The sequence below is a fragment of the Microtus pennsylvanicus genome, chromosome 13 (assembly GCF_037038515.1).
Source record: "Microtus pennsylvanicus isolate mMicPen1 chromosome 13, mMicPen1.hap1, whole genome shotgun sequence".
NCBI classification, from domain to species: Eukaryota; Metazoa; Chordata; class Mammalia; order Rodentia; family Cricetidae; genus Microtus; species Microtus pennsylvanicus.
The window spans coordinates 66,537,069-66,656,030 of NC_134591.1; the positions used below are offsets into that span (position 1 = coordinate 66,537,069).

At 52.9% G+C, this 118,962-nt stretch overlaps 1 protein-coding gene across 1 annotated transcript; it reads left to right on the plus strand.

Annotated features, from left to right (window-relative positions):
* Positions 1-25,651: 25,651 nt before the first annotated feature.
* Positions 25,652-84,508, plus strand: Runx3 (RUNX family transcription factor 3). Its single transcript, XM_075945648.1, has 6 exons — positions 25,652-26,128; positions 60,382-60,641; positions 62,811-62,967; positions 70,444-70,548; positions 77,866-78,015; positions 82,062-84,508. Exons 1-6 carry the CDS (start codon positions 26,071-26,073, stop codon positions 82,592-82,594), a joined length of 1,263 nt encoding a protein of 420 aa, XP_075801763.1. The 5' UTR covers positions 25,652-26,070; the 3' UTR covers positions 82,595-84,508.
* The last annotated feature ends 34,454 nt before the right edge of the window (positions 84,509-118,962 follow it).

The window sequence follows — 118,962 nt, forward strand, 5'->3', positions numbered from 1 at the left end:
GAGGTTTGTGCTCGACTCCCTTACTTTTAGAACACTCTAGAATCCCAGCCTAGGGAATAGAGCCTCCCACCGTGGGCACACACCTCAGTTAACCTAACCACCTGGGCTCATCTCCCAGGAGGATCTAGATCTCATCAAGATGACAATCGAGATTCACTGTCACCCAGTCATCAAGATAAACTTCCTTTGCAGTCAAGGTTTCCTTTCCCAAGTCTTGCCCATGCCCAAAGGGTCAGGAGGCCACATTATGACCTGTCATGACCATTCTGAAATGTCAGCTGGGCTTCGTCATCTTCCCAAACCTGCAAGGGCACACCTCATCCGCAGAAGTCAGCCAGTGTGCAGGAGAAGACCTTGGCCCTGATGCCCGGGGGTGGGAAAAGACACCTCACCCCCTCTCAGTGCCAGTCCCCACTTAGGCTGCTTGAGTTGCCTCAGAGCCCAGCCCCCTGGGAAGCTTGAAGTCAGAGACTCCCTGGGTATTTCTAGCACCATTCTGAGGCTCTGGGCATCACTCTCTGCTCCGTTCCTTGTACGTATACAGCCTCAGGCCCAGGCTTCAGCATGGACGCTGCAACCACAAAGGCCTGGTTGGTATGTGTGGTTGTTATTAACCTTAACTTCTAACTCTGCCACTGAGGAAGCCAACCTGGGCAAGCATCAAGGAGGACCTCTGGGTCCTCATAAAAGCAAGACAATCAGAGCCCGGATCCCCATTAACTCTGTTGATCCCGAAGGTTCTAGTGATCTTGTAGCTAGGGGGCTCAGACAGTATCGGACTCTGTCATCTCAGAGCGTGGAGAGGCGGAGGTTTGGGTATTTCCATAGAGGTTGCTCCTTCATTCTCTTGCTAGGACAACGTGATGGGTGGCCCACCCATGGCTCCTGCCTGGCTCATGGTTAATATACCTTTGAGGACGAAGTCACAGTCAGATGGGGTGTAGCTCAGCAGCAGAGCTCTTGCCTACCATGTGGCAGGTGCTGGTTTTGATCTCTGGTACTGAAGTAGTAAGTCAAACTTGTGATTATGAGAAATAAGATGTCCTAAAGTCAATTAATTGAGACAAGATATTTTTCTATGCACAGCCTTGGCTGTCCTGGAACTCTCTATGTAAACCAGGCTGGCCTAAAACTCATAGAGATCCACCTGCCTCTGTCTCCCAAGTGCTGTACTTAAAGGTGTGAGCCACAACTCTGGCTTTTTTTTTTTTTTTTTTGGTTTTTCGAAACAGGGTTTCTCTGCAGCTTTGGAGCCTGTCCTGGAACTAGCTCTTGTAGACCAGGCTGGTCTCAAACTCACAGAGATCCATCTACCTCTGCCTCCCGAGTGCTGGGATTAAAGGCATGTGCCACCACCGCCCAGCTAAATCTGGGCTTCTTAAGTAAACCTTAAGAAATTAAATTTGTTAGGTTGCCTCTAAGCCTGAAGACCTGAGTTTGATTCTGGGATTCGTGTGGTGGAAGCAAAGAACCAACTTCCAGGGGGCTGTTCTTACTCCCATATACCATCCCCCACACTCCCGCAAAATAATAAGAAAGAAAGAAATAATTTTAAAAGAAAAAAATTGAACTTATTTCAGTAAAAAGAACGAATGCATTTGAAAAACATATTAAAAAATACATTCAAGATGAATTTAGGGTTAGAGACTCATAGAAGCTATTACTGGAATGACCAAAAATTTGGAAAGAAAACATTTTTGGGAGGCAAGTCCACCACAGAGCAGCCCTGATGCCCAAGACCATGGGGTGGGGCTCCATTTCTTCCTGAGTCATCAAGCCAGAGGCAGGGAGTTTAAGACAGGTCACTGGCCAGCCCCCACATGCCAGCCACGCTTGGGGGCCTGTGTCCAACTGTGGGCAGAGCAGTGGACACAGAACGCAGCTGTGTGAGGCCCCAGCTGCTGCAGGGCCTGAAGCTGCTGACCAGTGTGTAGTCTGCGGCCTCCCAACTGGCCCAGAGGACATCCTGGCCTGAGCCAGTGGCCCGTGAATGCCAGTTCCCTGCTGAGGAAGAACCTGGGGGGCCCTGGAGCGCCTGGTTTTCTTTTCTGTGGCTAGGAAGCCTATGTGGAGGGAGCTTGTGGCAAGGGTGGAGAGGCCCAGGTGGGGTGGTTGAAAGACACATCAGCCCAACACCAGGTCAGGGCAAACTCATCCAGCAAACAGGAACATGTATCGGGTGTTCTCAATACCGAGGGTGGCATCAGTGAGGAAGACCAAACCTGTTGTCTGATGGCAGGATGGGCAGGGCTCTCCAAGGGGCACAGACTATCTGCTTGGGGGCACAGGGCATATGTTATAGAGGTGACATGGCTTCTTCTAGGAACCTAGGGCAAGCCCACAGAGTCCATCCTGCTACAGCAGCTACAAGTGCTCATGCGCAAACTGTGATGGAAGACTCTGTTAGAGGAAAGCCTAGGGCAAGGGAGCTGGGGCTGGGAGTGGGGTGGCAAAGAAAAGAGAGAGAACTCACTGGTCCTACAGCTGCTGGAAGTGTATTTAACAAGCCGCACGGCGGGGCACCCACGGAGTACAGACTGTGAGGGGACCTTCCTGGTGCTACTCCCTGAGATTCCCAGACTCTCCACTACCCAGAAGGCCCAGGAAAGAGGTACTTTGACAGTGCCTCCCTGTACTGACATCGAGACAGAGACTCAGAGGGCCTGAAAGCAGTTTCGGTGTCAGACGGCAGGGAAGTGGCATGCACCAGCTCCTGCCAACCCCAGTCACCGCCACCCTCAAGAGCCACTATTCACTTCAAGCCATCAAAGGTCATGCTTCCTACGAATGCAGCTTCCTGGGGTACGTTCCCACCCACCTGCTATTCTAGTTGATGTGTTCACTTGGGGTCCCACCGCCCTCCCAGCAATCTTAGATTTGGGTTGCTCAAAGTTTTGAGGTCTGAGTCAAAACCAGTGCCATGTGAGGCGTGACAGCAAAGACGCAGCCTCCAGGGTGTGTAGAGGGCTGAGGAGCCGCCTGGGAGGGTTAGATATTTACCCAAGTGGGTGACTGCTCTCGCCACCTATGTGCCAGGCCAAAGCTGGCATTGAGGCCCAGATGCACACCTGCTTCAGACCTGTACCTCATGGTGTCTGAGGCCAGCAGAGACAGTAATGGGCTCCAGCTAGTTCCAGGAGACTGAGTAGAACCATTAGGAAGATGGCTTGGCCTCAGGCAATCCAAGGAGGGAGACGTCAGGCTGACTGCATAAGCCCAGACAGCATCCTGGGGGCAGTGGGGCTGGGAACTTAAAGAGGAGGGCCAGGTGTAGAGGAGAAAATGCAGAGCCCACCAAGAAGGTACCCACCGGAGGGAAGCCACTGAGAAGTGAGAACCACGCTTGCATTGTGGGCCAGACCTCGCGCATATCGACTCTTGTCTAAACTCATGACAGGCTGGGGAAGGTCCATTTATCCCGTTCTGCAGAGGGAGCTGCTGTGGCTAACCGTCCTGGTTGGCATGGATGCCTCATGTCCCAAGAAGCTCCTTGGTCCCAAGCAAACTGGGAAGACTGGTCACTAAGGACAGCATGTCAGCCTGTCGACATCTGGGACCTGAGAAGCCCTAGTGTGGGGGTTCTCTTCCTCCTGCACCGTAGGTGTTCCTCTGTTCTAGGTGGCACCCAGGGAACATTATTGCACTCTTGGGATGGTGCCAAGTGTCCCTCCAGATGGCAAAACTGCCCGGAGAGCCAGTGCCTTTGAGGGAATTGAGGCTGGGTGACTAAGATGCCAGCTCAAGGCCTCACACGTATACACGGCAAGCTTAGGACTGTTCATCACCAGGACTTCCACTGAGCCACGTAGCTGCTCACAGTCTAACCATCAGAACATCTGGACAGAGAGGGCCCTTGAGTTCACCTCCAGCCTGCTGCCTCCCAGGCAGGACCCTCCCAACCGCACCTCTTCCCCATCCCTAAATTGCTGGCTTTAGTCTGACAGGCGGTATCTACCTTCCCAGAGCCAGGGAGGGTCAGCTCTACTGGCATGGTAGGGAGGTGACATGTGGCCAGGCCCAGAGAGGCAAGGGAGCCGAGGGGAAGGGGAGCTGGGCCTCAAGGGCCAGCCCTGCTGTCTGGGCTTGTGTTGCTGACCACAGCCGTACCTCTTCCGGGCGCAGTGGGCTCAGAGCTACCCACTGTAGGAGCCTTCAAAGGAGTACTGAACAAGACCGAGACCAGGAGTGGCTGGGGCACACTGCCCCTAAGATGCCTGTCTTTGTGGCTCTGGCTACCTCTCCCTCGGGTCCTTGTCCATAGTGAGAGATCAAGAATGGTTTGGGCATGAAAGGAGGACCAATGTGTGGCCGGTCTCCACTCCAGCTGAAAGAGACCAAGGTCCAGCCTGTGGTCTAACCACCCCCGGCTATGTACCTGACTCTTATGCTCCCCTCTTCCCCCCCCCCCCCAGTCTCTCGTCACGCCTCCAGGCCTGGCATTGTAACTGTGCCAGGAGAGTCACAGGTCCCAGAAAGCTCTCCTACCCATGGTCAGTCCTTCTTCCCAGGGACAGAGCACCTGGACCCTGGGTAGGAGTTGCTGGGGGGCCTACTGGCTCCTACAGAGGAGCCTCTGAGCCCCCAGCTCCCCCACTCTCCCGCCCCCCATACTGTGGTTAGCTGCAGAGGAAGCAGAAGCCGGGCTGCACACAAGGCCCAGAGTCGTGTTCACTGGGGCTCTATGGAAAGTTACAGCCGCCGCCACCAAGGGCTTTGAAGACCAAACTGTTTGTGTGTTCCCCACAGCTATTTGTGGCCAAGGCGCCCACCACCCCCCACGGCCCTGGCTTAGAGGTGGGGAGAGAGCAGAAGTTAGCACTGTGGCCGTCCTCAAGACGGCCAGATCAGACCAGCTCAAAACCCATCCCCAAGTCTTACAACCAGCTTGCCTAAGCCATGAAAGCTAAAAACTCAAGCGACCAACCTGTCCCACTGGTGGCGACAACTAACTAACTAACTAACTAACTACTAACTAACCCTGCTCAAAAGAGCCCAAAGCCATCAGCCAGCCGACTGACCTAGTCTGGATAATGAGCTCAAACGGTCTAACCAAGCCTAACTCAGTCAACCAGCCCACTCATACAGCCTAGGCCACCAATGCAGCCCCAGCCAAGTCCGCCACCCAACTCAGTCAGCAGCGGGGTGGACAGACCGTTCCTCAAAGCCATAGACCACCAGCCCCATCTCCAAAGAATCATTTCAACCTAGCAGTTAAGTAATTCTATTCAATAAACCCCACCACTCAACTTACCCAGCTTAGGCCAACCAGATCCTCAATCTGGAAAATCCACATTTTTACCACATAAGCCATTGTACCCCACCCACACAAACACCCCACCCCAGCACACCACCACCTGACCCCAACATGACCACCCTACTTCACAACACGACCAACCTGTCCCACCCCATCATACCACACAACCGCTCAACTCCACCACCACAAACACCCCACCCTACCCCATAACCATGATACCCCATCCACACGAGCACCCACCACATAACAACCCAAACCCAACATCACCTTACCCACTCCACAATCACTTCACCCGACTCCAAGACCACCCACCCACCTTAGTCCCACCCACTAGTGAGCCCAGTGACATCCTCTGGTCCAGATGACCAAGCCTAACCTAGCCAGAGGCTGAGCCCTTCTAACCCAACCTCAACCCACGGGTGTAGGGTCACCCTTCCCAATCCAGCCTGTTTCTGACAAGCTAGCCAGGCCCTCCCTCCAATGTCACCGCCACCTTCTTTTTTTTTTTTTTTTTTTTTTTTTTTTGGTTTTTCGAGACAGGGTTTCTCTGTAGCTTTGGTGCCTGTCCTGGAACTAGATCTTGTAGACCAGGCTGGCCTCGAACTCCCAGAGATCTGCCTGCCTCTGCCTCCCGAGTGCTGGGGTTAAAGGCGTGTGCCACCACCGCCGGGCAACCGCCACCTTCTTTAATATTGACTCCACCCCTCAGAAAAGCCATGAGGAAGTCCCAGGCCCTGGGAGGTGACGCTAGCCTCCACAGACTCTCTGTCAGGGGGCCACCTTGAGTCTGACTCAGACCAACAGGGTGGGAAAGATAAAGGTAGGGCTGAGGGAACTGTGAACGGGGACCCATGTCGTGAAGGATGACAAGAGGAAGGGTGGGAGGCACCCAGCACCAAGGCCTAGGGGCTGAGAGCTGCGAGCCCAGAGGGAGAGGAGGGGTGCCAGCCAGACGGTCACTACTGAGACAACATGGCTGGGAACTGGACTTAAGGCATGATTTGTTCTGGTTTATCAGAGGTCTCACTTGTTGACCGGTTGGTTCCATGGCTTTCAGGCCTGTGGTGAAGCTGTGACGTTATGGTGGAGACCATGGTGAAGGAAAGCTGCTCCCCTGTTCCCACACTAGCGGCGGGAAGCAGAGAGAAGAAAGGGCAGCCGACAGGTGTGCCCTGTAAAACCTGCCAGTGGTCCACTTCCTCCTGTCCATTCCCATAACGCACCCAGGCAGAGCCTCTCAGAGACTAGACCCACTCCAGCTCCCATGATGGAACCAAACCTTCCACACAAATGCCTCTTGAGGAGGCTTCATATCCACACGACAGCAGAATGGATGAGCAAGGACCCTGGCTGCTGCTTAGGACTGGATCTGAGTCCAGGGACAATGAGTCCCTGAGCAGGGGAGGAGCTAGGTCAGGTAGCCGTGGCTGCACCCGATAGACTGCAAGGGTATAAGCTCCACCTGGCTCAGTGGGTCCCTTTCAGAGGTGGATACTGAGGGCTGGGTGTCAGATACGTCCAAGACTCAGGGCCAAGCCTGGCTTCCAGTCCACCGTTTCCATCCTAGGGCACACTGCAGCCTGCTCCCGCGACCGGGCCCCACTGCCGAAGCCAAAGCTCCAGAACTTCTGCATCTGACTCCATGGCCAGCTATAGCCTTCTGGGGAGACAGGGCCCTGTGGCTGGGGGATGAAGGGGTCGGGAGAACTTGCGGAAGTGAGGAGGAATATGTGGTAGAATTGATATTCAGAGATAGCAGGGCCCAGATGGTGAATGTAGAAGGGGCCAAGGACGTTCAGATCAGCATCAGCTGGCCACTCCTGAAGTCCAGGTCCGGAATCTGGAAGGTTCTGATGGCCCACACCTTTTCCCAGCAAGCTCTACAGCCCACCTTGACAGCTGATCCTTGACTGAGAGCATGCTGTCTGCTCTTTCAGGAGCTGAACTTCCGAGAATCAAAGGGCTTTGCTTCCTGGTTCTGTTTGTCCCACCCCAGTGTGCAAGACTCTGTCCCATCCATTTCAGATTGGGAGAAAAACAGCTCTGCTTCCCACACCTGACAGGCTGGATGAACACAAGTCACCCCTGCCCTCGCCAGGTCAGGCAGGCTCTAGAGTTGTCACTGTACCAACCCCAGACCTTCCGATTCTTCCTGCTCTGCCATCTGCCTCCCTGGTGAGGGGATGGAGCCCAGGAGACACACGCATACTGGCTCTGAAAATGAGGTGGCCTTGTGGAGGGGAAGGGGACCACCAGGAGGACTCCCGGAGGACTCCCTGGATGTAAAAGGCTGGAGGCAACAGAAAGCATCTATTCAGAACTAGAGAAACAGGCCGGAAGAGGAGAAGCCAAGACCTACCCAGGGGCACATAAGAGTGAGGCCAGAGCCGGCATGAGACAGGGTCCCCTTCCCTCTGCTTAAAACTAAAATCAACCAGGAAGTGGACAAGGCCAGCCAGGATTCCCCACCTTGGGGACACCCTCTCTGAGGGGTTCAGGAAAGCATCCCTTCTCAGCAGGGCGGTAATATTAGTTACACAGAGGTGCCGACAACACTTCGCAACAGAATTCGCTGTGCAAACCTTTTACCTCAGTTTTCCAACCTGTAAGATGATTCTAGAAGCGAATCTCTCAAGGGGAATGAGCACAGTTCCCAGACACTGGGCATATGACAGGTGTCTGTTGTTAGATGGGAGACTTCCCCAAGGCAATAGTGCATGCATGCGTGTGCGTGTGTGTGTGCGTGTGCGCATGCGTGCATGTGTGTATGTGTGTGTGTGTGCGTGTGTGCATGTGTGTGTATGTGTGCGTGTGTGTGTATGTGTCTGTGTGTGTGTGTGTGTGTGTGTGTGTGTGAGAGAGAGAGAGAGAGAGAGAGAGAGGATGGGAAGCTCTGTAGTGGGTGGGAGCCAAGCTGTGACGATCCTGTACTTGCCCGCGGGAGGCCACATTGGGCATACACTGGTCCTGAACATGGCAGCCAGTAGGGGCCAAAGTCCTACTTTCACTGGCCCAGCTTGGGTCACATATCTGGCTGCAAGAGCCAATCCCGTCCGTGTGGCCAGGGCTCAGGAAGCCCTGAGTGGCAAGCCTGGGTTAGGCGCTGTCCAAATGGAAGCGTGGCCGGGTCTACCAGAGCTGGGGACAGAGTGGATCTGTGAGTGTGGCAGCCATCCCTTCTGAGCCCCTCGAGAGGTACGCCTCCACCTTCTCTAAGGACTATGGGTGGTGTTGACAGTTGCCGTGCCGTGTGGGGCTGTCATGGATGCAGAGGTGAGTGATGCTAGGGGCCTGGATGACGAAGCCTCCAGAAGGTGTTGTGACTCCTACCGGAGGCATGCCTGAAGTTAGTAATAAAACCATGCGTTCTGGTAAACAACTGTCGGGTGCCATCAAATTAATGGTGGCAGCGTTAGTGACTGTTGATAGTGCCACGGGACAGGCGGGGTTCTGAGCACTCTACTGGTATTATTCCTAGGCCCATGCCTCTGCCCTACAGATTGGGACACTGAGGCACAATTAGCTTAGGTAAGTTGCTGAAGGCCCCCTCAGCTTATATTAGAAAATTTCCCTCCAGGGAGGCTCAGTGAGTCATTGGCCATCATCTGCCCTAATAGACGTCAACTAGTGTTCATACCAGACTGGCCACCGATGTCGCCTCACCCCCTCCCACCTGCCGGACATCCTGTGGGGTGTTCCACAGGCGAGACAAATTAGACCCGAGGTCTACTCTGTCATCCCCACTTCCGAGATAAGGAACCTGAGGCTCCCCAAGACAGAGTCAGGGATTCTCAGGTCACACACGTGGAAAGAGGCCACACAGGCCAGGACTGGGTAGGGTCAGGGTGGCCTGTGGCGAAGGTCTCAATAAATGGGGCGCAACTGCGGTGTGTGGGGGAACATTCTGTGCCCAGGCAGAAAACCTGTCCCCAGGGAGGGCAGGAGCTGCTGAGGCTCCATTCCAGGTGACTGTGGCCTTAGTTCCTTCAGGACCACAGCCTGGCCCTTGTTTTGCTCAGAAAGCCCACACATCATCTCACACAGGAAGCTTCACCCTGGCCGGCTCACGTCCTGTTCTCTAGAAGAGCAAGGAGGGAAAAAAAAACCCAAACCGTGTAGAGTCAGTGTGAGTTGTTTTTCACCCAGCTGCCTTTGAAAAGCTCCCTAATACGGAGGGAATAGTCTAGAGAGAGGCCTGCCAGGGAGAAGCCAAAGGGGACACGAAGCACAATCCTGGGGACACAGAGAAGGCCAAGGGGGTTGGCCCCACAGAGGTGTGGATCCATAGCCCAGAGCCTGGCAACATCTGTCTGCCCCTCGCTTCCCCAGGCTGTGCTGGGAGGCAGACAAGCTTCCCCTGGAGCTCTGGCTCCCTGTGTTGTTGCTATCCACTGTGGTTGAGTATTCTGAATGCTGCAGATCTATTTGTTGTAGTTTGTAGATAGTTTTGGTGGGGGTATTCACACCACAGAAATCGGCAGACATCTGTGCTCTCTCTCTCTCTCTCCCTGCTGTTTCTCTTAATAAGAGCTGTGTGATCTTGCTCTTTCTACTTCACCTCTCTGAGCCCGTTTTATCGACTATGTGATTAGACAAATACTTATTGAGCTTTTATAAAATTAAAGTCAGAATGTGTCTAAGGCATCCCACGAATGTTCCCTCCTTCCCTGGAGAACCCCGAAGTCTGTCTACCTATGTCCCGTGTTGCCCCACTAGAGAAGAGCAGATCGGAGCCTTGTTCTCGGGCCCTACTGCTGTTTCAGGGGAGAACACAGGTGTGTTTCAGAGGCCTTTAACCCTTTCACTCATGGTTCCTAAGACTCTGCGGAACTCAAGCCAGAGAAAGGATGGGGACTGGGGAGGGAAGGTAGGGGGAGCCGAGTGTATTTCCTGGAATCAGAGAGGCAGAGGGTGAGGCAGGTGTGAAAACATAAATCTCATCTGGCATCAACATGAGACTTGGGAGAGGCTTCCGGAGTGGGTAGCACATGAACTGGGTAAAACTGGGGGAACTGCATTGTCCTCTAGAGTGAGGACACACAACTGCGGAGAGACATGGCTAGGAGTGGGCCCCAGGCAGTGGGGTGCAGAGTGTGCGTCCTGATTTGCAGCATCTGCCACTTTCCACGGTATAAATGCCCTCTCCCTCCTCCTCCGTCTTTTGTGATGTGGTCCTTCAACATTTATTCACTCTCCGGGATCTCCCACCCCCGGTGTGGACCGAAGGATGAGAACCCAGAAAGGCAGCAGGTACCTCACCCTCTAGGAGCTCACAGGCAGGAGGATATATCCACAGAAACCTGGTCCATGCAGCGTGGTCCTCTGGCCGCAGCGTGGTGGTGGTGGGGGCTTCCAGGAAGAACTGGTTTAGAAGCAAAGGCCCTGGGCTTGAGTGGGCAACGCTGTGAGAGCGGCAGCAGAGAGGCATGGGGGATGGAGGTTGGCTGGAAAGCAAAATCTCACGTACTTGGGATGGAACGGTCCCTGTGCTATTGCTACCCACTATGGTAGAGCAGATGTCGGCTGATTTCTGTGGTGCGAATATCCCCACCAAAACTACCTACAAACTACAACAAATAGTACGGATCATGGCACCTCGACCTGGAGCTAGAAAAGCTGGCTGAGAAGATGGCGAAAGCAGCCGAGAGCAGAACCGAAAGACAGGCAGGTGGATTTCTGACGACGTCACCGGAACCCCTAGCTCCGTCCGTACCTGAGGCAGACCCTACTTCTAGACTTCGTGTCTCTTCAAACTGATACATTTGCTACTATCTGTTTGACTTCTCTTAAGGCTTTTTGAGAGACGGGCCACCAGTCACTTACCACGCACCTTGACGGGACAGCACCCCAATACTTCACCAATATCCTTTGTTTTTCACTCAGACCTGAACTCGGGGAAGTCAGCTGTCCTTTCTGAGACTCAGTTTCCCCACGGCCGTGCCAGAGCTGCCGCTGACGGCCCTCGCGTCTCTAACCTGGATGCTGTCGGAGTCCCTTGAGGATCTCCATTTCCACACTTGCCACCTATTTGTCCTTGACAGCATCCAGGGCTGGTCACGAGTCAGACCGTGACACTCGGCTGCTCAAAGTTTCACAGTGACTCTCAGTGCCCAGGAAGAGGAGACGAAATTCATCATGGGCTTCGGGTCCCACACTGTCTGGCCTGTTTCTCGCCTCTGCCCTGCCACCTCACATGCTGACACTAGGTATGCCCGCCTTTCTGATTCCGGAGTGTGGCAAGGGTGCTCCGACCCCAGGGCCTTTGCATGTGTTCTTCCTATGACCAAAAAAAATGCATTCGGCTCATGGGTACTCATTTTCTTCAGCTCACATGTCCCCTGGTCACAGAGGTCTGTCCTCACACTCCAAATGACTCTGTCTCCTTCAATAGCACAACTTTTTAAAAATATTCTTTTTTTTGTTTGTAGTCTGTTAGTCCTCTGATCTACATATGGGTGCACCACTCTGTGAGGCGGAAAGGGGGGAAGGGGAGGAAGGAGGGTGAGACCAGGGTCTTAGCTGGTCTCTTTGGCTGCATTCCCAGCACCTAGGACAGTGCGCAGGGCATCTGTAGCTCAGGGGCAGCTAAGCCGGAGGGAACAAGCCAGGCCTCAAATCCCAGCTCAGCTCAGCTTACTGAGGTGCTTGGGCACACCACATAAAGTTTCTGGATCTCAGTTTCTTCCTCAGTTAGTGGAGATGATGGAGAGGGACCTGAGGTGTTGTGGTGTCCAGTGTCTGTCTGCCATGACACATGGCAGTCATTTGGAGTAGGGTTCCAGTCTCATTCCCCTAAGTAAGTGACACCTGAGCTTTGCACAGCCTGACTCTGTGACCTTGGTGGCACTTATATTACTCTTCTGAGCCCATAAAGGGCTATTGTAACTGGAAGTTTCTCTCCCACCCGCCAGTTCCTGAATAACCACTCAGAGGCTTAATATTGCTTATAAATGTTTGGCCAATGACTCAGGCTTATTGCCAGCTCACTCTTACATGTATATTAACTCATTTCTATTAATCTATGTATTGACATGTAACCCATGTCTTACTGGTGATGTTCTGGCATCTTGCTCCTTGGGTGGCTGCTGGTGTCTCTCAGACTCCACCCTTCTCCTGTATCTCTGCTTGGATTTCCCACCTGGCTCTATCCTGCCTTGCCATAGGCCAAAACAGCTTTATTTATCAACCAATGAGAGCAACACATATTCACGGCATACAGAAAGACATCCCACAGCAGGCTATGGAGGCGCTCTTGGAGGGTGGTGCAGCACGCACGTGCCAGCCTTCCGCAACAAGCAGATGGGCCTGGGACAGACCACTGTTCCTGTTGTGGAGGCAGCGTCCTGATGGCCGCCTGAACACCCTCCACTCCCCCACTTCTAGTCCATGTACTTCGGGTGGTAATGACAAGCTTCCCTGTTCCAAGCCCACGAACCAGCCCCGGCCAACCCGAGAGGCAGATCTTGAATACAGTTGGTGGTTTAAGAGGAGCCCAGACCCCAAGTTAAGACAAAACAAAGTCAGCCCTGGGTGTGTGGGAACGGGATAAACACCCTTCCTCTGGTGTCAGTGAACTTCTGATAAGTCAAGCTTCAGTTGCTGAAGGTGATGCAGGTAAGGCCTGGTCAGGGACTCTGTGGAGACATGGAGAGGCGAGGACTAGTCAGGAATCTGCTCCTGCCTCCAGTTGCAGCCATGAAACTTCTGGATGCTCCGGATGGTCTCTTCTATGAGCCAGGGTGAGGGGCCTTGGGTGACACGGAGCAGAAGAGTCCCGGCTGTTGCTGTCTGTCCTTCACTCCACTCGACAAGGCTGTCACCTATTGGGTCATAAACAGAGGCTTCTGGGAGAGCAAGGGGCCAGGAGTCACAGAGCCACATCTAGGAGACAGCTAAAGACAGCGCAGCCTGAAGCCAGGGCCACCGGCCTTGGAATCAGGGAGGCCTCCTGTGCTGCCCTGGGTATGACTGACTTCCAGTCCCAAGGCCCCATCCCCTCGCTTGTGAAGTGGATGCCATGATATCACCACCTCAGAGAGGAAGCTGTGGGGTCCCCATGAGTCATGTGCCACCCCAGCACTAACCCAGAAGCCTGAGGACCACAGTATGGCCAGAGAGGAGAGGAAAGGGGTGGGGAGAGGGGGCAGACTCAGGATTGGGGGTTGGGGTTTGCTGAAGCAGGCCACAGCTCCCCGGGAGGAGACTTTCTACCAATGAGTAAGCTGAACGCTGCACAGACTGCCTGAACCGGCTTGAGCTCTCAGTGCAGGAGGTGTGTGCCTCTCAGGGGGAGTTCGATGGAGAGCTACAGACTCCAATCAGAGGCGGGAACCAATAGACCTCCGCTGGGTGTGGCTGACAGGCAGCTAGTTCGGAGACTTTGGGTTCTGCCACCTGCTCCCATCCCCCACTCCCATGAGTCCCCTGGTTCCACCCCCACTGAAATGCTCTCTCTCTTGAGACCCACCCTTCTCCTTTTTAGCGGACTCAGGACTCGAACTCTTGGAGCCACAGTGACATAAGTACCCGAGTAGCATGGAGGGCACTTGCCCTTGGCTGGTCACAGAACAGCAGGTTTCCAGTCACCCCACACACTAGGCAAGGTCAGTGAGGTTCGCTCCCCAAGCTTTCAAGGGAACTGTTTGAGCCCTGTCCGTCCCAAGGCAGACTAAACCAAAGCCATGAGTCAGACTCCTGATGGCCTAATCTCCACACCATGAAGACCCTGCTCAGGAAGTGGAGACACAGCTCAGTAGACCCACAGAGGCACCTCTGCAGAACTGGCCACCTCTCTTGTGGAGGCTGAACCCATATCTGCAACAGGCTTCATGATGGAGAGCCCGGGGGAGCTAAGATTACTGGGCATGTACGGGGGCTGTCAGCAAGCAGAAGTCACAACCCTCCTCCCACCACACACTTCTTTGGCCTTAAACTAATTTTTTGAGCACCATCCACACAATGAGGGCTAGCCTATCTACTCAGCCTGTGTTGCTCCGCTGTTCCTCTCATCTGAGAACGCCTTCCCAGCAGCCTCCAGTCATGCATCCGACTGACGGACCGTGTGCTTGGGCAACCAGGCTTAGCTCGATTGACACTTCGAGTCACCCTTCAGAGTTGGGTGTTGTTACTTAGCATAGCCAGTTGGGTTCTACTAATTAGGTCAGCTGCCTTGAGGCAGGGATGGGCAGATCACCTTCCTGGCTTCCCAGGCTCAGGGATTCTATCTGGAGCTGAAGCAGCTGGGAAAGCCTGCTGGATGTAAGAATCAAACCTGGGCTCAATTTTTTGTTGTTGCTGCTATAAGAGAAGACATAGGGGCTGGCAAGAGAGTTCAGTGGGTAGAAGCGCTTGCCACCAGACCACTGGACTCTCTGGACCCTTAGGGTGGAAGAAGAGAACGGTCTCTTGTTAGTTGTTCTTTGGCCTTGACGTGTGTGCTGTGGCAATGCACACCAAATAAATGAGATTATATATATATATATATATATGGTCCAATTGATTCTGACACTCCCTGGCTGTGTGACTGAGGGAAGTCAAGTCCCTTAACCTCTCTGTGCTTGAGACACTAAACATAGAGAATGGAAATGGAGCACCGTCATTAGCATATCATTATGGAATCTTAACAAGCTAAACACAAAGAGGGAAGAGCCTTAAAAACCAGAAAGGCCTTGAGCGCAGGCTGAGGGCTGTGGAGGTGATGCTCTAGGTCCCGGGGAGCCATTTGAGACTTAGATGGGGAGAAAACCCGACATTTTACAAACTCCCAGGGCTTCTGATTCCAGGACCAGCATTGCTGGGACTTGTGATTCCCTCTAGTTCAGGCTCCATGAATGAGCGGGCTCTGCCCACGCCTTCCCTGGCCTTCCCAGAGGAGGCCAGGCTGAGCAGTGAGAACTCTTGAGAGAGGCAGCCAGCAACCAGCCTGTCTGACACCTTAACCACATACGAGAGAGGAAGCTTATCTAGTTACCTTCGGGTGCAGGCTGCAGAGCAGGCGAGGAAGGTGTCTTGATTTCTTTCTTGCTTCTGGCTGCTCTGCCTAGGAATGGCCTCTGTAGCCTTGGTGGGGCTAGGGGAAATGCCACCCAACTGTATTTCCAGGCCACCAAGTTCTCAGAGTCATATGGGGGAGGCTTTTAGCACCATTGCAGCCGCTAAAGGAACGTGCAATGCTGGATGGATCTGTCTGTCCCCTCTGCTCCCACATGTGACACCCCCCAGCACAGCTGCCTCCCTGGCCTTAGGCCTGCTGGGTCCACGTTCCCGCTATGGGTGGGGCTGGTGGCTCTGCGGTCTATCCGCTTGATAAGAAAGCCGCTGTTGTTGATCTGCAAACAAACTTGGGGGTATGGGGAGAGACAGGTGGGGTCCTGGGACAGCTGAAGCTTAGAGATTCTAGGGTGCTGGGGTTGGATGTTTGTGTTGTATGCACAAAGCCCAGGTTCAATCTCTAGCACCGTGTAAACTGTGTGGGGCGGGGCACACCTATAATCCTAACACTGGGGAGGTAGAGGCTTTAAGATCAGGAGTTCAAGGTCATCCTTGGCTATGTAGCAAGTTTGAGGCCAGCCTATGCTATATGAAACCCAATTAAAGTAAATGAAAAGTTCCCTGCTGGTTGTTAGTGCTGGGTATTTCAACCCCTCTCTGTCCTTCATATCAGCCTTGCCATAGAGCCACAGTTGACCTGCCGGCTGATGGCATTGCGGTGCCACTCCGGAAGTATTCCTATAATCATCTGCAGAATCGGGATGCCCCTGGGCTCAAAGTGACTGTGAGCAGTGGCCCTCCCTCACAGCCCCCTAGGGATGACCTGCTGGGGGGAAATAGGGAGACCTTCTGACAACCCTCTATTCTTGTGCCTGCCCCGGGGCCGCCACTCCCCACAAATGTAGGCATGTTTCCCACTTCTTCAGCCCCAAGATGGACCTCTTCATGGCCCGTGCTGGCACGTGTCTCTTTCCTTTTCCAGACCTTTGCCCATGCCCTCTGTCCCTCATCCACCTTTTACAAGGCTGCCCCCACTCCGCAATTGGATTCCTACCACTCCTGAATCTATAGCTATCACATCAGTAAAGGAACCTTCTGGACTCCAGCTGAGTCATATCTGTGAAGTCACTTGCTGGGCTCTGGTTTCGCCCATTATACTGTCAGTCCCTGTTTGGGGGATGCTGTGCTGTATGCTATTTCTGCAGCCCACCAGAGAGCCCGAGCCCTCACACAGCCCTGCAGCAGCAAAGAAATGAACAGTGAGCCTCTTTGTTGGGCTTGCAGTAAAACAAGATGCTCATTAGATCCCCTTCTTTGGTCATTCGATTGTGTATCTATTCAACAAACCCCCGCGCATGCCTACTTTGTACCAACCCTGTGCAGGGAGTTAAGGACACACTTTTGGTTCTTAGAAAACCCACAGATTGGTGAAGAAGGCAAGATATAGGAATTAGAGAAACTGGAAAATATGGAAGGGTTGAAGAGCCCAGATAAAAAAAATGTTTCTGAAGCCGGAAAGTGGTGGTGCATGCCTTTAATCTCAGCACTCGGGAGGCAGAGGCAGGTGGGTCTCTGTGAGTTCGAGGCCAGCCTGGTATATAGACAGAGTTCCAGCACAAGTTCCAAAGCTTCACAGAAAAACCCTTTCTCAAAAAACAATAAAAGTTCCAGAGAATCTAGACAACAATGAGGACCCTAAGAGAGACATACATTGATCTAATCTACATGGGAAGTAGAAAAAGACAAGATCTCCTGAGTAAATTGGGAGCATGGGGACCTTGGGAGAGGGTTGATGGGGAGGGGAGAGGCAGAGAGGGGAGCAGAGAAAAATGTAGAGCTCAATAAATATCAATTAAAAAAAACAACAAAAAAGGAAAAACAAAGGTTTCTGAGGGCCACTGACCTCTCCATAGATAGGGAGTGGGTGGCAGGTCACCCATAGAGATGACCACAGAGGGGCAAGGTCTAGAGCACTGTATGCCTCATACTGCCTGGGCCTGGAGCCAGTTGTGCCGGTAAGGGAAGTCTAGGCTTTTTCACAGAAACCAGGATTTTGTAGAAACTGAGGCAGGTTCTGAGTGACTCTGCCTACCTGACTGAGAGGCAAAGAACAAATTGCTCACATTGGGGGTAAGAGGCAGCGTGAGAATTGGGTATGGCCCCATAATAGAGTGCATGCTTAGTGTGCTCCAAACCCTGGGTGCCTGCCCCAGCACCGAAAAACAAGAAAGAGGCCACCAGCAAGTGATTTGGAAGGTGTCACCAGCAGGGAACAGGGAGTGGCAGGAGAGCTGGGACCTGACTTGGGGCATTCACAAGAGACAGTGAGGGGAGCTGAGGCTTCCTCTTGCCTAAGAGACCTCTGAAGGATCTGGCATTTCCACAAATCCTGGTTATTCCTCATTCAGCCTCTCAAGACAGACAGAAGAATCAGAACGTCTCCAGACTCACCACCACAGAGTGGTGAAGAAGAAGACAGAGAAGGCAGTGGAGAAATGCCTCAAGCACAAAGAAAGGAAAACCAACTTCAATCATTATTTCTATACCCAGCTAAACTATCTGGGAAGATAATGTAAATCTAGCTCCTTTGTATGGTTTCTAAGTAATATTCTAGAAAACACACACACACACACACACAGAGTGCCCTAAAGTCCACAAAATCCAGGATCACTATTCGTAAGCCAGGCTGTCTTGCAAATTGAACTGGAGAATCTCAGGCACTGTACCCAATTGCTTTTGCTTACTTGTTTGTTTGTTTGTTTGTTTTTAAACAGGGTCTAATACATACTAATACATATGTAGTATTATGTAGCCATGGCTGGCCTGGGACTTACTATGTAAACCAGGCTGGCCTTAAACTCAGGGATTTGCTTGCTTTTACCTCCCAAGTGTTGAGATTAAAGGAGTGAGCCACCACACCCAGAACTGGACCCAGTAGTGAGAGAAGCTCTTCTCCCCGAGGTGCACCCTTACATGGCTTCCCTGACAGTGTGGCAGTTGGAAGGGTGACGGAAGGACACCGATGAAGGCACGTGTGACGTGAATTCCTGCTCGCCCACATGGAGGCACCCTGGGTTGTCCTGAGGAGGTTGTCAGACTGTGTGCCTGGTCCCCAGAGAACAGAGCAAGAATGGCCTGAGAGCGAACATTTCAAGAGTGATGCTTACTGATAACACCGGGAAACGGTGGGGACACGCACCACTCCCTTGCCACCAGGGAGTTGCCCTGTGTTGGGTTCCATAAGGTCCCCACCTGGCTGAGTTTCAGGTGGCAGAGTCAGCTGCCTTCCCTGGTCTGTGTCCCTCCCCATTTCCTCACTCCCCACCCCTGATGCTTCCTGAGACAACTCCCAGACATATTATCTATTACTTCTGAGACTCAAGGTCTGCCTGTTTAGGGACCCAAACAAACGCAACGGCCCTGCTCCTGAGTGAGTGCACCAAGCAAGTCACATGTGGGTCATAGCTTTAGCCATGTGGCCTAGGAAAAATTCTGCTCTGCTCTGTGTTGGGCCCCCCTAAATATCAGCCATACCTGTAGCCTCACTGGCCAGGCTCTCTGGTCCCACAGAGCTGCCTTTTCCTCACAGAGGCTCCAAGCGTCCCAGTGAATGAGCATACACAAGGATAGGGAAGCCACAGGCCTGGCTGGGAGAGGATCCTCTCATGTAGTGCCGCTGGGATTCCTGGGATGCTAGCTCAGTGGCATGCGCGATGCCCTGCCATTCCCCGACCACATAATGATAGCCCCTCTCCTTTTGCCTGGGTCAGCAAATTTGCTGGCCAGCGCACCCCCCTGCAAACCAGGCTATTACAGCTGAAAGGAAAAGGGGGGGAGGGCAGAAGAAAGCTTCTCCTTAGGCCCAGGCTCTCAAATGGAAAGGCAGATGGGGCTGGGAGCTGGGAATGGAGCTTCCGGAAAGTTGGGTGTGTTGGGAGGGGGTGGCCAAAGTTCCAATACTGACATCACCACCTCTCGGCTGTGCGATAGAATCCACCAGTTTCTTTGCGTCTCTGAGCTTTGCATCCTTCCTAGTAAAACGGGAGAGAGGGTAGTAACACCCACCACGTGTACATTTGGTAGAATTAGCTGCGGTTCACAGCATCCTGAAGTACCCATAAGTCACAGGGGTTCTAGGACATGCCCATGGATCTGAACGCCCACTCCTTATCCAACTGTACAGAATTAATTTGCCAACTTCCCCGAGCCTCTTTCCTCCACTGTAAGTCAGATAACAGTCCTGAGGATTCTCTGGACTCAAGTGCCGGACATGTGACTTAGTTGCTTGTGTGTGGCAGGAATGCTATGAGATCTAGGGAGCTGATTTCTGTGGGCCCTTAGAAGCCCAGCAGGCTCGTGGAAAATATGATTCAAGCGCAAGGTCATGATTCATGTTTGTTCTTACTTTAGCTTCATGGTAAGAATATATCCCAGCTCCAAACCCAAGTTCAGGGAGAGGGCCTGGCCAGAAACTCCAGCTGGGAGCCTGTAGGGTAGGCCCCTCATGAAGGCGGGCCCTTCCCTCTTGCCACTCCTGATGTTAGGGGTACCTTCTTTGCCCCCTTCAAAACAAGTGTGACCTCCTTAAGAGCCATCCCTCAGCAGGTGAAGGCCTCCAGCATAGTGCAATGATGCTAAAAATACATTGTTCTACCCAAACACCCAGAGTAAGGTTATAAGCAAAGAGAACCGATGTTTGAGGTTTGTTCCTTCCTTCTGGAGTAGTTAATGAGAAAGGGGGCTCTGAGCTGGCCTCTCAGGCCTTGGATGAACACAGGAGAAGGTTCTCGCTCACCAGAGTCTCAGGGATGAAAGCCCTGAGCCCGAGCTGGCCCCTTTAGCACCCAGATGTTCCTGGAGCAACCTCTGGAGCCTAGAGGTGTTTAGGGATTGTGAGCACAGGGACTTAGGGAGCTGTGGGAAGAGAAACCTACCGAGGAGTCTGCCCTCCCACCTTCCCTTCCTTTACATCTGTGCACAGATGTACATTCCCATAGCTCTCTGACCATTCCTGAGCAAGGGCCAACTTGGCCCAGCACCCACGCTGTTCTCTTCTGAGAGTGCCTCACCTCCCCAGCCTTCAAGACCTATCAGAGCCCTTTACTAACCCCCCCACCCCACCCCCGTAAAGACACTGGCCTCACAGCCTTCCCTACAGTTGCCGCACGAGCAGACCGCTCTTCTGACACAGACCAGGGTCTTCTATCTTTTTGTGGGGGACTTCAGGGAGAGAAGACAAACTGAAGAGTCACTTGGGGACGTGGCAGGGGGTGAAGGCCATAGACTGGGGTTGAGCCCCATCCCTGGTATTCACAGAGCCCTCACCTCTGCAAGCTTCCGTTTACTCCCTGTTTGCGGGGTGGCAGCCAGTCACAGCCAACCTGAGCTAGATGGAACAGGTGACCGAATGTTCAAGCTAGGGACCTGGGTAGGGATGTGGGAAACAACCCACAATAGCAAGGGCTTCTGGCTGTTCAGAGAACACTGAGTCTACCCCTGCTGGATCGGGGCTTTTAACTGAGACCTGTGACTGGAAGGCCTTCAGGGTGAGAGAGGCTGTTGGGGTCCTTGAGAAATCCATCGAAGTTTGTCCTCACGGCATGCTCTGAGCTGTCACAGGCGACAACTGGCTCCCCTGGGAAGCGAGTGAAGGGTCTCTCAAGGCAGGAAGGCGGGGGAGGGGAGGGCTTGGCTTTGAGGGGGCAGCACAGACAGCTTCTCAGAATAACAGGAAAGAGAGCAAGGGTGGGGAACGAAAACCGAGAACGCAGGTGGTGCTCTCCAGGGTGGGATCCTGCAACCTTTACCTGCAAGGTAGATGACCTTTGACATCCCCCTTCACCTCTGGCCCTCCCTGGAAAGCAGCAGTAAGGACAAATGACAGTAAAGCCACTGGGTGTGGGAAGCTAAGTCTTCTCAGAGTCCCTTTCAGAGACACTACGAGAAAAGTATGTAATTGTACACCTCACACTGCATGGGGTCCTCGACTCCCTGTATCTCAGCCAAGCCTGTCTACCCTGGTCCCCAGGAGGGCTACACGCAGCAAGGGACCTCACCAGCCAGCTCGGGAGAAGGCACGGCTCTGGCCTGGACACTAACAGCTTGGTATCTCCCTGCAGGCCTCTTGGAGCAGAGCCCTCTGACCAGCCAAATATCAAGCACCCCTCAGCCCCTTCCTCCCTGGCACATGGCTTTCTGGTGGCAACAGAATCTGAACTCAGTTCCAGGGCTCATCTCAGATCTGTGGATGTCTGGCGCTAGCCTCTGTGCAAAGGACAGGAGGCTAAGACGTGGTGTTGGTTTCTCTTATTCCTCTTTTTCCGGCCTGAAAGCGAGGCCAGATGCAGCTGTGGGGTGAGGGGATGGGGAGGAGCCCAGAGCTCAGGGAAGGGCTGTCTTTGAGAACTACTGTCAAAACTCCCGAGTGACAGGATTCCCTAGTGCCAGCAGCCCATGGTCAAGGCTGTGGTCCCAGCTCTGCCCGTGGTGAAGGACCAACTTCATTTCCAGCCCCCGGTACCCTCACTCCCACCCAGCACTGCGTGTGAGGCAGGTGTATCTGTCACCATGGAGACAGAGCATCACCAGCTCAGGTGCAGGTCCCATTCCAGCTGGTCCTCTGGCTAAGATTTCTGCCCTGTGTTCTTTGCCCAAGAGATAGCTCCAGAGTGGCCGAGTCACGCCATGGTAGGTGTCGTTGTCCATGTGCCCCTCCCCCTCCTGTCTCTCCCATCAGCCCTAAGTCCACCACGGTACTGGTTCCAAGGGGATCACCTCCCATGAGCATCTTCCTGACCTCCATCGTGCCGTTCTGCCTGGCTCTTCCCTGATGACCAGGTGACAGCCCTCTCCCCGCTCCCCTCCCAGCCTCCTCTTTCCCTCAGCTGGACTCTAAGGGGATGCTGTGAACCCCCATGGCTTGGTGTCTAACACTAGACTCTGATTTTAGGAAAATTAGACGGAATATTTTAGAAGACTAAGCGAAGGCAAACTGCTAAGAAAACAATTGAAACTGGGCCTGGTGATCCGGGCGTGGACTTCCAGGTACTCAGGAGGACGGTTGAAGCAGGAGAGTTGTAAATTGAAGACCAGCCTGACCCAGCCACTGAAACTTTTGTCTCAAAAACAAATCTAGACAATACAAAACAGAACAAAAATAAGTAAATAAACCGATGAAGTTAAAGGCTTTAAGATACTGCCTTTTATTTGTAGAAAACGTTTTTATGTTCTCCTTATTTTTATGACTGAGTTTCTCCAGTCATTTTTAGCACACTGTTAAGAGAAGACCAGGCTGTGCCACGCATGCCCGGAGAATGACCGTCAGAAATGGCTTGGTCGGCACTGTTTGCCTCGAGAGAACGAGGGCCTGAATTCAATTCCTAGAACCCACGTTAAGAAAATTAAAACCTGGGTGTGGTGGCGCTCATTTGCGATCCCGGGGCAGGGGAGGTACAGACAGGAGAATCCCTGGGGTCCTCTAGCCAGCCAGTCTAGATTATTTGATGAGCTCCAGACCCAGAGAAACAGCTCCTGGGGTAACCTCTGTCCTCTGTGTGCCCATGAGCACCCACACATACACACGTACGTGTACACAGACGTATACATAGACCTGCGTACATACAAATACACACAGTGGAAGGGAGGGAGGGAGGGAAGGAGGAGGAACGGAGGGAGGGAGGGAGGGAGGGAGGGAAGGAAGGAAGGAAGGAAGGAAGGAAGGAAGGAAGGAAGGAAGGAAGGAAAGAAAAGGAGAAAGCTGGGAACTCAGTTCCAACAGCGAGTCAACTCCAGTCCTGGTTATTTTCTCTTTGACTCCTCTGTGATCTAGGGTAAGTACAAGTGACCTTGGAGTTCAGAAAAACCAGCTCAGGAAAGCTGGGTGGTTGATGGTGGCACACGCCTTTAACCCCAGCACTTGGAAGGCAGAGGCAGGCAGATTTCTGAGTTTGAGGCTAGCCTGGTCTACAGAGCTAGTTCCAGACAGGCTCAAAACTACAGAGTAAACCTTGTCTCAAAAAACAAAACAAAAGACCAACAGCCTCAGGAGAGTGAGGCCTGTACAATCTCAGGGCAATTTAGAATTAAAGTCAGGCTTCAGGCATGGCTGGTTCCAGCCTCTGTATTTCCCCCATGCCCGAGGCAGCCTACACATGGAAATGGTAAATCTCTCAGGGGAAAGGAGGGTAAGGACCCTGCCTGGCGTTCCCTGGTGACTGCTGCCTTGCATGAGACAACCAGTTCAGGATCTGGGGTTAGGACGTGCCCCTAGGCCCCTCCATAAGCCTCTTGGGCTTCCCTCCAGTTCCTGGGCCTAGACTCGGTTTCTATGAAAGGGAGAGCCCCTCAGGGTGAGCAAGTGACAGGAGCTTAGGGGGGCACTCGTAGGTGTGGAAAAACCCACGAGGTGCAGTGGGAAGTTAGAAAGTGGAGGGGGTGGTGTCGGCCGGGTGGAAACAGCCTCTGTCTGGGAACAGGGCAGTGGGTCCCACTGACTCACTCGGGGTACTTGGATGAGTCCGCCCACCTGGGGGGTGGGGGTGGGGCTCAGTTTCCATTTCTAGAAAAGGAGGTCTTCCTGCTCTATTTCACATTGCAGCTCCAAAGGCTCCCAAGGCCCCCCAGGTGGTGGCCAGCTCCGCCACTGGCCCCCAACCCCCACAGCCCAGGTCAGGCCAGCTGATAAATTCACCGAGCTGGGAGGGGCGTATTCTCCCTACACAGTTGTGCGGCTTCCCTGCCCAGCTTACTCATAATGGAGCCCTGTTACGTCATGGAGACTGCCAAGGAAACTAGTGTGTGCCAGGCCCTCACCCAGCAAGGTTCCTCTGACCAAGGTGTCATCCCCGTTTGACAGGAATACAAACTGAGGCCCAGGGAAGGGAAACAGAAGGCCCCAGTGTCTTGCAGTTTCGGGACCCAAAAGTGTCTCCAGAGCCCTCCAGCCAGCCCTTCATCACCACCCGCTGGTCCCCTCCAACCTCGGCAGTTCTCAGCTTGCCCGTGGGGCAGAGGACTGTACCTGAGGTTCAGATGGGACATGTTTAGGGGGTGTCACCCTGACCGAAGGTCCAGTCTAGCCAGGAGACAAGAAGGTCCAGCCTTCGATAATTGCCTCCTCTAATCGCCTCCTCCCTAATGTAAGAGCTTAGTCAAGGCTGGTATGGGGGCTTAGCCCCTGGCCTGGACTCTGGTGTGAGCTGGCATGGTGCCCTGTCTGAAGATAGCTCAAAGGACAGCTGACGTTCCTGTGTTGTCAACTGGGGCCTGGGTAGGAGAGCTGAAGGTGGAGGTTCTAATCCCGTTCTGAAAGGCTGTGAGGTCTTTGGCATGATGCTATCGTGGTCCTGGGCCTCCGTGATGGGGCCGTGAGCTGCAAGGGAAGAGCTCTTAAGATAAATAGAAAAAGCCACACTCCCTATGCCCCATACCTGACAGACTCCTTAGTAGAAGATAGAGGAGAGTCCCTGTCTTTCGAGCTTTTCCAAGTCTTGGCGTAGGAAAGGTTAAAAAGGGGTCGCAGGAGAGCCTGTCCGTGCTAAGGCCCTGCGGCTGGAAGCTCCGAATCTCTCTGGCTGCAACACCCTAAGGGCATGGCAAAGGCCCCAGACCAGTGAGCTCAGGCTGCGGGCTCCAGCAGAGAGCAGGGGCGGTCCCGGCACAGCCATGCCACAGCTTTCCCAAGCAAGGCCTTTCTTGGTGGGCAGGCCGCAGCAGCCGGCTCATATGTTTCCCATTTGTACATAAATCCCAGCTCCCATAAAACCCCCTGAAGTGCCACCAGCCACATATGTGGACGCCTCTGCCTGGCGGTGTGGTGACGGACATGGCAGGGTGTCAGCCGCAGCCCAGGGCAGTGACAGCCATCGTGAGGGGTCCTTCGCCCTCTCCTGGGGAGGAGCAGCCAGGCCTCCCGTTATGAAAGGGTCTCTCTCCCCGGCCACTGTGAACCACAGCCTGCTGCCACTCGGTGGCTCCCAGCTCTGTTTCCTGGGTTGTATGATGAGGCCAGACCCACAAACAGGAACCCTACCTTTTTTCTCTCTTTTTATTCTTTTCTTTCAGCCTCCAAAGAAGCGCTGGGGGGGTGGGGGGGGAGACGGAGACGGTAGCCACAAGATCTTCTAAGGGGCTGTGACATCATGGCCCAGGTGACGGTGCCCTAGCCAATGGGCCTAGGCCGCGAGCTGGCTTCTAGCATCCTGTGATGTGAGGCTGGGTTGACACTGGGAAGGCCTGGTCCCTCAACCACAGAACCACAAGGCCAGGCCCTCGCCGCCTCCAGGGCCCTGCGAGGAGCTGGTTGGCTCCTGGCGTCCCCACCCCCCGGCCATCCTGGCCCCCACCACAGCCTGGGCTCTGTGGAGGGTGAGCCTCGTTCATTCATTCATTCATTCCGGCTGCTGAGTCTTGCTTCACTGCTGCAGCCCCGGGCTCCTCCGCCCTGGCTGCCCAGAGCCCCTTCCCACTCTTTAATGATACTCTCTGCACATAGTGCTGTTGAAAATTTGTGGCTAGACATTCCTGTGGGACCGGGAAGCCAAATTCTTGGGTACAAACCGAAACTTTCTTTCCTTGGAGATTTTCTTCTCTCTCGCCCACAGATACTCTCGCGTTCTTTCCTTTTTCTTTTTTTTTTCTTTTTTCTTTTTCGTAGCAGCAGGGGGAGAAAAAAGAAACCAAACCAAAAAAACCAACGAAAAGGCAACACCTCCCCCCTTTTATTTTCAAAAGCAACTTGAAAAAAAAATATAACAAAACAGCAGCCAACCAAGTGGGTCCGAACCCAACCCCCTGAGGCCGAGTCCTTGACTCTGTCAGCGTGGGGTATGGCCTCCAACAGCATCTTCGACTCCTTCCCCAACTACACACCGACCTTCATACGAGGTGAGTACCAGTGGTGGGGCTCTGCTTGGCTATCCTGGTGGGATGTTGTAACGGCCTCAGACCGTGACCCCCTCCCAGTCCATCGCTCTAGCCACCTCAATGGCTCGCCTCTGAGACGCTAAGTGGAGAGAGGGATTGGTGGCCTCTGTGGTCTCCTGGCATGAGCATCGCTGTGTGACTTTGATTCTCTTCTGGTGGAGTGTGTAACGGGGGCAATGGCTCACTATAGACTTCAGAGACTAAATCTCAGAGGGTCCTGGGATGGAGAGAACAAGGTAAGACCATGGTCCTGTGCTTCCTGCCTCCCCAACAGGGCACAGGGCACTGGGGCCTGTTTGCCCAGACCAGGGCTCGGATGGACTGAGGTCAGGTGTGTCCAGGGGGGCCATGGGAGGCAAGCAGGGCCAGGGCTGTGCCTGGACCCACAGATCTTGAGGACCATCTTGGCATTCTCTGGCACTCTGAACAGTGGGGTCAAAGGGAGGAGAAAGGAGCCGGAGGCCTCTATGAGAATCTGTTCAACACTGGTGGAGACTATGGGAGACCCTGTCCCCGGAAGGCTTAAAGGCTTGGTCGTATAAGAAGGCGTTTCAGGGGTGGCTTCTGTCTCTATTCATAATCTGGAAGGACACAGAGTTCTGGGGTGTGTCCCTCAGCAAGGATAGGTGCCAGGATAGCTGATGGGGAGCCTCTGACTTAGGCTGAACCCCAGGAAGACATGCCCTGCTTCTGGCCTTTGAGGTACCCCAACTTTACATACTTGGGCCATTTTCCTGTCCTTTGCGGGAGCCCATGGGCTGTAGCACCTGAGATCAGGAGACTGCAGTCCCCAGACTTCAGCCCCAGGCTGTGCCAACCTCGATGAGTGACCTGATATGGGTCACTTAACCTCTCCGCTCCCGATGGTGTTCCCTGTCTCTAACTGTGGCGTTCTGTCATCTGAGCTGTGCGTGAGGCAATACTTCTGGGCTGCTTTGAGAACTAGCTTCTCTTCAGAAAAGGGGGCAGAACGTTCTAGAATTCTAGGGTTGAGGGACATTGCCTTTTTTGAGTCAAGGTGACCAAATGAGACACAGAGGTCTGCCTGCCTGGCTCCGGCTATGTGTGACCACAGCCAGTGCCCAGCATTCAGCTCTAGAGGGCCTGGACACCTGTGGGTCTGTATGATAAGACTTTGCCTTTCCTGGTGACCTGGGGAGGCCGAAGAAGGTTGTGTGCTCGGATGGTGACTGAGTCACTGGAGAAAGGACATTCCCTCAAACCTGGCCGTGACTGGTAAAATGGTGGCCCCAGGTCCTGTCCCTTGCGGCCACCGCTGTTGTACTGTGCACCCGTTGTAACCTCCAGTGTTAATTAAAGGCAGTTCCTAGGCAAGAAAATACGAATTTATACAAACAAGTTACTGGGTCTTTGTAGTCTGTATTTCTCCCTCCCTGAGCAAGATGGAGAAGTTGAGCTTAAAACAAAGAAGACAGGGCTAGTGCCGGCTGCCTTAGGTAGACTCCTGACACAAAGCCCTCGAAGTGGCAGTTGGAGGCAAGGGGACAGAGAGGGGATTGCAGCAGTTCTGGCCTAACACACGGGGAGAAAGGAAAGAGGCAACCGAGCTGAGTGACTGGTCCCTGGTCAGCAGGGGGGAAGGTGTCAGAGTCATGGGGCAGCCTGAAGACCCCAAGAAGGTATCTTGCCCTTGTCTCATCTCCTTTAAACCTGCCCATGTGGGCTCAGCTCTCTAATTCAGAGCCCCCACAGCTCCAGTCTCAGGGTCCCCTCGCAACACACCATCCTAGACCCTCAGAAAGCCCATGACTTCTCAAGTCCCACTGTTAAAGACAAAAAAAAAAATCAAAAGGATTTTTGGAGCGCTCTGGAGTGAGGGAAACAGGTTTCCAATATATAAAGGCCCGTTTGTAGACTGTGACCTCTGGCCTCTGGAGACACTTGAATGACAGTGGTCCTCCCCGTGGATCCAGAACCCAGTGTCACCCTGGGGTGACAAAGGCTGATGGCAGATAGGAAAGGGTCATCTGCTATAACCTTCCTGAAATCGAAAACAATCTGTGGTTTCCGTTGGTGACACCATCATGGTGAAAAAAGATGCTAAATTTTGCCTCATGATTGCTAATGGAGGGAAAACTCACTATTTCCAACGTGGTTCATGAAGCCCCTGGATTTATGCTGAGGTCAAGAACCCTAGCACCATTGTGTTCTCACATTCTGATCCTCAGGATCCACCTGTGGGGGTTTCACAGAAGGGAGCCCCTGTCTTTGTTCTCCGACAGCATCCATCCGCTTCCCCTGTCTTCCCCAAACGCTAACTCTCCTCACTGCCTCAGCAAGACCCTCCGTCACTCTCCTAGAGAACTTGAAAATGCCATGTTCCAGATTCCTGACTTAGACTGTGGAATCAGTGTGTGTCGAGTTTGGGTTTGGAAATCCATGCAAGCCGACTTGGGCAGTGCTGGCAGAAGGCCCAGTCCTTCACCGGCCTCTGATGTGCATGTGCTGTGTGACTGTACGCAAGCTGCTTGACATCTCTGAGTGCCATTGGTAAAAGGGGACGTGTGAATTAGACTCGATGCTCCTCAGGCTGTCCCCAACCCTCGCCTGTCCCTGCCCCAGCCCAGGGTGGGTCCTCTGTATTGTCGTGAAGCTCTGCCGACTTGGAGTCCCCATAGACCAGAAGAGAATAGCTTCGTCTGTGTTTTCACTGGCCTGTTTCCGTGCCTTGCCTCTGGGCATGAGTCCTCAACACACATCTGGGGCCTCTGGAAGCAACAGGGGACAGATGATTGGGCCTCTTTAGTCAGGGCTTGAGTAGAACCTTCTAGAAGCTGCCCAACCTGCCCTTTATGCTTTCTCAGTCCTGCCCTTGAACCTGGTCTTTCACTGGACCTGGGATATCCCTAGCTTTTCCTGGAAGGAAATGGGGCAGAGAAAGACCCTGCCCAGCAGCAAAGGCCAAGGAGAGGATGGAGGAACCAGAAAGGCATCTTAGGTCTGTTGGAGGCTGGCCAACATCACCCGAAGTCTACCTGAAGCCCTTCTTGGCACCGAGGCACCTCCCACCAGCAGGTCCCTCACTCCCTGAAGCACCCAACATTGTTCCTTCACTGGCAAAATATCACTCCCAAAGACACAGAGCGGGAGAGGTATTTTGGAGGGTGGGTTGTACTACCTGCTTGCAGATTTAGGGGTACCCTGTACAGAGATAGCTTTTACCTGTTACTTCAGCCATTCCACAAAAGCTCACCAGGCTCAGACTCTGGAGGTGGACGCTAATTCGTGCCTGAGTGCTGTCTGCTCCTAGCTAACGCAGGCTCTTCACCCCTGTATGCTCAGCTTCCACGTCTGCAGGAGATGGTAGCAGCTCCAGCCTTCTGGGGCTGGAGACAAAATCAGATGAACAGAGGGCCCAGCTCAGAGCAACAAGGCTGGCCTCCTGCCAGGAGCTGGATCAAGAGAGTGGGGTGAGGGTCTCTATCCTGGGGACATATGCTGGTAGAGTAAGACAGGCAGGGATGTGATGTGTGGTTAAGTTGGGGACTGTGGGAGTTGACAGTACCAAGTCTTACAGGCTAAGGAGGTGGCAAAGGGAAAGATAACAGAGTAAGATCCGGATACCTTAAGATTCCCAAGGGCAAGGATGGCAGGAAGATGCCCTGTGTGGTCCTGGGGATGGCCATACACACAGGACCCTTTACATGGGTTTGACTTCTGTTCTCTTAGCAGAGGCTGGGGGCAGCAGGCAGTGCAGACTCTACCCTCTAGACTTCTGGGAGAAAAGGGAACTGGGCTCTCAGGCATGGGCGTACCTGTTGATGGCTGGGGACTGACAACATGGCTCCGGGTATGTCTAGCCTAAATCACCTGACTCGGATGTCACTGAATAGGGAGGAGGCAGGAGAGACGTCTATGTCCTTTCCTAAGCTTCAGGATGTGGCTAGCAGCAGGGAGCCATCCCCACCCCAGTCACAGACCGCCCTGGCGGTTGATCACCCTTAGTATATGACCCATGGCCTCCTCCTCCACTGACCCTGGCGGGAGATGAGTGACCGTCTGTCTTTCCCCACCCATTATGGCGCCTCGTCTACCAGGCTTCTTTGATGGTGGCTGCTGAGGCCACCCTGCAAACACCATCTCTCCTGTCTCACCCCCCAGGCTGGAAAGGAGTTCCTAGGAGCCCCCCACTGCCCACAGGGTCTGGGTGGGTGTGAGCCAGCCCCACACAGTGGTAATGTGTGTCCAGGCCTCATCCGCACCCACTACAGCCAACCGGCGTCCCCTGGTGGCCCTGCAGGTCAGATAGTGGGCCCATTGATGGCGGCGCCTTAAGGTGGCCACATCAAAGCTGAGGCTTGCTTGGTTACCTGAAGGGGAGGGGCCTGAAAACATGACCTTCCAGAAGACTCTGTGAGAGAAGAAGAAAGTCATGACGGAAAAGAAAGTCCAGCGTCTGGCAGACCTGGGCTGGTGAGAGGTGGGGAGACAGCCCTGAACTTGGGGCTCAGTACAGCATCCAAAGCACTGTCTTAATCCCATCTCCCAGGGACCTGCCATGTGCCGGCTCTCTCTTTGAACTTTTAAAAAATTTAGAAGTTTCTTAAATTAATTAAGTTGATGAATGAACATATTATATGGGGAGCGATCTCCTCTCATCCCTCTACCCTCCCTTTGCTAGTCCCTCCCCCTCCATTTAGTCCTCTCTATCCCCTTGGCAGTTTCATCTCTACTGCCTTGTCGCGTATGAATACATGATTTTAGGTACCTATAGAAAATCTAGGACCGGCAAACGAGGGGAAACGCGCCCTTTGAAGCTGGCTTAATGTGTGCAATGTGATTGCCCATGGCTGCTCTGTTTTCCTGCACGTGACTTGGCTTCGTTATTTATGAATGAAAAACGTTCCTCCATAAATAGATAGATAGATGATAGATAGATAGATGATAGATAGATAGATAGATAGATAGATAGATAGATAGATAGATAGACAGATAAGTAGTAGATCCATCCCCCCCACACACACACACCTTCCTTACAAAGTCCAGTATTGTTGAGCTCGGAGCCCTTTGAGTGACCGCCCAGGAGTAATATAACTGGGCCACATGGAAATTCTACTTTCAGGGTTGTTTGTTTGTTTGTTGTTTGAGACAAGGGTCTATTTGTGCAGCTATGGCTGACCTGGAATTCGTTATGTAGACAGGGCTGGCCTCGAATTGAAGATATCTGCTGGCCTCTGCCTCCCAAGTCCTCGGAGTGAAGGTGCAAGCCACCATGCCCAGACATTTCTAGTTTCTTGAGAAAGCGCTAGCTGACTTGCGCTGCGGCAGGATCAGCTCCCACCCCCACAGCAGCACAGCAGGGCCACTTCTGCCTCGCCAGCGTCTGCTCTTGTTTTCCTGATGACTGCCAGTCTGACTGGGATGAGAGGGACCCCCAGTGTGGGTTTTGATTCTCTTGTGCTGGGAAAGCTGGTTTTTCAACGGTCCATTTTCCATTTGTATTTCCTCCTTGGAGAACTGTCTACTCATCTCTTGTCTGTTTATTGATTGGGTCGTTTGAGTTCTCGCTGTTGTTTTTTTTTTTTCCCAAGTTCTTTGTGTATTCCAGACACTAGTCTGTCAGGTACATAGCAAGCAAGGGATTTCTACCACTCTGTAAGCTGTTGCTTCTACTGATCTAATTCCATGAGGTCCTGTTTGTCAATTGTTGGCCTAAACTGCCTGAATGAGAATCCTACTTGGAAAGGCTTCCATGTATCTGTTTATGGAAGGGTTATTTTTTTCTGTTTCTTTTTCTTCCAATAGTGTCAGAGCCTCAGGCCTGACATTAAGGTCTTTGACCCAAGGCTGGAGATGGCTCAGAGGTTAACAGCACTGGGTGTTCTTCCCAAGGACACAGGTTCGATTCCCATCACTCACATGGTGGCTCAGAATCATCTAAAATTCCAATTCCAGGGCACTGCACACCTGTGGTACACCTACATACATGCAGACAAACACACACACACATAAAATAAAAATAAATAACTCCTGAAAAAAAAACCCTTTGATCCATCTGGAGCTCTCTTCCTGAAGGGTGGGAGGAAAGCATCTTCTTTGTCCTTCATCCTGTGGGTACCCAGCCTTCCTGTTTGTTGAAGATGCTGTCTTTACCGCAATGTACATTTTTGTCATCTTCATCAAAAATCAGGTGGCCATAGCTGTGTGGATTACATATGCTCCAGTCTTCTAACTGATTGACCTATGTGTCTGGTTTTGTACCATCTACAGACCTGTAGCTACCCTGGGTTGGTGAGTCAAACCCTGTGTGTGTGTGTGTGTGTGTGTGTGTGTGTGTGTGTGTGTTACAGGGGATCAAGCCCAGAGCCTTCAGCATTCTAGGCAAGTGTGCTACCATTGAGCTACATGCTCTGCCCAGCCTTCATCTCCATCACCCAGATAGCCAGGAGTCACTCCAAGACCATCTACAGCAGACCGGGAACTTTGCACTCTGAGCATCAGTTCCCAGAGCAGCTTCAGGACTTCCTAAGTCATTTCCAGAGAAGGAAGGGAGGAAAAAGGGGGAAAAGGGGAGAAGGAAGAGCTTAAGTGCCTGGATGCTGTATTTGGGCCCAATTGCAGGCCTTGAAACAGCAGCTCTGGATGGAGACGGGTCCTGGGTACTCCTCTTAGTGGAGGGAGGAATTGAGGGCAGAACCGACTTGGTCTCACCCGCAGAAGTCAGGACAAGGACCTGGAACATCAATAACAAGTTGTTCCAGAGAAAGGTGGAGTAGGCAAGAAGAGACTGCCCCTCCGATTCAGTTCCAAGGGAAACAGTTTTGCTTTCTTGACAGTCAGGGAGTCACTGCCCACCCTGCCCTCAGTTCAGGGCTCAGGCGCCATGTTAGGCTATGTAGCAGCTGGTACTCTGGCATGCTCATCTGTTGGCGCCTTTGAACCGCAGTTGTGTAAATGGGGCTGGGACTGGGGATGTGGCCCGATTGTGTTAATGAGGTCTTGGGTCCATCTCAGCACAGCAGAAAGCGGAGTGTACCTGTGATTCTTAGCGGTAGGGAGATGGAGGCAGGAGCGTGAGACACTGGAGGATGATGGGACGTCAAAGTCATTCTTTCTCTTTCTGCATCATTTCAAAGTCAGCCTGGGATACTTAAGACTCTGTCTCAATAAAAATATAACACACACACACACACACACACACACACACACACGAGGGGGCTAACAAGAGGAATTCCAAAGATGAAACACACAGGTTAGCGGTGTTTGCCACACAGGTTGGCCTCCTGTCCAGAAGCCTCCAGCTTGCTCACACGCACCAGGATGTGGCTCCCTCTTTCCCGGTGCAGAGAGAACTATGCCGGGTGCTCAGGTAGACTAGGGCAGCCTTTGCACATGGAGCCCTGAGGGAGAGGAACACAGCACAAAGTTCAGCCATCTATACCCAAGCTATAGCCAAGCTGTGCAGCCTGGGGAGAAGCAGCTAGCCTCTCTGGGCTTATTCTCTCCTCTGTAAAATAGGAGACATTAACAGTTTCCACCGCCGGCTGTTTGGATGGCCAAGGGATAGGATGAGGCCAATACAGGGCCTGACACAATCAAGCCCTCCGTCAACGTCAGAAAGAATTATGAATAGATATTCTTCCTCTTCCAGTAAATGGAAAAGGAAAAAAACTGTGATTCTGGGCTGATAGAAAAAGTAGGAGCCCTGCCTCTCCTCAAGACCCAGCTTCAAGGCCACCCCCTCTCAAGAGTCTCTTTTCCCAGGAATTGGGGTGCCTGCTGTTGCCACCCCTCACTCTTGAAGCATTCAAAGAGAGATTCAAGTAGTGGGTGTGGGCTCCCTAGTGTTCAGTATCCCTTGCTACAAAGTCAGGGGAGCAGAAACCCTGATGATGGATGGTTATCGATGGGGGGGGGATGAACGGCTCTGCTGTTGTGAGCAGGTTTCCGTGCCCCCCTCACTTCCCCTAGGCTGGCTGGTTTTTCTCTGAACGCCAAGCCAAAGCTCTCCCAGCCTATGGGCGCTGGCAGCTCAGAGGTTTAGGTTCCTCTTTGGGGTTTTCTTTTAAGTCTGGGAAAGGCATTTTTGGCACAAGGCTCAGACTTACGTGTGGGCGGAGAGGGTAGATTCGTATAAGTTACGATTTTCAAGATTGCCATGGTCAGCCCCACCCACCCAGACACCTTCCAGTGGAAAATCAGAGAGTCCATGGGAATCTTGACCCCTGCCGGGGTGCCACTGCCATGGGACTGTAAGTGGACTCCTTCTTCTTGTCTCCCAACTACACATCTGTGGGTCATCTGGCCCCGTCGCTTCTGTTGAGAAGAGGGGAGTGGCTAGTAACAGGGTCAGCAGGTGTTGGGAGCCCTTGGAGACCCTGAAGGGGAGGAAGGAGGTGAAGAGAAGGAGCAGAGGAGAGGAGCGTATCCTTAGTGTCATGCATTTGCCCCAAACCCACATCACAAGGGGAGGAGGGTGTGCAGGTAGCTGCCCCAAAACCTCTTCCAGGGCTCCCTCAGGTGCTGGCCTTGCCCACCCAGCCCTGGAGGCCTTGGGACCTGCTGAGTTGCTACCAGTGCCCCAGATCCTGGCTGTCTTAGCAAGAGGTGCAGGCCCTGGGCAGGTGGGAGCAGAGTTTCAGGTGGGTTCATAGGGCCCTTGGGCAAACCCTGATTACCCCCGGCTGGGTTCTCTACATGAAGCCAAACGAGGACACCTTCAGGCAATAATAAACGGAATAAAATACTGACTGTAGACCAGGCCACTGGGAGTGAGTGGAGCCAGAGGGGCTCAGAGGCTTTGTGGGAAATTCTCTTAGTGGTCGCACTTTTTAGGGCTCTCAACATGGAGCCTGGGGTACTTATAGGAAGAAAAAAAACTGTTTAGTCTTTTTAAAGAAAGAAAGCAGAAGAGGGGTTTTGCCCTCTCTCTCTCTCTCTCTCTCTCTCTCTCTCTCTCTCTCTCTCGGGAGCGGGGGTTGAAGGACACCCACCCTCTGTGCTTTTTTCCTCATATCTCCACGTCTGTCTTTACCACCCCGGCTCTGGTCTGTTGGGTAGTGGGGACAGGGTCTCCCTTGGTTTTAGGTGGAGCTTTGTATGCAGAAGACCCTCAGGCCCTGCTTGCCTCTGAGGCCCTGCTTGCCTCTGAGGCATGGGTCCTGTAGCTCCCTGGGAGAGGCAGCCCGGTTTCCCAGCATCTCTCTCTCCTCTCCTGTGGGTACTACTGACCCCTCTGGTGCACAGCAGTTGAACACCTATTCAGTGGTTCTCAAGCTTCCCAGGACTGCGACCCTGTAACACAACCCCAACCATAGATTATTCATTGCTACTTCATAACTAGTTTTGCTACTGTTATGAATCATATCAAATACACAGGATACCTGACGTACGACCTCTATAGGGGCCGTGACCCCCAGGTTGAGAACCACTGACCTACTGCATGCAAGCATGCAAGAGTAAACCCAACAGGCGACTGTGCTTGCCCTCCTGGACCTGGTATCCACCTCTCCCCACACACATGGACCCAGTTTATAGATGGGAAAAGTAAGGCCCAGAATGGAGGCAGCTAAGGAGTTCTGGGGCCCTGAGAGCTGCTATAGACCCCTTTAGCCCACCTACATTTCTGAATCCGCTTCCTGGGGCCTCTATAGATGTTTATGAGCACACTGAGTCCACACTGCCGTGGAGGGGGCATCATGAGTCCACACTGCCGTGGAGGGGCCATCATGAGTTCCTCTGCAGAAGTGAAGACACACCCAGACTCAGGGAGTCTGAAGAAAAGAGTGAAGGAGACAGGTGTGGCTTCTGTTGGCAGCTTGTCGTGCGCCAGGCACTGCGAAGGTTCTGTCACGGTCGGGTCTCACTCCCACTTATTCTCCACCATAATCCATGCAGTGGGCAGCGTTGTTGCGACTGTTGCCATTTCACAGTTGACGAACTGAGGCCCAGCAAGAGGTCTGTGCCTAGTGAATGCCACGGTTGTGAGCAATCAGAGTCACCTCCTATCTGGAGCATGTCTCCTCTTCCTTGAGGCTCAAATGCACCACCTCCTCAGAATTCTCCCTGAATGTCCCCAGCCCTGTTCCAAGAATTCCCGAATGTTTCTGAGGAAGGTGGAGTCTGAACTGGAACCACCATAGGCAGCTCTGGGGGCTAGAAAATGCTGGTGGCTCATGTGGAGTTGACCGAATGAAAAGGATCATGCAGAGGAATTCCTAAAGATGGGGGCTTGTGTGTCCTGTGGAGGGGACACAGGAGGGGAGCGTGGAAAGAGACAGCCAGACATGAGAGTTGGGCATGACTTCTAGGTAGGTGGAGTCCAGGCTGAGCGCAGGCTGGGCAGAGATGGCTGCCCACATCCCGTGACACACAGGCAGCTCTGTGAAATAGGCCAGCGCAGATGCACGCGCGTATGTGCCTGTGTGCATGAGTGTGGCGAGACCACAGGCCTCCCGAGCCACTCACAGCCCTATTTTTATCCCTCTCTAGACACACAAACATATAACCAACCAGGGCACACTGCTTCTCTGACACAAAGACTGTGCCTGCCAGGGATGTCTAAGTCTGTTCTATCCAGGACAAGGGCAAAGACCTATCCCAGGGACATCCCAGGGACCTGGGCAGGTAGTGGTATTTTCAGGGTGCAGGGCTACAGGACATAAGTTCAAAGTTGTATGTATTTGGGGATAGGGATAGGGAGAGAGCCCAGTAACAGAGTCCCTGCTACAGAAGCTCACGTGAGGATCTGAGTTCGGATCCCCAGAACCCACAAAGACAGGCGCACTTGTACGCAGCTGTAAGACCAGAGCCTCTACAGCACAAGGGGAGGTAGAGAGAAGAGGATACTCGGGCTCACAGCTACCTTGTCTGGTCTGCACAGCAGAACAAGGACCATGTCTCAAACTAAGCGGCTAAAGACCAACACCCTACACACTCTACACACACACAATGTGACACACACACACTCTGTGACAAACACACACACGCACACGTGATACATACTGTGACACACATGCACACACACACATCCTTGTAAAATGAATTTTAAATAAAAAGCAAACAACAAAGTTTCAGAACAGACACCATCAGAGCATGAAGCCAGGGCCGGAGCCCTTCTTTTCAAAGGACCATGGGCCAGAATACAAACCTGGCTACTTTCACTTCCCTGCTGCTGCCAGTCATCCGGCCGCACAGCCCCTGCTGTCCCCCACCGAGGAAGAATGAATGGGGCTGAGAGCACACTTGGTTGGTAAAATACCCTGTTGCGCAAGCATGAGAACCGAAGTCTGGATTCCCAGGCCCCACAGAAGAGCTGGGTGTGGCAATGCGCACCTGGCAGCCTAGGGGAGGAAGAGACATGGGCACTCCTGGGACAGTCTAACCCAACTGACAGCTCCCGATTCACTGGGAGACCCTGTCTCAGAAACTAAGGTGGTTTACTGCCCCACACCACCCTGGACTCGCCCGATCTTATCTGATCCCAGAAGTTAAGCAAGGTCAGGCCTGGTTAGTACTTGGATGAGAGAAACTAAGGTGGAGGGTAATTGAAAACACACAGTGTTGACTTTTGCCCTCCACATACATGCACACATGAGCGTATACACATAAACGTGCCCCTTACACACACACACACACACACACACACACGAACAAAGCTGTGGTGAGAATAAGCCCTGAAGGTTTCAGAGCCAGTGAGAGCACCCCGGAAATATCCGGCTGACCCCCGACCCCATAGCAGTTAAGGTTACAAAACACCTTCAGAATTCACGGAATTTAAAAGCAAGTTGGAGGCCCCACCCCTAGACAAAACCACCATTATTCGGTGTATTTCCTTCTATAACGCTCCATGGTGTGGTTTCCTGTCCTGTGTGAGGCCACACAGAAAGTATCCCAGAACCTCAGGACAATTATCAGCAGTCAACTGGCCTATGCTGTGAGGAGAATCCCGTCTCAAGGGACTTGTCATGATGGAGAAAGCGTTCTGTGTCCAGGCATCCCACCCAGTGACCACTGTCGCATGCAAACACTGAACGCTCAGTGGACAGCCTCGTACAATGGAGACACTGGATGTTTGGTCTTTAATTTATTCGTTTGTTGATGCAGGGCTGAGGATTGAACCCAGTGCCTCAGACATGCTGGGATGGCATACTACCACTGAGCCACAGCCTCGGCCCCATTTTTACTTTTTCACTTTGAAACAGGGTCTTATTAAGTTGCCCAGGCTGGCCTTGTGAAGTCAGTCTGTATGTATAGCCCAGGCTGCTGAGTAACTGGGATGCCTGGGCCACAAGGCCAGATTATTAACCTCACTGTAAAGATTTACATTTATCACTTATTTCAGTTGTGTGTAGGTGTGTGAGTCTGAGCGTGTGCACAGGTGTGTGACTGAGTCTGTGCCTGAAAGTGTGTACCCATGATTGCAGGTGCTCTTAGAGGCCAGAGGTCAGATCCCTGGAGCTAGGTACAGGCAGCTCTGAGGTGCCTGGTATAGGGCTGGGAACAGAGTTTGGGTTCTCTGGAAGAGCTGCAAGTGCTTTTAACCACTGAGCCATCTCTCCAGGCTCCTATTAATTTCAATTATTCTTCTAAAAGCATGCCCAGCTGTTTCCTGCACTCTCTCTCAGACCACGGGAGGTCTCAGGCATGGTGCTTTACAGTTTGGAAGACGACCCCTGATGGCCCTGCTTTTAATGCATGGGACATTGCAGGAAGGAAAAACACCTAAGATGCTCAGTAATGCCTCACGGGGGTGGGGCGCTTGCTGACGCAAGGCTGAGTCAGACAGTGGAGGAGGGATGGGAGGACTCTGGATGATGTTTGTGAGTGGGGAACCACTCTTCCCTCACCACGAGCTGCTGTGGCTCTAAGTGCTAACTCCTCTCCTGTTTCCTAGAGACCAGGAAAAGGTGGGGTGTCCCTGTGTGTGCTCAGCAGAGGTATCAGGTGATGTTCAGAGCAACAGAGGGCGCAAGGTCAGAAACTGGGGATTTCACACGAGGTTCTGCTGCAGGCTTTGAGGGCCTTTGCTGGGGAACATGGCCGTCAGAAGGTTCACCCCAGCCCACCTCGAGATAGGCTGTGGCAGGGAAAGCTGCCATGTCTCCGCCTGCCACCAGCACCACCAGGCCAGGGAGCGATATAACTGTAAGGAGACCTTACAGGAGCACATTAGAGAAGAAAGCACAAAGCTTCAGAAATCCACGCTGTGGTCCTGGAGTTGTTAGGGTCAAAGCCTGGGCCCTGGCAGCTCTAACAAGCCAGGCGTGGCCCATTAAAGAGAAGGGTAAAATGGGGGTGGGTGGCCCCAAAAGTCCATCTTCAGGTTTAGGTTTAAATAGAGAACAAGAGGCAGATGGCTCAGCGGTCCTGGTCAAGTGTCTGTCCGGCCCATCGCCCGCCCATCATGGTCTGGGTCCCGCCCATCACCCACCCATCACGGTCTGGGTCCTGCCCATCGCCCGCCCATCATGGTCTGGGTCCTGCCCATCACCCGCCCATCACGGTCTGGATCCTGCCCATCACCCGCCCATCACGGTCTGGATCCTGCCCATCGGGTCTGCCCATTATGGTCTGGGTCCCATCCATCATGGTCTGGGTCTGGGTCCCGCCCATCACCCGCCCATCACCCGCCCATCACCCGCCCATCATGGTCTGGCTTCCAGTCTCTCTCACAAGGAGATCTGACATGAGAAATCTGACTGACGTGAAACCTCTTCTCCCTGGCACCGGGCTTCGGCCTTTTACTCCTCTCAGCCCAAGACTCCTGGGGACATGCCAGTTTCTTGGAAACCATAGTTTCTGAAAGAGGCACAGGTGTTTCTTTAGAGCACCTCCATTCCTGCCAGTCACAAACTGACTCTCTAGAAAACATGAATGACGACGGCTCGCCTTTTAAATAGTCACAGGATTCACGCACTGGGTGTTTCCACGCCTTTGCTCAATGAGCCCGATAGATGCTAGTATGGAACCCATTTAGTAAATGAAAATGCTATGGCCCAAAGAGGTTGATCCACATGCTTGAGATCACCCCGCCTGGGTTCAAACCAAAGCAGCCTGCATGGGAGCAGGCACACCTCACTGCCATAGGGCAGCTACCCAGAAGTCTGGGCTTCCCTACATCGAGGACTGCTCTATGGCTCCACTACCCACCTTCCATCACGCATCCATGAGCCCAGGTCATGTGATCCCGAACAGCTCTAGAAAAGAGGAGGGATGTAGGGTAGGAGGCAGAACGGACTCTGTGCTTTCCTGCAGAGATCCTTAGTAACGACCCTGGTTCAGTTTTGTCACCAGAGGAATGGGTCTGGGGGCCCATAGGATGAGGCGGTGGAAGCTGACTATGGACCCTCCGAAGGTACTGGGCCATCGTCTTCACAAGGGCAGAAGTGAGAAACTGAGAGGGGACTCAGCCAGAGCTGAAGGCCTGCAGAATCCTTCAGACCTCAGTTCAACCCCAGGTCCACACCACGCCCCTGCCTGTGATCCGAGCAGGAAAGAGAGCAGAGTGTGCGGATATGGGAACTTGGGAGCCCGTGGTCGGTACTCTGAGCAGACCGTACAGACCAGTCATAGACATCCTCAGCTCTGAGTGTGGCCCCCATAGCCTTCCCAGACTGGCCAGGTCCAAAGCCACCCGGAGCCCCAGAGACTTGGCCTAGAGTAGCAGACCTGGGGTGGCAGGAGGTGCCACATCCTTCCTGCCTTGCCTGTGTGGACAGTGGGCTGGTGGTAAAGCCTTCTGCTCTTGATTTAGAGATGCTTCTAAGAGACCCTGATGAACAAGAGTATTGGGACTGCGGCTCAGTCAGCCACCAGAGCTAGGGCTGAGGACAGTGGCCCCTGGGCAAGGAACCCAGCTAAGATCATGGTTGGGGCCTGGTTGTGACATCTGGGGTTTCATGTCCTGGACCTGAGTGTCTTGTTCCTGGTACACACCACAAAAGGTGGGGCCCGTGAGCAGTTCTGCCAGTGACCTAGCTGGGCTCCAGCTTCAGACCTCAGCTGGAATCTCTTTCAAGGTCACCAAGCCCAGATTCCAGATTCCATCTTGGTTCTGCCACCTCCACCCAGAGGGTGGCACCCTAGCTTCTTTGACTCAGTTTTGATCCCTGCACCAGGGAAGACAGCGGTCACCCCCAGGTTGTCAGTATCAAGAAGCCTGAGTGCCGTTAGGGACCCGCAAAGGACACAGAGCCTGGTAACTAGAGGTGCCATTGTTGAGCATAGTCTTGTCCCTGGAACGCCCTCCTACCCTGCCCCCACCACACACACCACACACACACACACACACACCACACACATACATACACACACACACACCACACACTGTCCCTGGGACGCCCCCTACCCTGCCCCCATCACACACACACACCATACAGACCACACACACATATATACACACCACACACACACATATATACACACCACACACACACATCATACACACCACACACACATATATACACACCACACACACATATATACACACCACACACACATATATACACACCATACACACATATATACACACCACACACACACATATATACACACCACACACACCATACACACCACACACACATATATACACACCACACACACACACACATATATACACACCAACACACACATATATACACACCACACACACACCATACACACCACACACACACATATATACACACCACACACACACACCATACACATCACACACACACACATATACACACCACACACACACATATATACACACCACACACACACATATATACACACCACACACACACATATATACACACCACACACACACATATATACACACCACACACACACATATATACACACCACACACACACCATACACACCACACACACACATATATACACACCACACACACACCACACACACACATATATACACACCACACACACACATATACACACCACCCACACACCATACACACCACACACACACACACATATACACACCACCCACACACCATACACACCACACACACACATATATACACACCACACACACACCACACACACACATATATACACACCACACACACACATATATACACACCACACACACACCATACACACCACACACACACCATACACACCACACACACACACCATTCTCTCCAATGACAAGATCTCCAGCTTTGACATTTTTTTGCTCATTTTTCTCTGTTTTTCCCAGTTTCTCACCATACTCTTGCGATTTGCGTCCCAGGGTGGGTAGGATGGCTGTTCGATTAATGCTCCGTATTAGCCCCATTGTTTAAAGAGACAATAAATAAGAGAGGCCACGCAAGGCAATTCCCCCAGCAGGCATCCCCCAGCTCCAGCTGCCCCAGACCCTGACAGCATGGAACCCAGCCATTCCCATCCTCCACATAGCCCCCAAGGTGTGCCCCTCTCCTGTGTGGAAGTGGCCCTCCCCAAGCCCTCCCACCTGTGCCCTCCTTTGTACTAGACCAACACAACAGTCAAACTGGACCCCATAGCTTCCTCATGCCCTACGTGCTGAGCCCTGGGCCTTGGGCTTTGGGCCATCTGCCTTAGCAGTCAGGTGTACCCCCATAGGAACCCCCACCTGGGGGTGCCACAGTCGCTGTGGGGGGCAGGGCAGCATCGAACCTGCGTTTCTCACCAGGAAATATCTTGGAGGCCCCGGCTCATCTAAGCACTGATGTGACTGTCGGGGGCCACTCTGAAAGGCAAGGGGGCTACAAGGAAGCTGGTGACACCCTTCTGGGCTTTGAGCTCTTCAGCCCTCGCACAGGGGACCTTCCCATTGCCACAGTCCCCTGTGCCAGAGCTGGGAAGCCTCTCAGGATGGTGAATCCACAGAGCTGTCAGGGCGGTGGGGAAAGACATGCAAATAGGAAGGGTCCCCAGGGCCCTGGGCAACCCCAGAGTTCATTTCTGGCCCCTTCTTCCTGTGAGGCAGCCTAAAAAAGAACCCATCTATCACAGGCTTGGGGAGCGCTCCATCTGGGGGTGTCGGGCCTCCCAGCACAGCAGGAATGAGGTCTGGTGCAGGCAAGCCGACTCTAGGAAGATGACCCCTTGAAAGGTCTCCATGTTAGCAGCTGCTCTGCAATGGAGACAGGGCGGTGGAAGAATCTCCCAGGGCATACGAGAAGGAGATTCCGGGCAGGATCTGGCTACCTCATTGTCAGGCCAAAGTTTCACCTCGCAAGGATAGAACTGTGACCACAGACCACAAGGCCTGGGTCCCTCAGCTCCCTGTGGCAGCACAGGCAGCCTGGAGTGGAGAATCAGCTAATTCACTGTGGGTGAGGCTCAGCCACAGGCTTTCTCGGGCCTTCCGTCTGTCTTCTCTTCAGTAGGGCAGTAGACAACACACTCACCTCCAAGAATACAGAGCTCCGGGATCTGCTGCCTGGCCAGCTTGCGGGTTATTAAAAGTCTGAGGTGCGTACAGCCTGAGGCCACAGCACCCTAAGACTGAGGTGACCTATGACAGTCCCCTTAGAGTCTAGCGAGTCAGAGACTGATGACAGGCCCTGGGCATGGCTTGGATGGAGCTCCGGATAATGGGTGTTCTTACCCTCGGCTGGAAGCAGGAGGCCTTGGGTGTGGAAGGCTTTCCTTGGGAAGAGAAGGGACTGCTCAGAGCTTTCTGCCTGGTGGGGACTTTGAGGTTCTGGCAGGGGTCGCTGGAGAAACGGCTGGAGGGTTAGTGTGCAGGGCAGTCATCCCTGGCTCAGCTACCCCTGCCCCAAAATTTGTCCTAAGGGCGGTGGGGTCAGGGATGTGACAGGCTCCATCTAAGGGGTATCCCGCGCAATGACACCCTAGGCAACTGGACTGTTGGCCTGAGGGAACGCGATGGTGGTCCTGCCTGGGGTCCCCAGCTCAGCAGCTTCCGGTTGTTGCCGTCATGGTGGGGACTCAGGGACACCAGGGACACCCACAATAAGTCGGGTTATTTCAACAGCGTGTGCTGTGTGTTCTCAGCATTCTACGAAGATGGAAAGAAGGGGAGGGAAAGAAGGCTGCTTAGGAGGAAGAGTAGCGACCAACAGGCAGACGCCAGCAACGGTTCTGGGTGGCAGGCTAGGGGTGGTTTTAATTTTCTTCTTCATAATTCTATTATTTTCCAATTTTTCCTTAATGAATAGGTATTATTTTCATGCCCAGAAAAATATGTGTTTTCTTTTAGAGAAGAGAGAATGAAGGGTTCTCTTCCCCCCTCTTGTGGACTCTGGACTCTAAAATCAAGGCCCAGAGTGGGAAAGGCGGACTTCACTCATTTACCCGTCCTGCACAGCTCCAGGGACCCTCTGTTCCTTGGCCAGAGAACTGGAAGTGACCCACCAGAAAGTCCTTACAGTACTTATAGTACATCAGGACAGGGAGCCAGGGGAGATGGGGCTTCGGTGTATGAGTAGGAGTTTGGCAGTGAGAAAATAAAGACACCCTGGGCTAATAAACAAAGATCTGCCTTGAGAAGGGGGTGAGGAAGGAGACAGAACTGGACACCCTGCTCCTCCGAGCACTTGGCATTGCCTGGCTCCAGCACTCTGACTAAATCACCTCCTAGGCCTTGGTTTTGTCCTCTAGAAAATGGGTTAATGACATCACTGTGTTAATGGAGCATTAGAGAGAGCTCAGAACCTCCCCTGGCACCGAGGGAGGGGTGGTTTTTTTTTGTTTTCTGATACAGGGTCTTTCTATGTAGCCCTGACTGGTCTAGAATTTATCTTGTAGACTAGGTTGGCCTCAAACTTGCAACAATCCTCCTGCCTCAGTCTCCCCAGCGCTGGGCTACTTGCTTCCAACTCACTTTATCCAGACAGTGGTCTGGAAGTCAGAACGGTCACTGAAACTAGGTTGGTCACTAGAACGTCCATCCACTCGCTCAACCCATCTGGTGGGCATATGCTGAGCTCCAGGTGTGTAACTGGGACTTGTTTCAGCTAAGGGGATGGAACGGAGGGGCACCAGGATACCTAGACTTCAAGAAAACAAGAAAAACATTGCTGTACCCGGGCCAGGTTTATAGTTTTTCCATCTGTTTCTGTCTGGGAAACTCCAGTCAAAGTAAGAAAAGCTCTTGTCCCTCTGCAACAAATGTCCTCTGGGGAAAAGGCTAGGACACAAGGGCACCACAGCTGAGGCCCTGATGTCTGCAGGGGAGCCAGAACCCAGAGAGGTCCTTGCCGCTAGCCCCATGTGACCTCTGGGATCCCAAGTGAGAACAGGGCAGGGCGAAGCTGCACTCTGATGCCCTGGAGCCGTCATCACTGGGTCTTGGTCTGCTACTGGCTTTTGGTACCCATGTCCCTGGCTCCTGGTCTTAATCCATCTTGCCATCCAGTGCTGATGGGCCAGTTCTCTAGTCTGTTCCCTACATCTCTCATTCTCTCATCACCCCTCCGTACCCACCTAGCAGCCCAGAAATGTCTCCAAGCCTTTACCTTCCTGGAATCCAGCCAAGTCCCTGTGGCCCTATAAGATGGCTTATCTCTGGATCTTGAGATAAGGACAGGGATGTCAGGGGACTGTGATTCTGCCTACATCAGGGGCTCAGAGGAGGAAGTACCAGGCGGAGTTGAGTTGTCTAGTACAGACAGACTGAAGGACAGGCAGAGGCCCTGCAGCAGGGGGCAGAAGAGATTCTGTGGATGAACTGGGGCCATGGAGGAACAGATAGGAGACAAAGACAGAGCTACAGAAAAGTGCAAGCCACACCGGATCCCATCGATGCCAATCAGAAGGGAACAGACAATCAATGATGCTCCCACCCCTCCTTGTCCTCCGCTGCCTCAATCCTGTCCCCAGGAGCACCCCATTCCGCTCAGTCACAATCCACTCTGAGAGCACTTACTTCACAGGTTAAAGCAAGCTGCTGTATCCACCACAGTGGCAGACAGGGAACAGCCTATTAGAGAAGGCCACACTCTCCCCAGACTTAGCACCGGGAACCAGCGGTGTTTACTGACTTAGTAAAGCTAATCCCAGATAAGAGAGAATTCCCTGAAGCATGAGGAACCTGATTTAGAAGTTTAAAAAAACAAAGCCGGGCGGTGGTGGCGCACGCCTTTAATCCCAGCACTCGGGAGGCAGAGGCAGGCGGATCTCTGTGAGTTCGAGACCAGCCTGGTCTACAAGAGCTAGTTCCAGGACAGGCTCCAAAACCACAGAGAAACCCTGTCTCGAAAAACCAAAAAAAAACAACAACAAAAACAAACAAACAGTGGGGTGGGCAAAATGGTTCAGTGAGAAAAGGCGCTTGCTGCCAAGTTTGATGACCTGAGTTCGACCCCCCAAGACACACGTGGTAGAAGACGAGAACCAACTTCCACAGGTTGTCCTCTTACCTCCACACGAATGCCAAAGCATGCGCCCAAATAATAAATGCAATAAGTTTTGTTTTAAGTAGAAGAACTTTCCATGTGCCAGAGGGAACTGCCCATGAAGATTAGTAGCATACCATAGCCCTCCGTGGTCTCCTTCGTGGCCACTCAACATATTGTCTCTTCAGCACACCCTGTCCCCTCTCTGGACCTGTGTCTCTAGCAAAGCCTAATGGATGCGGGGATAGTCTGTCCAAAGCCCTCCTGCTTTGTGAACCAACTGATCCTGGGGAATACTGGGTTCTTTTGTACTTGTGGGAATGTCTCAGATAGCTAAGAATGGCGTTGAGCAGCTGATCCTACAGCTCCACCTCCCCTGTGCTGAGACTATAGGCCTGCGCCATCCCCAATTTATTGGGTGCTGTAGAGAGTTGAGCCCAGGGCTTCCTGGTGCTAAGCGATGTCTTCACCAGCCGAGCTCCAATCGCAGTCCCGATCCAGGACAAAGAACCTCTGACTTTGAAGGGCGGCAGTGTCCCCATGCGTAAGTGTGGGGAGGGGTCCCAAACCTATGCGCCACACAGAGGGAATAGAAGGACAGTAAGGGAACACAATGTCCCACAGCCTTCCGTACCTGGAATCCCTCGGTCCCTGTCTCCTGACCTTCTCCAGGGTGTGGCACTGGCTGGCTGTGGGTCTCCAGCCTCCAGACCCCCCTCCCCACTGCCAGCGTAACCCCCGACTCTCCGGCCTCCTCCACGTGCTGGGTGGCAAGGCTTTGCCACAACCACATGAAAAGCCATTTCCCCGGGGTGTCCCCACACCTGGGAAAGCCGGCAGAGCGCCCAGCGCGGCCCCGCCCCGCGGCTGGAACACCGGGCGAGATCAATGCGGCCGGCGGGGCGTCGCCACCTTGTTCCAATCAGGGCCGGGCGCCTTCCGCTGGGGACCGTGCCCAGCGCCAGCCCTGGTCCTCCCAGGCGCAGCCTGTGACCCGCAGGAGAGCTGCAGTCACAATATTAGGGCCACAAGTCGTACTGGCAGCGCCATCTGAATCCCTCCAGTCTCCAGCCTCAGTTTCCTCAACTTTCAGGACCCTGAATCTGCCTCCGTTTCTCAGGGCTAGTGAGCAAAAGCAGAAGAGATGAAAGACAGAGGACACCCAGACAGAGGATGGCAGGAGCCTGTGGGGAGGGAAGGTGGTGTCCTGGGTGAGCCTTGCTATCTGCTGTTGGCTCTTTAATCCTCCCCAACCCTCGGGGCTTAGCCCACTGTCACCTCCTTTGGGAGGCCCTTCCTGACTGCCCTAAGGCATCAGTGGCCATCCCTCAGCACCCATCTCTCTTCCCATCACTTTCAGCAATGTCTCCCGACTTCCCTACCAGCTTCCAGGTCCCCAACACCCGTGGCTATTGCGTGTGCCGGATGTAACACGAAATAGAATTTGGTACCTCCCACCTCATCTATCTCTGCCTTACTTAGAAGTACACAGCTCCTGAGCTCAGGACTGTAAAGGAAGCCTGGCCCTGGGAACCAGGTTGAGACAGGACAGAGCAGGTCTCTAAGCTAAAGGCTCTGTCTGATTGCCTTTCTGAGATTGGCTGGGAGAGAAACGCTGGGTCCGAGGACGTCTGTGAGCCTGTGAAAGCCGACTCCGGGCATGCCACACTCGTCAGTGAGGAACAAATGACAAAGAGAACCCCTGTCTGAGCCTGTCACCAAGATGGTGGCGCAGGGTTTTATGAGCCCACTCCAGCCCAGGGTCAGCTGCCCACATCCTCAACGTCTCCCTCCCCAAGGGCCACAGACAAAGTAAGAAGGAAGAGACAGCCAGCCGCTCAGTGCACAGGGCTGCTCAGCTGATAAACCATCTTCCCAAGCAGTCCTTGCCATTCCCGCTGCTGGCCCTCCATCCCTAGCGCCCACTGTAGAGCCAGGGCCACAGGTCCATCCTGCTTCCTGGAATCTGTGCTCTGCTCTGACCCTATAAGGTTTGATGAGAACTTAAACCAGCTGCCAGCTTTCTCTCAGTTTCCTCCCGTGAGAAAATGGTGATGATTGGAGGGGGCCCAGTGTCTATGGCAAAGTGCATGAACCTATCTGCAAAACATATCTGGTTTATATTGTTAGGAATGAGGGTCCCTGGGTGGACGTGGGGGTTCGGCTGCTGCACATAACAGCACAATGCCAACACCCAGAGCCCCGCCTTTTCAAGCTGAATCACCAGGCCGAACCCACTCTGACCTGTGAAGTGAACCATGTAGGGACCTAGGGGGTTGTTGGTATTGGAGGAGGCCACAGGGAGCGTGCTCATTGGGCACTGGGTACCTGCTGGGTACCAGGAGATGCCAATGAGTGAGCCCGCTGCCATGAGATGGCGCCAAGAATGACCAGGCAATTGGGTGGAGAGCTAGGTGGTAGAATGGCGAGATATTATATATATATATATATATATATATATATGATAACAAATGCAACTGGGGCTTGGGCCAGTAAAACAGCGCTTGCCTGGAATACGGGAGGCCCTGTGTTCCATCCCCAGTACCAGAATAAATTCAGAAACAAAAACTAAAAGAATTATCAGTCCCAGGTTGGAATCACCGTAGACAGTCATACAGCAACACAAATGTAAGCTTTGCTGGCTTGGTGTTTTGTTGCTGTTCTTGTTCTTGTTCTTGAGACAGGTTCTAACTAGGTAAACCCAGCTGGCCTGACCTCAGTCTGGACACCAGGCTGGCCTTGAACTCACGGAGATTTGCTTGCCTCTGCCTCCCAAATGCTGAGATTAAAGTTGTGTGCCTAGATGTAAGATTTTTAAATCTGTTTTTTTTCTCCCTCCCCCAGAGGTTTGAAAGACAACCTTTTAAGACTTTTTCTATATATTTATGTATTGACATAACCCAGACTGGCCTCAAACTCCCTGTGTAGCAGAGAAAGGCCTTAAATTCCTGATCTTCCTGCCCCACCTTTCAAGTGCTAGAATTACAGACATACATCACTATACTTTGGCTTTAAAATAATATTTTCTGAGACAAGATCTACCATGTAGCTCTGGCCATCCTGAAATTTGCTATGTAGATCAGTTGTCCTGGAACTCACTTTGTAGACCAGGCTGGCCTCGACAGTGGTTATTCTGCCTCTGTCTCTAGAGGGCTGGGATTAAAGGCAGACTCCACTCAACCCAGTTGGCTTAATTTTTTTGTATATATTTTGCTTACCTTTAAAATATTTTATTGTAAACTGAGCAGTGGTGACGCATGCCTAGGGCTATATAGAGAAACCCTGTCTCAAAAAAAAAAAAGGAAAAGAAAAGAAAAGAAAGAAACAGTGACAAAGCAGTCTCTGCGCCCATTTTGGATTTAGAAGGCTAAAGTGAGACTAGGCCCCTCCCCTCCCCCAGCCACACCTTCCATGGTGAAGGTGGGGATCACCCTCTGGCCCCTGCGTATCCTTTCTAAATTAATTTTTACTGTACTTATTGACTTACAGGAGTGGGAACTCTTGTGCCACAGCACACATTTGGGGATCAGAGGAGAACCTGCAGGAACTGGCTCTCTCTCTCTCTACCATGTGGGTCCCCAGAGATGGAACTCAGATCACGAAGGCTTAGCAGCCTCTTTGCCGGCTGAGCCATCTCACCAGCCTGGCTGTGTGTGTAGGCTTGTGAGAGCAGATCTTGGTAGATGTGTAGACCCACCCTAGGGCTCCTGAGTCGTGAGGCTGAGAGGGGTCCTAAGGGTGGCTTCGTCTCCCCATGCAGTGGGTCAGCAATTAGCCTCAGGGAACTCCTGTCTCAGCCTGAGGAGAGATGGGGTTGCAAGGCCTGAACTCAGCGAAACCAGGGTGTAGCCCAGGAGTTTCTCTGTTTAATAATCCTTTTCTATTAGCTGACCCTGTCCTGGTTTAGCTCCCTGCTGTGTTTGACAACTGAGCTGGCTGTCTAATGTTCTGCTCTCAGCTTGGATACCTCCCCGGGACTCTCGGCTTGGATACCTGAAGCTCCCTATGGAGCACATTTCCAGAACTTCCTTTGCTTGTGTGGAGCCCAGCACTCACTGTCGCTGGTTCCTCTTCAGCATCGTGTGGCCACTGCAACAGGGAGTTCTTCATAGATCCAAAAGTGAGCCAGGCACGGTGGCACACACATGTGACCCCATGACTTAGGAGGTAGAGGCAGGAGGATCGGGTATCCAAGGTTGTCCTCAGCTACACAGTGAGCTCGAGGCCAGATTGGAATATTTGAGACCTTTTCTCAGTACTACTGCTAATGATGATGATGATGATGGTGATGATGGTGGTGATGGTGATGATGATGGTAATGATGACGATGACGGTGATGATGGTGATGGTGATGATGATGATGATGGTGATGATGATGGTGATGATGGTGATGGTGGTGATGATGATGATGATGGTGATGATGGTGATGATGGTGGTGATGGTGATGATGGTGATGATGATGGTGATGATGGTGATGGTGATGGTGATGGTGATGGTCATTATGATGATGATGATGGTGATGATGGTGATGGTGATGATGATGATGATGGTGGTGATGGTGATGATGATGATGGTGGTGGAGATGATGATGATGGTGATGATGATGGTGATGATGGTGGTGATGGTGATGATGGTGATGATGATGGTGATGGTGATGGTAATGGTCATTATGATGATGATGATGGTGATGATGGTGATGGTGATGATGATGATGGTGGTGATGATGATGGTGATGGTGGTGGTGATGGTGATGGTGATGATGATGATGGTAATGGTAATGATAATGATGGTGATGATGATGATGATGGTGGTGATGATGATGGTGATGATGGTGATGGTGATGATGGTGATGATGATGGTGATGGTGATGATGATGATGGTAATGGTAATGATAATGATGGTGATGATGGTGGTGATGATGATGATGATGGTGGTGATGGTGATGATGGTGGTGATGGTCATTATGATGATGATGATGATGGTGGTGATGATGATGATAAATAGTGGTCAAGGCTGAGGAGACAACTCAGTCAGTAAAGAGTTTTCTGTGCAAGCATGAGGATTTGAGTTCAATCCCTCAGAACCCATGTTTAAAAAAGCAGGTGTGGTAGCATTTGTGCCCGAAATCTTAGTGTTGGGGGAATGAGACAGGAGGATGCCTAAGACTTCCTGGCCAACCAAATTTAGCACCATCAGTGATCTCCAGGCCAATGAGAGATCCTGCCTCACAAAACCAAGTGGAAAGAAACTGAGAAAGGCATTAATCTCTGACCTCCACAAGCGTGTACAGGCATACCTGTCTATACACATGTACTCCTGCACATGTACCCACATACGGAAAACAAGTGGAAGTAGATAGAACCCGTCAGTGTGAACAGGAGTTCTGACTCAAGGTGCGCCCCCCCCAAAGTCCCCAGTGGCCACAACAGTGTGTCATGTGACATGGCTTTGGTAATATTCCTCCACCAAGGTCCCTGGAGATGTCACAGGGTCTTGACCAAGGGGTCCAGTGATTCCTCTTCCGGGGGTCCCAGCTATAGCCACTGTGTGAGCCCCCATGTGCCAGAGCCTCACAATCCGCTTTGAGCACTGGAATGTTCCCCACTTCCAGGTGAGGGTGATGAAGCAGAGGGGAATGTGTTGATCTAACCAGGAACCTAGGGTCCAGCCCTGGCTAATACTCTGCCCTCCAGGTCTGGAGGTGTGGGGCAGGGTGGGGGTTCTGCTACTGGCCAAAGTCAGGTGGATGGTATCCTGTCCACCCTGGGACACGGGGGGAGGAGTGAAGCTCAGGTGCAGGGCAAGGATGGCTTCCCACGCCACCTGCAGAGCAGGTCCACCATCTGCCCTCCCCTCTAGCTACTCAGTGGCAGTACAGCCCTGAGAAGGACCCCTTCCTCTGGAAGCGCATGCTGCTGGATGTTAGTGGGGAAAGAGGTGTAGAATGACGCCTGAGCCTGGGTCATATTCCTCCGACTCCATAAAGAGAAACTCCAAGACCCTGCAGAGCTGGTGAGGCGAGCACTGTTCTGCTTCCAAGATGGCTCCTGTTCCGGTGTTCTCCATAGCAGCCTCAGCTGCTTCCCACACCTTTACAAGATGCCAGTCTGCCGGCCACCGATGCACACAGCTCTCTCGGTGTAAACCCTTCCCAGAGACCTTACCTCAATTCTAAGGCAGTGCGGAGGCAGTCTCTGCAGTGAGCTGGGGCTGGAGGCAGTCTTTGCAGCGAGCTGGGGCTGGAGGCAGTCTCTGCAGCGAGCTGGAGCCAGAGGCAGTCTCTGCAGCGAGCTGGAGCCACAGGCAGTCTCTGCAGTGAGCTGGGGCTGGAGGCAGTCTTTGCAGTGAGCTGCGACCGTGCCTACCACTGTGGGGGCTCACTAAACACCTGTCAGAAAGTGTGGCTGTGACTTCTGCACTTGGCACTTGAGGCTCCTGACAGGCCAATGTGGCGAGGGATATAGGATGAAAGCAAATGGAGCCGCTACCGTCAGTCAGTGCCCAGAGCCGGAGGCAGGGTCCTGCCAGCACCCTGTGCACCTGGGCAATCCAGTGACCTCTCCTGCAAACCTACTGTAGCTGAGTAAATTCTAGGTCTCTTAGGGAGGAGGCAGGAGCCAAGCCACTGTGTCCCCAAAAGAGAGCCCAAGGCCCAGGGAAGGAAGGGACTGCCGTGACTCACCAGGTGACATGACTGGGTGGCTTCTTTGGAGCCGCATAGACAGCCAGGTCTATGAGCCTCAGACTCAAGTCAGGCCTCAGGACCTGATGACTATTGGTTCTGTTCTACACTCTGTTCTCCACCCCAGGCTCAGGCCAATGACCCACGCAGGGGTTAATAAATGACACAAAGGGCAATAGAACCCACTCCTCAGCCCAGCTCTGTGGACACATGCCAGGTCCACACGAACCAGACTCCCCCCATTGTTTATGCTGTGTTTTCTACTGTTCGGTAATAAACAGGGAAGAAGCCTGACCGTGCATGGCCGTCTGGCCCTGCAAATGAGGAACACTCTAGAATAATGCAGAGCGGTCGGGAACACTTGCTTTGGGGCTGAGAACCTGAGTTCAGATCCTGAGCATTCATAGAAATGCTGGGTGAGATTGACAGTCAAAGGCAGGGGGTCCCCAAAGCAAACTGGCTAGCCAGACAAGTTGTATCATCCCATGAGCTCTGGCTTCAGTTGAGAGACACTGCCTCAGTGAATAAGGTGCCACGTAACCAAGGAAGATTCCTGGTGTCTATCTTGGGTCTGTGCACATGTGTGTTCTGACACACAAAGAAACACACACACACACACCTTGTTTTGGAATCTGTGAGAACTGAATTCAAATCTTGATTTCCTTGGCATGTGATGCCTCTGTTCATTCCACAAGTTGTTTTGAAACTCACCTAAGCTACTATAAGCAAAAGAAGCAATGTGAACCCAGTATACCCTTCCACCCTACATGCCAAGCCGTGGCATGGGGTGGGTACCTAGCCTACGGGAGATCAACGACCAGGAATGGCCACATGATTTGGGGGACCCCATGAAAAATAAAAACACAGATCCGTATTCAGCAGGTACTAAAAGTTTCAGAGTTCCTGTGGCAGAGCAAGTGCCCAAAATAGTGTGTGCCCTTCCTAGAGCAGGGCCCTGTGGCACCGCACAGGTCACACCCTAGGGAGCTGGCACCACCTCAGAGACAGCCAGGGAGAGCTCAGACCCAGCCCAGGTGGAGAAGCTGAAGCCCTTTCCTAGCAGCTAACGGCCTTACACTGGGGCCAACCCTGTTCCCTGTGCTTGCCTGTGGCCGAGAGGGTGACCGCCGGCCCCTGACACTGTCGGTGGTCATGGAGGAGGCATAAAAGCCTGACTGTTCTCCACCTCGGAACGCCTGTTTTTATCTCACGCCATGCATACAGTACATAGCTGCTTTCTTTCCGCAGAGGGCTGCACTTTTTTTTTCTTTTCCAAGGGCGACGCTGGAAAGCCATGTGGCTTTTATTGCTGGCAGGAATGTCGGCAGCGTTCCTCCCCACCACATAAATGGAGCCGTCATCTTCAGCCTTGTAAGGCCAAGGCTGCTCCCCTTCAAGCCATCAGCCTCTGAGATTAATTAAAGTTTCACAAGGACTGACAGGCATTAAGACCTTTTTAGAGAGGTGGAAAATCCCTAATAGGACCCTGTGGCCTGGGTATTGCTGGGTGGGCTTCAGGGACAAGGGGGCCTACAATTGACAGAAGATTGGGGACCCAGCCAGCAGGAGGTGCCCAGGCGTTACCCCAGTCTAAGCTGTGATCTTAACACAGCCCCTTCCCTCCCTAGGTCTTGGTTCTACCATTTGACAAAGTCAGGGTCTTGAACTTGATGTCTTAGCGTTGGGGACTGCAGACCCTCAGACCCTGGATTTTCTATGACCCCCTTGCCTGCCGGAGTAAACAACTTGTTTGCCTGTGCTTGCAGCTGAGTTCCTGATGGCAGGGGAGGGGTTTCTGGTGGGCTTGCAGCTGAAGTATCCCGAGAGCTAGGGCGAGGCCATTAGTCAAGGGGAGCCCTATATAAGCTGCAATGGAATGCAATAAAATGGGCATTCTTGTTTCAAGGATGACCTGTGTCTCTGTGTGTTTCAATCTCCAGCCCTTTGCCTGACTCACCAACTATCCCGTGGTACAGTCCTTATGCTACATCTTTAGGGGCTTCATTTTGACACTCGTATTCTGAAGCCAACCCAGGACACCTCTGCCAGGATTCTAATTCTGTCCCTTGGCTGTCACTTCTCCAAACTGATTCTTCCCCATGAGACAAGCAGAGTGGTCAGGAACATGGGCTCTGGGGTCAGGCTGCCTGGATGAAATCCCAGTTCTGTGGTTTCCCAGCTGTGTAGCCTTGTGTAAGTTTCTTAACCTCTCTGTACTTCTGATTTTTTCACTTGTAAAATGGACATGAAGACAACGGCCCCCTAAAAATACTCTAAGGAGGCATAAGTGAGCAGGAAGTGTAGAGGTGACTGCCACTTATAGGGGAGGAGCTCTTCCTGTCCCTGCCTACTGCAGGAGTCTCCCCATGCTGAGCCATGTGGAGATGATAGGCAGAGATGGGGGGAAACGACAGGTTTTTTTTTTGGTCAGAATCCCCTTGGGCTCCAGGTGCAAAGTGGGGGTCCCTGCTGTGGCGCTGGTGGGGAGTCGGGGCGACTGTTGATCTGGTGCAGAGGAAGAGCATTCTTCTGGAAGCCCAAGTCATCCTGGAAACCCAGAGAATGAAACCTCTGCCCTGCAGGGGCACCGGGAGGCTGAGCGAGGGAGTGAGCGAGCATGCGCAACAGAGGGTCTGAGAACCGGGGCCCTCAGCTGCTTAAGAGCGCTACCAGGCTGGACCAACTCTTTCCAGATATGGAGGCTTCAGTGGGCTTCCTCCCCACCCCGGAAACCCAATGACCTCCCTCAGGGTTGCTCTGCAGCCAGATAGGACAGATAGGAGGGAGGAAGTCCCCATCCTATAAAAGACAAATGTGTTCAGGGAGTGCGGGGGATGGCTCATAGGTTCTGGACGCGGACAAAACCTGTCTGGTGTCCCTGGGGTTGGAGAGTCAGCTGGAATCAAGGACTACTTAGGAAGCGCACTCTCCTCGTTCAGATGGGAACCTGAAGCCAAAGGGAATTGGACCAGCTCTGGTCCTCCCGCTTTCCTCTGGGTGCTGGGGTCGCATCCTCCCTCCCTCCAACTGAAGGCAGCCTAACTTTGCTTTGCACACTGAAGCACTGCGCTCCCCTTCGGTCTGCAGTCTGCACTCAGCCCTGGATGTACCTGCCTGTACCTGTACCGAGGTTCTCGGTCTGGCCTCAGCCAAGGAAGGACTGGTTTTCCAGCCTGGTTCCATTTGAACACCAGACTCCCACAGAGCTAGGAATGGTGTCCCTCCCTCCCCTGCCCCCCTCTAAGTCTGACTATCCCTTCTGCAATTGAAAACACACCCATCCTCCCACCCACCCACCCATTCTGGATCCTTCCCTGAAGTCACCCAGGAGAGGTGACTGCAGAGTTGAAACCTCTGAGGTAGGGGTCCCCCTCCCCCCCCGCTTCAGGAATTTAGCTGTATTACTGTGTTCCGTCACAGGTGCTGATCGGTTCAGTGTGTGTGCACAGCCAGGTTACACGACATCTTTTGTATTTCGATATTTTATATCGTGTATCTGAAAATGGGATGCAGAACTCCCTTTACTTTCTGGCTTTTTCTTTCTCGGCCTTTAGGGGAGATTCACTGCTCCTCTCTCCCAGCGGGAACCGCTTAGCCTCCTCCCTATCAAACAGTGGTGTCCGGTGTCCAAGGGAAGTGAAGTTCCTTGTGAGACAGGAAAGTCCCCTGAGAGTTCCAGGGACTAGGCAGGAGGCAGGATCCACATTGGGTCCCTCGCACGTGGGTGCCAGGAACAGAATGGATAAATTCAGTTTCTAAAGGGAACAGACACCTCCAGGGGTGGGCAGGGTGGGGACTATGGTGTTGGTGGTGACTTGCTGTTTACGTCAGGGCTGCTTGTGGAAGGGAGATAGTGAGAGTCTGGGAGCCTGGAAGGCAAGAAAGCCCTTGAAGGGTTGCCTCCAGGGCTAGCCCTGTCTCAAGGCAGTCACCAGACAGTCTTTAGGTCCTAGGTAGCCCTCCGGCCAGCCTAGGAGGAAAAGGGGTCAAGATGGCCATGGCCTTAGCCTGGGCTCTGAGTCCTGGCAAGCTGTGGGTGTGTCACCTTTGAGGGTGCGGCACTTGCCAAAGACAGAGGGCGTGACAGAGCATCCCTCTGTGCTAGGCCCTGTCAAACACTTTACACATTATTACCAGCGCAGCTGTTATCCCTTGTACAGATGAAAGGAAGCCTCAAGGATATTTGATGCGGGGTTCTTAGACCAGAGTGATGAAGGAAGACAGACTTAGTAATAAACCAGAGCATAGCTCAGAAACAGGTTCTCCAAAGTCGACCCTCCCGAGGCTCCAGACTCCCAAGGAATCAGACCTACTCCGTCCTTCTGGAGACAGGGGCAGCACCGAACTGCCAAGAGGCCACTAGAACCCTCTCTCAGGTGGGGGTCCCTCTCAGGAGAGGGGCTGCTGTAGCTGACCTGGGCTGGTCCAATTTACCCAGTAACACACAGGCAGATGAGAGGGGAGCTCCGACCTCGGGCTTCCTGGCCCTGTAGAGGACACACGGAGGTGCTCTTTAATGGGGCATTTGAGAGACAGCAGGATAGTGTCTTTCAGTAGGACAGAAAAGGAGACAGATCATATGGGGGAGAGAGGGTGTGATGGATGAGTCCTGTTTGGTGGCAGGGGCTCTTCCCATCTGAAAACTGACAATACCGAGGTAGGTCTAGGTTTGTCAGTACAGAACAGCAGAAGGAAGCTGTGTGGGCACCAGACGGATCTAAGGATGAAAGTCTGAGCCTTCTGTCCTAGTCTCAGAATGGGTCTTGGAACAGAAGTAGGGTGCGTTTCTGTTGGAGAGAGTTCTGCTGGTCTCCCAGGAGTGTCCGAAACTCCGGATGAGGGCACCTATCCATTAGAGCCAGGGCGAGCCCTAGAACTAACACCACGCTTTTCGTTGTCCAAAACGTGGCCGCAGATACAGTGAGGCGAACAAGCACTCTGTCAGAAAGCTGTTCTTTCACGGCTCCCGGAAAAACCAAGGCACTGCAGCTGGCGCACATCTGTGCGCTGAGTCTGGCGGGCGACGCTGTAGCCAGCAAGGCGCCAGCGCCAACTAGTGGGAGGTTCCGATCACTGCTTCAGCCCGAACGTCCCTGCGCCCGAGAAGTCGGGCTGCATACAGTTCCCCAATCCTTCGTTCTGGTGCCCACAGCTGTGGGCAGGTGCCTTCCAAGGGTTGTAGCTGAGTACGGATTTGGGGTCAGACACAAGGTTACACCAGAACTTCATTCTCTGGAAACCCGTTTGTTAACTCGCTGTAGGGACATAAAGAGAAATCCTGCGGAGGGGCTAATAAACGGGGCAGATGCAAACTGGAAACGACTGGAGAAATCGAATTTACACACCACTGAGGCTCACATGTCATGGTCATGGCCCGCAGTCATTCGAGGGCAAAGTAGGTGGCTCGTCGTGGGTATGATCCCTACCTGGTGGCAAGCAGTGGTCCCTTTCCAGGGGAGGCCCCTGAGGGCACTCGTACCTTAGCCAGGTTCCCAGGATTTCCTCTGGTCCTGAGGTCGCTGCGCAAGGACTTCGGTCTAGTGATGGGCGACTCGGAGTCACTAGTTCACTAAAATGTCCAGCAAGGGACCCTCACTATTCCTCGCTTCCTCGATAGCCTGGGGCGCTGGCTTGAGGCCCAGAGAGCAGTGCAGGACAATTCGGGTGTTCCTCGGATTAGGGGACAGCGCTCGTTCCCACTGTCGTGCACCCAGGGCCTGATTTCGTTTTTAACAAAATGGAGTGTGCTAAGCTGGGCTCCAGGATGAAGTCTTGATGCTGCTGCCTTTGGATCCTAGATAGCGTCGCTCTTGGGGCTTGGAATTGGTCGTTAGAGACACGTCCACCGCTGTTGGCAACGAAAATGCAGTCGAATTTCCAAAGAACCGAGAGAAACACAGGCGTTCGTTCAGCAGACCCAGGAGTGCACCTGGGGAGGGCGCGGCACCCAGTGACTGTGAGCTTCGTCAGGCTCTCCTCTCCTCTGTAGTCCTATAGTTGTGCGTCTGTGCACCCATGCCAGGCCTAGGAGCCGGGAGAAGGAAGCTTTGCTGGCATTGCAAATTGCCACCAGGCATGAGTAACAGTGCAGACCCTGGGCCACCAGGCATGAGTAACAGTGCAGACCCTGGGACCAGTTTCCTACAGAGCCCCTGACAGTACTGTAGAACACAGCGCACTGGGGCCAAGAAGACGATGGCTCTGCCCTAGGAAGACCCCTTTCCACCCACAGGGAGAAATCAGTCCGGCCCCTTTCCAAGTCACTGACAGTTCTCTTCCTGCCACAGACCCGTGTCCCTTTCCACGTCACGGAAAGGTGCATGCATGGGGGGGGTGACACCAGAAAGCACACATGATGCAGGCCCTGCTGTATTTTTCAAGGAGCCACGGGCAGCCACCACGGAGAGGCCTATGAGATCCTGAAACTAGTTTTGATTGGACAGGAGCAGGGTGGTTGACCCCAACCCACTGTTCATCCGTGTGGGAACCCCCATTCTGTTTGCCTTGAATGTTGACACAGAGGCTACAGAGGGGCAAGGCCGCGCGGAGCTGGGGAACGTGGAATCTCGCGTAGGGTGGAAGCTCTAGGATCAAAATCGTTGTGGGGTAGAGGGAGCGAGGAACCAGCCTTGGGTGTCACCGCAGCGACCAGCTGAGGGTGCAGGTTCCGGGCTGCGGTGGCCAGAGCTGGAGCAGCCAGGCTGTGACCCGAGGGAGGGGGGGCCCGAGGAGCAGCCAGAACGCTGGAAACCGATTTCTGCCCAGGTTGCAGCGACTGCTCCCGACTCCGGGGGACCGCGGCTCCCGCGCGGCTGCAGGGACGCGGGTGTCTAGACCTTTCGGGGCGGGGCCTGGCCCCTGCTAGGCTCGCGCGGGCCCCAGACGCCCGATCCTGCCGGGCGAACCCCGAGCCTGGGGGCTGCGATTGGTTGCGCCCCGCGTCGCTCGCGCGGCCCCGCCCCACGGCCCCGGGTACTAACCCCGCGCGGCGGCCGCGGCGCCGCCACTTGATTCTCTAGGATCCGGGCTGGGGCCGTGGCCGCCGAGTCCGTGGGGCGGCCGCGCGCGCGGGATGCGGGATTAGCGGGCGCGCGGCCGACCGTCGGGGCGTCCCCCCCCTCCGGCGCCGCCCCCCCGCGCTGGCCGGGCCCCGAGCCGCCGCCTTCCCGCCTCCTGCTTTCCGCGGCTGCGGCCGCCCGCGCCCTGACGGCTGCGGTATGCGTATTCCCGTAGACCCGAGCACCAGCCGCCGCTTCACTCCCCCCTCCACGGCCTTCCCCTGCGGCGGCGGTAAGATGGGCGAGAACAGCGGCGCGCTGAGCGCGCAGGCTGCCGCGGGCCCCGGCGGCCGCACCCGGCCCGAGGTGCGCTCGATGGTGGACGTGCTGGCCGACCACGCGGGAGAGCTTGTGCGCACCGACAGCCCCAACTTCCTCTGTTCCGTTCTGCCTTCGCATTGGCGCTGCAACAAGACTCTGCCAGTCGCCTTCAAGGTGAGTGCGGGGGGGCCCGGACCGGGAGGACATGGAGGAACCTGGGCGCCCCCATTGTGGGAACCCAGGTTGGAGAGGGCATGGGGAGCATTGGGCTGAGAGGACATAAAGGGAGATGACAGCTGGCAGGACACGGGGGTGCCCAGGCGCCCCTGCTGCAGGGCCCCAGATCCGGAAATATTCTGCTGGACCCCAAACGATCCCGCTATAAGAGCCCAGAACCCAGAGGACGTGGGGACACCAGGTTGGGAGGAAAGGGGAGCATCCAGACAGTAGGACGCAGGAGTGCCTGGTCACCCACGCTGCAGGAACCCAGGCCTGGAAGGACGTGGAGGGAACCTGGGTGTCCCTCTGCAAGAGCCCGAGTGCAGAAATATATGGTGTGCTGAAGTCAGGGACAATACAGGAGGGCGGCCAGGAGAAATGGGCGAGGGGAGTCCTCCCGCCGCTCCTGCTGCAGGAACCAGTTACCGTTACCGGGGACCCCGCGTAGAGATTGGTGCACCGCGGCCTCACAGCCACAGAACGCGGGGACTTGGGGAGCTCCCTCTCGGATGCACCGACAGCTTGGAGGGGCCAAAACTCTCCACCTGGCCTTGGCAGGGCCTTGCGTAGTATGGCGATGTGGAAACGAGATGATTGGAGCTTCCAGATTCCTCGGGCACAGTCTAACCCGTAACCGGGAAGAGAATCAGCAGAGCTGGGCGAGGACCCGGGAGGTGTGGGGTGCAGAGGGCGAGGAGGGCCTACCCCGCGGCGCCGCGCCTCCTGCGCTGCCGCAGAAACACTTCCTTCCCACACTCTCCACCTCGGGCCGCTGCAATTTTGCACGGGGCGACCATAGGCCGATCCTGGAGCGCGGGTCCCTAAAGTGCTGCCTCCCGCAGAAGTCTGCATCCCGAATGACAGTCTTAGGACTCCATTCTGGTAGCCCTGAGTCGTTCAGAGAGGTTTTTTTCCCCATCTATGCCAGGGATAGCCAAGTGTTTCATTTTCTTCTCTTTTCTTTCTTTCTCTTTCTTTCTTTTTATTTTTTTTTAAAGGGGACAGCCAGATGAAACGAAAACGCCTTGGTTTTCCCCTAAACCTCTCACAGCTGCCACGAGAAAGGGCAGGGCAGGAAGGGCCAGCGGCTTGGGGAGGTAGTGGTGCCCGAGGTGGCTGGAATCGCCGGCTGCTGACAGCTGAGGCCCTCCTTGCTCCCATTAAGACTTCAAATTGAAAAGGAGAGAGAGAGAGAGAGAGAGAGAGAGAGAGAGAGAGAGAGAGAGAGAGAGAGAGAGAGAGAGAGAGAGAACTATAGAGATCTCTTTGAGGTCTCCCGGGTGACATCTTAAAATACCAGTGGGGGAAATCTCCCGAGGAGGAGGGGAGGAGGGGGAGGAGGCCCGTGTGACTGTAATCGTCAGATCGGAGGTTTTACTGTCACTTGGAGCTTAAAAGGAATCTTTGAAATTAAAAGAAGACAGGATGTTGACAGGAAATCTGGCCTTTTTAATCAGACCCCAAACATTTTCTCCTTGAAATCTTTACCATCTGGATCCCCAGCCCCTGCACACGGCAGTCACGTTTAAATGACTGTGACTCTGTTTAAAGTCTGGTTCAAAAGGCATCTGCCTCTTGGTGTGCCTTGGGTGGGGAGGAGGGGCAGCTCCACCCACCCATCCAGCAGTTCCCAGCAGGTACCCGGGCAGCTATCAAAACGGGGGTTTTCTGGATCGCATTTTGCATTTTCTCTACATAACGAATCCAGACTCCACTGAGGCTATTTAACTGGGCCTTGGTCACATGGCCGGGCCAAATTTCGTACCCCAAAGGGCGATGCATTAACCGAGAGCAAGGAGTACCCCCGTTGTTATCATTGCTGATTCTTTTGCTAGGAGCTCTAGTCTTCTTTAGCGCCCCGCCCTTAGCAGTGACCTTGCTGACTGACAGCTCAAGCTTAGAATAAATTTAATAATAATAATAATAAAGGGATGGTTTCTTGGGGCTCATTTAGGTAAGGAGGGTAGAAAGTTCATCCGTATTGGAGAAGGGTGTACACCATTTGGCCTGTTCTAACGGCAGCCTCCGAGAAAGCTTCCGTGAGCCCCGGACCTAGGGGAGCTGCTGGGTGCACTCCTCCTCTTGGCCTTTCTCAGCCGTCCTCTTTCCTGCTGATTTCCTCAGGTGGTGGCACTGGGAGACGTGCCTGATGGGACGGTGGTGACAGTGATGGCGGGCAATGATGAGAATTACTCCGCTGAGCTACGCAATGCTTCCGCTGTCATGAAGAACCAAGTGGCCAGGTTCAACGACCTTCGCTTCGTGGGCCGGAGCGGGCGAGGTGAGCTGGAGGGACCCTGGGATGACAAAGGTGGGGACTGGAATTGAGGGAGGCAGCTGGGTCTCAGCAAGAGCCCCGGACAGAGGACGGACATAGATCTGCAAGCCCAGTGCTGTCAGGTTAGCCCTTTTATGTGGCTATGTTTATGGTCTCTTACTAGTAGTTTTCTCCCAGGTTCCAGGGTTTAGCAACTCCTAAAAGCCTCTAGCGCTGCTGCCTTATCCCATTAGCATCCCTGATCTCGCAAAAAAGATGCTGGAAGAAGGTCCTATGAGCACAAGTTCAAACAGGGTGTATGTGTCTTTTGGTTGGGGCCTAGGCACCCCAATCACTCGCCCCAGGGGCAAGAGTCCCCGTGGTCTCTGGGGAGCTCTGGGATTCCTCAAGGAGAATTCAGATTGGAACGGTGAATGTTGGAAAGAGAAGTTTGGAGGCTACCATTCCAGCTCTGGGATCACGCTGGTGGCTGCCCTGTCAGTCTGACCCACCCCGGTAGTGGCAAGAAGGCAGGACCAGACGCCACAGTGGCTGCCGCCAGGGGCTGTTGAGTGGGAGGCGCTGGGACCCGAAACCCGTCATCATGTAACTCTGGGGTGGAGGAGCCCTTCTAGTTCCCATGCCCTGAGGATAGGAGGATCTGCGGCTTTAAGGCTGCTGAGAAGTGGCTGAGCCTTGAAGTGGCTAGGCAGTCACCTTCCTCTGAAGCTCTGTGAGCCCTCCAGGGTTAGGAAGTGAGCTGGCTCCCAGCTGCCAAGGCTGGGGCAAAATGGTACTTTTCAACACCAATAAACAAGACCTTTTCAAGGTTGGCGTTCCCTGGGAGCCAGCAGCCTGCTTCCACTGGGCATCTGGGCACCATTTTGCCCGCTGCAGCCGTGCGGTATATACATACAAATGTCAAACATATTTTTTGACTTTTCAGCATTAATTAAAACCAGAGCGTTATTTGCATGTAATAACTGTTTACTTGTTACTTTTTATGAAACTGAAATAGTTTACATTCTTTCGAACATTTCCTGTTCCTGTTGGCTCCCTTCCCCATGCACAGATTTCTTTCAAACGTAGCCCTTAACTGGCTGCAGGTTGGTGGATGGAAAATGTTTGCTTTTATGAATTAAGCTCTCCTTGCTGCTCCTAATTAGTCCCCAAGGCCCTTTTGTCATCCCCAGTCCCTGAACCCTTTGCAACTTAATCGGAGCCCTGACCCTGCCTGAGTGGACCGTCTCTGGTACAGGGCCCAGGTGAGGGGGCACATTAGAGCGCCTGTCCCTAGACAAGTTGGTAGAAAGCGAAGCATTCTGGGAGCCCCACACAAGGCACTAAGCACTCTGGGCTCCCCTCGCCATCATTCTGCTCCCTCTCCAGGGAAGTGACAGGAAAATTAAAGGGTGATGCTTCTCTGATGTACGGTGGCCTCTCTACCTACTAAGACGTATTTTTGCCTCATTTTGAGACAGTCTCGCGGCACTATAGGCTGCCCTGGAACCTGTTACGGGGTCCAGATTAACGGTGGGTTTTCAGCACTGCCTCGGCCTCCTGAGTGCTAGGATTGCAGGGGTGTGCTGCCACACCTAGCCCACGGAAGATTTCTTAGTGAATCTTGCCACCCACAGACCCCGAAGGCCCCTCGGGGAGAGAGATGTTTCTAGGGTGCCACTGACTTGCATGATCTGGGACCTCTTGAGGCTGCGTCTGTGATAGAAGCTCAACGTCTCCTTGCCAGCCTCAGTGGTTCCGGGAAGGGAGGAGGAAGCCCCGTAGACATCCCAATGCCAGGGGAAACTCTGGACCGAGTGCTCTTGGCTCCTGCTCTTCCAGCCTGAGTTCCAAACCAGCTAAGGACTTCCTGGATAGCATTAGGGAATTGACTGAACCTCTCTGTGCCTCCGTTTCTTTATCTGTGAAATGGGTGGGTGATAATGGCACATTTTAATGAGATATGGGGTGGATGAAGGAGTTCTCAGGTCCTGAGAGTTGGGTACACGGTAGAGATTTTGTTCTTTAGATGGTTGGCACTGGGAGAGCCTTTGAGGTCCCTTTGAGCACTGCCACACTCTCTGATTCTCTGATTGCAGTGTGGTTTGGCCGGGGGTGGGGGAAACCCAGAAGGTGTGCACTGTTGAGTGGGAGAGATGGAGGCGCTGATGTGAGGAAGGGCTGTGTGGAGGTCCAGGGTGCAGGTGGCCACGCCTCTGTCATGCCTGTCCCAACAACTGGGAAATTCCCTCTTGAGAACATTCCTCTGACACGGAGAACCTGGGCCACTTTGGGTCAGGAGAGACAACCCAAGAGTTTTCCCTCATCCTTTGATGTCTGCCAGAACTAAGAATCCTAGATAAAAATTTCTGTGCATTTTGGTGTTTTTTTTTTAATTCCTGATTTTGTCTGAATCCCAGAAAGGTCACTTTCCGTAAAAGCCAGGCTAGCACTAGCACCCTGCATGCATCGGCCCCCTGGCCCTCTCACCGGGCGGCAGGTGTGAACCAAAACGGCGGCGGCGGCGAGCAAGTCAGACAGCCCCCCCTCTCCAGCTGGAGCCCTCCCTCCCTGCCCTAAATGCTTTGTAATCTGCACTTTAGCTTCCTTCAGGGGCCGTTCAGTCCAGGGACAGCCTCTGTCGCTCCACAACTGAGAGGAAAAGAAAATAAAAATCATTCGCGGCAGATACAGATTTGAATATGTAAATGCCCCGTGAGATCACGCCCCTTAAACATGGGCAGGGCGTCCTTGAAAGAAGCCCCTGACATCGGGGTGACAGGACTCAAAGTGTGACCGTTTCCTAGCTGTCGGTCTGTGCCAGGACTTGCAGAAGATGGGAAAATTCTCTGAACAGTGTTTTATTTGGTTTTGCTTTTGCGGGGGGGGGGGGTGTTTTGTGTTTGCTAGGTATCAAAGCCTGACTCTAACTCGTTCTAGCTCAATGATCTTACACTGAACCCCATCCATGGTCCCCAGCTAAAAACAAAACAAGACCCCATCCTCTGAAAAATCCAGTAGTTATTAAAAGAATCCCCGAATTTGCTTTAATTTAGGTAAAACTGACGTAGGTTCATGGCTCAGGGAGTACTTTTGTGTGTGTGTGTGTGTGGTTTTTTTTTTTTAGCACATTTTTTCCTTCCTAGGAAAAATTAATTCTTTGTGGCCCTATACAGTACTGGGCTTGTGTGTGCTCACTTACACACACACTCACCAATCCACATGTGCATGAACTCTAGCGCGCAGGCGCCCACCTCTAGGACTGGTGCCCTATTAGCCCATCGCCATGGCCAGTCCCCAGCTTGTCTTCTAGGAGGCAAAGTAACCACTGGCCTAGGGACCTGTCATTGACTGGCTAAGAAGCAGCCTGGGTATGAGGAGCCGTAGGTGCAGGCTGATGGGACCAGTAGACAAAGTCAGGTGTCTGGAGGAAGCTGAGAGGCTGCAGAGCTGAGGCGCGGTCCCCAGAGTCCAGGCAGCTCCTGTGGGCGGGGCTTGTCCCACTCATGCTTCCTGACCCACTTGCGATGGCTGATTGTGAGGGCTGCAGAAAGCGACATGTGTTTCATTCACCCGGAACAGCCCAGGCTGCTGCTCTCCAGCTAGGGCCAGCTCTCCAGTTCCTGGACTGCAACTCCTGGCCTTGTGGCCTGGCCCCATTGCATGGTTACTGGGCTCCTGTACCGCCACCCACCTCCTCCATCTTCCTCTCAGCTTCCTGTTCCGAAAGAGAGATGCTCACACCGTGCACCACCAGGGGGAGAATTGGGTACTGGGGGCAGCTGGCCCCTTCCACCCATGCTTCTCGAGGTTTCTCAGGCTCCTAGACCCCAACCCCGATGTCCTGATTCCCTTTCCTCTCTGTGGGTAGCTGAGAAGGCAAGGAACTAACTGTTGAGGTCTGTTGGTGACCTCAGGGGTGGCATGTGGTTTGCTCCCTGAGGGCAGGATGGTAGGGGAGTGGTGGGTGTTTGTGGGGGCTGGGGGCGGGGAGCAACTGCAGCAGATTCTGGGTCCTGCCTGGATACTGTGTGAACTGACCGAACATGGCCCCTCTGTGAGCCACGGTCTTTGCATCGGGGAAACTGCTGCATTTAAAATAGTTAATGCATTCTCTACCACACACCTGGTGGCGTGCTGGGGACTGGGGGCAATAGCAGAACACCTCTGGCTCCCGTGAATTTAGCACTATGGAGAGGGAGAGGTGGTCAGCTCCAACATGGATTCTGAAGGGAACTTTGCAAGGGTTTCAGGGCAGGAGGTGCATGGGGCTACAGAGGGGAATGGCTGCTGGGGAGGGGGTTTGTGGTGTGTTGCCACTCTGTGGAACAGATTTCATAGTGAGTTCCAGGCACGGGTCTGATGCTGACCATAATACTGACTTTATGATGAGCATTGGGCGGCGGGGGTCAGGTGTTCGGAAAAATCTGTAAGGACTGTCGCGTGATCTCTGAATGTCTGTGTAGCTTGTTGGTAGCAAGGTCAAGGTACCGCTCATTAAACTTGTGTGGCTTGTGGCTTGCACTCTGGCTTGAGAGAGGCTCTTCCAGTTAGGGGTTGGGGACAATACTATTGCAAATTTTTCTATCCCAGATCCCTGGCCCAATCTATGCTAAGAAGGGTCAACCACAGAGGCCAAACTGAAAATGTCCACTTTGTTTGTTTGGGGTTTTGGGCCCTGGAGATGGAACTCAAGGCCTGAAGCATTCTAGACAAACCTTCTACCACCGAGTCACACCCCATGGCCTCTGAAATGTCATCTTTAAATAAAGCGGCCAGGGAAAGCCCTCGTTGAGAAGGTGACTCTCCAATACAGATTTAATCCTCTGATTCAGGAGTCCTGGCATCTAGGGCTCCAGGTATCAGCCCACCCCACCTTCACTGTGACCCCAGAAGCAATGAGGTCAAAGAGCCAGACCCGCTTCCCCTTAGTGCCCCCTTGATTGGGAGGAGGAGTGTAGGAGAGAAATGGCAGAGAGAGGAGTGTCCCCAAGGCAAGTGGAAAAGAATCTGCGGCCACCTGCCCTGTGTTTCCCTAGACTGCAGTTTCTCTTTCCAGAAATGAAGCAAATGGGCTCTGGTCTGAGGGTGAGAGCCAAGCTGGCTTTTCTAATCAAATGTCCAAGGATGGATCCATCCTGACCTCTGCTGCCCGCCTGGAGACCCTCTTCAGTGAGGGAGCTATTTCCCAGGGTGCTCCAACTGCATTCTCCCGAATCCCAGAAGCCCTTGGGTTCCGAGGCTCAGCTGGCCCGCCTGCCTGCCTTAGCCGTGCTCAGGCGTCTCCTGTTTCCGGGGCTAGAATTTTCCCTTGAGCAAAGAGAACATTAAGATGGCTTCTGCCCTCTTGCACAGCAGGGCTGTGGAAACTAACCCACTCCTTAGGGCACCATTAGCGAGACCTGTCTCCAGCAGGCTGCTGGGGGCCACTGGGGGGCCACTCCAAAGAAGCACAAATGCTTGGACTTGGGCTGCCCACGGGGAGTTCCCGAGCTTCTAACTCGGGTTGACAGTTAGATCCAGAGAAGCAAAGCAGGTCAAGGGGAAGTCGGGCTTGGGTATCTGTGGAGTTCCCCCCTTCAGCCCAGTCTCATCTTAAACCGTAACGGTGCTGGCCTAGACCTTGGCGAGACACGCAAGGCACAAAGCTTTGGACACAGCTCAGCATACAAAGTGGCAGAATGACTAAGTTGCTTTAAAAAAAAATAGGCTTGCCCTTTGACATCCCCTCACCTTAGACCTTGCGGTGGGCCAGACAGAGCCTTCGCGGCAGAATACCTTGTAAATACACCTTCATCTGTTCCCTGCCTGGGAAGACCTGTCTAACACCGAGAAAGAGAAGGCAGGGTGAGAAAGGGCTGAATTTAGAAATCGGAGTGTGGTGGCCTCCACCCAGACATCCTAGAGCTATGGACAAGCGTCAGATGGAGAGACTGTCAAAGGTCCTCAAGCCCCAATGGGAAAGTCTCAAGACGAGGAGGTGGTGATGTGTGCTAGATTCTGGTGATGGATAGTGGCCAGACACAAAGTTTCAGTCTCAGTAATAAAGGAAAGAAAGGCAAACAAAATCAAGAGCAATTCGAGATCTTCCTCATGATAGACACGAGCCAGTGGCAATCGGGTGACGTATGGCCTCACATCGCTCATGATGAGGTATGTGTCCCCAGAGAGCCAAGATGGGTCCTCACAACTCATCCCCTGAAGTGGCCTACTCGCTCGACATTTCTTGAGACTCTCTGGGAGGAAGGCAGAGATGCAGACAGAGATTTTGACACATGGAAGGTCACTTCCATTTTATTTTAAATGGTAAAGATTTTAAAAAAAAAGAAAGAAAAGTATTATTTTAAAAGATTTTTCCCCTCTCAGGAATTTTGAATGGAGACGTTGGAGCCAAACGTCTATCTAAAAATAGAACAGGGTTCTGGAAATAACAGTCATGTCTACAGCTCTCAGGTCGGTCCTCCTGGAGCTCTGGCTGCACACAGCAGCAAGAAATAATCAACGACATCAGGAGGTGAAACCAATCAAAGCAGAGACTTCCACCAGGGGAATAGTTAGCAGCCATTAAAAATTGAAGTTTACGGAGAACTTGTAATGCTGTCGCAGGGAAAGAAAACAAGACAGGACTAGAGAGGTAGCTCAGCGGTTAGAGCACTGGCTGGTCTTGCAGAGGACCTGGGTTCAATTCCCAGCACCTACATAATAGTTCACGACAGTCCGTAAATATGTTTCCCAGGGATCTGAAACCCTGTTCTGGCCTCTGTGGGGGCCAGGTCACACACAGGGTGCATATACATACATACATACATGCAGGCAGAACACTCAGACAAATAAAATAAATAATTTTTAATTGAAAAAAAAAAGATAGGTCCCAGTATAGTACTTGGGAGGCAGATGCAGGAGGATCTTTGTGAGTTAGAGGCCAGCCTGGTCTACACATCAAGTTCCAAGACAGCCAGAGTTACATAAAGAAACCCCGTCTCAAAACAAACAAAAGATAAAACGGGAAAAAAAAGCTATCGATTTTAGTGCCACAGCAACTGTGTAAATATGCGTGCCCACACCCAGGGGGTGGAAGAGAAAACCCCAAATGATGCTGGCGGTTATCTCCGCTAGTGGAACTGGGGGCGGGGTTTCTTCTTCTCTTTCAAATATGTTTTGTGTTCTCGTTTTTTTCTATAAAGATCACTAATTATTTTCAGGAAAACACACACACCCATTTGTGATCTTTACCTCAAAATGGTATGAGTCCCTAAACAGAAAGATTATCACAAAAATATAGTCACACAGAAGGGAGAGAAGCCAGGAGGGCAGTGTGTGGTAGGACATGGGGGGGGGGCACGCCTCCTGAGGCCTGGAATGCCGAGCCCAGCAGCTTGAGCGAAACTCGCCCTTGCCTCTCTTTGTGTTTAAAGTCAGGGACTATGGCAACAGAATGCAGGTGGGAGACTGGGGGGCAGTGAAGTGTCTGGCATCAAACTCCTGCCTTGATTTCCCCAGGGAAAAGTTTCACGCTCACAATCACCGTGTTCACCAACCCTACCCAAGTGGCCACCTACCACCGAGCCATCAAGGTCACCGTGGATGGACCCCGGGAGCCCCGACGTAAGTGCCACGGAGCCCTGGCCAGGGCAAAGGGTCCAGGGGGAAGGGTGGCAGAGGTTGGACTGTAACTTTGTGTCTCGCTCAGAGCTGTCTTTAACTGGCTCAGCCCAGGCTCTGAAGGGTCAGCAAGGAGGCCAAGAGAGCAGAGCTCTCTAAGGATGGCCTGGAAGAGGGATGGAACCATGGGGGTGCATGTAGGGCGGGGATTAGGCCAGTTTTCTCTACGTCTTAGTTGACTCTGCACTGATGAGGGATATAGGGGAACAGCCTCCCAGACTGAAGCTGCTCCCTTGTGCCACGAAGCCACACGGCTTCTGAAACTACTGGATCTTCAGGGTCCAGCCACACTGAGCCCGGGATCCATAGAGACAAGAACAGGAGTGCACTTGGAGTTTGCAGTATATACTGAGCCCCGACTGCATCCAGGGAGTCTCGGTCCATCAGAGTAGTATCTGCAGCGGGAGGTGGAATTTGCAGTTTCTTCAGGGTCTCCTCATGACACCTGAGACAAAGGGTGTCCCTGTGCCAGGGAGGTGATGGCCCAGGCCTGATGGCTGGATGTTCGTGGGGACCTTGACCTATGCCAGGGGGGTTCTGCTCCTGCCTCAGGCTTCACCTCAGGCTGGTAGGGCTTATAACAGGAGAGCAGGTCCTGGGACCTCTGCTTAGGGCCCAGGAGACTCAAAAGAGTGTGGCTTGCATTCACACTGGTGAGTGCCGTTCAAGCCTTGGAGGCAAGCTTGACTTCCCTCAGGTAGCTCTTGGGAGGGGCCCAGAAATGGACCAGTGGCCTTCGGGAAGTCTCTTTGCCTCAGGGTCACCTCCTCCCATGCCCTTAACTGTAGGTCTTAGACAGGCCACTTCCAGCCTCATTTTTCTTGTCTGAAGAATGGGTTTGCACAAGCAGGCGACTCTATGGCCAGGAGACAGGCACTGAGCACCTTCTCTGTTAAGGGTGCTGATCTACACTCCCCCTCCCCGCGAGCCTGCAGCTCAGTGGCGGTGTGTACATAGCGGAGGGCTTTGGAGGATAGAAAGGCTTCATGGGCCCCCATGTCTGGTCCTTCCCCTGCACTCCTACCATCAGCGCCATCAGCGGATAGCCCTCCTCCCTAAGGAGCAGCAGGGTAGCAGGGTAGCTGCTGGAGCCCCATTAAAGGGGCCATCTCCCCAGAGTGGGCTCAGCATGAAGACGCAGCACTTAGGGCCACCAGTGGGTCTGGGAGTTAGTTAGGGGCAGGATGGAGAGGTCCCAAGTGTCCCCAGCGTCCCCTCTGTTCATCTGCTAGCCCAGTGCTTCCTGAGGCCTGTGGATGAGGATGTGGCTCAGCCTGCCCAGGGGGTCCTATGAGTCCCCTGCCTACCTTCTTCTGGTTCCTCAACCCCACACCTTAGCTGGCCCTTTCTGTAATAAGGTGGCTGGGAGGGGGACAAAACAGGAAGAGGTAGCTGGGGTCAGAGGCTGGGATTGCTGTGTGGCCTCGAACACATATTATCCCTCTCTGGGCCTGCTTAATAGCTCCTTTTGCCACAGAGCAGAGGGGAGTGGCCTTTCACCAGGATACCCCATCCTCAGGACATACTTACTCCTGCCCATGGCCGACCTGACCCAGAAATCAGGACTGCAATACCTAGCCTCTAGTCTCAATATGTTTATCCTTCCTCTTTGTTGGACTCAGTTTCCCTATGTAGGAGAGTGAAGACGCCCCCCCACACACACAAACACACAAAGCTGCTGGCCACCAAGTGATCCTCTCTCACAGCCCCCTGCAGTCTTTGCATGAGCCAACCCTCTGCAACATCCCTCACCATGGGGAGGTAGCACCACTGCCTGAGGTGACCATAGCATCTCCAGACTCCAAGTGGGTCTCCTGGAGGCCCAGGAGGCCCAGGTTGAGTGGGATTTAGAGGGATTTTGCAGTTCCTGACTTTTCAGTGTTGACCCACAGGAAATGTCACAACCCTCTGAGATCTGACCAGCCTCCTGGCTTTTAGATTTCTGTACTTTCCCCCTGGTCAGCTGGCTCTGGGACCCCCGTGAGGTCAGAGCCTCTGTGGGTAGGTGGGGCTGGCCCCAAATCCAGGAGTCTGCATCCCTGAGGCCCAGCTGTGGTTTCTGTGGCCAGGTCGTTCCCCTCTGGTGCCTTGCAGAGCGTGCCCAGCCTGCAGCCGGGTGGCCAGCTGGGGCTGAGGCTGGCTCAGTGGCTTCCTGCCTGTGTGGCCTCGGTTTCTGATGCATCCCTCCCAGTCGCTGGGGACTGGTTCAATGCAGGTTGCTGAACTGGATTCAACATCGGGATGGGAGGTGATGCAGGGCCTGACCACACTGGTGGTGACCACAGTTTGGGAACAACTAGCCTCCTCTGCCAGGCTCAGCAGGTGCTGGTACCTACAGTGTGGGACCCAGCTTCCTCACCTCCCAGAAGCTGAGGGCATGGCCTGGAAGTGTCTCTTCCCCTAAATGCACACAAAGCAATTCCCACAAATAGTTTCCCGGGCACCTGGCATCCCTCCAGCACTGTTCCATGTGCAGGGGACACCACCCAGAACCCCACCTGCTGGTTCCCACCCTCCTGGGCCTCACATTCCAGAGGAGAGAAGGGAAAGCAGGTTTTACAGTGACCATGGCCAAATCTGGTGGAGACTCTGCCTTCCTCTCCTGCCCTCTCTTCCCCAACTCACGCCACTCCAGCTGCTGGTCTCCCAGGTGCAGTCCTGCCTCGGGGCCTTTGCACAGCTGCTTCCATGCCAGAGTTGTGCCTGCACACTGGTCTGCACGTTCCACTGTGCCAGGGTTCTTTTCTTGTGCTTGTCAATCACTTGCCCCTGGCCCTGAGGATGCCCACACAAACATTCAGGAATAAGCTAAGTAAAGAGGTGTTCATTTCCAGCAAAGCTGGGAGGAGGCTGGAGTAGGCAGAGGGTGGGCAGTTGCGGGAGGCAGGTGTTGGGGGTCTCCTGGTGAGGTTCAGTCCTGAAGGAAGTGGGCCAATAGTAGTGTGGCCTCTTAGGACCTGGTATGGGCAGGGAAAATGACGCAGTGTCAGACGTGGGCTTTGGAGAAGACTGAAGCGTGGTGTCACCCTGGGCTTCAGGTGTGGGGAAGCTGAAAGGTCTAGAGAGCCACACCTGGTCACTCAGTACCTCCGGCTCCCCAGAGCCTGGGAACACCCACTAAAGTCTGGCAGATCCTTAAGAACCTGCCCAGCAGAAGAGAAAGGGTTAACCTCAGACCTCCCAGCTCCCCTAATCAGGCCCAGGCCTGGAAGCCCCAGTTGCAGCCCTGGGCGGGAGCTACCTCCCTGCCACTGGCCCTCCGCCAGGCCAGGCGGCTTCCCTGCCCCCGCCACCACTGGTTTTCATCTGCTCACAGGGGGCCAATTCACAGCAGACCACCCCAGGTCCGGCACCCGCCTGCCATCCCAGCGGCTGATCCGAGTCCGGTGTAAATCTCCCCACAGGCCGCAGAGCAAGCTCGGCAGCAGACGCACAGTGGCTGCTGTGTGTGGGTTGGGGAGTAGCAGGCTGCAGAGCGGCTGTTGGGAAGTGCTGAGCCAGCGCAGGGCCTGGCGGCTGGGGCTCACCTTGTTCCCGGGGCCCTGCCCGACTTTGCCTCTCCCAGCATCCTACCTCCCGCCTCACTGAGGCCAGACATGGAGCTGGCCTCCTGCCAGCCGGAGCCCCGCTCTCCTCTGTCAGAGGAACTCTGTGGGCTAGGCAGCTCATTCCAGGTTTTCTATCACCTTGTGACCTTGGCCTGGTGCCTTCGCCTTTTCCACTGTGAAGCTGGGGGTGGGGGTGGGAGCAAGGGAGCCTACCAGAGAGCTGTGGCCTTGAAGTTGTATGTGTGGTCCACCAGGCATAGGAACCCCAGCCTCCTGCCCTGCCAGCTGAAGGCTGGGGCTAACCCTAGCGGATACACCAGGAGTCTGGCAGGTGGAGGAACCCATGCTGGCCTGGTTGGGGGACAGTAAGGGAGTCCCAGCTGGACTACATAGTGTGTCCCTGGGGAGTCTCCCAGTCCAGGGGCTTTGATCTGGGTCACCTGCCTGTGAGGTTGGATAATGGCTTGGCTCTGTAGCATGGGAGTTGGTGACCCAGGAGTGGGAGTCAGGTCAAAGCGGGGGGCTGACACCTCCCCTGAAGATCGGAGCCTGTGGGCTGTGTATTCAGAAGACCCGACTTCCCCCAAGAGTGTAGGGGAGGCTCTAAGCTTTTCCCCCCATTTTACAGAAGAAACCATGGAGGCCCAACATCAGCAAACTTTCCGGGAGCCACCATTGGATGATGGCTGCCTACAGTGGGCCTGGGGCTACTGGCCCTGGGTTGGGCTAGCTGAGATCTGTGATCAAAGACCCCCAGCAGGAGGCTGGCAGGCAGTGCAAGCCAGACCCACAAGTCAAGGGTCCTTCCCCAGTGCCCTCCTCCCCATGAGGGACTCTACTTTCACCAGGCAGATCTACCCACCCCAGGGTAGGGTGACAACCACTCTGCAGATACGGAAACTGAGGCCCAGAGGAAAGCAACTTGGCACTCAACCCTGAGTTTCAAAGCAAGGCAGAACCCGTCAGGGCTCCACTGAGACCCTGAGTCCTAGTTAGGATTTCTGTTGCTGTAATGTAACATCCCAGCCACAAGCAAGGGGTTACGGGTGATGTCATCTTCCAGTTCCTGGTCACACTCCCTCACTGAGGGAAGTCAGGGCAGGTATTCAACGCAGGAACCTGAAAGCAGGAGCCGACTCAGAGGTGGCGGAGGAACGCTGCTTCCTGGCTTGTTCCTCAGTGATGGAAGATGACGGAAGCCCTTTCCTTCCCAAGATGCTTTTGGTCATAGTGTTTTATCTCAGAAACAGAAAAGTAACCAAGACACCTGACGTGTCCCTCAGCTCATGTCCCTCCCCACAGAGTGCGGTCGGGGCTGGACCCTCACACCATGTCACACCCTGAGTTTCACAGCCTTGCCCCTTCCTGAGATGGGCTCTGGGGATAAGAGGTGACCAGTTGTCTCCTGTGAGTTGTCAGCCTGTCAGTGGCTCCTCCCAGCCTCGCCCTTTCCCACCTGTCCAGTGGGGGCATGGCGGTTCTCCCTGATGAGGCCCCACAGGCCAGCGGCTGGTGTGGCTCCTAAGCCTGCTGCGGAGAAAGCTCCCTGGGCCCAACAGGCTCCAGTTTCTTCTGCTCTTAGCTGTTACGGGGCTGTTCACAGAGCTCTTAGGCTGGACCCAAAGGATAGGGAGCCTTTCCGGTAGAGGCTGTCGTGCTCTCGGGACAGAGGGTTTGAGAGAGGACAAGCCAGTAGCAGCAGGAGGCCAGAGCTGTTCAGGGGCTGCCTCTCTTTCTACTGGCAGCTTGAGGCCAGTATGACCAATGCTAACTTCTTGCGGTTTTAAGTTAGTAACTCTGCAAAGGAGGGGACTTAGGTGAACAGGCTGTGCAGTGGGTGTGGGGGAAGACAGTGACTGAGGCACAGAAGGGCAAGACCCAAGTGATTGAGGGAACCAGACAGCTCCCTGCTCTCACTGTGGGAAAAGGAATAAAAGGGTTTTTCTGTGGTCCTCCTCTCCGGGCACAGGCCAGGCACTTCCTTTCAGTTCTGTTCCCAGCATGAGGGCCTCAGCCTCGCGGCTCTGAGACTTTCTGGCGCCCTAGCCACGTGGGGTCACCAGGCTCTCCCCTCTGCCTCTTCCCTGGCAGTGTCTGCCTCTTCCCTGACAGTAGTGGCTTTAGTCCTGCACAGCCACAGGAAGCAGTCCTGTGCCATCCTGTCTTCTAGTGTCCCCACTGACCCATGGGAGTTCCAAGGGGAAACAGCAGAGAAGGAACAAGGCGTCTTGAGTTAGGGATCTGGGCTGTCTTCTGGTCATCACCCTGGCCTCGGTGTCCTGCTGTGCCATCGGCCTTCCCTGTGGTCACTGTGATAACGACACTGTAGCCCAAGGGGAGGGAGGTGTGATGGGTGAGACCCATGATGCACCTGTTTAGGTCCATCCTTGAACCCAGACTGTCCCCAAGCCCCCTCTCCTTCCGCTGGTCACAGGAGCAGTTGCAAACACACAGTTCACTGTGACTCAGAACCAGGTCCTTTGCTCACCAGTGACGACAATGGCAGGCCTGAGGTTTTGCAGCAGCATTTGTGTGGCCCCACTGGCTGCCTTGGAGCTTGCGGTTGACTGAGACACCCATTTCCTCGCACCCAAGCTGCCATCCGGCCAACCTACAACCTCCCATCTATCCGGTGGGCTTCCTGCCTGTTGAGATGTCTTGGAATTCATTGTCCCCAGCTCATCCACACATCCCTGCCATCTCCAGTAGCCTCAGAGCTGGGTTCTGGCACTTCTACTGAGCCAGAAACCACACGGTGGCACCATGATGCCAGTCAGTCTTCCTCAGTGAGGCAGAAGCTTTTGGTCCAGTCCGCAGCCACCCACCTGTCTCATCACAGGCTTGCCCGACCCCCAGGTCCCCAGGCTCCGGAGTCTGCAGCACCAGCTCCAGGTGCCTCAGAGCACGCTCTCCTCTTCCTTTCCTAGAGCCTTGGGGTTGCGACAGCTGCTGCCCACTATCCCGATGGCCTCAGCTGGTGTCTTATGAGAGGACAGCAGGGTTCCCTAGCTATAGCGGCCTGCCTTCCTGGACCCCCTGCTCGGTTCCTGGGCTCTCCTGAGTCCACTTGGACTTGGGGCAGGCATGGGTGGGAGCGCTGAGATCCATGAGGCCTAGCATCTTTATGCTTCACTTTCAAAGTCAGGAATCGGGTTCTTTTCACAGCCTCCTCAGGTCCCTCGTCCCAGCAGGGGTCAGCGGTCATTGCCAAAGCCCTGGACTCACTTGTCCAGCCTCAGGTAGAACAGTGAAAGACCCTCTCGTCCCTCTCAGCTTTATGTCAATCAAGAAAAGTCCGTGTCAGTCCAGACCCAAAGATTCAGGCAAACTTTTTATGATGTAGCATATTGGGATCTGCATGGTCGGGATGAGGGGAGTATCGCACCTCCTCCTGACTCCTTGGCAACACCTGCCCAAGCAATTCTTCTAGGCCTGTTGCTGCCTCCGTATCCTTTTCTGTCAGACCATGCTGGGGAGGTTTAGGTGGTTCAGAGCTTACCACCACAGCCTGCTGTCCCAGTCAGAGCTCCCGGGTAATGTAAAAATAACCATTCTGAGGCGAGATCAGACAGCCTGAGGAGGCACATAGCCACAATCTCTGTTTTGTTCAGAAAAATCAGAGAGTTCCACGGAGGCCCAAATTAGACTCCAGGGAGAAGTTCCCAACAGGGCAAGGCATTGCAGTGGCTAATGGGCTCCCTGTGCTCCACAGGGCACCGGCAGAAGATAGAAGATCAGACCAAGGCCTTCCCCGACCGCTTCGGAGACCTGCGCATGCGTGTAACGCCCAGCACCCCCAGCCCCCGGAGCTCGCTCAGCACCACGAGCCATTTCAGCAGTCAAGCCCAGACCCCAATCCAAGGTACAGAACAGCAGAGCTCTGTGGGGATCAGGCCGGGCTGTGGAAAGGGAGCCAGGATGTGAAGTCCTTGGGGAAGATCTCGGTGGACAGCTGGGGCAGTTTGCAGTTTGCACAACCAGGTGCCTGGCCCTGGGATGAGCATGAGATGTGGTGACCATTCCTCCCTCTGAAACTTACTATTCCCTAGAGACATGAGGGTAATCCCGTGCTGGGCATAGAGCCATAGCCACCGGGTCCCCACTTTGCGCATACTCCCACTACCTCAGCCTTCTTGTGGTGAGGGGAGATACCATGGGGATATCTCATTTCCTTCTTCCCTTGAGACAGGGCTTCTTTGTATAGCTTTGGCTATCCAGAACTACCTCTGTAGACCAGGCTAGCCTCGAACTCAGAGGGATCCGTCTGCCTCTGCCTCCCGAGTGCTGAGATTAAAGGTGTGCGCCACCACCACCACCCAGCAGGTTGGGGATCTCCCTTCCTGGCACCGGGTGCTATTCACACCTGAAACTGTGGCATGAGGTGCCAGCACCGCCTCATCCGGTCTCTCCACCCATGGTCGCACGAATAGAGAACACTAGGACTGGGCTCTGTCCCCACGGCCTCGCTGAGGAGGCTAGGCCGCAAGCAGATCTCCCTGAGCTCTGTTAGTCCAAGCCACCGAGGCCTGAGAGCTGGCTGCTGGCCTGTGCGGTACCTGTCCCTTCAGCTCACCAGCGTTGGCTCAGAGGCAATGTGGCAGATGAGTGAATTGAAACTGAAGAGGGTTGTGCCACCCTTGGGCCATGTAGCTTTCTGGTGCCCAAGTTCAGTGTCTCCCTTGGCCTGTCCCTAGGTTAGAGGCCTGAGAAGGGACTGACCATGAGGGCCAGAGTGGGCTGTGTGCTGGCTCATCTCTGCCCTCCCTACCTTATGTCCTTCTCCACGTTGGTCTTTCCATGAGGACATTAACCATGTGTCCTAGGCATGAGACAGTATCAGGGGCGTGGCATCATCCCTTGGTGTGCCAGGAAGCTGGCTCAAGGTAAGGAAAGGCCTTACCCCCAGCTTGCCTAAGCCCATGGGCTTGTGATTTTGAGATTCAGCTTTTGAGCCCTGGGCCTTTGAGGTTCATTTCTGGCCTCAGTAAGTGCCCTGCCTCTACCCCATGCCCAGCCCTGTCCAGGAGCTTGTCCTTGCCCCAGCTCCACAGGCCAGCACCTACAGAGTCTGGCCTGGAAGAGATGGATGGAGTCCAGCCAGGAACACCTCGAGTCAATAGTACTGGACAGTACTTCCTGTGTACCAGTTCCTGTGAGGGAAGAGCACATGGCTGCCCTGCCACAGGGAGAGGGTATGGTCTTTGGACTCCATGCTCCCTGGAGCCAGACTCAGCCTCTCAACAGCCCTGGGCCTCACCCAGCCAGTGTGGCATAGAGGGCCAGTCCTTCTCTTGTTGCATCCTGATAGAGGACTCCTCAGCCCCATGTTAGCTCCAGCTGGCCTTTTGGGGTTTAGGAGAGGGTCCTGGATACCCACCACAGGAAAGAAGCATGGACTTCATTATCAGTTCCACCTAGGCAGTTCTAGCTCCGCGTGCATTGGCTGTGTGATCTTGGGCCAGTCACCTAACTTCTCTGAGCCTTACTTAGTGTGCTCATCCATAAAGTAAAAAGAGGTCTCCATCAGAGTGGCTTTGGCAGGCTCAGATATGAAGAGTCACACTCTCTGGTCCTCCGTCCTGGTGGGACTAGGTCCCAGAAGCCCCCCAGGATACCTCACCACTTTCCTTGGTGCTGGTTAATCGCTTTGACCCCTAGCTTTGGTTACTGCAGGCAATGCCAAGATGGGGGAGGAGGGAGATTGCCGCAGATGCCCACAATGTGGGCTTCTCACAGCTCAAAGGGCTCGTTCAGCTGCATGTAGCAGCTGGGGCAATTTGGAGAAAATGAACCTTTCCTCCTGCTGCTGGGTTGGCTGTCTGACAGTGGACCCGGCAGCTCAGATTTCCTGGGGCTGTGAGGCTGAGGCTGAGGATCTGAGGGGGCACCTAGGGCAGGTACTTCCCCCACCACTCTGGAGGAGACGCGGGAGCAACAAGGAGAGAGGAAGGAGGGGTCAGTGGCCTCTCCACGCATCCCAGTCCCTCTGCTGCAGGGCCTCGGTCCCACTGTCTCATCGCAAGTCTTGTTCGGTCTGCTTGGAGAAGTGAGGTCCCTGAGAGCGGGCATCAGTGTCCAGTGTCCTCTCATCTTAGAACGTCCCCTCCACGGGACACCTCGACCTCCCAGACCTCAAGGCAGACTAAGCAGACAGAGAGCCCTCGATTTTCATGTCAGAAAGCCTCAGCTGCCTGACCCTTGTCCTGTCTCCCCACCTGGAGCCAAGGGCAGCCCGCCGTGATGCTCCACAGCCTGAGATGCTGGTGCATGGAGACCCAAGGGGTAGCAGATACCTGAGGTCACCTAATGCCTTTGGCAGAACCCAGGAAGCAGGAGCCCTTGAGCCTGCATCCCCAGACACAGCTGGTCTTGGCCAGGGGGCCCACCCAGATCCTGCTGGCCCAGAGATAGACCTCCCCTGGTCTTCCATCCATGATGGGGGAGACAACGGGCTGAAGCTTGGCGGGCCAAGATTCTGGAGACTGTTCCCTGTCAGGGTATGAGGAGGTCAGGGTTTCACCTTATCGGGGACCCAAACCGGCCACGTCTGGGTACCCACAGCAAGAGGTGTGACGGCGGCCGCCACGATCAGAGAGAGCAGCACGGGCTGCCAGACCTGGCTCAGTTCTCGGCGTTTTAAGTGGATTAACAAATTTGATCCAGGTCCCCAGGAAATTGATGCGCGGAGAGATTAAGTGATTTGACAGAGGACACACAGGGAATGAGAATCAAAGCCAGGAAGAGTGGACGGCTCCAGAGGCCCCATGGAAAGTCCTGCTGCCTCCACAAAGAGGCAGTGCCCAGCAGGCAGTGTTGGGGCTCAGAACAGTGTGCTGTGTTACCCGCATGCCTCTCCTTTGCTGGGTCCCTGTTTTCCCACCAGTGGCGTTAGGTTTGTTCCCAAAGCCCATGGGAATGCTGGGATCGGGGACCTGTGATTATAGAAGTAGGTATACAGTTGCCACATCCCCTCTTAGAGCCCACTGAGAAATCCAGACCCCTGGCATTGCTGTGCTGGCTCCGACTGCATACTAACCAGCCTGGGGTCTGGACCCGCAAGTGTTTCTCTTAGCTGCGGAGGTGGTGAGGCTTTCGTGTGTGTAGTTGTGTGACTAACAGGTAGCTTCAGCCTGCAGGGCAGACTTAGAAGACATAGACTCAGGAAGTGGGGATGAGGACCAGCAGAGCCCACCTCCCCCAACCAGGACCCCAATCTACAGGTGTGCCCATCCAGAGGGCACGGGGATGTTTGAGTGCTGCTGCCCGGGCTCTGTTACTTAGCCCATGGCTGCTCCCAAGATCAAAAGTGACATGTCTGTCTCACTGTCCTGCTGAGAACTGTCCTGACCATCATCTGATGCCTTGACCCTCTTGACTGTGCAGTTTACAGGCAGGTGCTGTTTATCATACATACATACATACATACATACATACATGCATGCATGCGCGCGCACACACACACACACACACACACAGTGGCCCCAACGGAGAAGAGACCTTCTGGAGCATTCCAGTACTTTCTGTGCATGAGGGGGACAATCAGCCTTTCTCTATCTCTGCCTCAGTTTCCTCCTCTTTCAGCTTCCGGTCTTGCTGGGCCCTGGAGACCCTATTCACACGCTTGGTCTTGTCAGCTCTCCAGAGTGAGCTTGCGGGGAGCCCTATCTAGTGCATGACCTAGCAGGCTGGGAAGGACACATAGGGCGAAGAAGGGCTGCCCCCTTTTGTCCCCTCTGCTTTGGCCTAGAGTTCCACTCCCCTAGATCTGCCACAAGAGGTCCCAGAGCAGGGTCCTGCACAGCCCAGCTTAGGCAGAGGAAAGGGTCCCCAGGAGGGTTACCCCACAGTGGCAGAGGACCCACGGTGATCCTGGCCTGCGAACCTGACACCCCCTCTTGCTGTCCCTAGGCTCCTCAGACCTGAACCCCTTCTCGGACCCACGCCAGTTTGACCGCTCATTCTCCACGCTGCAAAGCCTCACGGAGAGCCGCTTCCCGGACCCCAGGATGCACTACCCGGGCGCCATGTCTGCCGCCTTCCCCTACAGCGCCACGCCATCGGGCACCAGCCTGGGCAGCCTGAGCGTGGCGGGCATGCCAGCCAGCAGCCGCTTCCACCACACCTACCTCCCGCCGCCCTACCCCGGGGCCCCGCAGAGCCAGAGCGGGCCCTTTCAGGCCAACCCCGCGCCCTACCACCTCTTCTACGGCGCCTCCTCCGGCTCCTACCAGTTCTCCATGGCGGCTGCGGGCGGTGGCGAGCGTTCGCCCACCCGCATGCTGACCTCCTGCCCCAGCGGCGCCTCGGTGTCCGCGGGCAACCTCATGAACCCCAGCCTGGGTCAGGCTGATGGCGTGGAGGCCGATGGCAGCCACAGCAACTCGCCCACGGCCCTGACCACGCCGGGCCGTATAGATGAGGCCGTGTGGCGGCCCTACTGAGCACCCTGGGGACTCGCGGGCCACCAGGACCGGCCCTCCAGCTCTAGGCTACAAGAACAAACAGACTTTGGCCTGGTCCAAGGGGCCAGAGCTAGCAATGGCTCCCAGAGCTCTGTCCAACAACAAGTTTGAACAGAGAATGTGGGGACCTCCCCCAGGACACTGCCCCAGCCCAGACCCACCTCTGTTTTCTCCAGCCATGCCTAGGATTATCTCCTGAGTCAGAGGCTACCCCTGTCCATGAGGAAGGAGGCCTTTGCTGGCAAGAGAAGCCCAGGCTCGGAGATATCCAAACTTACTCTCTCTCACCCTGCACCCGGGGACCAGCCCTCACTCTGCATTCGTACCCATCAGGTCAACTGGAAACCCCAACCCCTGAGATGAAGGACCCAGGACACACCCCCACAATCCCAGACTTGACTTCCCCCATTACCCTAGGCAAGTGATCCTTGGCCAGTTCTAGCTTCCCCCAAAGATATCAAGCTCCAGAGCAGACCCATGCCTGGTGGCAGGTCCCTAAAGTGAGGATGGCCTCAGCACATTCCAGCCTGAAGGGACAGCTTGGTTCTCAGGGGCAGAGAGGTCGGAGCAGAAAGGCTCACCGTGGGAAGCAATGGGATGGCCAACATCCCTGCTCAGTAGGCTCCCTCGGTCCAGCCGAGCTGTGTCCCAGGCCTTGACTCCCAACCCAACCCGCAGCTCTGCTCCCTACATGTTTATAAGAAGAAAACAGCCTAGAAGCCAAAGAAAAGGTGGCTTCGTCATGCATTTTAAAACGAAGTCTGAGAGCTGAGGTACTGTGTATCTGAAAGCCCCGCCTCTACTGGTGTGATGTCAGCAGGATCCTGCCACTCTCGGACCCCACATTCCTCATAGGAGGGCAGGGGGCTCCAGGAGACCTTTTGGGGTCTCTGCTAAGGTGTGCAATTGAAGATCAGTATCCAGACAGAGGTCAGATGGGAAGTGAGGTCTTGGCCTAGGGCTTGGGTCATGGAGACTGTGGGAAACTGACAGTGGGCTAGGTTAGAAGGCTTTACCAGAGCTGCTCCACAAACTGAGTGAGCCACATCCTGTGTGGCCTTGGAGCGTTCCTCTAAAAGGCTCCTTAGTGACGTCTCTGTGGTAATGCTTGGCCTTCCCCCACCGGTAAGCACTCCGCAGGTCAGAGAGTCCTGACAATCCCGTGTAGAAGCCTCTTGTTTGTTACAGTTTCTTTTGTCCTACCTGCTGGGGGGGGGGGCGGGACCAAAACATTTTCTATCTCTTGGAAGTAGCTGAGTTAGCCTTCCAGCTCCTGCACCCAGAGGGGTCTCCTCACCTCTTCTCAGGAAGCAGCTATAGCCCATTGCCCTCCTACCTGCCTCACTACTGGTCCATGGTGTAGGCTGGCCCAGGCTACCAAGGAAGACACCTCCAGGGTCCTAGCACCCAACACTGTGCCCCCAGACAACTGCCCTTCCTGATATCCAAACACAGGTGGAGATGGGAAATCACACACACGCCATTACTTCTCTTTCCCATCTCTGATTAACAGTGACGGCTCAGTCTGTTGTTGGTCCTACGGTCAGTACAGGCAGCGGGGGCTGGTAAAAATGGGTCCTTACTCGCAAGGCTGCTTTAAAGTGCTACCTGGAAGCACTGGCTAGAAGCACAAGGAGGCTGAAGGGGTTGATACAATGTCACTGTAAGTGTGCAGGTGGGTGCTGATCCTTGGTGACATTGTTCCCCTGAAGTACCCTACCTGCTGTGAGCAGGTCTTCCTGAAGCGGGCTCAGAGTCCAGGGGGAGGGGAGGGCCTGCTTTGCACTATAGGCTGCTTTGATGTGTTTGTTGTTGTTTTTTTTAATGCACAATTCGCTTGTACAGTCAACTGCCCATCTTGGGTACTATTTAACTGTAAAATGAAAATTGTATTTGTTACAATAATATAACAGATGCCTTGAAGGACCTGTGTCGGTCTTCTAGAGTTGTGACTGTGGGGGGGGGACCTCCTGCTCCTGGGCAGGAGACAGGGCTGGCTGTGTGGAGATACCCCCGTGCTGGGTGCTGGGAAGTCCTCCAACCTGCTCCATCGAGGTAGCTCCAGAGATCTGACCCAAGGACCTCTAAAACGCCACCCTCCTGGCTGGGCTAGCACCCCAGAACATCAGATAGACCCTCAAGATTACACTAACCTGTTTTCCCTCTGCTGGCCTTGTCAATCACACAATGATGTTCCTGCACAGTCCTGTCTGACACAGATCAGATTTGAGGAGGGACAGGTTGAAGGAGCAGCCAGACACCCCAGTGTGGAACCTTCCGGGTGGGTACCCTGGAACGGGTGTGGCGGAGGCCCCTCAAGAGTGAGAACCCCTCTTAGGTGAAGACCTTTCCAGGGTGAGGGGCTCTAGGAAATAAGGATCCCTTTGGTAAGCCCCTCTGAAGTAGGTGTTCCTCACCCCCACCAGGATAGGCTTGCTGGGACACAGGGCAGCAAAGCGGTCATTTGGAGATGAGGTAGCTGAGTAAGAAAGAGCTCTCATGGGTCCCATGGCTCCCTGTAGCTGGTGGTTGCCAAGCTGAGACCACACCCTGAAAACAGGGGCCTGTGGATGACAGTGGGGGACCTAGCCTGATAATCCCTTTTTACCCTTCCATCAGGGAGGTTCAGAACCCTACCCCAGCCTGTGCCTGACCAGATGGAACAGACAGACAGACAGATTTTCGTAAGACAGCCAAAGTGCTGTGGTGCCCTCCTCAAAGTTCTGAGGTCCTGCCCTGTTGTGTTAGCCTGCCTAAGATCAGCCCCCAACAGGAAGTTCCTGTTTTCCTACCCAGCAGCAGCTCTGCCCACAGAATTCTGACCACCACTACCATAGAACCTGCTCCCAGGTACACCCTGAATGGGTCCCCCAGCAGGGCCTCTCCTTGGGTTAGAAGCAACATCTGCACAGTTCCACGTTCTTTTAATTGGTTTATCTGAGGGTGGACCTGTAAGGCGGCCCCTACAATTTAACAAAAGCCCTGACTTTATCTCCTGTCAACTGCACCCTGGGTGTCAAAAGGTAACAAACCAAGAGAAGTCCTGGCCTAGCTAGAGGCAGGGCCCTGAGGAAGCCCCGCAGTTACCTCTGTGGCCTGTGGGTGGCAGAAGAAGTGGCAGAGAGAAAATAGCACTGCCCCCCATCCAGTCCCTCCCTACCCACCCCCAAACCCCTGCTTTGGAGAGAAATGTGGATGGATGTTTAGGAAGAACTCCTCAGCCTCAAGAGAATTGCTCTTGCCCTGCCCAGGTAGTGACAGTACCAGCTTCCTGTCTCTGCCCTTCAGAGCCACTCTCCTGGTCACATGTCCCATATGTTAGCACAGTTGCGGACCCTGAGCTCCCAGGTCCCACTGAAGACAAGGACTGGGGGAGAACTGACTTCTGGGTGGGAAGGCTCCTCGGCTCAGCGGCCCCAGCCAGGCTCGGTCACTGTCCAGAATCAAAGGATCTGGCACCGCCAGCCAGCCCAGGCGAGGAGGCCAGAATGCTGCCAGTCTGGAAGCCCCAAGGTCCTCCTGTCTCATCTGAAGAGTCAAGAATCCGCTGACTTAATGATCTGTGACTGGCTTAGTGGCCGACTAAGAGGCAGTTCCCAGAAAGGACCCAAGCCTGTGACATCAAGCCTGGGATGGCTTTGACTCTTGTCCTGAGAAGCGCCCATCTTGTCTGGGCCACAGGAAACAAGTCTGGGCTGCCATGTGACATGGGGACAGGACCTGACACAGACCCAGATCTGCCTCCCTTCTTAACCAGTACCCTTCCCTGCCCCCGGCCTGCATGGCCACAAACCACCAGACCCCCAGCACAGCCCAGAAAGGGGCAGTTCTCCACCGCACCCCACATCCCAGCTAAGAGCACTGCAGTGGCTCCGTTCATCTCAGGGTCATAAATGAAACGAGCTGTCAGAAGAGCCGAGTGTAAGAACAAGCCTCTCTGGCAGGAACCCAGACCTCCCCTAACTCCTCCCCATGGGGGCTATACGGAGTGAGGGCCCATGTCCCCCCAATATCCGCCACTACACCTGTGTGGTCCTGGCCAGGGAAGTCTGGGAAGCCGGATTCCAAGCTTCCTATTTTTAGTTTGCGACCAAGAGTGGGCTGTTTGTTTTCTATATTTATATCCAGCACAGAGGGCCTGCAGAGCCGGTCAGAATGCGAGGGGTGGGTGGCCCTGCCAGCGATGCCACTTCCCCGCTGTGCCCCAATGCTGGAAAACGGCCAAGACTCCTCAGTGTTAATGGTGGCTGCTCTGGCCACATAACCCTGCTCTACTCCTGGGGACAGTCTCTTCGAGGCTTTGGCCACGGCTCACTCAGTCACTCCCCAAGTGCCATCTGCAGATAAGCAAGTCGCAGCAGAGTGCTCCTCTCGGGACAGATGGGGGACAGCAGGTCAGAACAAGCACGCGGGCTCCTCGGAGGAGGCGTCTCTCCCCCTCAGACAAGATGGAAAGACGAGTAGAACATAGGGCAGGCAGGACAGCCTTCTCCAACCATAGATAGCTGGAGAGGGGGCTGAGGATGGGGGGCTGGCCTTGGTCATGGGGTCCTGGGGAGCCAAGACGAGAGATGGGGCGGGATAAACAATGGTCTGAGCACAGGAAGCAGAAGCTGTGGGCATCGGAGTAGGAAGAGCTAGACAATGTCGTGGGTACCTCTAGCTTTGAGGTCACAAGAAGGGCTCCTTGTCCCAACCATTGTTGAGTTTTGGGCAAGCTAGCGTTGTGCAGTCCTGGATGTCCTGGAACTTGCTATGTAGATCAGGCTAGCCTCAAACTCACAGAGATCCACCTGCCTCTGCCTCTGAGTCAGAATGCTTGGATCAAAGGCATGCACCACCATGCCTGGCCAAGGTGAATGGTGATTAGCAGAATCGCTGGAACAAGGTCTTAGGAGCAGTCATTGCTACCACTCAGCTCTCTTGGGATTTTCCCATCCCCGCCTTGGTTTCCTCATCACAGGCCTCTGACCTCTGACCTCTGACCTCGGCCAAGGTCCTGTTGATCTCAGTCTGGTCCAGCCATCCACTCCCTTCTGGAGTCTGAAGATGTGGAGATTATGAGAGAGAAGCCCCAGGTTCCTGTGTTTATGTATTACATCTTAAATACATTTTTTTAAGAGATAGGGTCTCTTGTAGCCCAGGCTGGCTTTGAACTCCTGATCCTCTTTCTGCCTCCCAAATTCTGAGATTACAGGTGTAAACCACACCTAGCTAAATAATGTTTCTTAAAGTGACATTAGATAATTCTTGATTATAAAAAGAAAAAAGAGAGGAATACAGAGTCCTAAAAGAAACATGAGAAAATTTACTGGCAATTTCAATCTCTCCAAAAGTGACTAGTGTGAGCATTTTGAGTTTTCCCACATTCAGACCTTTGTCTTTTATTAACTGTATTATTGCTTTTTAGAAAGAAACAACTTTCTAGTCATTTTCACTGGGCATAGTTTATCAAATTTGTTTGTTTGTTTTTTCTTTTTTCTTTTTCTTTCTTTCCGAGGCAGAGTTTCTCCGTGTAACCATCCTGGCTTTCCCAGAACTATCAAAGTAGTTTTAAAAGTAGACAAAGAGCCAGGCATAGTGGCTCATGCATCCAGTACTCAGAAGGCAGGGACAGGTAGATCTCTGTGGGTTTGTAGCCAGTCTGGTCTACATAGTGAGTTGCAGTTTCCCATATGGTGAGGCCTCCAAGTCAGAAGGAAGTCCCTCAAGGGTCTAACGCACACCCTGAGGGGAAACAAGACCATTCTCATTCTCCTGGGTTGTGCCTTCCATGACATAATTTTGCTATAAAAACCATCATGGGGGTGGGGGAAGGAGAAGTAAGAGTGAGAAAACATCCTTGCTTAAAAGCAGAAGCGGGAGGAACTTGAGTCTGGGGATGAGGCTCCACAGAGGAGAACTTATCCAGCATGCTTGGGGCCTGGGTTCCATCCCCAGCCCTGTGCAAACCAGTCATGGGTACTCAGGCTTGTAATTTCAATACCTGGGGCGGGGGGAGAAGCAGGAGGCCCAGGAGTTCAAGGTCAGCCTCAGCTACATAGTGGGTTTGAGACCAACCTGGGCTACATGAGACCCTATTTCTAAAAAGAAAGTAAAGAAGAAAGAGAAAAGATAAAGAGATAGAAGATAGATAGATGGATGGATGGATGGATGACTGGATATGCAGAAAGACTGTCTACAGTCCCTTCTCCATTTAGAAAACAAATTGTCTTTCTCTGTTGCACAAAGCATGAAGTTGGAAATGAATTCATACCTCCGTCTCCCTGGTAACCCCCAACTGTTCTTTCTAACACTTTAGCCTGAGTCTAGACCTCTTCCCACAGGGAGTCTCTGCCAAGATGGCTGCCTTTTTCAGCCTCGGATAGGTTTTCTGTCTTTCTCCATGAGAACAACTCAGTCCTAAATCACCTATAGCTAACATTTAAAAACAACATCAACAATACAGCAACAGCAGAACAAGGCCCATCTCATCATCCAACTGCCTGGTGGGAACTGAACTCAGGTCCCCATGGTTGTACAGCAAATGCTGTGAACCACCGAGCTTCTGAGGTTAGGGTTAGGGTGAGGGGTTAGGGTTAGGTCTAGGGGTTAGGATTAGGGATTAGGGTTAGAGGTTAGGGTCAGGGCTAGGGGTTAGGGTCCAGGTATTGGGATTAGGGTTTAGTGTTTGGGATTAGGATTAGGGGTTAGAGTTAGAGGTCAGGGATGAGGATTAGAGGTTAAGGTAAAGGCTAGGGATTTGTTATTAGGATTAGAGATTAGGACAGGGGTTAGGGTTAGTATTAGGGGTTAATGTTATTGATTAGGATTAGGGTTTAGGATTAGTATTAGGGGGTTATATTTGGTGTTAGGGTTAGGGTCAGGAGTTAGGGGTTAGGCTTAAGGGTTTGGAGTTAGGGTTAGGGTTTAGGTGTTAGGGTTATGGTTATAGTTGGGGTTCCATTTTTCAGCCTCACTGTTCCCCTTTTGACCTGTTCTGTTAGGAATATAAATTTTTGCATAACTGTCATCCTGTGTGGTATTTGAGTCCTCTGTGAACACCATTTCTTAACAGGACATGGCACTGCTCCTTAGCAGCATTCACACACAGACACACACATGCACGTACATACACACAGACACAGACACACACACGGCTATGCCCCTTAGCAGTATTCACACACACAGACACACACATGCGTGCACGCACACACACAGACACACATACACACGGCTATGCCCCTTAGCAGCATTCACACACAGACACACATGCGCGCACATACACACAGACACACACACAGCTATGCCCCCTAGCAGCACCCCCACAGAGACATGACACTGTCCCTGCTGAGAACCCCAGGAGGCACAGCCATTCCACTCCTCGTCCATGGCTGTCTTTGGAGTTCGTTCTTGTTTGGCCCTTCTGTGGGTTTGCACAGTGCACAATGACATGTCCCATCTCTGCCTTCAGGATTCACCCCCTGCCCCGACTCCTGACCCCTGACCTCACTCACTTTGGGGATAATTTTCCTTTCCTATAATGTAGGATGGTCATATTTCTTAGCCTTCCTAGACTTAGTAATATGGATTTAAGTGTTCTCATTTTAAACTATTCCCCCCTTCTCCCTACCCCCCTCTCTCGTGTGTGTGTGTGTGTGTGTGTGTATGTGTGACCACACCTGTACATATGTACATACAAAGCACACGTGCAGAAGCCAGGGGACAATTGGCAATAACTGGTTCTCTCTTTCTATCCCAAGGTCCTGGGGATCAAGCTCAGGTTGTTGGGCTTGGCAGCAGGTGCCTTCACCTGCTGAGACACGGCGCCACCCACCTGCTGTTTGCTTGTGTTTTATTTTCCACACCGAAAGAGAGCTGTGGGATAGGTGGCTTCCTAGTTCTTTTCGTGGCTTGGTCGTTCCTTTCATTTTAGTGCCGAACAGTCTTCCGTTTTCCGGATGTGGCCCAGTTTTTCCGTCCATTCACCTACTGAAGAGCATCTTGGTTTCTTCCTGGTTTTGATGACCGTGGCTAAAGCTGCTGTAAGCACCCATCAGCGAGTTTGTCGGGGGGGGGGGTGTCCAAGCTTTTGACTTTGGGGTGTGTAACGAGGAATGAATGAATGAATGAATGAATGAATGAATGAAACAGACTATGGCTGGCATGTATCATCAGCCCAGCGTGTATCAACACACAACAGTACAGATGAACCTGGAAAGTGTTAGTTACTGTAAGAGAATGATGATACCACACCCGTGCCATTCCAGTGTGCCCATGCCCAGAACAGGCAAACCCAAGCGTGGAAAGCCGACCAGTGGTGGCCAGAGACTAGAGAATGAGACGGGCTTGTGAAAGGTTCAAATTCCCACGGGGGGGGGGGGCAATGAAATTATTCTGCAACTACTGGTGATGGTTGGATAACCTTTTAGTTAATAAATAAATACTGTCGATTAGTGCACGTATCAAACCCAGGACCGTGGGCATGACAGCGAGCGCTCTACCTCTGAGCCACATTTCCAGCCACTAATTAGTGCGTGGGTTAATAGGGGCTGGAGATGTAGCTTCACTGGTAGAGTGTTTGCCTGGCCTGCGTGAAGGCCTGGGTCCCATGCCCAGCAGTGCATAGGGTAGGCATGGTTGTCCGTATCTGCAGTCCTAGTCTTGGGAGGCAGAGGCAGGAGAATGAGGAGTTTGAAGCCAGCCTGGTCTACATAGATAGCTAATGGTCAGATTGAGCTACAAGAGATCCTGTCCTGGGGGCTGGAGAGATGGCTCAGTGGTTAAGAGCATTGCCTGTTCTTCCAAAGGTCCTGAGTTCAATTCCCGGCAACCACATGGTGGCTCACAACCATCTGGAATGAGGTCTGGTGCCCTCTTTTGGCCTGCAGACATACACACAGACAGAATATTGTATACATAATAAATAAATAAGTATTTTAAAAAAAAGAGAGAGATCCTGTCCTCCCACCAAATACTAAATACTACTACTAATAACAATAATTAACTAACTAATTAATTAATGGCCTGGGAGAGATGACTCGGTGATTAAGAGTGCTTAATGCTGAGTTTGGTTCCCAGCATTTATCCCAGATGGCTCACAGCTACCAGATATGATGCCTGTGAATACACCAATACACACATGCTCATGCACACCACACACACACACACATACATACACGTATATACTTGCATGCACACTACACACACACTCACATGCGCGCGCGCGCACACACACACACACACACACACACACCAAAAGATAAAATCACATTGTCTTGAAGTCAGAAGCTGAGGTCCAGTGGGGATGACAGACACGTTTTCTCCACATGACGACTGTTCTTGTGTCTCAGGGCTGTCAACAGAACCGTGAGCTAACCGTCCACTCTCAGATCACAGGCTTCCATAGACACTCCAAGAGTGTGTGCTAAAACATGAGCCAGCTCTGGGATGCTCCTGACTCAGCCAGTGCAGCCTGGGAATTTACATTTCTGGTAATTTCCCCAGTGCTGACGTTTGCGTAAATCCACTTGCAGACAACACTCTAAGTCTGACTGGGGGAGGCCTCAGCGTCCTGTGAATGCACTGCCCTGAGCCCAACAGCCAAACACTCCTGTGTGCTTTTGTCTTGGTTTTCCAGTTAGGGAAACTGAGGCTCAGAGAAGACATTGGCTACTGGCAGTTGAGAGAAGGGCAGGACGTGGCAGAGCTGGGACACAAGTCCATGTCTTCTGACTCTGGCTTGAAGACATGTCCCAGGATTGGGGGAGGGAGGGTACCAGCTCTCTGGCCTCATTCCGTCCTCCATCTCCCCACCGCCTCCACTCAGTCTGGCTCAGGATGTTTCCCTCCTTTATGCCACTCCCCCTTCCTGTGCTCTCTCTGGAGCAGAGGTACCCCCGCCTGTCCCCACAGGCATCCCCCCCCACTCTGTGACCCTTAACTTTGTCAGCTTGCCACAACGTGGAATCACCTGCAAAGAGTCTCAGTGAGGAACTGTCTACATTGTCTTGTCTGTCTGTCTGTCTTGTCTTAGGGGATTGTGGGCATGTCTGTGGGGAATTGTCTTAATTAAAATGATTGCCGTAGAGAAAGACCCAGCCCACTGTGGGTGGTACCATTCTCTAGTCAGGAGGTCCCGAACTGTAAGAGTGAAGAAATCAGACGGAGCCCCGGCCAGCAAGTGACCTTGCCTGCATTCGTTACTCTGGGCTCTTGACTAGACGTGTCCAGGTATTTAACATTCCTGATTTGACGTCCCCACAATGATTGGCAAAGCCTGGAATTGTAAACTGAAGTAGCCCCGTTCTCCCCAAAGCTGCTTTATCAGGACATCGTATCACAGCCACAGAAGTGGAACTGGGGTACCACTCAACCTGAGAGTCTGGCCTGCATCCCGGCAGGGGGACCAAGTCACAGAAGACATGATTCTGAGGTCTCCCAGGGTGTCATTTAGAAACAGTCAGAGCTGGGTATGATGGCTTACACCCATAACTGAACCCCTAGGAAGATTGAGGATCATGAATTCAAGGCCTACCTGGGTAACATGAACAGACCCTGTCTCAAATATTAAAATCAATTCATGACTGTCATAGTGAGTTCCATGGCGCTTGTTCCAGGTCATATTACATCAGTAGCTTCTAGTTGCTGTTGTGAGTACAGAAAGCGGCCCTCCCCAAGCCGGCCTTATACAGCAAACGCATGTGTTCCTGGCTTCAGATCTTGCCTGGCTCTTGACCTGTTTGAGACATACTTGGCTTTGGGGATACAATTTGGAGTTTAAACCCAGTTGTAGGGGCAAAGGTACCTCTGGACTGGAACCATCATTGCAAACGATGTCGAGGCCGTATTCCAAGACCCCTGTGCATAGAAGGCACGGCACAGACCACACTGCCTGCAGCAGCCTGATGCCGTGGCAGTGGGGAGATTCTGAATTATCCATGTATTCTTTTTTTTTTTTGAGGTTGAATGTTTATTCAGGGGGTTATGGAAGGAGGAAGGGTAAAGGGGGAACAGAGAGGGGGGGGAGAGAGAGAGAGAGAGAGAGAGAGAGAGAGAGAGAGAGAGAGAAGAGGAGAAAGAGACAGAGAGGGGGGAAGCAGAGAAGTGGAAAGAGAGGCAGAAGTGAAGCTGCCTCTGAGAGGAAGATGGAAAAGAGAGCCAATGTATTCTTGGTATGAACCAAGACGGTAGCAAAGACAGGTCCAGCTCAGCTAGTGGAGGGGAGGAGACCAGGGAAGGCGCTAGCCAGGAGAACCTGGGTCTGGCCACTTTGTGAGGCTCAACCTTCAAAATGTATAGCTTCTCAAGGCCCCATTCCCTGTAAGATAAACACAATGTTCAATGGTGAGACACTGTGTTTGGGTATCTCCGGGAGATTGGGTTTGTCCTGTTTTAGTATTTCTGGAATTGGGTGTGTCCCACCGCAGCTCTGGCGGGGCTCTCTCGCTGCCTGCCGATGCTGAACGTCACAACTTGTAGGGGACTCTGTGGCTTGGGGAACCCTCAGAGACAATGGAGGAGTGTTCCTTCAAGTCCTAGGAACGAAACCGTTGTGGGTGCAGGGTGGAGGAGGTAGCAAAGCAGGCGGACTCAGCGGCATTCCTCACCGGGGAGTCGCAGACACTGGCCACACAATGGCTCAGCTTGTGCCAGCGGCTCTCTGCCATCTGGGGACTCGGTGAAAAGCACCGTGTCCAAGTTCAGTTTGGTGACCCATCCCCGCAATCCCGGCACTCTGGGCAGGAGAATCAGGAGTTCAAGGCCAGCCTCAGTTACGGATGGAGTTTGAGGCCAACCTGGGCTACATAATACTACCTCTCAAAACTAGAGCAAACCAAAGCTTCCTAAGTAGGCATGGGCGGTGGAGCAGCATCTGCCGGCTGTGAGCCAACAGCTCTCTCCTGACACAATCGGAGTTACACTCCTTGGTGAACTGATGAACTAGTAAGCTGGACGACAAAACCCCTGAACTGTGATGTTTGCTAATTCCCATGGTGCAAACACCCACACAGTGCTTATAAACCTCAAAGAACTCTTACAGGTAGGATAAAAAGTTCTAAGTTATAAAGAATTGTAATTTTATTGACAGCATTTTTACTTCCTAAGGCATGTGAAGCAGAAGTCTATCTACTTTGTGGAGGGGGCTCAAGACAGGGTTTCTCTGTGGTTTGGGAGCCTGTCCAGGAACTAGCTCTTATAGACCAGGCTGGCCTCGAACTCACAGAGATCCTTCTGCCTCTGTCTCCCAAAGGGCTGGAATTAAAAGCGTGCACCACCACCACCCACCTGAGGTCTGTCTACTTTGAATGATGTCATAGATCTGTTCAAATAGAACCACAAACCCCTTTAAAATGCTTTTTGTTTGTTTGTTTGTTTTGTTTTTGCTCTCCAGATCTGGGTAGAACACTGGGCCAAGAGGTAAAACTGTAAGACAGGTTCCAGGTGTGCAGTGCTGTGTGACATTAAGCAAGTCAGTTACCCTCTCTGAACCTCAGTTTCCCTACTTCCACAATAGGGGTAGCACTATCCTCTGCCCTAGAGGGCTTTGGTAAAGGTTCTGTGAGACCCCAACAGTAGGTCATACACCGTTGTCATGGCCCCCGCCCCCCCCCTTCCAAGCACCATAATGAAAACGTGCTCCGAAAGGATGGAAAGATCACGAGACACAGATGCAGAATCGACAACCAGACAGCGACTGGACATGTCACCCGCAGCCGAGGTAGGAGACACCCTGAGAACAGTGTGGCAGGCTCGAGCCCACTTCCACATGTGGGAACATCTGTCCTGTGGTCAGACCTGCCATCCTGCCCTGGCGTCTTGCTCACTCAGAATGGAGAAGTGGCTGTGGAAGTGATTTCTGTCCGCAGTGGGCTGACGTGGACCCTGGGTCCTAGGAACCAGGCTCCAGCAGCCAAACTGGAAAGGGCTCCTGGGGGCTCACCCTGCTGCGCAGCTGGGTGGGAGGACGAGCACGTTGTTGAGACTGTGATTGAGCAACAGGACTTTCCCAGGCAGACCCCGACCTGAGCTCTGCCACGCTGACTCGCCACGCTGACTGGCCACGCTGCCTCCGCAGGCTCGCCTTCAGCCATTGGGCTCCGGAGAATTCCAGCAGACGTGGCTTACGCAGTACTCAGCAGCCCCCACACTGTGGGTGCCTGCACTGGTTCAAATGCGAGGTAGCAGAGTCGAGTTCCCTAAACGCCACACCCGACACGATGGACCGGGAAATTCACACGAATAGAGCATAAATGCTCAGTAAAGACGGAAGCCTGGTGCCGGGAAAGAACGCCGGGTACTGTGGCTCAGCACGGGGTGCAAGCTTCCTGGGAGCACTCATCTCCTGTGGGAAGGTGAAGATTAGCAGAGTGCAGGAGAATGAGCTATTGCTGGCTGGTGACACCGTTGCTCCGAAGGCAAGCCCGGCTTTAGGTTAGGGACTGCATAGAGGTTCACGCTCGCCCACCACGGTAGCCAAATCCTCCCGCTCTGCTGATCTGGTCTGTACTAGATGGACCCTTAGCTGCTGCCTTTAGAGTCAGGAGAGTGAGCTTCCCCGTGTCCAAAGCTTAACTGGAAATGACCATGACAGTGCTGGATTCCAACTCTGGCGCTCCTCCTGTGCCACAGGGGCTGACTGCATGCTGGGCTTGCTTTCAGCTGCATGAAGAGAAAAGCTGGAGTATCCTCCCTCAGCAGGTCCCCAGAAGCAGCCGTGTCTCCTCTATGTATGTCCCAGGTCCCGCCAAACAAGCTTCCGATGACCCCAGTAGCCAGGACTCTGGGCTCTGCTAACGCCATCACCTCTCCTGGCCCTTCCATCCTCAGAATGGTGGCCTTTCCCTCCTTGTTCTGTCTCAAGGTTCACTCATTGTCTCCTGGTTTAATTGTCCTAAGCTCCCCTAAAGCCTGTGTAACTAACCCTCTGTATTAAGTCCCTTTGTCTATCCAGAGACAGGAGTGCTTCTGACTGGGTAGTGGTGCCACACACCTTTAATCTCCAGCACTCGGGAGGCAGAGGCAGGTGGATCTCCAAGTTTAAGGCCAGCCTGGTCTACAGATTGAGTTCCAGGAAAAGGACTGTTATGCTAGAAAAACCCTGTCTCAGAAAGAAAAACAAACAAGCAAACAACAAGCAAAAGGAGAGCTTCTGCTTCCTTGCTTGGATTCAGAAGAACACCAGCCCCTCCTGATGCTGTGGACAGATGGCTGACCTGAAACACCCTTCTCAAGCCTGAGTCTCTGGGCTTAACCTTAGGTAAGGGCATCAGTATGCCCGCCTATGTAAATGCCAGCTTCCAGGAGATGGCCATCAGATACGCCAGCTCTGCCCAGACTGGCAAAGGTCAGCAGCAGAAGCTGCCTCCTCCAAAAGAGGGAAGAGCCTCAGGGGAGCCCCAGCAGGAAGAACTAACTCTCCAGAGTGCCGGGGACAGTCCCTTGTCCCACAGTTTTGCAGACTGATTTCCACATGCAAGCCTAGCAAGGCCTCCAAAAGCCCTGGGGACAGGCAACTGCCATCACCACCCCCATTTAAGAGTGAGGAAATTGAAGGAAGGAACGTCCCCACAGACAGTCAACAGGAGAGGGGCACAGATGCTCTGGGGCTTCCAAGCTTCCAGCTCCCCACTAGGACTCTGTCCCCTGGGACACTCAGAAATGGGGTACTCAGTGCTTAGTGAGGCTGGGTAAAGATGGGCCTCTGTAGGATGTCTTGGCAAAGGCCAGCAAACCTACACTCAGGCAGTTAAGGCCTAGTGAGCCCACACTGGGGGAGCCACCATTTAACAATATCCCCATATAGAGTCAAGGTTACTGATACTCACAGTGGCCCTCCTTGAAAGGGAAGCCCGAAAGAAATCTATGCCTCTCAACACGCTGTTGACTGGGAAGCAGGGAGCATCCAGCCTTGTGCTCACGGGCAGCTGGTGGGCCAGTCTGCCATGGCCACAGCACGTGCAAGCAGAAAACCTCAACAGTGTGGTGGTCTGGATGACCGTCCTCCCATAGGCTCAGATGCTTGAACACTTGGTCCCCAGTTAGTGGCATTGTTTGGGGAAGTTCAGATGGCGTGGTCTTGTTGGAGGGTGAAGGTCACTGAAGGCAGAGTTTGAGGTTTAGAGGCCCTAAGCCAGCCCCAATGCACGCTCTCTGCTTCCTGCTGCAGACGGCATAGGCAGCTTTGAAGGGTAGGGGATGGGGTGCTCACTGGGGGAGATCAAGCAGGGGAAGGACACTGCCCAGGAGGGATGAGGTGGAAGGGGTGAATCGAAGGACATACAGGTGGATTCTTTGATCTCTAAGGGTTTCTTTCACCTGAGTTTATAACTCATGGCCAAAGAACTCACTCAGGACAAGGACTTTTCTTTGCTGTGATAAAACATGATGATCAAAGCAACTTATAAAAGAAAACATTTCACTGGGTTTGCAAGTTCCAGGGAGTGAGAATCTGCAAAGGTGATAGTAGGCGTGGCAGCAGGAACATCAGCAGGCAGAAGGCAGAGAGCATACTGGGAATAGTACAAAAGCATTGACATGCCACACCTCCTCCAACAAGGCCACACCTCCTCCAACAAGGCCACACCTCCTCTAACAAGGCTACACCTCTTCTAACAAGGCCACACCTCCCAATCCTTCCCAAACTGTTTCACTCTCTGAAAACCAAATATCCAAGCATCTTCTAAACTTGTCACATAATCCCCCACAGGACATGTGGACAGGATTTCTCGGTAGGACATAAGCTCCAGTCTGGGGAGCAGAGTCCTCCGTCTCGGGATGCATGAATCATGAGTTCTCTTCACAGTTACTCTGGGGAAGCCAACTGCTGTGCCTTGTAGAACAGAGATTGAGTGTTCCTTTCCCTGGCACCTCGCAACCTCAGCTACAAGGTCTCAGTCACGCTATAGTGTGGGCTGTTGATCCCCACAGCCTCTAAGATCATCAGCCTAAGACACCGTCTCTGTAAGTTACCCTGCCTGTGACCCTCAGTCGCAGCCAGGACAGTTCCTCCCACACACACATCATGGTCTCCCAAGGCCTTTGCCACACGTTTTAGCATTCTGCTCTATTCTGTTTAAAGAAAATTAAGTCTTGCGTCACCCAGGTGGCATATACCTTTAATCCCAGCACTTTGGGAGGCAGAGGTAGGTGGATCTCTGAGTTTGAGGCCAGGCTGCTCTACACAGAGAGTTTCTGGACAGCTGAAGCTATGTAGAGAGACCCTGTCTCCAAGACAAACAATAATAAAAATTAAACCCCGAGAATTGTATGTCAAGGAAAGCAGTTGAGCCTGGGCTCCTCGCCCTGGCTTCTCCATCAGTTAGCATGCAGCCCCTGGCTCTCCCTATACATCCACATGATGCTTGCTGTGCCCCAGGAGAACTGTCAACCTGAGCAGACTGTGCTGGCTCTTGAGTCCCTGTCAGAATAGCCTCATGAGATAAGGACCTTGCCCCACACATTCTGGAGCCGCAGTCACCATGTGAAGATTGAACATGGGCAAGAGACTGCTCCCACCCCACCAACAGCCCAACACTGTCCCCACGTCCCTTCTGCCTTCATTGACCGCTTCGCACTGAGTCCTCAAACACCTGCCTTCTTCTTCTACCCACCTGCGTTTCCTGGACCCCACTCTGCCCGGCGGTGAGTGAGCAACTGGGATGCTGCATATTGTGTGTTTTCTGGGACAGACCCCACACTTTGTGTCCAGGTCAGGAAACAGGCCCACTTGACATGTGACATGTCGGCACTGCTGGCCCAGAGCAGCTCCTGGGTGGAAACGGGAGAGGGGGGATTGGGGGGTTGGAGGTGCAGGAGACAGAGTCATTGCTTGATGGAGGAAGGTCATTAGTTAAGTAATAAAGAAACTGCTTGGCCTCATGGGTTAAAACATAGGTGGGTGGAGTAAACAGAACAGAATGCTGGGAGGAAGAGGAAGTGAGCTCAGACTCGACAGCTCTGCTCTCTGCAGCAGAGACGCCATGCTCCCCTCTCCTGGGCAGATGTGGGGATAATTCTGCTCTCTGAGGCACACACGATGAAGCTCCGACCCAGGATGGATGTAGGCTAGAATCTCCCTGGTAAGCCACCTTGTGGGCTACACAGATAATTAGAAATGGGCTAGTCCAGGTGTGAGAATTAGCCTAGAAGAGGCTACATAGAAATGGGCCAAGCAGTGTTTAAAAGAATACAGTTTGTGTGTTGTTATTTCGGGCATAAGCTAGCAGGCAGCCAGGGTGCTGGGGACGCAGCCCCGCCGCTCCATATTACAACAATTGCTTGTTAGAAAGCTGGGGGTGGACCCAGGAACACAACTGACTCTTTTAAAGTTTAGAGTAGCATGCAGAGTAATAGGTGAGGACATCTTCACACGTGTGTGTTGCTATCCCTGTTCTCATCCCGCCCCCTTCCGTGCATCCCTCTTCATGCCTCTCACCTCCAACTAGTTCCCTTCCTTCCCTGATGGTCCTCTCTTCTTCTCTATCCCTGATGCTCCAGTCCTCTCTTTCCCTCCCAGAAGACCTCCTTCTCCTCCTCCCAGGGTCCCCTTTTTAGCTCCTTGGCCTACACACACACACGCACACACGCACATACACGCACACACACACATGCACACACACGCACACACATGCACACACAGACGCACACACACATACACACACACATACACACACATGCACACACAGACGCGCACACACATACACACACACACGCACATACACGCACACACACACATGCACACACACGCACACACATGCACACACAGATGCACACACACATACACACACACATACACACACACACATGCACACACACACACACATACACACACACACTCGCGCGCACACACACATATACACACACATACACGCACAAGCATACACACACATACACACACACACACGCACACACACCTATATGTGTACACACATGTAATTTGAAGCCTAGGCTGCATGTGTGAGAGAATCATGTGACATTTATCTCTGTGTGACTTATTTCACTGTGACACACAATTCCAGTTCCACGCAGCTCCCTGCAGAGGCTTTGTTTCCATTCCGGATTTCACTTCCTTTACAGCTGCACAGACGTCCGTGGTGTGTCTGGACAGACGGCTCAGCTGATGAAGTACTCACTGCATAAGCGTGAGGATGCCCAGCGACTCCATAAAAAGCCAGGCGTGGTGGTGCGGGCCTGGGGATCCCCAAAGCTCACCAGCCAGCCAGTGTTGCCTGTTCAGATTCAGTGAGAAACTCTGTCTCATGTGTGCCATGCCAGTGAGGGGGTACAGTAGGGAAGATGCTTGCTGCCAATCCCGATGACCCAAGCGCAGTCCCGGGACCCACAGGGTGGGTTGTCTTCTGACTTCCATCTGTAAGCCGTGGTACATGTCATGTGCAAGCTGCACCCACCCACACCCACAAACACAAGATCAATAGTAGACGTGAAAACTAAAAACAAACACAATTTAATGTGGAAGATGCCCCGTGTCACCCTCTGGCTTCCACGCACACACCCACATGCACACCCTTACATACCCATGTGCACACCTGTACACACCCGTGGGCACCCTGTACACACCCATGTGCATGCCTGTACACACCCGTGGACACCCCTGTACACACCCATGTGCACGCCTGTACACACCCGTGGACACCCCATTACACACCCTGTGCACACCCGTACACACCCATGTGCATCCCTGTACACACCTGTGGGCATGCCTGTACACACCCTGTGCACACCCGTACACACCCATGTGCATCCCTGTACACACCCATGTGCACACACACACCCATGTGCACACACAAACACATATGTAGAGTGCACACACAGCATCATCCCTCCTTGCTTCTGCTCAGACCTGCACAGATGTGGATGCTTGCTGGACATGTGAGAAGCCCATTTCCCAGATGGAAAACTAGAAACTTCTCCCAAAAACAAATGACATCTGCCCAAAGGAAAGAGGGAAGAGGTCACTCCCGAAACCTGCACTTCCCAGCTCTGGGGGTGTCCGAGGAATCAATCCCCCTCCTGGGGAAGGCTGCTCAATGCAGCTTCGCTGTCCTCCTTCCCACTCAGCACCTTAGCAGGTGGAAGACTGATGGATGTGCATCCCAGACAGAGAAAAACAGCTAAGCTGGCCTCTCCAGTGTGCAGGGGACCAGGTTAGCAGAGGGCTTGACAGGAAGGACGCTCTTTCTCTCTCTCTCACCCCACCCTCGTCTCTCTCTCAGATTTATTGATTTTTATTTATGCTTAGATGTGTTTGCCTGGTTGAGTCAATATGTGTGCAGGGACCAGAAGAGGGTACCGGATCCCCTAGAAGCAGAATTATAGATAATTGTGAGGTGCCTAGTGTGGGTGCCAGGAACTGAACCCTGGTTTCTCTGCTGGAACAGCAAGTGTTCTTTACCTCTGGGCTGCCCCTCCAGCCCCGTGGAAGGGCCTTATCGCTACACAGTCAGTAGCTTGGAAAACAAACATACATATTTTTTTGGTTGTTACAAAAAAAAAGGAATAAAGCAAAACAAAACAAAAGAAGAAAGCCCAGAGGAGTCTATGGAAGTTAAAAAGGGGGGGGGCACATGGATAGGAGAAGCAGGTGGCGTCAGATTCTATCCCAGGGCCCCAGATACCAGGTCCTCGGTGAAGTAACACGATAAACAGAGGAAGCTTGGATCCCTCACTGGCAGTCAGAGGTCTGCCCCCAAGCCAGAGGCCGCTTCCTTCCCCCGTGGCGGGTGTGTTCTACTTCTGGCCACAGGCAAGGAACACACCCACAGTATGGAGCGGAGAATCTGGGAGGAGCCAGGGAAGACAGAAAATGAGGTAAAGAGGCAATTTACAGCCGGCAGCACCGAATCGCGCCAGGCACTGAGCCCCACCAGGTCCCTGACGAGGACGACACAGGAGTGGCTGGGATTCGAGAAGATGGAGAAGAGGGTCAGATGCACACAGGCTTGCACACACCTACAGAGCAAGGCCCTCTTCAGTCTTGGGGACAGGGGCATGCCTGGCAGTGGTGCTCAAAGTCATGCCCCAGAATCCCGTGTCCTGTTCACCTGCAAGGAGTTCCCGCTGCACCCTCCCATGGGTCCTGAGCGTTCACCTGGCACAAGACACATCTCCTCTCACACTTAACACACACACAGACTCATACAGCTCCTGCACACACATTCACACACACACACACCACCTTAACTTCTTCTTTCTCTACTGGGACATCTTGAACAACCATACCAAGGTTGCCTGTGACCTTGTCTTCTCTGGCAGCTAGAGTCACCCCGGCTGAGTGATAGCTGGATACCCTAATAGCAGCGCCTGCGGCCCGCCCCCTCCAGACAGCATTTTCTCTGCCTTGCACCTGACTGTCAGCTGCCATGCCAGCCAGGATCCCAGCAGCGCTTCCATGATTTCTGCTGAATTTTGTGTAGCATGAATTCTAATTGGTCTTAATAATGAGAACTCCGAGTCAGCTCTCAGGGGGTGAAAACTGGAGAATCAGAGGAGCAGAGCGGCCAGTCACTAGAGAGTTCTCACTTCTACCAGTGCTCAGACAAAAGGGGCGCTCCTGTCCCCACGAGTCCTCAGACTGCATCTCTTTTCTATGAATTTCCAGACTGCCCTGAGCTCCTGTCTCCTCCCGCCTTACATTCCTCTCTCCACCCAGTCACATCCCTTCCTGTCTCCACCTCCCTAGTGCCGGGATTAAAAGCGTGTCATCCCAAGTGCTGGGATCAAAAGTGTGAACTTTGTTTCTTTTTCAGACAGATTCAATCTCACGTAGTCCAGGGTGACCTTGAACTCACAGAGATCCACCTCCCTCTGTCTCCCAAGTGCTGGGATTAAAGGTGTGTGCCACCACGGCCTGACCTCTGGCTAACTAGTGGCTTAGCTCTGATCTTCAGACAAGCTTTATTTGTTAGATCGCAAACAAAATGTCACGACACCTATGCTCACCTGCTGCTTTGGAGAAGGCCAGCTGCCAACTCCAGGTACCCTGCGATGGGCCACCAGCACTGCAGTCCCAACCAGCAGGGCTCTGCAGGGGTCACTGCACTTGAGGAAAGGCTGGAAGATTCCTCGCGCTGCTCAAAGGAGATTACTTCTGGGCTGGGCTGGAGCAGGAGAAACCTTCCGTTTTCACGTCAGACACACCTACCTACCTTCTTTCTGGAATCTGTTTAGAGTACCTACTGTGACTCCCTGAGCACAGCACAGTGTGGCTGCTAATAAGAAACCTACTGTGCACACAGCACCTACTGTGCACCAGGGGCTTTCTCTGTGGACTCACTTCACAGAATATTCTCCGAAGGCTCTTGTTCTAGAGGACACAGTAGAGGAAGGGAGAGGGACTAGAAAATGTTAGGGTGGGGTCTGGAATAAGGGTTTTGGCTACTAGGAACTTGACTTTGAAGGGGACTGTGGGGCCCCAAATCTTCCTCTTTGTCATCATCCCAGCCATGAGATAAATAGTTGTACCCTGTCCTGAGTGCTGTCATGATGAACAGGTCCCAGAGCATCATGGCCAGTGGGTCACAGGCTCAACCCTGCAAATGCACAGGTGAAAGCCGTGTGTTTAGAAGGCCCTTGTCCCAGGCAGCTGTTGCAGTGGGGATGCTGATACGGAGATGATGAGCTGGGTGAGACGCTCTCCCCTCCCCCCCAGCACGCCGGTGTTCACTCAGCTAGTACCGAAGAGATGGCAGGAGGCTTGTTTTCTCATCTTCTCCGAGGAAGGAACAGATGTGTGCTTACACAGGCCAGCAAGCCCCCAAGCGCTTCCCCTGCCAGGACGCCCCCATGCCACACGTTAGCCCTGGTCACTGAAGCCCAGAGGCAGTCAGAGCCACGGGTCTGTTTCAGCTTGGGCAGCGACTTGTAGAGCCGGGGAGGATGAAGGACAGTTCCGTCCCCTCCAGCTTGTAACTTGCTTCTGCAGCGAAGTTGAGTCTTGAAATCCTATCTGCTTCTACATCTGCCACAGAAAGCAGGCTCTCCCCAGGCCCATCCTTCGTAGTGTTGGGCCTCAGAATTGTCACCTTGCCCTGGAGTCACATCTTAGAATTCTCAAAATAAGACCTGGCCCAACACCCTGGAGGGGACACACCCACATGCGAACAGTGGCAGATCTGGGGCGTGAAATTGCGGGTAATTTGGATTTCCTTCTTCGTACTTTCCCACAGCTTCCAGATTTTTCTACAGTGAATATGCATTGCTGTTATAATTAGAGAAAGAGAATTAAAAAAAAAAAACACCGTGATGGGGTTTCTCTTTTCCTCCCAGGAGACACAGCATCGGAAGCCTTCCAGCCATTGAGTGTAAGAGGCGCCAAGCTTGTTAACCCAGAAAGGAAATGGGCAAAGGAGAGGGGACCACCCTCACTGGTGCCTGCCATGGGGCAGATGTGGTGGCACAGACACCGCATCCATTGTCTCAACTACTCAGGAGTCTGCTGTTCTGGTCCCTGGTTCACCAGTGGGGATATTGAGGCATGCAGGTGGGGCACCTTGCTCATGTTCACTTAGTTGGTATTTGGTGGAGCGAAAATCAAACCCAAGACCATCTTGTTCTCTCTACCTCTGGTAGGACATTTGATTTCAAAACACGCAGAGGACCAGTCATGCAGGCACTCTGGAGAAGAGGGTCCACTTCCCATGACAGGGACACCCCACCCCATCCATCAGCCAACAAGAGACCATAATCCAGAATGGTGTATGTCATTTGTCTTTTTCATTTTGTTTTTTTTTTAATATTTATTTATTTATTTATTTGGTACACATATTCAGTCTGTGTGTATGCCTGCAGGCCAGAAGAGGGCACCAGACCCTATTACAGATGGTTGTGAGCCACCATGTGGTTGCTGGGAATTGAACTCAGGACCTTTGGAAGAGCAGGCAGTGCTCTTAACCTCTGAGCCATCTCTCCAGCCCTCTCATTTCGTTTTTAAAGAATTATTTGATGTGTGTGTATGAGAGAGAGAGAGAGAGAGAGAGAGAGACAGAGACAGAGAGACAGAGAGACAGAGAGACAGAGAGAGAAACCAGATTCCTTCAGAAACCAGAAGAGGTCACTGGATCTCCCGGAGCTGGAGTTACAGGCAGTTGTGAGCCACCAGTGTGGGTGCTGGGAACCAAACTCGGGTCTCTGGCAAGAGCAGTGCACCCTGTTTACTGAGCCAACTGTCTTGCCGTCATTTGCATTTTTCTTTAGGACTGAGGCTTGACTTGTGTTCTGGGCACATGGGCTAGACTGGCAACGTTGGTACCAAATACAAAGCCACAGTAGATATGGCCACTATTGGCTTTCTTCTCTTGGAAACAATAACCGTAAACAGGGCAAGATCCGTTGACCCAGGGAGTCCTTTGGCAAAGAATGGATTGTTTGGGAGAATCCAGAAAGAAGAAGCCATGTGCATAAATATGTCTGTGTCAGGGTCAACCAATGCAGCAAGGAATTGTCATTTCGAATAGCCCAATGGGGAAGACTATAAAAGTATCGACAATGGATTAATAATGGTACCAACTTCTGCGAGACTGCTGGTGATGCCACCTCGTGAAGAAGCCCATCTCATCCTGAATGGGGCTAATCCAGTGGTCCAGAGGGTGTGGAAGTGCCCTCATGGAACTTCCAAGGTGAGGTCATCAAGGCGTCGCAACTTCTGTCTTGGTCTCCATAGCTCCCTCTGCAGAAGTCAGCTGCTAGACCATCAAAATTCTTGAGGTACAGCGTGAAGAGGCCCAAGTGCAGGGGAGCAGAGTTTCCTGCCCCCTAAGCTCAGTGGTGAGATGAAACAGACATAAAGTGGAGCAAGAGATGCAGATGCCAGAGAGGACACGGTTTATGGTTTCATGGATGCAAAGATCAAAAACTGTCAAAATTTTGGAGCCGTAGAGATGTCTCAGTGAGTGAAGTGCTTGTCACACAAATGTAGGACGTGAGCTTGAGTCCCAGCGCCCACACAGAGGGCAGAACATGGTGTGCACCCTATAATCCAGTGCTAGGGAAGGGGATCCCCAGCGCCCACCCAGAAGGCAGAGCACTGAGTGCACTCTGTAATCCAGTTCTAGGAAGGGGATCCCCAGGGCCCACACAGAAGGCAGAGAACGGGGTGCACCCTGTAACCCAGCACTAGGGAAGCAGAGACGGGGAATCCTGGAGCATTTGGACTGGCCAGTCTAGCTGAATCAGTGAGAGACCACGTCTCAAAAAGCCTGCAGGGTGTGGCGGTGCAAGCCTTTAACTCCAACACCCTGGAGGCAGAGGCAGGTGGATCTTCAAGAGTTCCAGGCTGGTCAGAGCTACATACTGAGATCTTCTCTCAAAATAAAATAGAATAAAATAAGAAAGGAAGAACGTGGAAAGTGGTTGATCAAGTCATGTGACACTGACCTCTGGCCTCTAGCACACACGTGTATGCAGGGGGGTATGACAACGCCCCCCCCACATGTACACACACATATAAACACAGAATAGCCAAGGTTCACTTGTGCTTTATAGACGCAGGATATCGGCTACCTTTGCTTAGCGGCAGGATAGGTCTGCAGGGCCCCTCCCCACAAGAGCTGCTGGCATCCTTTTTCTCCCATGTGTGTGCGTGTTTTGCATGTTTCTATGTTTGTACACCACACGCATGCAGTACCCCCAGAAGCCAGAGAGGGACTGGAGTTGCAGATGGTTGTAAGCCACTGGGTAGGTGATGGGAATTGAACCAGGTCCTCTGGAAGAACAACCAGTGCTCCTAACTGCAGCGCCACCTCTCCAGCGCCACATCCTTTAGCTTCCCAAACCCCGCCAGCACGCTGTGACCATGCAAGCTGCCCTGCGGACAACAGTGGAGTTCAATAAAAATGTATAAAATGATTCAAGATTGTCTATTTCACTAAAAATGTGAGGTTCCATTTTTTAAAACGTTTTAGAATTATTATTCCCCACCCACTGTGTAAAATGTAGATATAGATGACCAGGCTGTGGCCAGGGAAGAGGGAAGCTGCTTAAGAGAACATGTCCTTGTGACTTGCAGCCCTGTAAAACACACACACGAGAGAGAAAGACAGAGAGACAGAGAGAAAGACAGAGAGGATTAAAATGAGCAAAACTAAAAACAAGCCGAGAAGATGTTCGCAGCAGAGATCACAAAGAAAACCGAGGCCGTTAGAATCGGGGCTGGTGATGTCAGGCCACTTGTGGCACGGTCCTGAAGACCTCAGTTTGCACTGGAACCTATAGAAAAAGAAACACGACACCCAAAAATTGTTCTCTGCCTGCCACATGTGTGTTGGAGTGTGTGTGTGCACGCACGCACACACACACATACACACACACTAATAATAATAAATAAAAATCTTTCAAATCATTAACTTGTAAAGAACACATATAAGTTAGTTGAAAAGACCAAGGCGCCAGTGGATAAGATACTAGTCCGTAAGCAAAGGACAGTAAATGAAAATGGCTGGGACTGTAATACCGCTCAGCCGCTAGGGGGCGTGTGTTCCACTGAAGCCCCATGAGGAATGGAGCCAGCGACCCCCACCCCCACCCCCACCCCACCCCACCCCCATAAACCACGGCAAAGCTTTCCAACAGCTCCTTTTCGTTCACATTTTCAAATCCGTTTCCGAAGGCCCTCTCTGGGAGCTACACTGGTGGAACACCTCCCCGCCCTCCCCCGCCCTCCCCTCTGCCCCTCCTCCTTCAAATGTTCACGCTTTCATTTCCCATTTCTGATTATTTCTTCTAAACCCCATACTCTGGGTACAGCCCCAGATGTGTGCGCGAGGCTGTCTGCTGTGACTAAATGTGTCACCGTGAGAGCTGAAAACAACCGAATTCTGCTCATCGTGGGATAGGCGGCCCTGAGGGGACCTGAGCAAAATCTAGAGTCGCAGATGATGTGGAGATGTTTGCGACATAGTCTGTTGGTGATAGAGGACAGAAGCCTAAAACTCTCAAAGGAAAAAGAAGCCCCTAGTCGGCAGGCCGTCCCTGAGGGCTAACCCTGAGTGACAGCTCCGTGGGGGAAGTGGGAGAGGGGTTGCTTCCAAGCCTCCTTGCTTTTCACTCTCAGAGAGCAGAATGGCTTTGGTCATCACTTAAACAATAAAAACAACAACAACAACAACAACAAAAAACCCAGCATCACCCCGCCCCCATTCCTTGTCATTTTCTTAGAGAAAGTTTCTTCCTAAGTCCGCTATTCGCTGGGTACAGGCTCGGGAGGGGCTGTGTACAGTACTTTCATGAATCAGGCTTACTTTTGGCTTGCGTTGCCCAGCCATCTCTAGTAGATCATCTCTCCTTTGTCATTCCGGAAACTTCTAAAAGGCCCAGTGTCTCTATTTTATTCATATCTAGCCATGCCACTAACACTGGTAGATCATAGGGCTGCCCCCAAGCACGTGTGTTTTAACCCGAGATGGACACAGTGTCAGGGATTGCCTGTGGGCTGAAGAAGAGCACCGTGGCACCAGAGCAGGGGAGGGAGCTTCTAAAAACCAAAAGGAGAGGCTAGAGATACAGGTGTGGCATCTCTCACCTGCTGACCCACTGAAGCCCACTCCGGCCCCAGCTCAGCAAGGAGCTCAGCCCTGCGCTCTCCGCCACTCGGCCTTGGTGTTCCTTGGTCACACAGAAGCTGGAGGGGATCCAGCTTCAGGCCATAATGACTTATTTCTACAAGACATCAGATAAGGAAAGCAGGTGTAGAATGTCAAGTTGAGAAGGAACTCCAGAGCCCTGCAGGATTTTCCCTTCAATAAACAAAACCGCCAGTAATGGAGTCATACTGGGCCAGTAAACGAACCAACTTCATTTACGTTCGTTTACATTTTCTGATCAGAAATGCAAAGCAGGCAATCTCGATGTTCCTGCAAAGACCCTTGAGTTCCAGACGGAGCTGTAGAAATTTCTTAAACTGTTAGAGAGGAGGCAAAATATTTTTCTTGTAGAATATGTATGTGGTGTGTGTGCACATAAGTGCGTGGTCACATATGTGTGGGTGGACATGTCTGTGAAGCCACAAGGTTGGCAGATCTACCTCCATTGCCTTCTTCAATTGCCTTCTTCAGGAAGGTAGGCTGGGTCTGTCAATTAAACCCTGGGCTTGATGATTTGGGGCTGGTCTCATCTAACCAGCATGCCCCAGACCCCCTCCTGCTGGATCACAGGTAGTTGCCACGTCTACACCGCATATGTGGGTTCTGGTGATCTGAACTCGGATTCTCTTGTTTGTGAAGCAAGAGCTTTATCCACTGTGCCATCTCCCCCGCCTGCGGTGAAATTGTGTGGAGGTTTTGACAAAAGTGTTTCCAAAGAAAGAGGGGTGAGAAGGAGCCCTGGCTTTCCACCTGCCCCATCTCTGAAGAGCCAACAGAGACTGACTCCAGTTCCTGATCCTCTTGTTCCCACCTCTCAAGCCCTGGGATTCCAGATGTCACCAAACCTTCACTAACACACACACACACACACACACACACACCGGCATAGAACCAAACAGGACCTGCCTCTTCCACACTGAAGGCTGGGCCCATGCACTTAGTCAGATGGCACCGGAGCCACTGGGCCCTCTTAGCATCCCCTGGTGCGGCTGCTCAACATCCCACAGAAAAATTCTCTTGGCAAGCTCTAGGCTGCCCCACTACCCGGCCAAGAAGTCAAACCCGGCTAGACCCCCTGCTAACATGGGAAGTGATAGCATTCAACACAGTGCTAAGGGAGGAAGGGAGGGAGGAAAAGAGGAAAGAGAAAAAGAGAGGGAGGGAGAGAGGGAGGGAGAGAGGGAGGGAGGGAGGGAGAGAGAGAGAGAGAGAAAACTTAGCGTTACAGCTGGTTGAATGAAAATAGTTCGCTCTTATTTGGGGAGGCGATCGGAGAACAAGGGGACTCTTGAGGAAACGGGGCCTTGTCGTTTTCTTATTTTATGGCATGGGATCAGAATGAAGCAGCAGTTTTTCCTTTTGTCCTAGGTGCATCAAGCCACGCCCCTTCCACGCCCCTCTGAGTGCAGACTTAGGGACGCGTTCCGTTGGAGCCTAAGATGCATCTTGTGGAGAAAGGGTCACCAATCTTCGGAGATCTTTCACGCACCGTCACCTCTGCCAGAGACCAAGTGGCCTGCCTTTCACTTAGGTGTCACCCACTGCTCCGTGTAGCTCAGACCACAATCAAGCAAATGCACGTGCTGGGAGTCACCCGGGTCCGAAGCCCCTGGAGAGATGGCAGAGTGCGCTCGCGCCGCCTCGACCTAACTACCACCCAGACCTGGCAGTCTGCCGGGCACAGGCCGAGAAGAGGGTGCAGAGGCGCGAAAGGCACATTTGTGAACCAACTTCGGGGCAGGTGTCACCCCTCCTCCTGCCCCGCCCGGCCCTGGGGTGCGAAGTGTCGCTCATTAGCTGGCTGCGTCCGTTCGCCACAGGAAGGAGGGAAGGAGGCCGGAGGTGCCTTCACGACACGTCGCGGCCCTGACAGATCTGATAAAGAGGAAGGAAGCCGGAGACGCTGCGGATCTGAGCTGACAACTCCCCAAACTGCCGGCGTCCTGCAGCTGGCCTCACTCAGAGGTTTGCAGAAGTGGCGCCCGAGAGAGGGTCGCCCGCGCCCCCTGCCGGCCATTTGTAGGAAGCCCAGGTGACCGCCAGGGCTTTAGGATCAGGGTCCACCACCTCTTGGGTGGGTGTGCACAACTTGTCTCAGCCTGGGGCCTCTTTAACTTCTGCTTGTTACAAGAGACGTGCCCTCAGAGAATAAACCAGTTCTGGGTGCGCACCAACTGGGTCTCCGTTGATCTGATAATCTAATTCGTTTGGTTGGCAACCTTAATAAGAAAAGCAGGCACGCCTTCTAAAGATTACAGAACACAACTTCACGCCGCTACGGTCCATCAATGGGACAGTCATTTCCTAGCCATGTGACTTTAAACAAGTGTCTTACCCCCCTGTGCCTCAGTTTCCTCATCCACTAAATGACAGTGTCCTCTATTAGGATCGGGAAAGAGCTCCTACACGGTAAGGCATTTAGTTCCTAGCGTGCTGAGACTTACACGTTTGTTGAATGAAAGCCTTTAAAACGGCAGCATGGATGGGGAGCCTGTTGGCCCTGGCGGAGAGAGGGGATTTTCCTGAGGCCCGAGTTACAGATCAGAGTCTATGCTCTCTTTTGCTAGAATTTCCACAGGCACTTGAACCTGCACCCTGAAGCTGCTAAATGCAGATCTCTGCATACATCAGTTAGGTCTATTTGGTTGTTGCTTAAATCCTTCCCCCCTCCACCTCTTTTCTTTGAAAAAAAAATTATTTTGAGACAGGGTATCATATGTCCCAGGCTGGCTTTGAACTCACTATCCAGCCAAGGATGAACTTGCGTTTCACGTCCTACCGTCTTCACCGCCTCAGAGCGCCGTACTGGAGATGAACCCAGGGCTTCACGCTAGCTAAGCAACTGTGCTAGCGTTCCTCCTTAGGCTGGGTTAGAGCCCATTCTACCTCTTCGTCCTCTTGGGGAAGAACTTTTTATTGGCAGACATCCCCCAGCAGCAAAGCCACGCTGGTCCCCCTGTGGTATCCCCACTGGCTCTGTGCCATTTCTCTGGCTGTTTCAAATGGCCGGCAGTTTCACCATGATGTGCTTAGGTATGTTGTTTTATTTCACATGGACTTTACAGACATTTCGTGGATGTGTGACTCTCTTAATTAGCTTTCAGAAGATTCTCAGTCCTTCGTCAGCAAATGCAGCTCCTGCCCCATTGCCCTTCCCTGCCCTTTTCTCCCCACCCTTTCTTCCCCCTCCCTCCCTCCCCCTCCCCTTCCAGGGTTTCAGTACACCCAGGCTGTGGTCCATGCCTCTCATGTGGGTCTTGCTTTCTTGGTTTTAAGTTGCTTTGTACCTTACCCTTTCTTTGCTTTAATTTGGGTATGTTTCTCTCCCCCCCACCTCCGGTACGTGTATGTACTCATGTTTATGTGTAAATGTGTACACACATGGAGGCCAGATACACTTGATGTTTTAACTCCACTGGCTGACCAGCAAACTCCTGGGAATCACCCCCTCCTCCTGGTCTCCGTCTCCCCTGTACCAAGGACACTTGGAATAAAGCAGCACCCTACAGTATGTGACCTTTTTTTTTGGTTTTTGGAGACAGGGTTTCTCTGTGGTTTTGGACCTGTCCTGGAACTAGATCTTGTAGACCAGGCTGGTCTCGAACTCACAGAGATCCGCCTGCCTCTGCCTCCCGAGTGCTGGGATTAAAGGCATGCGCCACCACCGCCCGGCTCAGTGTGTAACCTTTTGGTCTCTGGCTTGTATCACAGAGTCGTCTTTCTGGTTCACCGCTGCCGTGGCATCTGTCAACTCCTCATGCCTTTGCATGTACACGGATCTACACGCCAGCCCGCTGGTTAGACGGACATGTGAGCTGTCTTTGTTGGGTACCACAGACAGTACCACTATAGAGGCTTGAAGACACTGGGAATGCATGCTGCCCCTCCCTCCAAACAGCCCCCTTCTGCTTTCATAGCTAAATTCTTTCCTTCTCCCACACGCTCTCTCCTCTGGAGCCCTCCCTCCCTTGGTTCACTTTAGTAAACCCAGTCACCGAAGGCCATCTTCAAAGACATCTATAATGGACTCTGAGCACACACCTCCCCCACACCCCATCGCCCTCCCCCTCACACGAGTCCCTTCAGTTCCCCTGGGGTTTCACTTCTACTTCCATGTCATCGGTACACATATGACTGTATTATCTGTGTAAGATCTAAGACTGGCAAGCGAGAGAAATCAGGCAGTTTAGTTCTGAGACTCTGAGTTAACACGCACGCACGGGAGGATTGGTCGCCGTTGTATCTATTTTCCTGGAGAGGACACACCTTTATTCTCTTCCTCCTCCTCCTCTTTCCAGTTTCAGTGGAAGTTTACTTAACAAGGCTAAGCAATATAAACACTTCAGAGAGAGACTGGAGCAGGCTGCCTCAAGGCAGGCAACAGCTTCATTCTTTACGACTGAAACCCCTTCCATTGCGTAGAAACAGGCTGTTCTTAGTGCATGGCTCTCTTGCTGGGACACCTGGGCTGGACTGAAGCTTAGTCATTAGGAACAGTGTTCCAAACACACCAGTGGGAAGCATCTCTGGGATATGTTGGCTTGGAAGCTTTTAGGAAAATACCCAGAAGCGGTATAGCTGGGGGGGGGGGGTGTGGTTCGATTTTACAGTTCTTGAGGAACCTCCGTTTTGATTTGCCTAGTAGCTGCACCGGCTTGCATTCCCACCTGAATTAAGGGTTGTCCTTCCTCACAGCCTTGCTCGCAGTGGTCACGTGGGTGGTTTTTTTTCCTTTTTTCTTTTTATTATACAATGTGTCTGTGTGTGTACACAAGTGCAGGTGCCTCGGAGGCCAGAGAGGACAGATACTCTGGAATTAGAGTCCCAGGTAGGTGTGAGCTACCCAGTCTGGAGGTCAGGATGCAGACACGGGTCCTTTGCAAGAGGAGTGAGTGCCCTTAACAGCTTAGCAGTTTTTCCAGCCCTGTGAGGCATTTGCTTTCTTGGTAATAGCCGTTCTGGCTAACATATAATGAATTCTCAATAGAGTTTCAATTTGCATTTCCCTGTTAGGGGTGTTGAATGGTCTTTCAAATATTTATTGGTCAATTGTTTCTTTTAGGACTATATTCAGTTCATGTGCCCACTTACTAATGAGTGGCTCGTTTTTTTAGCTCCAGTACAGTTGGTATATTTTCTTTCATTGTGTAGGCATCTCTCCACTCTCGTGTCTGTTTTTGCTAGGCAGCAGCTTTGCATACCATGCAATCCCAAGTCTGCTTTTGCCGCTATGCCCTGGCCTATGGTGGTTAGTTTTAAATTCAATTTCCCCCAACCGAGAGTCATCTAGAAAAAGAGCCTCAGTGAGAAACTGTCTAGACGGGGTTAGCTTGTGGGTATGTCTGTGGGAGATTGTCGATTAACTGACCCAGCCTACCATGGGCGGCACCATTCCTTAGGCTGAGCCCTGGACCGTGTAAGAGCGAAGGAAGACAGCCGAGCAGAAAAAGTGAGCTGGTGGCGTGACTGCCTCCATTCCTTCCTCTCTGCCCCTGACTTTGTCTTCCCGGCAGGGTTAACTGTAACAAGGAATTGTAAGCCAAATAAACCCCTCCTCCTCAAAGACATTTTTGGGCAGGGTGCTTTGCCACCGCAGCGGAAATGAAACTAGAACACTGTGTTTACATTTCATGCTCTCCCCCAGCTGTGTTTCATGCCTCACATTATGGCTTTGACCCAGTTTGACTCAACTTCTGCACCCGGTGTGAGTTGGGCATCGAGTTTTGCTCTTCATGTGGTTAATTTTCCCAGCACCACTGTCTTTTCTCCAATGTATGTTTCTAACACCTTTATCAAATACTAGGCAGCAGGAGCTATGTGTGTTTATTTCTAGTTTATGTCACTGGTCTGCATGTCTTGGGTTTGTGCCGGTACCATGCTGTTTTTCTTACTATGACTCTGTAGCATACTTCAATACTTCTATCATCGTTCTGCTTGTGATTACTTTGGCTGAGTATTTTGCTCTCCCATATAAACTTCAAGGTCTATAGATATATTTTTGTGAAGAATATTACTGGAGTTTTGATGGGAAATGAATCTTTTCTGAGAAAGAAATCAGGAAACTTTTTCAATAGCTTCGGAAGTCTAGCTATAAGCCTGACCGAAGATAAAATATTTCCGACTCAGTGAATTAAGAAAATCCTCCCTCATCTTGTCCCCAAGTGATCCTGAAATAGACAATCCCTCTAGCCCCCCCTCCCAAATGACTCTACATTGTGCCAAGCTGACAACCCCACCACACCTGAGGCTAGATAAGAGGATCTGATCTTCCCTGAGTTAGTTTGCATCTTTCAATTGAACGAAGACTATGTGCACTTGGGACTATTGAGAGGTTTGCGAGTTGCTGTAATCACGTTTTGATTCTCGTTTGGATTGTTGCTCCTTTCTCTTCTCTCTGTGGTAGGGGTTTCTGGCTGTGTTGGATATGCTCACAGTTCTATGAAATCCATTCTTCTCCAGTCTCCTTTCTCCCACTGTGTTTAGGGCTCCTTTAAGTATTTCCTGCAGTGCTGGCTTGGTGATCGTGAACTGTTTTAGTTGGTGCTTGTCCTGAGACGTCCTCTCAATTTTAAGAGAATTTTAGTGGATAGAGGAATCTCAGTTGGCAGTTTCCCTTCAGGACTTGAAATAACTTTCCTGACTTTGGGGTTTCTATTGGGAGGCCTGATGTTTTTGTACGCTCCTTTTCTCTTGCAACCTTTTCTGAACACTGTGTAGCCCTGGCTTTCCTCGAACTTGGGGATACATCTGCCTCTGTCTCCCAAGTGCTGGGATTAAAGACAGAAACCCTGTCTCAAAACACCAAAGTAAAAGAGATACATGTCTTGCAAAACAGGTACTTTACATAAGCTTAAGTTTTTCCTACTTATTTTTCCTCCAAGATCCAGGTTTCCTTCACTTAGTATATGAATTATACGGACTTTCAAAATCTTTAAATTCATTTTATGTATCTAGGTGTTTGGTCTGCACGTGTGTGCACATCACATGCACGTCTGGCACCCGAGGAGGCCAGAAGAGGGTGACAGAACCAGTGTCATTACAGCTGGTTAGGAAACACCATGGCGACAGAACCAGTGTCATTACAGCTGGTTAGGAAACACCATGGCGACAGAACTAGTGTCATTACAGCTGGTTAGGAAACACCATGGCGACAGAACTAGTGTCATTACAGCTGGTTAGGAAACACCATGGCGACAGAACCAGTGTCATTACAGCTGGACTAGTATCATTACAGCTGGTTAGGAAACACCATGGCGACAGAACCAGTGTCATTACAGCTGGTTAGGAAACACCATGGCGACAGAACTAGTGTCATTACAGCTGGTTAGGAAACACCATGGCGACAGAACCAGTGTCATTACAGCTGGTTAGGAAACACCATGGCGACAGAACTAGTGTCATTACAGCTGGTTAGGAAACACCATGGCGACAGAACCAGTGTCATTACAGCTGGTTAGGAAACACCATGGCGACAGAACTAGTGTCATTACAGCTGGTTAGGAAACACCATGGCGACAGAACCAGTGTCATTACAGCTGGACTAGTATCATTACAGCTGGTTAGGAAACACCATGGCGACAGAACCAGTGTCATTACAGCTGGTTAGGAAACACCATGGCGACAGAACTAGTGTCATTACAGCTGGTTAGGAAACACCATGGCGACAGAACCAGTGTCATTACAGCTGGTTAGGAAACACCATGGCGACAGAACTAGTGTCATTACAGCTGGTTAGGAAACACCATGGCGACAGAACCAGTGTCATTACAGCTGGACTAGTATCATTACAGCTGGTTAGGAAACACCATGGCGACAGAACCAGTGTCATTACAGCTGGTTAGGAAACACCATGGCGACAGAACTAGTGTCATTACAGCTGGTTAGGAAACACCATGGCGACAGAACCAGTGTCATTACAGCTGGTTAGGAAACACCATGGCGACAGAACCAGTGTCATTACAGCTGGACTAGTATCATTACAGCTGGTTAGGAAACACCATGGCGACAGAACCAGTGTCATTACAGCTGGTTAGGAAACACCATGGCGACAGAACCAGTGTCATTACAGCTGGTTAGGAAACACCATGGCGACAGAACCAGTGTCATTACAGCTGGTTAGGAAACACCATGGCGACAGAACCAGTGTCATTACAGCTGGACTAGTATCATTACAGCTGGTTAGGAAACACCATGGCGACAGAACCAGTGTCATTACAGCTGGTTAGGAAACACCATGGCGACAGAACTAGTGTCATTACAGCTGGACTAGTATCATTACAGCTGGTTAGGAAACACCATGGCGACAGAACCAGTGTCATTACAGCTGGACTAGTGTCATTACAGCTGGTTAGGAAACACCATGGCGACAGAACCAGTGTCATTACAGCTGGACTAGTATCATTACAGCTGGTTAGGAAACACCATGGCGACAGAACCAGTGTCATTACAGCTGGTTAGGAAACACCATGGCGACAGAACTAGTGTCATTACAGCTGGACTAGTATCATTACAGCTGGTTAGGAAACACCATGGCGACAGAACCAGTGTCATTACAGCTGGTTAGGAAACACCATGGCGACAGAACCAGTGTCATTACAGCTGGTTAGGAAACACCATGGCGACAGAACCAGTGTCATTACAGCTGGTTAGGAAACACCATGGCGACAGAACTAGTGTCATTACAGCTGGTTAGGAAACACCATGGCGACAGAACTAGTGTCATTACAGCTGGTTAGGAAACACCATGGCGACAGAACCAGTGTCATTACAGCTGGTTAGGAAACACCATGGCGACAGAACTAGTGTCATTACAGCTGGACTAGTGTCATTACAGCTGGTTAGGAAACACCATGGCGACAGAACCAGTGTCATTACAGCTGGTTAGGAAACACCATGGCGACAGAACTAGTGTCATTACAGCTGGTTAGGAAACACCATGGCGACAGAACTAGTGTCATTACAGCTGGACTAGTGTCATTACAGCTGGTTAGGAAACACCATGGCGACAGAACCAGTGTCATTACAGCTGGTTAGGAAACACCATGGCGACAGAACTAGTGTCATTACAGCTGGTTAGGAAACACCATGGCGACAGAACTAGTATCATTACAGCTGGTTATCAAACACCATGTGGGCGCTGGGAGTTCAAGCCCAGGTCCTCTGGACCAGCGCTCTTAACTGCTAAGCCACTCCCCAGGCTGACTTTCGGTATTTGGTGCTGTATGTAGAAATTCATTAGGAATCTGTGTGTTATTTTAGGTTACACATTCACACGTGTGCAAAAGCCATCTCCCTCTCACTGCCATCCAGTCTTGCTGCATGGCTGGGACGACTCCATAGCAGCCGTGATAGGACACAGCTTCCTCTTCACGGTCCTGTCCCACATCTTGTGGGGTTACTGGTGCAGCTAAAACTGTATATTGCTCATGTTCAGGACCAGGCCAAGCCTGTCAGTCCCGCTCAATACCCTCTTCTGCTCTCTGCAGCACCCCCACATACATGAGCACACATGTGTGTGCTCACATAAAAGCCAAGTATTTTCAACTTTTGCCTATTTTGCTAAAGCAATGGTTTTCGCTGCACCAGTTGTGGGTGGATAAGCAGTTCATTTTCCTTGCTAGTAAATGTGCTAAATAATCAGAAAAGCGATCTCAAACACTTTTACACCATGAAGGAGAAGAGAGAATCCTTTGATAGTGAAAATATATTTATTTACTTTTTTTTAATACAATAGCTGCCAGCAATATACTGGTGTTGATGTTCCAGAGAGAA

Coding starts and splice junctions, on each gene's coding strand:
- Runx3 (XM_075945648.1), top strand. CDS start 26,071: ATGGCCTCCAACAGCATCTTCGACTCCTTCCCCAACTACACACCGACC. Junction 60,642..62,810: donor CTCTGCCAGTCGCCTTCAAG/GTGAGTGCGGGG, acceptor TGATTTCCTCAG/GTGGTGGCACTGGGAGACGT. Junction 62,968..70,443: donor CGTGGGCCGGAGCGGGCGAG/GTGAGCTGGAGG, acceptor TGATTTCCCCAG/GGAAAAGTTTCACGCTCACA.